The sequence below is a fragment of the Sorex araneus genome, chromosome 6, assembly GCF_027595985.1.
Source record: "Sorex araneus isolate mSorAra2 chromosome 6, mSorAra2.pri, whole genome shotgun sequence".
In the NCBI taxonomy this organism is placed as follows: domain Eukaryota; kingdom Metazoa; phylum Chordata; class Mammalia; order Eulipotyphla; family Soricidae; genus Sorex; species Sorex araneus.
The window spans coordinates 95,573,276-95,712,067 of NC_073307.1; the positions used below are offsets into that span (position 1 = coordinate 95,573,276).

At 61.7% G+C, this 138,792-nt stretch overlaps 1 protein-coding gene across 8 annotated transcripts; it reads left to right on the top strand.

The window, feature by feature from the left end:
- The first annotated feature begins 14,159 nt into the window (after positions 1 to 14,159).
- On the top strand, positions 14,160 to 100,631 carry CACNA1I (calcium voltage-gated channel subunit alpha1 I). Of its 8 annotated transcripts, none has more exons than XM_055141120.1 (37): positions 14,160 to 14,274; positions 23,779 to 24,034; positions 39,451 to 39,563; positions 41,058 to 41,191; positions 54,573 to 54,670; positions 63,903 to 64,062; positions 68,488 to 68,803; positions 70,631 to 70,723; positions 71,738 to 72,044; positions 73,914 to 74,338; positions 77,182 to 77,333; positions 77,457 to 77,642; positions 77,789 to 77,906; positions 78,158 to 78,313; positions 78,950 to 79,040; positions 79,462 to 79,664; positions 80,808 to 81,272; positions 81,978 to 82,078; positions 82,619 to 82,742; positions 82,894 to 82,962; positions 83,644 to 83,828; positions 84,232 to 84,358; positions 84,982 to 85,107; positions 85,750 to 85,839; positions 87,390 to 87,582; positions 87,698 to 87,849; positions 89,055 to 89,164; positions 89,687 to 89,820; positions 90,389 to 90,459; positions 92,694 to 92,772; positions 93,144 to 93,265; positions 93,923 to 94,261; positions 94,487 to 94,633; positions 94,757 to 94,912; positions 95,940 to 96,096; positions 97,287 to 97,486; positions 97,984 to 100,631. In XM_055141120.1, the coding sequence occupies exons 2-37, from the start codon at positions 23,800 to 23,802 to the stop codon at positions 98,527 to 98,529; spliced, it is 6,480 nt and encodes a 2,159-aa protein (XP_054997095.1). In that variant the 5' UTR covers positions 14,160 to 14,274; positions 23,779 to 23,799; the 3' UTR covers positions 98,530 to 100,631. The 8 variants fall into 8 exon arrangements, with proteins under 8 accessions (XP_054997095.1, XP_054997089.1, XP_054997092.1 ...); XM_055141114.1 differs by lacking the exon at positions 14,160 to 14,274 and adding an exon at positions 14,666 to 14,806 and having other exon boundaries at positions 97,290 to 97,486; XM_055141117.1 differs by lacking the exon at positions 14,160 to 14,274 and adding an exon at positions 14,666 to 14,806 and having other exon boundaries at positions 94,526 to 94,633.
- Positions 100,632 to 138,792: the final 38,161 nt, after the last annotated feature.

A 138,792-nucleotide genomic window follows, 5' to 3' on the forward strand; every position in this document is an offset into this window, starting at 1 on the left:
TTCGATCCCCGGCATCTCCTATGGTCCCCCAAGCACCGCCAGGGGTAATTCCTGAGTGCAGAGCCAGGAGGACCCCTGAGCATCACTGGGTGTGGTCCCTCCAAACCCCCATAAAACAACCAAGAAGAACAGAGCAGAGACATGGGGGAAGCTGCTGGAAGGTTCCATGCTGATGTGCATGTGTGTGTGGGTGTGTGTGTGGGGAGGGTCCCAGGAGTCCCTTTTGCTGACTTGGCTCTCAGTGCCCCTCTGTCCCCTCTAGGGTGTGTCGTCCCCCCCCCCCCTCACTGGGATGCTGAGAAGCCACAGGGAGAAGAAACGATCAGGGGAAAGGACTCCCCCCTCCCCCCTCAGCCAGCAGCAAGCCCGTGCTCCCCTCCCTGCTGCTAGGTGGGGGGGGTCCAAGTCCCACCTGTCAGGACCTGGTTCTTCTGAGGCTTTTGCCCTGCTCTGGGCCCCAAGGTGCCCTTCTGGGAGCCCCACCCCACCCCGTGGGGTCCTAGAGATGTCAGGATTGAGGGTGGATTGTGGGGGGGTAGGGGTGTCCAGTGGGCTAGGGATGGGTTCTGATTCCTAAGGAAAGGGGTGGGGGGGGCTCCGTCCCCCTCCAGGGCCAGCTTTTTAATTCTAATTACATCTCCATTAAAATGCAAATTTCCAGCAAACACCCGAAATGGAGGCCCCGTTGCCATGGTGACGGAGTCTGGAGGTGGGGACAGGGGAGCCTGCTGGTCCCAGCAGCCCGGCCCCCTCTCGTGGTGCTCACTCACAACCTGGGCCTCCCGGCCCTCCCGGGGACCGGGGACTCTGCTGGGCACTTCCTCTGCCCAGCCTCAGTTTCCCCATCTGCGAATTGGGGGTGATGCCCTCGGCCTCTCGCGGAGTCCTGGCCTGGGGCCCCTGCCCATGTGGGCCCGCGTGTCTGGGGGCCCTGGAGCTTGGTCGGGAGCACCAACCACCCCCTCTTTCAGAAAGAAACTCGGTGCTGTGTGCCCTCCCCTAAGCCAACAGCCCCTCCCCAGCCTGAGGCTGCCCCTCCCCCATCGCTCCAGTTCACCCACTTTTTCTTTTGCTTTTTGGGTCACACCCAGTGATGCTCAGGGGTTCCTCCTGGCTCTGTGCTCAGGCATCACGCTTGGCAGTTGCTGGGCGGGGCGGGGTGTGGCGAGGAGGAAGGGATCATGTGAGATACCGGGGATCGAACTTGGGCTGGCTGCGTGCAAGGCAAACACCTGCGCTGCTGTGCTCTTGCTCTGACCCCACATCACCCACTTTGGGAAGCGCCGCCTGCCTGGAGACAGGGCCCCTGGGTGTCCCTACTTAGTCTTTCCTTGCAAGGGGGATGGGGAGACGCTGGCCCCCGAGGGTCTGGCAACAGGGGGGGGTCAAGAGAAGAGACGTAAGAACGTAAGAAGGGGAGAGAGTGAATAAGGGCCCCACCCCGCCAATGAGGAGGCCGCTGGCTTCTCACACACCAACCCACCAACCCACATTCCATCCCCGGCTGCCCCGTGGGCTCCTAGCCCGGCCAGGGGATCCCTGAGGACAGAGCCCTGCGCACCCGGGGTAACCCCCAAGTCACACACACACACACACACACACACACACACACACACACACACACACACACACACACACACCCCAGGGGCCGGGAGCGGGAGGTGAGGGGGCACACGAGCTTTCCCCCTTCTCGTCCTGCTGCCCGGAGGCACCGAGGTCTGGCTTCGCGCCCCTCCTCCGTGTCATGTGCTCTCCGGCCGCCATCTATTATTTAATGCCAGTAAATGGTCCTTCCGACTTTCTAGTACATCGAACTCGTGCCAACTCCCTAAATGACCTCTTAATCTTTTATTTTCCTTTTAAAGAAATCCTCCTCGGAAGGAGCGGCGCCTGGGTGCCTCGGCGGACGGACGGACGGACGTCGGCGGCAGTTCTGGTCCCGGGAGCGCGGCTGCGAGGCGGTGAGGCCCTGGGGGCTGGAGGGACGGCCAGCGGGGGGTGTGGGGAGCCCCCAGCAGAGCCAGGCGGGGGAGACGGGTTCCAAGGGCTCCCCTGGCTGGAAGGGTGGGGCTCAAGGTCCAGCCCGCGGGCAGGGCCTGAGGGAGGGAAGTGCCCGCTCCCCGTGGGCACCCCTGCTTCGAGGTGGGCTGCGAGCTCTGGCCTGCGGGGGTCTGTGGGGGGCTCTGAGGGGAGGCCACCCCCGTGGTGCCGCAGACGCTGGAATCATCTCTCATCTGCAGACACTTGGCTTTATCTTACGCGGTGCCGGGGAGCAAACTCCGCGTGCAAGGTGAGCACGGGCTGGCCCGTTTGTTAGTGTCTGGTTTCTCCTTCCTCCCTCCCTTCCTCCTTCCCTCCTTCCCTCCTTCCTTCCCCCTTCCTCCTTCCTCCCTTTCTACTCTCCTTCCCTTCCACCTTCCATCCTCCCTTCCTTCTTTCCTTCCTGCCTTCCTTCCCCTCTCCTCCCTTCTTCCTATCCTTTCTTCCTTCCATCCCGTCCTCTTTCCTTCCTTCCTTCCTTCCTTCCTTCCTTCCTTCCTTCCTTCCTTCCTTCCTTCCTTCCTTCCTTCCTTCCTTCCTTCCTTCCTTCCTTCTTTTCTTCTTTCCTTCCCTCCTTCTTTTCTTCTTTCCTTCCCTCCTTCCTTTCTTCCTTCTCTTCCTCCTTCCTCCCTTCCTTCCAACCTTCCCTCCCTCCTTCTTCCTTTCCTTCCATATTTCCCTCCTTCCTTCTCTCCCTCCTTTTTCCCTTTCTTCTCTCCCTCCTTCCTTTTCTTCCATCTTTTCCTCCTTCCTTCCTCCCTTTCTACCATTATTCCCTTCCTCCTTCCCTCTTTTCCTCCCTCCCTCCATCCCTATCTCCTCCCTCCTTCCTTCCTACCTTCCTCCATCCCTTCCTTCCTTCCTTCCTTCCTTCCTTCCTTCCTTCCTTCCTTCCTTCCTTCCTTCCTTCCTTCCTTCCTTCCTTCCTTCCTTCCTTCCTTCCTTCCTTCCTTCCTTCCTCCCTTCCTGCCTCCCTCCCTCCTCTGGTTGCAGTTCTCCTGGGGACAGGCTCACCAGGCAATTGCAGTGCTCACCTTCCTGGCTGTGGTGTGCCCAGAAATCTCTTGTGTTTGGGGGGATCACAGGCCCCGGCGCTGCCAGGCTCCTCCCGGCACAGGTGGCAGCCCCGGAACTGGCTCGTGGCCTGTGCTTGTAAGGCAGGTGCCGGGGCCACGGTGCCGAGCTGTCTCCTGGCCGCCTCTGCCTCCTCCTCCTCCTCAGAGGTCCCCCTGGCTCCTTCCCTCCTCTCCTCTCCCTTGGGGACGGAGCAGAGCCTGGCCAGGTCACAGACAATGCATGACGATGGGTGTCGCAGAAAACACCTGGTGGGTGGAGCTGGCCCCAGGCCCTCAGCTCCTTAACTCAACCCACAGCCACTGGTGCACAGACGTCATGGCTCTGCCCAGGGTAGAATAAGGAAACTGAGGCACAGAGGCCAGGCCACTTGTTCAGAGTCACGCAGCAAAATCTCCAGACGGTGGAGCCGGGAAGTGAACCCCGGCAGCAGTGCACCGCCCCTGCATGCAGGGGAGGGTGGGTGAGGGGTTCTGAGATGTGTCTCCGAGCCCCGACGCCTCACCTGTTCCTGATGCTCTTTTGTGCCCCCTCCCTAGCCTGCGTGCCCTGAGAAGGGGGCAGCGGGCAGGGCGGACTCCCTGCGGGGCGGGGGGAGCTGGGGCCAGGCTTGGCAGGGGAAGGGGGTGGAGGGGGCAGGTCACAGGGGGTGATGGCAGCGAGCAACGGGCAGGCGCCTGCCGAGGGGGCCGGGCTGCCCCCAGAGGGAACATTTCCAAGTGCTCAGGGGCAGATCAGTTTTGTCCCGAGACGGCGCGAGTGTTTCGTCCCCTTTCCGCCACCGGGGCCATAAAACACGGGCAAACTCGGAGCACTTTACTCAAGTGGCCCGGACTCGTCCGTGTGTCTGTCCACTTCCGGGCCAGCGTGGCAGAGCGGGGCGGCCACTGAGGGCAGTGGGTGCTTCCTGCTGCCCGGTGTCTCGGCTGTCTTCACTCGCTGACTGTGCTTCTTTAACTCAGTGCTTGGCTCCAAACAATTAGATTAACTTTAAATTTAATTTTTTAATTAAAATGTAAAGTTTTAAATGTAATAAAATTAAATTTCACTTTAACTAAAAATAAAGCAGTGCTCAGAGTTTACTCCAACCTCAGGGGTCACTCCTGGTGGTACTTGGGGGACCCTGTGCAGTACCGGGGATGGCTGTGTGCAAGCAAGTGTTTTAATGCATGTACTATCCTTGGCGGTTATTTTTGTTTGTTTTTGGGGCCGCGCCTGGCAGTGCTCAGGGGTTACTCCTGCCTTTGTACCCGGGAATCACTCCTGGAGGGCTTGAGGGACCTCTGGGATGCCAGGAGTTGAACCCAGGTGGGCTGCATGCAAGGCAAGTGCCCTACCCACTGTGCCATCTCTCTGGCCCTCTGTGGTTATTTATTTATTTATTTCCCCTGTGGCTATTTTTTCTCTTTTTTTGCTTCTTGGGTCACACCATGCGATGCTCAGAGATTATTCCTGGCTCTGCACTCAGGAATTACCCCTAGTGGTGCTCAGGGGACTTTATGGGATGCTGGGAATCAAACCCGGGTTGGCCGCGTGCAAGGCAAACGCCCTACCCGCTGTACTATCGCTCCAGCCCTATCTCTGTGGTTATTTTTGAAAATGATTTCAAAGAATACTGGGGCCCGTCTCCCTGGTGGGGCAGCTACATCCCTGCCAGACCCGTCCAGGGTGGATACGTCCCCCGTTCCGCCTGGCCACCCCGTCTTTCCTGTCGCAGGGCCGGGGGTCAGCAAGGGAGACAGGACCTGGTGAGGAGGCGCCAGATTCAGGACCACGGACAGCGCCCTCGCCCGGACAGCGGCGTTCAGCACCGCGGCCAGCGGCCAGCGGCCACTGGGGAGCTTCAGGCCCACGCGGGGGTGTGGGTGAGGCCGGGGTGGGGGGTGATGGCGCCGGCGGGGCTTCCCTGTGGGCTCAGAGAGAATTTTATCTGCAGAACATTCTCTGTTTCTCTTCGGCCCCTGCTCCCACCTCCCCCAGCCCGGCCTTGGTGGTGGGGCAGTGGGGTGGTGGGTGCTCTCTGGTCGGCCCCCAGGGTCATTCAGGACCACTCTAGGCCGGGGGGGGGGAGCTTCCAGCCTGTGGTCACACAGTCACACGGCGCCCGTCCTTCCCTGCTGCACGACCTTGGGCAAGCGTCACCCCCTCCCACCTGACCTCCTGGATTGGAGCACGGTATTTGGAGTCAGCTCCCCCGGTGAGGGCAGGATTGTTACTGACGTCTGCAAGAAGGGGGAGGGGTGGCAGGATAGGGCCTCTGGGCCGGGGGAGAGGCCGGGCGGGGAGCGTGTCCGTGTCCCCACAGCGGGGGCCGGGGGGAGGCCGAGCCGAGGGGGGCTGCTGTGCCCGAGCAGAGGAGCCCCTGAGCCTGTATATTTAGCTCGCCAAGGTATATAAACAGAAATCTGGAGCCGGCTCAGTGCTCCCCCCCAGTGTGAGTCATCAGGCAGCGCTGCTAAAGTTAGGCCTGCTTGTGCCCCTCCCTCCGCGCCGGCCCCTACCTCCCGTCCTCCCCCCACACCTCCCCCCTGCTCCCCAAGTCTCTCTCCCCATCTCCCCTCCCCGTCCCGCCCCCCTCCCCCCGGATCCGTCTGCCTTCCTCCCTCCAGGCACATCTGGGAGAGGGTATTTCTGTGCCGTGTTTGTGTTTGTGCGAACTTGGTCATGACAACAGGCAAGTGTCTGTGTACTTGAGAAGGAGGTGACAGCATGTGCGACAGAGCCTCGGAGGGGGGCGCACGCGGGGAAGGCTCCGGCATCCGTGCCGCTGCTGCGTCTGTGCGTGCGCCCGTGGCCAGCCGTGCGGGGACAGCACGCCAGGGGCCTGCGTGTTTTGTCTTCCCGAGGGGCAGTTGTGTGCCCAGGAAGTGGATGCTCTGAACTAAGTTGTGCAGAAGCCCGTCCCCAGGTCCCCAGAGGTCAGACCGTCAGGGTTGGTTCTCTAGGGACTGGGTCTAGGCTTGGCCTTGGGGCCTGCCGCTGTCTGCTGTGTGACCTTGCATGAGTCTCTTGGCCTCTCTGGTCCTTGCTGTTGCCAGAGAAGACTTGGTGACCCTGCTGACCCCATCAGGTGGGAGCCCCGGGTAGTGGGGTTCCTGGGTGGGCGGGAAGGGGTGCTCTACCAGGTCTGTGCTTCTCAGCCTGGCAGCTCGGCCCCACGGCTTCCCTTGCTGGACACGCTGAGTTCCTGCCCACGTCAGTGGTCAGTGGCCAGAGGCCAGGTCCCCTTACACTGTGGACAGTCGCTTTCACCCCCAAGGCGTGCACAGGACAGCCCTCTGCAGGGAGCCCCCAGTTCGCTAGGCTGCACCCCAGAGGAAGGGACTTCTGCACAGTCCTGGTCAGAGGAAATGTGTGTATTTGTGAGTGTGTATATGAGTGTGTCTGCATGTGTGAATGTGTGAGTGTGCAAGCATATGTGAGTGTGTATGTGTGCATGTGTGTGGTGTGAATAAGTGTGTGTGGGTGTGTGAGTGTGTGCATCTGTGAGTGAATGTGTGTGTTTAATTTTGAGAGCGTGAATGTGTGAGTGTGTGAGTGAATGAGCGTGTGTGGGCTTGCATGTGTGTGAATGAGAATGGGAGTGAATGAGTGTGTCTGAGTATGTAAATATGTGAGTGGGTGTGAATGAGAGTGTATGAGTGAATGAGTGTGTGCATGGATGTATGAGTGTGAATATGTGAGTGAGTGTGAATGAGTGTGCATGAGTGCATGTGAGTGTGTAAATGAGAGTGAGTGAGCAAATGTGTCTGACTGTGTGAATGTGAGTGTGAGTGTGTGAGTGAATGAGTGTGTGCATGCGTGTGCATGTGGTGTGCGAGTGAGTGACCAAGTATGTCTGAGTATGAGGGTGTGAATGAGAACTTGTGAGTGTGAGTGTGTGAGTGTGTGCATGCGTGTGCATGTGTGTACATGTGGTGTGTGAGTGAGTGAACAAGTGTGTCTGAGTGTGAGGGTGAGTGTGACTGAGAACTTATGAGTGTGAGTGAGTGAATGAGTGTGTGCATGTGTGCATGAATGAGGGCATGAGTGAACGCATGTGTTTGAGTGTGAGTGTGAATGAGAACTTGTGAGTGTGTGAGTGAATGAGTGTGTGTGGATGTATGAGTGTGAATATGTGAGTGTGAATGAGTGTGCATGAGTGCATGTGAGCGAGTGTGTGAATGAGAGTGAGTGAGCAAATGTGTCTGACTGTGTGAATGTGAGTGTGAGTGTGAGTGAATGAATGTGTGCACGCATGTGTATGTGGTGTGTGAGTGAATGAACAGTGTGTCTGAGTGTGAGGGTGAGTGTGACTGAGAACTTGTGAGTGTGAGTGTGTGAGTGAATGAGTGTGTGCATGTGTGTGCACGTGGTGTGTGAGTGAACGTGTGTGTCTGAGTGTGAGGGTGAGTGTGAATGAGAACTTGTGTGAGTGTGTGAGTGAATGAGTGTGTGCACGCGTGTGTAAATGAGGGCGTGAGTGAACGCGTGTGTCAGCGTGTGAGCGTGTGTGAAGGAGTGGTTGTGTGCGCATGCCTGGGTGTCTGAGAGAGGAGGGCGGGGCGGGAGGGGCTGAGAGGGGCCAGGGGGCTGCAGTCCAGATTTTCCCACCCGGGAGAAGCCCAGGTCCAGGCGGGTGCTGGGCGTGGTCCCGCCAGCGGCTGGAGTGGGTCAGCCGTGTCCCCCCCACCCCGCTGGGTCCTTCTCGGCCGACACTGGGCCTCAGCCGCGATACCCTGAGACTCTCCTTCGTGTTTTCACAGTGCTCATGGTGATATTCAGGGCCGGTTTGCGTGTCGCTGGGCCTGTGCGGCCCGTGGACTCTGCCCGTGGAGGGCCCCGGGAGGGCGTCCAGACCCGCAGCTCAGGCTGGGGGATCCAGCACCCCAGTTTCCCCACATGGGGCTCCAGCTGGCTGGTCTCTGGGGTTGGGGTGCTCAGGGACCCCCTGGCATGGGGCCGGGCTCAGTGCATCCCCGCTGCTCTGCCCCACACCCATTCTCCCCTCCCCTTGCAGGCAGCACTGAAGCTCCTGGAGGTCCAGCCACAGGGTCGGGCGGGGGCTTTTGTCCAGGGAGGATAAAAGGAAGAGTCACAGCTCTATTATTGCTCTGAGCAGCAGGAGGAGAGGGAGGGGGAGGGAGGGAGGGAAGGAGAAGAAAAGGGAGAGAAAAAGAGAGGGAGGGAGAGAGAGAGGGGGAGGGAGGGAGGGAGTGATGGAGGGAGGGAGAGGGAAAGGGCAAGGGAGAGAGGGAGAAAGGGAGAAGAAAAGGGAGAGAGAGAGGGAGAGATGGAGGGAGGGAGAGGGAGGGAGAGAAGGAGGGATGGAGGAAGGGAGCGAAGGAGGGAGGGAGGGGAGAGGGAGAGAGGGAGGGAGGAAGAGGGAGAGTAAGGTGCAGACAGGTGCTGTGAGTCACAGGAGTGGGATGGGAGGGGGGAGGCTGGGGGAGCAGGCAGGGAGAAGGGAGGAGAGGGGGCTGGACACGCAGTGCTGGGGCTGGAGGAGGTCAGCTGTCCCCGTCCCCCGCTCCCTGCTGTGTCCTTCTCGGCCAGGGGGACCAGGAGACAGAGAGGGGGTGCCGGCTGGCAGAGGAGCCAGGGAAGAGCAGCTGGCCGGAGGAAAGGACAGGAGAGAAAGGAGACTGCAGAGACGGGGTCCCTCCCCTCCCCTCCCCTCCCCCTCCCTCCCTCCCTGCTGTCTGTCTGTCTGTCTGTCCATCCCAGCGGGGCCCAGACATTCCCGGTGGTGCCGGAGACCCCCCACGCTCAGCCAGGAGAAGCATGAGTCCAGCTCTTTGGCTGATTCTCTTTTTTTTTTGGGGGGGGGAGACCAAATGGTGCCGGTGGGCCTGGGGCACCCACCTGCGGCCCACCCTCAGCTCTGCCCTCTCCCCCTAGGACCAGCTGTGGGAACATCACCTCAGCCCTCTGGACCTCAGTTTCCATGCCTGGGAAATGGGTGTGGAGAGGACTGAGGGGGCGGGTGGCATCAGGGGTCTGGGCAGTGCCTCCCCGCCCCCGCCCCGAAAGGCCTGCTGGAGTAAACCCACCGTGCCCCCCTCTTTACCCCCTGCAGATGTGGGCTGCACAGCAGCCCTTGCCAGATGTGCTCGGCTGGACACACCCAGAAGCTTCCAGGATCCTGATGATGGCTCCGGGCTGAGGGGGACCAGGCGCTGTGGGAACCTGCTCCCCTCTGCCTCACACGCGCACACACAAGCACACACACTCAGTGACACACACAGTCACACAAAGTCACACACACTCAGTTACATACTTGGTCACATACACACTCACGCACACTCAGTGACACACACACTCAGCCACACATACTCAGTTACACACTTGGTCACATACACACTCAGCCGCATATACACAGTCACGCACTCAGTCACACTGACACAGTTACACATACACAGTCACATAGTCACACATTCACTTATACACTTGGTCACATACACACCACACTCAGTCACACAGACAGAGCCACACACTCAGTCACACACTTGGTCACATACACACTCACACACAGTCACACACACACTCAGTTACACATACACAGTCACATACAGTTACACACACTGAGTTACCCACACATTTGGTCACACACACTCACACACTCCGTAACACGTACACAACCACACTCAGTCACAGTCGCACAGAGACACGCAGAATCACATGCAGCCACACACTCACACTCAGTCACAGACACGGAGACACATTCAGTCAGAGTGACTCACAGTCACACGCCACACGCTCAGCTGCACACACACAACACAACTCCCCAACACACACTCACGCGCTGCTCTCACACACTGTGACTCCCATGCACACCTCCTCCGCATTCTCTGTTCCTCCACTTTCTCTCGCTCTCTCCCTCCCCTGCCCCTCGGGGTCACTGACACTCCCCTACCTGGGCGCGTTTCTCTGGCCTCTTTCCTGGTGCAGGTGAGCTGCGTGGTGCCCTCCCGGGGCTGACCAGGTGCAGTGGCCTGTCCACTAGGGCCCCCACCACCTAGTTAGGGGGGCTGCGCCCCCATCCTGCCAGGCCTGTGTGGGTCCCTGTTGCTGACCTTCGGCCTCCCCCAGTGGGGGCGGCCCCTGCTCCGACACCCCCATTGCTTCCCGGGGGCTCCCTGCTTTGGCGCCCCCAGGCTCTGAGCGCCTGGCTGACTTGGGGGGCTTGTGCGGGGAAGCGGCTGCGCAGGAGTCCTGGGGTCTCTCCTGCCTCCCGCCCCCTGTATTTTAGGGGGTCTCAGGGCTTCCCCCGGCTGGGGGCGGCCCCCCCTTGCCAGCTCCAACTGACCCGCCCGCACCAGCCTCCAGACCCCTCGGTGCCTGCCAGGGGCTTCACTCTCACCCCCCATGGCAGAGGGGAGGCCCGCGTCTCCCCCACCTTCCCTCGCTCCCCACTCCGCACGCCCCCAGCCCCCACCCGTCTCGCTGCACTCAGCCTTTCCAGACCTTTCCGTGGGCTGCCGTCCTCCCTCTGGCACGGCCGGGCCCCAGGAAGGCTTCACCTGCTTTCGGAGACTCGGCCTTGGCGCTTTGCTGCCCGGGGTCTTCCGCCGGACACCTGCGGCGTCTCCATGACGCGGGGAGGCCAGAGCAGAGTACGGCTCTGACGGGGCCAGGGAACTCCCTTGTGGCAGCGCTTCGAGTCTCAGTCATGGGAGCACTCTGGAGCCCCCTGGCGTGGGAGCACTCTGGAGTCCCCCCATGTTGGGAGCACTCTGGAGTCCCCCCAGGTTAGGAGCACTCTGGAGTCCCCTGGGTTGGGAGAACTCTGGAGCCTCCCGGATTGGGAGCACTCTGGAATCCCCCCCGGGTTGGGAGCACTTTGGAGCCCCCTGGATTGGGAGCACTCTGGAGGCCCCCGGGTTGGGAGCACTCTGGAGTCCACCCTGGGTTGGGAGCAGTCTGGAGCCCCCTGGATTGGGAGCACTCTGGAGGCCCCCGGGTTGGGAGCACTCTGGAGTCCACCCTGGGTTGGGAGCAGTCTGGAGCCCCCTGGATTGGGAGCAGTCTGGAGGCCCCCGGGTTGGGAGCACTCTGGGGCCCCCTGGTTGGGAGCAGTCTGGAGCCCCCTGGATTGGGAGCACTCTGGAGGCCCCCGGGTTGGGAGCACTCTGGGGCCCCCTGGGTTGGGAGCAGTCTGGAGCCCCCTGGATTGGGAGCACTCTGGAGGCCCCCGGGTTGGGAACACTCTGGAGCCCCCTGGATTGGGAGCACCCCAGGGCTCCGCGCGGGGCCTGCTGCTTGCAGACTGACTGCTCCGTCAGCGGGGAGGAAGGGAACAAGGTTTTGACTTCACATCGACATTTCCGGAGCCACTGGGCTCTTGGTCTCTGTGCTCTTAGCGTCTTTCGGCCTGGACTGGACCTCAGTTTCTTGTTGGGGGGGAAGAAATCCTGTTCCAGCCTCTCCTTTAAGCCCCTTTAACAGATCCACCCTCCCCTCGCTGCCAGTGCGAGGACGTTCTCTCGGGGACAGAGGTGAACAGGGAGGCTCTGCCCGGCAGCTCTGGGGGAGCCGAGCCTGGGTGGGCATTGCCCTGGGAGGGGGACAGCCCAGCTGTGGCCCGGAGATCCAGGCGGGGCTCTGTGCCCCTGCCCCCGCCCCCGCCCGCCGCTGGGCCCGGCCTCCCCTCTGCAAATACCAGGCACAGTCTAAATAGCAGTGAGGAATAAATGAAGCTTCGGCAGGCAGGGAGAGCCCCAGGGGTTCTCTCATTGCCGCTTTTGGGGCGCCCCAGCCCCCCCTTCAGCGACCTCTAGTCTGACCCTGCCGCATCCCGGGGCTGGGCGCTGGAGGGGGGCTGGTACGAAGAGACGGGTGTGGGGGGGCAGCTGGCCTGGCAGCGTGGGCCTGAGGGAGGCCGGGAGGGGCGTGCCCGCGGGCACTGCCATCCTGGGCATGTCGCTCCTTTAGCGTGAAACAGCCTTGAGGCCGCGGGATGGTGCCGCCAGCGAAGGCGCTGGTCTTGCCCGACGCCGCCCAGGTGCAGTTCCTGGCACCACAAATACCTGGGCCCTCAAGCACCGCCCAAGTGACCCCACGCGGGGAGCGAACCTCGAGGGGTCCGAGAGACAGGAGGCCAGTGTGCAGCCGTGCATGCAGCCAACCACGTTGGATGCCCAGTTCCCCCCCCATACAGTCTCCCGAGCCCTGCCGGGAGAGACCCCTGAGCACTAAGCCAGGAGTCAGCCTTGAGCATGGTTGGGTGTGGCTCGCCTGCCCTGAAGAATACGAAAACTCGGAATAACTGGAAACGTGGGAGACCGAAGGGGTCCCCCCCTGGAGGGCCGGGCTGTGACCCCGGTAAGCCAGGAGGACCCCGGGCTGCTGTTCTCGAGAGCTACGGGCCTCCAGAACTTACTAGGGCACTTTTCGAGGTCCCTTTTCAGGGGCTGGAGCCGGGGGTCTCACATCTCCCTGGGACCCTGATGGACACCAGGGAACGCTGTGGAAGGAGGACAGAGCGGAGTGAGCGGCCCTTTCCCGGTCCTCCTCCCTCCCGAGTGACACGTCCCCACTGTCCCTGCTGCCCCTCTCAGACCCTGAGCCCGCGTGGGTGCCGGCCAGCCTCCTCCCTGCAGCCCCCCAGGCCAAGCCCCTGCTGCTGTGACAGACACGGGGCCGTGGACGCTGGTGGGGCCGCTCGCTCCTGGCCTCCTCCTGGCCTGACCCGCGGGTCCCTGCGTGACTGGTCACCGCCGAGCCTGGCTTGTGTGTCTGTGTGTGTGACCTTGTGTGTCCGCGTGACCTTGTGCTGTGGTCTGGGAGGGACAGAGGGAGCGGTGGGCGGGGAGGCAGGTTGGGGGGGCCCCGTGAGGGCAGACTGTTTGCTCTGGGGGGGTTACTGGGGAGTCAGAGAGAGAGGCCCCCCCCTCTTGGTGCTGCTTGAGGGTGGGGGGGTCTCAGCTTCCTGGGGCCCAGCCCAATGAGACCCCCACCCCTGAACCCTGTGCAGGGAGAGGGGGTTGGGTGCAGAGGCAGGGGTGAGGGGGGGCGAGGCTGAGAACCCAGGACAGTGTCTCATTTTTTTCATCCATCCGGGGGTGAAAGGGTGGTTTTTGGGAGCGCCTGACACCAGCAGAGCTTCCTGAATTCGGGGGCTGCATCTGGGAGGGTCCCGGGCCTTTGATGGGTTTGGATGCCAGGAATAAGCCTGCAACCTCAGGGCAAGTTCCCCGTCCAGTGTGGGGGTGCTGGGAGCCTCGCTCTGCAGGGGTGCTGGGAGAAGCTCCAAAAATCTAGGAGCAGGCTGGCCTCTTTGGCTGATGGGGAAGGGGGGAGTGCAGAGCCGGGGTCTTCTGCCGCTGGACCAGGAGGTCTCTCCACCTGGGAGTCCTCTTGGAAGCCTTCCTGGAGGAGGAGGCTTCTCTGGCTCCTCTAGTCTTGAGCGAGGGCTGGGAGGAAGAAGAGGCGCGCGCGGGAGGGAGGTGGGAAGGCTCGCTGGGCCGGGAAGTGACCTCTGGCGTCCTGCTCAAGTGCTGGGAACCCTCCGCGACCACCCCTCCCTCGAGCCCGCCTACCCCGGCGTCTCCGTGCGAATCCGGAGGGAAAGGGGGTCAGCCCCGGGGACTAGGGGGTGGGGTGGCCAGTCCTGGGGTCCCTCCCTTTTTTACGCATGACGCAGCCCCCCTGCTGGGGGGAGGGGGTCGGCCCTCCCCGCAGGCGCCACCCCGGATTTCCAAGGAGGTGGCCGCGAGACTGGGGGGCCCCCGCTGGCCTCCGGGGAGCGGGCGGGCCGGCCGCCGCCGCTGTCTGTCTGTCTGTCTGTCGCCCGCACGCCTCCCCCCGCCGGCCGCCCGCGCCTGCAGCTTCCCCCGAAGACATTTGGTGTCAGTATAAGACGGTTTTGCCTCGCACGCGGCGCGGCTCCGTCTCGCCGCCGCCGCCGCCGCCGCCGCCTGTGCCCGCAGCGCCGGGCGCCCGGGCCCCTCCGCAGCCCCCGCGCGCCCCCCGCGCGCCCCGCGCGCCCCCCGCGCCATGGCCCGCGCCCCCGCGCCCGCCGCCCGCCGCGCCGCGCCCCGCGCGCCCCAGGGGCGCAGCTGATCCCCGGCGGCGGCGCGGGGGGCCCCGCGGGGTCCGGCCTCGCGGAGCGCACGCGTCGCCCCCGCGCCTCGCCCCCGGACGACCCCCGCGCGGCGGCCCGGCCCGGCCCAGGCCCAGGTAGGTGCGGCGGGGGGCGGCTCGGCGGCGGCGCGCGCTCCCACCGACCGCGGGCGCCGGGGCCCGCGCGGCCGCTGCCCCTCCCCGGGCCCCGCGTCCCCCGGCCCCGGGGGGCAGGTGCGGGCAGGAGGGCGCGGGGAAACTTTGCTCGGCCCCTGCTCCGAGGCCGCCAAAGTTCTCCCGGTGCCAAGCCCCGGCCGGCGCAGCGGGCGCTGCGGAGATTCATTCAACAAGTCAGGGCTGCCGCGGGCGGCCGGGGGAGCGTGTCCGTCCGTCCGTCCGTCCGTCCGTCCGTTCGTCCGTCCGCCTCCGTCCGTCCGTCCGTCCGTGCGTCCGTCCTGCCGCGGCCAGGTGCGCGGCGCCCGGGGCCAGCGCGGCGCGGCGCGGCGCGGCGCAGCGGCGGCGGCGGCTCGGGATGGGGAATCCCGGGCAGCCGGTGCTCAACTTTGCGCGAGCCCCGAGCCGGCGCCCCCCCTCCCCGGCCAGCACCCCGGAGGGTCCCCCCCGGGCCTCCCCGCTGGGAGCCGGGCCGGTGAGAGCCGGGTCTCGCGGGGGTAAGGGGAGCCCTGAGCGGGTTGGGGCTGTTATATAATGAGTGTTTATGATGATTGGGTTTTAATTGTCTTCCGCGTGCGTGTGCGTGTGTGTGTGTGTGTGTGTGCGCGCGCGTGTGCATGTAATGTGTGTGTGGGATGTGGGGGGCCAGGGGCCTGGGCAGAGAGGGTGGGGGGCGGGCGCGCTTCCCCGGGCGGGGGCTGCAGGAGCCGGCCTGGCTGGGGCCTCCGCGCCCGCCGTGTTTGTCTTTTCCCCCCCTCCGGGGAGCAGGGGGGAGGTGGGCCGAGCTGGGGTCAGGGGTGTGCGTGCGTGTGACTGCGTGCTTGTGCGTGCGCCTGTGGGAGAGGCAGGCAGGGTGGGGGGCTGGGCCTTGGCGGCTGACCCCCAGGGAGGTCATCTGAACAGGGGGTCACTCTGTCCTTCCCGCTCCCACGCCTGCCCGGTGCCCCCCAAAACCCGGTGCGTCCTGGAGGCTTGGGAGCAGTGGACAGGATGTGGGCCGTGGCCCAGGGTGCTGGGAAAGGGTCTGGTTCTGCAGTGGGGGGGGTCTGTGTCCCTCCCCCCCCCCCCCCCCCCCCCCCCCGGGTCCATCCTCAGGCCCTGCTGCCCTGGAGGGAGGGTCACCGTTTGGACCAGGGTCTCCCCCGGGTTCCAAGGGTTTGCTTTGAAACTCATTTCCACCCTCTGGACAAACTTTCTGCTCAGCCTCGTCACCGGGGCCGACTCCTGTCCCCTGGCCGCCCCGCCGTCCACACCGAGCCGAGGAAGGGGACATCGGAGGGGGGAGAGTCTGAGGGCTGCAGAGGGGCAGGAGGGGAAGGAGGGGAGGGTCTCGTGTGCCAGCTCAGCGTGGGGGTCCCCACTCGGGAGCCCCGCACCCCAGGCCATCCCCCCACCCCGGTCTCACATCCTCACCCAGGCCGCCCCTGGCATCTCGGTGGGCAGCTGCGGGGGGCACTGCAGGCCTTGGTTCTTGGGCCACAGGGTTCTGCCCCCTCCCCCAGCCCCCCACGTCCAGGCCCACCAGGGGGCACTGAGCAGCCCTGCACCCCGGTGCCAACTCCCCGTGACCTTGGTGGTGGTGAAGGCTCCAGGCCCCCCAGGCCTGCCCTCCTGAACCCAGGGCTGAGGGGCTTTTAGGGACCCCCATGCCTGCGGCGTCTTCACTCTCGGTCCCAGAGCCAAGCCCCCGCCACCAAAGCACCCTCCGTGCCGCCTGGCCCCAGCCCCTCGGCCTTCCAGGGGGGAGTTTCAGGGCCCCTCGCTGCCCTCCATCACCCCTGCAGCTATGTACGGACCTTCTCTGGGGCGGCGGAAGGTTCTCGGGGCTTCCACACTCAGCTGTCCTGTTGCTGGGAGCCTGGCCCTGTTGGGGGGGGCTTCTTCCCTCTCCAGGCCCCCCCACCCGACTTCCTTTCTTGCCCGGCCTCAGATCCCTTCCCCTCTCCTGCTCTGTGGGGTCTCTGCCTCCCCCCTCCACCCCCTCCGTCCCCGGGTCTGTCTTGCCCTGAGCCAGAAGGGGGGCGGGCTGGGGGGACAGCAGCGGGCCTGGCCTGAGGGCCCGGACTCGGTGTTACCGGGGCTCCCTGGGATGGCGAGGGTGGGGGTCAGTGGTGCCGGCAGCCGTGGCGCGGTGCGTGGACGTCTGTGACTCAGTGACGTGTGCCATCTGCAGTTGGGCCCGCAGGTTCGTGGCTCGGTGGTGGCTCGTGGGCTGTTGGGCCCTGAGCCAGGCAGGTGGGGGCACCGTGTCCTCCGGGGGCCTCTCTGCCCCCTGGTATTTTACTCAGCACCTACTCTGCGCCCAGCCGTGCCGGCGTCTGGGGTCCCAGTAGGGAGCAGGAGCGAGTGACCCATGCTGGTGGGCTCGGAACGGAAGGGCTCGGGCGCTGTGCCCTGTCTGGCCAGGGGGGCTGTGGGAGCGATTGAGGGAGTCCTCGGTGTATGACCCTGCCTCCTGCCTGCTCCATCACCCCCGAGGCCGCCTTGGCTGGTGCAGTTTTATTGTGTGTGTGTGTGTGTGTTTGTGTGTGTGTGTGTGTGTGTGTGTGTGCAAACCTAGCTGTGCTCAGGGCTGACTCCTGGCTCTGTGCTTGGGGATCACTCCTGGAGGGCTCGGGGGACTCTATGGGGTGGCGGGGATCGAACCCAGGTCGGCTGAGTGTGAGGCAAGTGCCCTCCCCGCTGTGCTTTGGCTCCGGCCCTCGGCCCTCGTGGCTGGCGCGTTTAAGAAGCACGGTTGGGTTTTCTCTCTGCTCACCTCTGACCTCTCAGGGCCGTCCTGGCGCTCAGGCCTGGATCACTGAGCTCTGGCCCAGGATGACAGAGACCCGAGCAAGTCCCCGTCGCAGGCCTGACCTGGGGGGTGCAGCGGTTAGCTCCAGGGGGGCCTCTGTGTCCTGTGCACTCGGGGTCCGTCTTTCCACCTTGGAGAGTTGTTGGGGTTTGGGAGGTGGGGGTTTGGGGCCACACCTGGTGGTGCCCAGGTCCTACTCCTGGCTCTGTACTCGGGGGTCACTCCTGGGGGCGGGATGGGGGGACCCTGGGTTGGCCAAGTGCAGCTCAAGCGCCTTCCCCTCCACCCCCCACCCCTGTCCTGTCACCTGGACCCCAGCCCTGGAGGGTTTGCAAACCTGAGCTGTGCCGGGCGTGGCTTTTGCCCAGTGGCACTGTTTTTCCGAGCACTGACTGACGAGAGACTTTGCAAATCTCTCTCCCCGTCCGCCGCCGTCCCCTGCCCCAGGTGGAGAAGGAATCATGTCTGCCAGTTTGCACAAGAGAGCGCGGCGGGGAGAGGCAGGGAGGGGCCAGCCGGGACTCAGACCCCGGCCCTGGGCTCCTGGCCGGCCCGCCCCGTGCTCTTTCTCCTCGAGTCGGGGGCCACCTTCGCGCCCCCCCGTCTGCTGGCCCCAGTAAGGCCCGAAGCCCTAGTTACTCTGCAGAGCGAGCAAGAAATGCAAGAAATGATCAGCAGAGTCGCCTGCTGGGAGATGCTCAGACGCTCGCTCGGAAGGGGCTGGAGTTGGAGCCTCACTGACTGGCACAGGCCACCAGGCTGGGTGCCAGGAAGCAGTGGCAGCGGCAGACACGGGCAGGTAGTGGGGGCTGGTGGGGGGCTGGGCCGCAGCCGCCTGTCCGCAGAGGGCCCGGCATGGCCCCGGGATCCACGTTTGCTCCCGGGCCCCAAAGCCCAGGTAGGTCTTGGGCCGAGCAGCCCTTGATCCCAGGCCGGGCCTGGACCCCGCTGGGCTCCCCGGGCAGGGGAAGGGACCCGGGAACCTGGTGCAGTGGCCCGGACCAGGCGCCTGGGACATGCTGGCCGCCCGGGCTCCGGGGGGGCTGTGAGGGAGGGGGAGGGGGGCTGGTCGGAGCCAGAGACGCCAACACGGCCCGGGGGCAGTGCTGTTGGGGCCAGGGGACCTGGACGGCGGCAGCTGGACAGACCTCACAGCACGTCCCGTCCTGGGGGCCGGGCTGAGCGCGGCAGGAGGTCCCCGTGGCCGCAGCGACTCGGAAGAAGATCCGAGGAGGCCGGGGGTCCCCCCAGCGCCCCCTCCCCCTCTCCAGCGCTGGCGTCCAACTGGGCCACCAGCCTCGCTCTGGTGCTGCCAGACCGTCCCTGAGGACCCCCCCTCCTGGGTCAGCCCGGGGGCTCCGGGGAGGAAGGGGAGGGCTGGCGGCTCCTGGGGGGCCCCAGGCGGCCGCCGAGCTGGAAATTTCCCCCCAGGAGAGGCGGAGGGAGCCCATGACGAAGGGCGCGGGGCAGATGAAGTTCGGGGGTGGGCGGGCTGTCATGCGGAAGAGAGCAGACAGAGGGTTCCGGGGGCTCGGGGACGCCTGCTGGAAGGTTCTAGAGACAGGCTTCCTGCCGCCGCACCGAGACTTGTCTTCGGGCTCCCAGATGCAGGCTCTGTGTGTGTGTGTGTGTGTGTGTGTGTGTGTGTGTGTGTGTGTGTGTGCATGCAACGCGCATGTGTATGTGCGCACGTGTGTGTGTGTGTGGAAACGCATGTGGGTCCATGTGGGTAACGGAGTGAGTGTGAGAAAGAAGGGGACACGAGCGTGAGGTGTGCATGCTGCTCTGTGGGTCTGCGTGAGTGAATGTTGTGACAGTGTGTGTGTGTGTGCAGGGAGGGGGTGTCTGTCAGAGCCAATGTGTGTCTGTGAGCAGGTTGATTGTGTGTGACTGTGGGTGTGGGGATGAACTCCATCCCTTTGGGGTTGTCCCATTCTTTTTGAAAATTGTTTTTTTTTTGGGGGGGGAGCCACACTCGGGGGGTGCTCAGGGCTGACTCCTGACTCGGTGCTCAGGGATCACTCCTGGTGGGGCCCGGGGGCCCTATGGGGAGCCCGGGATCAAGCCGGGGTTGGCCACGTGCAAGGTGAGTGCCCTCCTCACTGTGCTCTCACCCCGGCCCCTCTCTCCGGAGCTGCCCTGCGCGGAGAAGACCCTCTGAGGCCAGTGCTGCTTCCGGCCTGACTCCCCCGCTGGTGGGCCACCCCAGTGCGGGCTGAGCCTGAGTCCTGGCGGGTACCTAGTGGGACCCCCGTGCCTGGCACCTTCACACCCCACTTGGGCGCTGCAGTTGGATCTTGGGGCTCGTCTCTCGGGCCCCTGGGCTTCCGGGTGATTGTGCGATGTTCTAGTTTGGAGATTCCTGGATCCTAAAATTCCTGGGCTGAATTTGTTGCTTGTTCTTCTAGCAGTGACATTTGCTGGTGTGTTGTTGTTGAAAAAGAGATGAAAAAAAATTGCCTGCTCCTGTGAGCGCACACATATGCTCTCTCACACATGCATCTCACACACCGCACACGTTTTCACAATATGTGTGACACTCACACATCACACACAGCCACAGACACACGCGCGCACACAGCACACAGCCCTCACAATCCCCCACACACCTACACACCTCACACACCTCAGACAGAATCTGTGCTGTACACATCTCACACATGCAGCACACATATACTCACATAGCACACACACACACACCGCATAGCACACACTATGCACACACTCCATACCATACATACCTCAGACAGAGTCCGTACTGTGTACACCTCACATAGATTGCACGTACCCTAGGTCCCACACATATCACACATTCACACAGCACATCCATGCCACATCCCATACACACATGCAGACTCCATACTGTGCACACTCACATATAGCACACATACCTCACACACCACACTGCACACACACCATTTACACGTCACAGCACCATGCATGCCTCACACACGCCATGCACACACACCATACCTGCTACACATACAGCACATACCATACATGTCTCAAATATATACACCATACACATTCACACACACACACACACACACACCTCACACACCTCACGCGTCTCAAATACATGTGCCGCACACCTCACATCCACACACCTTACACACACCCCTCAATACACAGACCATATACCTTATGCACACACCACACACATCTCACACACCTACCACACACACCTCGACATACACCATATACCCCCCACACACACTTCACACAATACCTCACATGTATACCACACATCTCATACATACCACATACATACACCATACACACTCACCCACATCTCATCTCACACACACACTCCTCGCACACACCTCACATACACCACACACCTTATGCCCATACACCACACACTACCTCACATATGTCACACACACCCCACACCATACACTTCACACACTCACACCATACCTCACACACACAGACCTCACCCCCACACACCTCACATACACACCACACACACCTCACACACCACACACACCTCTCACACATACACACCACACACACCTCTCACACACACACACACACACCACACACCTCTCACACACATTTGCACCCCCAGCTCGCCCGGCAGTTCCCTCAGCTCTGCAGACACGGTGAGGGTGATGGAGGTGAGGGGGTGATGGAGAGGGGGTGATGGAGGACACCTGCCCTGTCCAGGCCGAGGTGGGGCAGCAGGAAGACTCGGGAGCGACTCTGCCGAGCCTGGGAGAGTGGCAGGCCCCGCGGGGCCCGTCCGGGCGGCTGCTGTGCTAACTTCCTGGCGGGCCTGTGGGGAGCCCAGAGCCCAGGCACGTCTTGGGTGAGTCGCTCAGCCCAGGAGTGGGCGCTGGCTGGGCCCCGGTGCTGCTGTGGCACTGGTGACTCAGGCTCTCTGAGCTCAGGGTCAGCCTCATGGGGCGATCCAGGTCGTGGGGACTGGCACAGACTAAGCACACGGAGGCCGGTCTCTGCCCAGCCTGCAGTCAGCCTCAGAGACGGCGAGAGCCGGTGGGGGGATGGCGGTGGTGGAGGTGAGGAGGGTGACGGAGGTGATGGGGTGATGGAGGTGGAGGTAATGGAGGTGGGGTGATGGAGGTGGAGGTGATGGAGGTGATAGTGACGGAGGTAATGGGGCGATGGAGGTGATGGAAGTGGAGGTGATGGAGGTGATAGTGATGGAGGTGATGGGGTGATGGAGATGGAGATGGAGGTGATGGAGACGGAGGTGATGGTGATGGAGGTGATGGGGTGATGGAGATGGAGATGGAGGTGATGGAGGTGATGGAGACGGAGGTGATGGAGATGGAGGTGATGGAGGTGATGGGGTGATGGAGATGGAGATGGAGGTTATGGAGGTGATGGAGATGGAGATGGAGGTGATGGAGACGGAGGTGATAGAGGTGATGGTGATGGTGATGGAGGTGATGGAGGTGATGGAGGTAATGGTGATGGAGGTAATGGTGATGGAGGTGATGGTGATGGAGGTGATGGGGTGATGGGGATGGAGTCACGAGGTGATGGAGGTGCTGGACATGCTGGTTTTGGCGGCGAGGGCCATGGAACACTGATGGTTTTGCTGGTGAGGTGAGGCGCGTGATGGTGGCGACGGAGGTGATGGGGTTGATGGTGACAGTGGTGGTGGAGATGATGATGAGGACGGTGGCAGTGGAGAGGATGGTTCTGGTGGAGGCGGTGGTGATGCGGTGATGCGGGCGATGGAGGTGCTGGGGACGACGGTGTGATGGGGGCGGGTGGAGGTCACGGGCTCAGCAGACAGTCCCTGCCGCCTTGCACTGCCCGGCACGGCCTGGCGCTGGCACACACAGCCGCCAAGGAGGCGGACCTGAGTCCGTGTCTGTGACTGCGGAGGAGATGCTGGGAGAGATGCAGATACTTCAGGGTGGGCTGGACTCGGTCAGGGCGGTGGGGACCTGAGAGAGATGGGGGGAGGGAGGGAGAGGGAGAAAGGGAGAGAGAGAAAGGGAGAGGGGGGAGAGAGGAGGAAGGGAAGAGGGGAGGGGGAGGGGGAGAGAGGAAGAAAGGGAGGGAGAGAGAGGGAGGGGGAGGGGAAGGGGGAGAGAGGGAAGGGGAGGGGAAGAGAGGGAGAGAGGGAGGGAGAGAGATGGAGAGAGAGGAGGGAGAGAGAGAAGGAGGGAGAGAGGGGGGAGGGGAAGGGGGAGAGAGAGAAAAGGAGGGGGAGGGGGGCAGGGGGGAAGGAGAGGGCAGGGCGGGCTCACAGTAGCTGCTCAGGATGTTCATGGGGGTGAATGACTGGCCTGGGCTGGCAGAGGGGCATGGATGGAACAGGGGTGCAGTGAGGGTGCGGCAGGGGTGGGGGAGGGGCGGATCTGGCCCAGGAGAGCCCGGGGACCCCTCAGAGCTGTGGCGTCCGGCCGGGCAGGGCGGAGGGGGCAGTGGCCGGTGCCCAGGCTGGACACGTGTCCGGCTGAGGTGCCCGGGGCTTACGTAAGGCCATGGCTGTGCCGGCAGGAGTGAAGCCTGGAGCCGCTGAGGGCCGAGGGCCGGGCCGGGCCGGGCAGCCTCGGCCTGTCCATGGCCCCTGGAGCCAGAGCAACGTCCAGGTGTGTCCAGGCCGGGTCCTGTCCTGGCAGGCGGCTGGGCGGGCCCCAGGGGCCCGGGCTCCTTGCCCGCTCTCAGGGCTCGGGGCTCCGGGGCCCCAGCAGGCCCAGCAGGACGCAGGGGCGGTGACGGGCGGGTGGCGGGCGGGGAGGGGTGCAGCCAGGACCTGGAGAGGCCCCGGGGTGGTCCCGAGGCTGAGTCCAGGCGTCTCCTGCGGCCAGTGGCCTGGACGGCCTCTTCCCTCTCGGCGTGTGGGGGGGTCGGGTTCCCAGGGCCGCCCTGGGGGCAGGAGATGCCAGGTGACACGGGGGGGGGGGGGGAGAGGAGGGCCCAGATGGGACGTCAGTGCGACTTCCTGTCTGAGCCCGCGGCCAGCAAGCCGGACTGGGTGGGTGTCTGGCCATGTGTCCGTCCCCGTCCTTCTCCGGGCCTCAGTTTCCCCAGGGCACGTCTGTGTCTCAGCTCTGGGAGGTCTCAGGGCCAACTGCAGCCTGTTAGCGTGGGCGTCACCTCTGCCAAGAAGCCCACCTAGATTCCCTCCCTGCGTGCTCAGGGTCCTCCTACCTGGTCCGTGCCCCCTGCCGCCGGCCTTTTCCCAACTCGCCTCGCCTGGCCGAGGTCTGTCTTTGCAGTCACTTCCCCTTGCTTCTAGCAAATTCCCTTTACACTTTTTTTTCTTTTTGAGTCACACCCGGCAATGCTCAGGGGTCACTCCTGGCAGTGCTCGGGGGACCATATGAGATGCTGGGAATCGAACCCGGGTCGGCCGCGTGCAAGGCAAACGCCCTCCCCACTGTGCTCTCGCTCCAGCCCCTCCCTTTACATCCTGAATTAATGTTTAAGTTTTGGGGAGGGGCCTTTGGGGTCACACGCGGTGATGCTCAGGGACCAGTTTGGGGTTTGAGCCCTCGGGGGTCCTTCCGGCGCTGGGTGACACCTGGCCTCTGTGCTCCTGAGCCGAGCTCCGCCCCCCCGGCTCCCAGCCAGGCGCGCGCCCACCTGAGACCCCTGCCCCAAGCAAGTGGTTCCGGCCCGCCCTGCTGTCCCGGCTGCCCGCCCACCTGTGCTCTCTTCGTCCCCAGGGCCCCCTGCCCGGCGCTGACATGGCTGAGTGCCCCTCCCTGCCCGCCGGCACCGCGGCCCCCGCGACCGAGCCCGGGATCACTGAGCAGCCGGGGCCCCGGAGCCCCCCTCCATCCCCGCCGGGCCCCGAGGAGCCCCTGGATGGAGCCAACGCGGACCCCGACGTCCCGCACCCGGACCTGGCGCCCGTGGCTTTCTTCTGCCTGCGACAGACCACCAGCCCCCGCAACTGGTGCATCAAGATGGTGTGTAACCCATATCCTTGGCCGCGCGTCCTTGGCCCCGTGGGGGCATGGCGGTGTGTCACCCGCGTCCTTGGCTGCATGTGGGGATGACGGTCTCTCCTGTGTCCTTGGCCCCGTGTGGGCATGGCGGTGTGTCACCCACATCCTTGGCCCCGTGTGGGCATGGCGGTGTGTCACCTGCGTCCTTGGCTGCATGTGGGGATGACTGTCTCTACTGTGTCCTTGGCCCCGTGTGGGCATGGCGGTGTGTCATCCGCATCCTTGGCCCCGTGGGGGCATGGCGGTGTGTCACCCGTGTCCTTGGCCCCACGTGTGGGGATGACGGTGAGTCACCCATGTCCTTGGCTGCAAGTGAAGATGATGGTGTGTCACCCGTGTCCTTGGCTGCGTGTAGGAATGATGGTGTGTCACCCGTGTCCTTGGTCGCGTGTGAAGATAATGGTTTGTCACCCTTGTCCTTGGCCCAGTGGGGGGATGACGGTCTCTCCTGTGTCCTTGACCCCATGTGGGCATGGCAATGTGTCATCCGTGTCCTTGACCCCACGTGTGGGGATGACGGTGAGTCACCCGCGTCCTTGGCTGCGTGTGGGGATGACAGTGTGTCACCCACGTCCTTGACCCCATGGGAGGATGACGGTGTGTCACCCGTGTCCTTGGCCCCGTGGGGGCGCCCAGCTCTGGGAGGACTTGCATGGAGTCGTCGGGGCCTGGAGGTTGCCCTGGGACGGGGGAATGTCCCGGGCTGGCACGGGGTCTGCAGCAGGGCGTGGGCCCTGCCACAGGTGTGCTGACACCGACAGCGGCCATGATGGGGCCCCGTGTGCGGCCTCGGCTGCTCTGGCACCAGTGACCTTTCCCGGCTCCCTGGAGAAGAGAAGCTCAGGTGCCAGGCCTGCGTATCCTCACCCCAAATCACCCTCCTCAGCTCTCCCAGCCTCCCCCGTCCCCCAGCTCTTCCAGCCTCCCCCCTCCCCCAGCTCTCCCAGCCTCCCCCCTCCCCAGCTCTCCCAGCCTCCCCCCTCCCCCAGCTCTCCCAGCCTCCCCCCTCCCCAGCTCTCCCAGCCTCCCCCCTCCCCCAGCTCTCCCAGCCTTCCCCCTCCCCCAGCTCTCCCAGCCTCCTCCCTCCCCCAGCTCTCCCAGCCTCCCCCCTCCCCCAGCTCTCCCAGCCTTCCCCCTCCCCCAGCTCTCCCAGCCTCCCCTCCCCTTCTCCCCAGCTCACCCAGCCTCCCCCTCCCCCAGCTCTCCCAGCCTTACCCTTCCCCCAGCTCTCCCAGCCTCCCCCCTCCCCCAACTCTCCCAGCCTCCCCCCTCCCCCAGCTCTCCCAGCCTCCCCTCCCCCCAGCTCTCCCAGCTTCCCCCCTCCCCCAGGTCTCCCAGCCTCCCTCCTCCCCAGCTCTCCCAGCCTCCCCTCCCCCAGATCTCCCAGCCTCCCCCCTCCCCCAGCTCTCCCAGCCTCCCCCCTCCCCCAGCTCTCCCAGCCTCCCTCCTCCCCCAACTCTCCCAGCCTCCCCCCTCCCCCAGCTCTCCCAGCCTCATCCTCCCCCAGCTCTCCCAGCCTCACCCTTCCCCCAGCTCTCCCAGTCTCACCCCTCCCCCAGCTCTCCCAGCCTCCCCTCCCCTTCTCCCCAGCTCTTTCATTCTCAGATCTCACCCATGCTCTTCCCTTGGTCTGACCTGACCCTCTCGGGTCGAATCCTGGGGTGCCTCCCTCAAGTGGCAGCTTTTAGGACCCCCCTCAGGGCAGCCCCCTCAGAGTGCAGCCCCCTCAGAGTGGGTTTTTTTTTTTTTAGATTTTCCAATGTACCTTTACTTTTACTGGAACCATAAGTTGATCAGACAATACATAACCCACACATCCAAACAGTCATAACAAAGGGTTTATTATCATTTGCAGATGAAATAAATGCACTGCCCCATACTGAAAAGGCTATGATCAGCCTTCGGCATTTTTTTGATTGGACCAAAGCACTGCCATTGCCCCGTCAGGTCACGTGCCCATTTCTAGCAAAGAACTAACACCACCCTCAACTCGCCTGTGGTTGCGGGTTGCGTGGTTCAGAGCCCAATGTCTGCCACCTCCAGGGTCCTGCCAGGCCCCGGGCAGCGTCTGCTCGGGCCCAGGGAGGGGCCTGCAGGGGAGGGCACCCGCGGGGCGTCTGGGTGCAGAGATGAGGGCGGGGATGGGCCGTGGGCAGGGCCTGGGGCCCGACCCCTGCTTTGTTCACGCCCCTGAGCTGTGCTGTGTGCAGGACGGGGCGGCTCAGAGTGCCGGGCTGCAGAGGTGGCGGCTTCGGGACCTTGTAGTTTGCATGTAGTTTACGTGTAGTTTGCGTGTAGTTTGCATGTAGTTGGCCGTGGACTTCAACTCGTCACCTCAGAGGTGTTTTGCGGTTGTTGTTATTGTTGGGGGTGGGTCACCCCTGGTGAAGCTCAGGTCTTACTGCTGGCCCTGAGTGTGGGGTCATTTCGGTGGTACTTGGGGGACTGTGCTGGGTGCTGGGGATTGAGTCCCAGCCTGCTGCTCACGGGGCCAGTGCCTTGCTCTAGCTCTCTGGCCGGATCTCACAGTTTCGGGGCCCACAAGCAGAACCAAGTCTTTCCGGGTCAGAGGTCTCACAGGGGCACCTGAGTCCCGCCTGGACCCCTGGGGTGCCTGGGAGGTGGGCTGGGCAGGGTGCTGACCCCCAGCTTAAAGGGGGTGGAGGAAGGGATGGCCTGGGGTTCCGCTTGCCCTTGGCACCCCCAGGACCTGTCCTTGGGGGCTGGCTTCAGAACCAGAAGTTTCCTTCCGTGGAGTGAGGGTGGGGGCCCTTCGGGGTAGGAGTGTCTCAGCTTAGCAAGAGGGTCATTCAGTGACTCAGTTTACCCCACACTCACAGGGGGCCGGGAAGCAGAGCAGCTCTGCCCTGGGCGGGTTCCGGGCACGACTTGGTCTCGTCCTGGCCTGTGTTGGGGGGAGCCTGAGGCAGGGCCAGTGGGAGCCACACGGGGGCCCCCACTTCTCCCTTGGAGACCCCAACCCTCCTGCAGCACACGGCTCCCAGCAGCCCCCCTCCCTCCCCGGCCCTTCTCCCTGGTAGGGTTTGGGGCTGCCTGGTGGACGGAGGGGTGCCGAGTGGTCAGTGAGTGGTCAGTGAGTGGTCAGCGCCGGGCCGGGCCCGGGGCTGGCACACCCGGCTCCCAGCGGGTTGGGGCCCGAGCGGGGCAGTTTGGGGGCGCTGCAGGGCTGTGGTTTGGGGGTGCCATGGAGGTGTGGTTTGGGGGCTCCGTGGGGGCGCAGTTGGGGCGCCAGCCCCCGAGAGCCCGCACCCAGGGAGCGGGCAGTGCTCTTCCGTGTTCTGAGCCTGGCGGTGGGCAGGAAAGAGGCCATAGGTCAAAGGTCACAGGCCGACACTGGACCGTGGGTGCCGGCCACTCTGGGAGCCAAGATAGTGCCGGGCAGTCCCTGACCAGAGTCTCCCTCTGGCCACTCCTTGCGGGGGTTTGGGCCCGACCCCCTTCCCCAGCGTTGGGGGGGACACGGTGTTCCGGGGTCTGGGCGGTCCTGCAGGGGGCGGGTGTGTGTCGCAGCTTCCTGGATGCTAGAGGCCTGTTGCTGACACGCGTGACAGCTGAACTGACCCACTCGGGGTCCTGCTCCCCACCACGAGCCCACGAGGGCCCACGGAGAGGGTGCAGGGGCCGCCTGGCCCCTCTGGGTAGGGCCCCCCAAGAGAGAAACCTCAGGAAGACTAAAGGACCCACAAGTGACGGCGCACGGCGGGGCCCCGGGCCCGGGGGGAGGGCGGGGGCGGGGGGCGAGGGGGGCGGGACAGCGGGGGTCCGCCCTCCTAGGCTCTCCTGAGCTGGACACCACCGCCCGGTGGGGTCCGGGGGGTCTGGCCCTGCGCCAGCCGCCCTCAGAAGCGTCCCTGACTCAGGCCTCTCCCGCCCCGAGCGAGCCTGACTCACCGCCTGACTCACGGGGGCAGCAGAGTGAGGACCCTCGCTGGAGCCCAGTGGAACAAACCTGCCCCCCCCCGCACGACAGGTTCCCCCCCCCCGCCCGCCCTCCCAGGCCTGCAGTGGGTGGGGTCAGGCGGCGTCTGGGCCTCAGTGATGCTGTTTGACGCAAGGGAGGTGGCACGTGGCACACGGAAAGCGCCAGAGACCTGAGTCAGGACAGGGGGGGCTGGTGCTGCCTCCGGCTGTGTCACCACGGGCCGCTTTCTCAACCTCTCTGAGCCCAGCTTTGTCGCCGATCACACAGGACGGGGGAGATCCCCATTCCCAGGATAGCCCCGAAGACCAAAGCCATGCCTACAGCCCATGCAGAGCCCGGAGGAGCCACACGGTGACCTAGAGCACTTACTTATCTTTGGAGGCATGTGGTCGTGAGTTCAAATCCCTGGTGTGCCCACATGAGCCCGGCACAACTCAGGCGGCCCCGCTCTTTGAGCCCGGCAGCAGATCCCAGGTGCGGTGGGAGAGTTTGGGCCTCACCCCACCCAAGGGGGTTCAGCGGACCACGAACGCAGGGGCGTGACCGCCAGTGAGTGCTGCCACTGTAGAGAAGCGTGCCCGGAGGGTGACCCCCGTCAGCACCACAGGCTTCACTCCGCCGCGGAGAGCGTGGCCGGGGCTCGCAGAGAGGCACGGCCTGGTGTGCGCCCGAGGCGAGCACCAAAGCTCAGCAGGGCGCGAGTCCCCTCGGCCGGCGCGTGAGTGACCCCCAGTCATGGCAGCAACGCCAACGGGAAGAGTAGCAGTAAGACCTGAAGCCCACCCGTGGGGAGCTGGAGCAATGGGGGCTGGAAAAAAGGCTCCGTGAGCACTGATCTGCCGCCTCGCCAAGGCGAACAGGCCCTGGAGCCTGGCTGGAGACGTGAATGTTCCGTTCCTGGACCCTGGGCTCGTGCTTTCTTTTTGTTTTTGCATTTTGGGTCATACCCGGGCATGCACAGGGGTGACTCCTGGCTCTGCACTCAGGAATGACTCCTGGCGGTGCTCGGGGGACCCTATGTGATGCTGGGAATTGAACCCGGGTTGGCCGCGTGAAGGACAAACGCCCTCCCGGCTGTGCGATCTCCCTGGGCCCTGACCTCTGTGCCTTCCTGGGACAGAGTGTAACCGAGTCAGAGGCTGTTTCCGGGAGAGAATCGGGATCAGTTCCCGCTGCTTAGGTAAATCCCTGCTGTGGTGGCTACGGTCTTGCCCGGGCAGACATCACTAATCAATCACAGCGCCTCCGGCCGGACCCGGAGCAGCCTGGCTAATCAGTCGGAAACCTATTTTCCACCCTCGGTTAGACTTGGAGAGCTCGGGGTGTGGGGCCGCCAGGGGGTGATTCTCCTCCCAAGCTCCCTTCCCTGCAGTGGGGGCCATACAGGGGCCGAGAGGGGCTTCCCGGAATCCTCTGGAAACAGGTGCGCTTCTAGCCCCACTGGGCCCTGGAGGGAAGGAAGCCCAGAGAGTTCGGTCATTTTTCACTGGGCTGCACAGCACTTGGGTCAGAGCTGGGCGGGAGAGCTCGGCTCTCAGACTCCCGGCCTCTGTTCTCTCCCCGCCTGCCCTGTGCGTGTTTGGTGTTGTTTACTTCCTTAATTTTCTAGGTCAGGCCCGGGCACCGCGCAGGGCTGTCTCCTGGCTGTGTGCTCGGGGGTCGCTCGGGGTGGGGGGGGACATGCAGGACCGTGTAGACGCATCCAGGTTGGCTGCGTGCAAGGCCAGTGCCCTCCGGAGGCTGGTTGGGCAGTTCCTGGGGGCCCAGGCGAGGCTCTGGGGGTTCAGCGGCCACCGAGGGACCCGCGCTCAGCCTGTAGCCATCCTGGGTGGCCCTGGGGGGGCCGCAGCCCCCTCCCCCAGCCCGCTCTGGCTGCTCTGCGGCTGCCGCCCCCGCCAGGACCAGGACCAGCCGTGCATGGTGGGAGCCAGTGGGCTGTGAAGGCGCCTCGCGGGGGCAGCCGGGGGGGGGGGGGGGGCGGGGGGCGGGAGGGAGGAGCCACAGCTGCCCGTGACCTTGGGTGAGTCCCTCCCGCTGGGGCGGGGTCTGCGGGGTGGGAGGGGCGCTTGCTTGTCACCCGCCTGGCCCCTCTGGCCTCTGGCCTCTGTAGCCCCGCCCGCCCCGGGGTCTCCTCTGCCCTCCGACCCCCTGGCGGCTCCTCTGCTCCGGGGGCCAGTGGGGCCAGTGGCTCTGCGGAGGCTGTTTGATTCTGCCCATGCCCCCCGCGGGGCCCTCCCCTCCCCCGCCCAGGAGGCGCCGCCTCGGACCTGGCCTGGCCACAGTCTCCTAGTGGACACCGCCACCCCCCACCCCCCACCCCGCCATGTTCCTCTGGGCGGGGGTCCATGGGGATGCTGTTCTTCATCGCAGGGGTGGGGCGCGGCTGGAGCTCACCTGGGCGGCTGCCTGGGTGGGTGTCAGGGGGGCCCCAGAGTCGGGTGAGTGTGGGGCTGGGCTGGGACCGTTGGGGCGCCCAGGGCAGCCTGTAGGTGGCGGCTGGCGGGGCAGGGGGCGGCCTGAGCCCCCCTCACGCGTCTCCCGCCCGGCAGCGCCCTCCAGGGCTCGCGTCCTCCCTGGCCGGGGCCTGTCCTGCCTGTCCCTGGACTGTCTGCCCCCTCCCGGGCTGTGAGCAGGGGGGCGCTGACGACAGCCCCCGCCCGCCCCTGGCCCTGCGCCCCCGCCTCGGCCGTTCCCCACGGCCCTGCCCCACTGCGCCCCTTGCCCTGACTCGTAGATGCTGTGCCATCTGCAGTGTGCATGCGGGGCGGCCTCCCCCGCCCTGCTGCTGTGCCCCACCCTGCCTGGGCCCCAGATACTCACACTTCTGTGCTCTCACTCGGTACTCTCCCTCCAAAGCTCTCCCACCTCTGCTCCCCTTCCTGTGCTCTCCATACAGTGCTCTCCTCCTGTGCTCCCCTCCTCTGCTCTCCCTGTGCTTTCCATATTGTACTCCCCTCCAGTGCTCCCCTCCCATGCTCTCCAAACAGTGCTTTCTCCAGTGCTCCCCCATGTTCTTCCTTCAGTGCTCCCCTCCCATGCTCTCCATGCAGTGCTTCCCTCCAGTGCTCCTCCCCATGTTCTCCCTCCTGGGCTCCCCTCCTGGGCCCCCACCTCTGCTCTCTCTCCTCTGCTCTCCATATTGTGCTCCCCTCAGTGCTCCCCTCCCATGCTCCCCTTCCTGTGCTCCTGCTCCCATGCTTTCCCTTCCTTGCTTCCCCTCCCGTGCTCCCCCTCCCATGCTCCCTATCCCGTGCTCCCTCTCCTGTGCTCTCCCTCCTGTGTTCCATCCCAGAGCCCAAACAGGCTGCTGTGTCCTGGGTGCTCCCCCGTCGGTGCTCAGCTCTCCCCTCTCCAGACCCATACAGCCCGGGGACTTGGCTGTCACTTCCTCTCTCCTGCCGGGCTCCTGCCGGTCCCCAGAGCACGTCCCCATGCCCGGCCCGTCAGATTCTCGCACCCCCACTGCAGTGGCGGAGCGGGAGTTTGCTGACACCTCGTCCCGCAGCCGCAGCCGGGCTCTGTGAGGCTCCTCGGTGCGAGGAGTGAGGCCGGGCGGCCCGTCCCCGCCGGAGAGTTGCTGGTTAGTCAAGAGGCGGCCCTGCCTGGAGCCCTGAAGCCCCGAGTGTTTTTTTTTTTTTAGTCACACCCGGCGATGCACAGGGGTCACTCCTGGCTCACTCAGGAATTACTCCTTGGTGGTGCTCGGGGGACCCTATGGGATGCTGGGAATCGAACCCGGGTTGGCCGCGTGCATGGCAGATGCCCTCCCTGCTGTGCTATCGCTCCAGCCCCTCGAGTGGGTTTTTATTCAGGGCCGCACACTCTCCCCCAGCTCCGGCCACAGCGCCCGCCTCCCCCCTATCTTTTGGGGATGAGACGCTGCCCTCCACCTCCCTCGAGACTTCGACGCTTCTTTTTATTTATTTATTTTGTGTTTGGGGCCACACCCGGCGATGCTCAGGGCTGACTCCCGGCTCTGCACGCAGGGATCACGCCTGGGGGTGCGCGGGGGCCCTGTGGGGTGCCAGTAACGGAGCTCAGGTTGGCTGCGTGCGAGGCCAACGCCCTCCCGCCGCTGTCCTGTCGCTCTGGCCCCTGGACGCTTGTCCTCATCCGCTATAGTGTCTTGCTGTGAGTCCCTCCCGGCTACCCTGGGGGGCTGCCCCTGAACCCCCCACCCCCAGCTTCTGCTCCTCCCTCCCTCCCTCTGCCCCTGCAGGCTCCGTGCTGGACCTTGCCGCTGTGTGAGCATGTCAGCGTGTCAGTGTGTGAGCCGCCCCGGGGCTCTCTGGGCCCGTTTTCACGTAGCAGAAAGGCCGGAGATGCTGCGTGACTGGGAGGGGCTGGGTGCAGGGCTGGGGGCTGAGCGACTTCTCTGGACGTGGGCAGAGCTGGGGACAGGGTTCCCCCAACCCCGCCTCACCCCTGTTTCCCAAGGAGGTGCTGCTGGTGGACTGACTGTCCCCAGGGCCCCGTTGGGGCTCGGCGAAGGACAAACCTGGTGACCTGGTGACTGTTCCATCTCTGAATCCACGGGGCGTCGGGGATGAGGTTGGGCTGCAATAGTGAGGACCAGTGGGGGGTGACCTTGTTCCCAGGGGTGTGGGTGATACTGCGGACCCCTAGGTGCGGTTCGCTGTGGGTCCTAGAGGGCAGAGAACGAGCACCCGGTCCCAGGGTGGCTGCCCACGCGGGGCATGGCTGAAGCGTCAGCCTGGGGGGGACGGTCCCGGCCTCGGAGGCCGCTGGGATGACTCGAGGTTCTGACAGTGCAGCCGGGCATAGAGTGGAGGGCCCCGGGCCGGGGTCGCAGAGAGAGACACTGAGGAGAGGTGGGCCGAGATCCTGCCCAGAGGACTTCCTGTGGGGCACAGTCTAAGCTTGGACCCCAGGAGGGCCTTTCCTGGGGTCTCACATTCCCAGACGGCCCCCGAGCTCTCTGGCCAGCCCGCTGCCTCACTCCTGCCCACCCATCCATTCATCCATCCACTCACCCATCCATCCACCCATCCATCCACCCATCCATCCACCCACCCATCCACCCATCCATAAACTCATGCATCCATGCAGCCACTCATCCGTCGGTCCACTATCCATCCATCCATCCATCCATCCATCCATCCATCCATCCATCCATCCATCCATCCATCTATCCATCCACCCACCCATCCATCTATCCATGCAGCCACTCATCCGTCTGTCCACTTATCCATCCATTCATCCACCGATCCAACCACCCATCCATTCACCTACTCGTCCATTTACCCATCCATCCATCCACTCATCCATCCACCCACCCATCCATCCACCCATCTACCCATCCATCTATTCATCCATCCACCCACCCACTCACCCATCCACCCATCCATCCATTCATTCCTCCATCACCCACCCACCCACCCATCCATCCATCCATCCATCTGCCCATCCATCCATTCCTCCATCCCTCCATTCCCCATCCATCCACCCATTTGTCCATATGTGCATTCACTCCTCCCTGCATCCACCCGTCTGCCCCACCGTTGCACTCTTGCTCCCTTCCACCTGCCTTCCTGCTCGTCTCCCCACAGCCCTGCCCCCCTGCCCTGGCTCTACAGATTCTTGTTCGTCACACCCTTTTCCATCCCATGCACTGTCCCCGCCGAGCACACAGACAGACCCTGCAGTTCCCCTGCCCACTGCCAAGGCCCTTTGGTCCCGGCTGCCTCAGCTCCGTGGGAGCTTCTTGCCCGTCTCCCCCCTCGGCCTGGCTTCGGTGCTGCACGAGCAGGTGGGCGTGCCCTGGCCCATGAGGCGGACAGAGGGGACGCTGGCTGGCCGGGGAGCCGTGGGGGGCTGCAGCTGGGCTGCCCCGGGGGAGGAAGCAGCTGAGGCCCGGTGTGGGTGCTGCCCGGCGCGGAGGTGGAGGCTCTCTGAGAGGACACGGACGGGTTTTGGAAGGTTCCGATCTGGAAAACTCCCAGGGACTGGCTGGGGGCACATCCCTCAAGTGCAGGGGAGAGTCTGGGGGTCAGGGAGCCTCAGTGCTGAGAGCCTGGTCCTGGTCAGCCCAGGTGGGGTGGGCAGGGAAACCTGGATGCTGGGAGCGTTTCCGGGCGGAACCTTCTAGAGAACTGACCAGGCACCGCGGGGTCCTGGGCCCAAGGGGAGAGGTTCGGGATAAAGGCCAGACCGAGGCCTGTGGGGAGGCAGTTTGGAAGCAGGCCGCTGGGGTGACCGGCAGCCCCCGGGCCTGGCCTCTGCAGGCCCCCGGGGGGCAGTGAGCCCCGAGCCCCCCTGCCCCGGGGCTCCCTGTGTGGCGATGAAGCATGGAGGGTTCTCGGTCACAATTTATTTTTTTATTATTATTATTATTTTTTGCTTTTTTGGTCACACCCGGCAATGCACAGGGGTTACTCCTGGCTCTGCACTCAGGAATCACTCCTGCGGTGCTCAGGGGACCATATGGGATGCTGGGAATCGAACCCGGGTCGGCCGCGTACAAGGCAAACGCCCTACCCGCTGTGCTATTGCTCCAGCCCTGATCACAATTTATTTTTTGAAAAAATATTTTGACAACCCTTTTAGCATCACTGGCTTCCTTCCTGTCTCAGCCTGAGCGTTTTACACACACACACACACACACACACACACACGCACGCACACACGTGCACACACACGCTTTGTGTATTTTAAAGCATTACTCAGAGAAGGACCCGGGAGCTTCTCCAGGGGGCGGGGAAACGCCAGAGCAGCCCGTGGAGGAGGCAAGTGGGTTGGCCCTGCTGGACGCTGCGGCAGTGGACAGCAGCGCGGGAGCGTGGGAAGGGGGGGCTGGGCCCCCAGGGAGACGGAGGGGCAGTATCTCAGTGCCCTGCAGCGTCACCTGTGTGCGTGTGGTTTCTGGACGGCCGGAACTGTGTCATCCCGGTGGGCTTCCCGGCACTGCTGGGGCCAGGCAGAGGTGCCCTCGGCGAGGACGCTGAGGGGGTGAATTCAGAGGGACGGGTGAGAGGAAGGAGGGCTGAGGGGTGCGAAGTGGGAGGGGAGCCTGGCGAGGGCTGTGGAACAGAAACCCTGCCTTCCCTTCCTTGGTTCCTCCCAGGGCCGGGGAGCTCACTCCCTCTTAGGGCTGGCGGGGGTGCGGGGAGAGGGGTCTGTGTGTGCTCCTCTGGGGCGGGTGTCTGAGGTGTGAGGCTGGCCCACTTCAGCAGGTCTCTGGCCTTGGGGGAGGGGCGCGGGGGGCTGCTGTCCGGCTCCCCTCTCCCAGCGTGGCTGCAGCGCGCACGTCCGCAGAATCTGCCCGGCTGGAACCGCCCGCCCGCGGGTTCCCTTCCAAGCTGGCCGTCCTGTTCCCTCGCCGATGCCTCCCCCACTCCTGCTGTCTGCTCTGGGCACCGTGGCCCGCGGGCAGCTGGGACGCAGAGGCTTTGGCCACGTGTAAGGAGCGCCTCCAGCTCAGGGGCGGGGCGGCGGGAGGGGGCGGGGCTCTGCCCGGTGCCCCGCCCCCTCCTCCCGGAACTCCTGGGCCGCCTGCCGGGGGAGGTGGGGGGTCCTTGTGCTGCAGGGGGCAGCTTTCTGGGGTCACCCCCCCCCCCCCCCCCCGCAGCCAGGCCCTGCTTGGGGCGTCGGTTTCCTGCCGGGTTCTGGGCGTGGTTATGTCTGTCTTGCCTCCTGGGTGGGACCCAGAGACTCCGGCATGGTGGGGGGCTCTGGCCCAGCGCCACCCCTCACTGGCGGTGGCCTTGGCCAAGTCCTGGGAATTGAGGGGCTCCGGCTCCCTCCCAGGGCGTGGAGCGCCCCGCCTGGCCGTTTCTCCCTGCCCTGTTGCACCCTGAGTGTTCTTGGTGATGATTCACTTGTTTTGCTACACGTGTGTTTTTGGGGGAGGGCAGGGGAGACCCCAGAGGGCGGGGGGGTCGCTCGGGTGATACTCAGACAACCAGGCTGGGCAATTCCGTGTTGGGCCCCTGGTGACAGTGGTGCTGGGGTGACGCAGGGAGCAGGTGGAATGGGTTGTCGGGCTTCTCAGAGCCGGGACCCGCCAGGCCTGCCCTCCGGCCCTCTGCGCTGGGATCCCTGCCCTTGTGAGGGCGGGCGTGCCCGTACGTGGGCTGCCCTAGAGTGGGCTGCTGTTTGCTCCAGTACGTGATGCCAACTGGCTCTGCCAGAGTGGCTGTTCCCCATCAAGATAGTCGGATGGATGAACGAATGATTCAAATAATGACTAAAATCATAAATGAATGAAATAATGGATAAATGAATGAATGAGATGAATAAATGTTGAATGAATGAAATGAAAACAAATGAATGAAATGAATGAGTGAGTGAAATGTATGAAGTGAAGGAAATGAACAAATTCACGAAATGACAAATTAATGAAATAATGAACAAACAAATGAATGGATGAAATAATAATGAAAACCTGGATGAATGGAATGAATAAATGAAATGATGGAAGAACAGATGGATGAAATGAATGAATGCGTGAAATGAATAAATGATAGTGAATGGATGAAGGAAATGAATGAAATGAATGAATGCAAAATGAAGAAATGAATGAGATGATGAGTGAATGAAGTGAGTGCATGAATGTGATGATGCGTGGAGTGAAGGCTGATGGCCGCAGACGGCCCAGGGCCTGGCAGTGTGGCTGCTGTCACCGTGCAGGGCACTGCCCACCTTCCCAGGGCCCTGGACCAGTGACATCTGGAGGCAGGAGCGAGACGGGCAGGTATACAGCAGGCGCTCCACACATGCACCTCCAGGAGTGGGGGCAGGTGCTGGGACCTCAGGTCTGCGGCTCAGGAGACTCGAGCCCTGAGGCCTGTTGAGGGGGGCGGGCAGGGGAGGGACCACCGGACGTGAGGAGAGACTCCACGGGTGGGTGGTGTCGTCGCTCTGGCCTGGGCTCTCCGGGACGTCTGGGTTTTGCTCCAGGACTCATGATCTGTCACCAGCCGAGAGCACTGCTCTGAGAGCGTCCTGCCTGCACTCCGCGGCCCAGACCTGCCCCCGGCCCACGCTGGCCTGTTCTTTAGCCGAGAGACTCTGACTGGCACGTTTTCACCAGCCCCGACGCTCCGTGGCAGACGCTGCGGGTGCCCGGGTGGCACACTTGCCAGCGTGACTGTCCGCGGTCGCCCCCTCGGGGCTGGCATGCCGGGGACGCTCGGTGTGCGCAGGGACTCACTGCTGGTGCTCGGGCCGCCCCTGGGGTCCTGCGGAGGTGCCGGGTTCCACGTACCCCTCGGCCCAGGCGGAATTTGTGTGCTGTGCAGCTGGCCACACACACGGAGCCTGGACACGTTGCTTTTTGGGGTGGGTTTGAACTCCAGTTGTGCTCAGGGGCCCCCGTGTGTGTGTGGGGTCCCCTGTGCCTGCCCTGTCCCACGCCTGCCCCGTGGTGCCCTCTGTTCCCCATCTCTGCTCCGGACCAGCTGCCCGGAGGGTCTCAGTGGGGCTGCCCCGGGACAGGAATGGGGCTGGGTGACACGGAAGGCAGGGGGTCCGGGTCCCCCGGGTGGACTCAGATGTGGGGGTCTGCGCCCCAGAGGGTGGCACGGGGAGCCCGTGAAGGCAGCATGGAGACGCTTCTCTGTCCTAACCGCTGCCTGGCCTGGCTCTGCTGGCCGCTGGGAGGCCCGCGATGGGGACTCGCGGTGGACCTCAGGCAGCGGGGCCGGCCCACGGAGTCCCGCAGACCCGACCTGGAGGGCCCCTGAGGACCATCTGCCCTGAGACACAGCTGCCTGTGGTCCCCGACCTCACGGGCCTTTTCGCGCCGCAGGCTGTCACACGCCTCGTGCCTGGCTTCCGAGGCTCCCGGGATTGGAAAAGGGCCCAGACTTGGCCGTCTGCGAATCCCTACCCCGACACAGACACATGTGCACACACACAACACACATGCACACACACATGTATGCACATGTGCACATATGCATACACATGTACACACATGTACACATATACACACATGCACACAGTTGGTGCCAATGATGTGGAGGTGGTGCTGCTTGTCTGTCCCCTCGAGGGGCTCCAGAGAACCCGACCCTTGGAGTCCACTGTCCCCTGGGCCATAACCCAAACTCTGGCCGGTTCCTGCTCTACCACCCAGGGGGCCACGCCCTCAGGGACTGGACGGCGCCCCCTCCCCACCCCTTACTACCGTCACTCCTGCTAATTTTGGTTAGGTGACATGACCTAGACCTGGGGTGTAGGGGACACTTTTGGAAAAACTCCCTTGTGGCTGAATCAAGGGAAGCTTCCAGAAGAGGGGAGGATGGAAGGGTTGTGAGGAATTAGTAGGATTTGGGTGGGGCTGGGGGTCCCCCCCGAAAAGGCCGTTGCCCCAGGGCACGCTGGGAGTTCAGACCTGCTGTGGTCAAACAGCAGGTTTGGCTTGGGGGAGGCCACACCTGGCGATGCTCAGAGCTGACTCCTGGCTCTGCGCTCAGGGACCACTCCTGGCAAGCTTGGGGGACCATATGGGCTGTTGGGGATTGAACTGGGGTCAGCTACATGCAAGACAAGCATCCTCAAAAGAGCACAGTAGAAATTATCTGTACCTATATATTCATTGCAGCACTGTTCACAATAGCCAAAATATGGAAACAACCTGAGTGCCCTAAAACAGATGACGGGTTAAAGAAACTTTGGTGCATCTACATAATGGAATACTATGCAGCTGTTAGGAGAGATGAAGTCATGAAATTTGCTTACAAATGGATAGACATGGAGAGTATCATGCTAAGTGAAATGATTCAGAAAGAGAGGGACAGACACAGAGGGACTGCACTCATTTGTGGAGTATAGGGTAGCATCACATGAGGCTGACACCCAAGGACAGTAGATACAAGGGCCAGGGGGATTGCCCCATAGCTGGAAGACTGCTTCATGAGCGGAGGGGATAAGGCAGATGGAATAGAGAATAGATCACTAAGAAAATGATGGCTGAAGGAACCAGTTGGGATGGGAGATGCATGCTGAAAGTAGATAATGGACAAAACATGATGACTTCTCAGTGTCTGTGTTGCAAGCCATAATGCCCAAAAGTAGAGAGAATGTCTGCTGTGGAGGCAGGGGGAGGGTGGGAAAGGGGGGGTATACCCGGGATATTGGTGGTGGGGAATGTGCACTGGTGGAGGGATGGGTGTTTGATGATTGTGAGATTGTAACCCAAACATGAAAGCTTGTAGCTATCTCACAGTGATTCAATAAAATTAAAAAAAGAAAAAGACAAGCATCCTCCCTGCAGTACTATTGCCCTGGCCGGGGAGGGGTTTGACTCCTGTGGGCCTCCATCCACTGGGAGCGGGCCTGTGGGTGCGCAGCCACCTGGAGGGGAAGACTCAAGAAGGGGAGGTGCTGGGGAGTGTGGGGTGGGTGGGCAGACTGTTGCCTTTGCGGGGGGCTGGGGGGGGCGTGGGCTGCTCTGTCGGCTGTCGACCTTGACTCCGCGTGCACGTGGTTTGAATGCGTCAGCATGATGGTGATCCTGCTGAACTGCGTGACGCTCGGCATGTACCAGCCTTGTGACGACATGGACTGCCTGTCGGACCGCTGCAAGATCCTGCAGGTGAGGTCGTGGGGCTCCTTCCGTCCCCTGGTGTCCTGCCCACCGCCCTGCCCCGCCCCGCCCATCCCAACAGGCCCCGCTTCTACACCCCACCCACCCACATGCCCGCCCATTCCGTTATTCCCCACCCACTTCTCCACGCTCCTCCCATTCCAACATGTCCTGCCCAATCACAAATGCCTCACCATTTCCCACACCCCTTCCACTTCAGCACACCCCGCCCACTCCAACACGCCCCGCCCACTCCAACATGTCCTGCCCAATCATACACGTTCTGCCCATTCCCACACCCCTTCCACTTCAGCATGCCCCGCCCACTCAACGCGCCCCACCCATTCCAACATGTCCTGCCCAATCATACACATTCCGCCCATTCCCACGCCCCGCCCACTCGGACACACCCCGCCCATTTCAACAAGTCCTACCCAATCATACACGTTCTGCCCATTCCCACATCCCGCCCACTCCAACATGCCCCACCCACTTCTTTATTCCAACATGCCTCGCCCTCAGCACCTGTCCCTCTGCCCTGCTCATCCCTACCCCTCAGTTCCCCCCACTCTGCCCCGCCCTCCCCCTTCTGCCAGGTCCCACCTCTCCCTCCAAGTCACATCTCTGCTGCCCCGCTGGGCCTTTGCTCTGCGGCTGCCCTGTTCCTCACTCCCACCTGGACTCACCCATTTGTTCCCTTGGTGGTCTTCTCCCTTCATCCCCACCACTCTCCGACTCGAGGCCTCTGCCCTAGCCCGGGACCCCCTCCTGGTCTCTGCAAACCCACATTTGGCAGGGGTGCCAAGCCAGTAGGCGTCAGTGACCTTGACCGTCCTCTGCGGAAGCCCAGCCCTTCCCCAAGGCTGAGCTCTTCAGGGCCCGCCTGCTGTCCCTTCGCCCCCGTGGGCAGCGGCCGGCTTCCTTCAGGGGGTGGGTCTGCACACGCGCCTCACCCTGCGCGCATTGGCTGCAAGAACTGCAGCCCCTGCGGGTCTGGAAAGAGGGTCTTCTCCCCCCCCCCCCTAGACCTGTTGTCGCCTGAGCGCCCCGGGCAGATGGACACTCTTGTATCCTCCTTTTGAAACCAGGAAGGCAGCGTGGGGCCTGTTTGGACAAAGATCCTTTAGAGCCACGCGGCACCGAGTATCGGTTCCGGTTCTGCCCCTAACTGCAGTGTGATGTGGAGCAAGTCGCTTGGCCTCTCTGAGTCTTGGTTCGCCCCCCCTGTGAAACGCAGCTGTCGTGGGGGGGTCCATGAGGATGGGGCGAGCTGGCGGCTCGAGGGGAGGCAGTGGGCAGAGCGGGCAGGGTAGGCGTCGGATGGCAGTGGGCATGGATGCACTCAGGGAAGCTGGCAGCTCCCTCCCCGCCAGGGGTGCGTGTCCAGATCTCCCCACCCCCCGCCCCCCAGCCCCCTGCCCCCGGGCCCTGCGCTGCTCTACACCGCGCTGGGACTCGGCCCCGCAGGCTCAGCCCCCAGCCCCGGCCTTCCCCGCCCCGCAGGTCTTCGACGACTTCATCTTCATCTTCTTTGCCATGGAGATGGTGCTGAAGATGGTGGCCTTGGGCATCTTCGGCAAGAAGTGCTACCTGGGCGACACCTGGAACCGGCTGGACTTCTTCATCGTCATGGCGGGGTAGGTGGGCGCCCCCCGGGAGCGTGTGCGGTGCCCTGGGGCTTCACCCTCCCCCCTCCCCCCCCCCCCCCCCCCCGTCAGGCCCTGCGGCTCACAGCGGGCCTGTCGCGCCTCTCGCTGTCCACTTTCCTCATCTGCCCAGCGGGGACAGTAACAGCGGCTGCATCCCCACTGCGTGTGACCTGGTGGCATCCTCTTCTGCCTGTCACTCAGCAGGTCGGGGGCCGGGCAGAGGCTGGCACTGACCGTGTCCGCAGTGATCGCGTCCGCTTGAGCTGTGCCTCCGGAGGCCGGTGCCAGGCTCGCTGGCTTGGGCCTCTGAGACTCTGCCCCGGGCCTTTCGCCCGCCCTGCTGGGTCACAGGCTGGTGGCCCGCTGACATGCTCCCTGGGTGAGGGGACGGGCCGCTCGCCTCGCCCTCCCGACTGTCCCTCTCCCGGGGAGGCCTCGGGCAGCGTTTGTGCTCCGGAGAGCATTTCTGAGCTGGGCTGGGGCCTTTGCTGGGAGGGAAAGCACAGAAGTGACACGGCCCGCCGTCGGCACGTCCAGGGAAGGGCCAGCGCGGCCGACTCGAGACACTGGAGCCCATGTGTGTGTGTGTGTGTGTGTGTGTGTGTATGCGTGTATATGTGTCTGTGTGTCTGTATGTCTTTGTGTATGTGTGTGTATGTCTTTGTATATATGTGTCAGTGTGTATATATGTGCGTGTGTCTGTGTCTGTGTGTCTGTGTATGTGTGTGTCTGTATATGTGTGTGTATGCATATGTGTGTCTATGTGTCTATGTGTGTCAGTTTATGTGTGCATATATATGTCAGTGTGTATATATGTGAGTGCGTCAGTGTATGTGTGTCTGCGGTCTGCGTGTCTTTGTGTGTGTATATGTCTGGGTGTTTGTGTGTGTGTATGCGTGTATGTGTGTCCATGTGTCTGTGTGTCTGTGTGTGTGTGTGTGTGAACTTGGCTGTGTGTGGCGTGTGGCCTCGGCTGTGGGACATGCATACATCCCGTGTCAGGTCATTGGGAAGTACCGGGGTGGGCGGGCAGACCCAGGGCGGGGCTGGGGGGTTGGAGCAACCATGCCTGAGCTGCGTGCCACAGAGCTGCGTGGAGGTGACACGTCCCTGCCCGAGAACCCCGCCCTCTCCTGACGGTGCTCTGAGGGCTGTTCCACGTCCCAGCCTCACCCCGTGGACTCCAGCCCAGTTCAGAGGCTGGGGGCGCACGGCAGCCCCTGGTCAGCTCCAGAATCCTCGTGTCTGTTTGGGCTGGCATGTATCCTTTCGTGGGCTTTTGTTGTTGGAAACATGTCTGTGTGCGTGTTCCCTGGAGTCTTGTGATGCTGCTTCTGCTCTTTTTTTTTTTTTTTTTTGCTTTTTTGGGTCACACCCGGCAATGTACAGGGGTTACCTCCTGACTTTGCACTCAGGAATCACTCCTGGCAGGGCTCAGGGGACCATATGGGATGCTGGGAATTGAACCCGGGTCGGCTGCGTGGAAGGCAAACGCCCTACCCGCTCTGCTATTGCTCCAGCCTCTGCTTCTACTCTTTTTTTTTAATTTAATTTTTTTTTTTTATTGAATCACCATGTGGAAAGTTACAATGCTTTCAGGCTTAAGTCTCAGTTATACAATGCTCAAACACCCATCCCTTCACCAGTGCACATATTCCACCCCCAGGAACCCCAGTGTACCTCCCCCTGCTTCTACTCTTTTTTTTTTTAAATTTTATTTTGTTGAATCACCATGACAAGTTACAAAGCTTTCAGGTTTAAGTGTCAGTCATATAATGATCAAATGTCCATTCCTTCACCAGTGCACCTGTTCCCCCACCAAGAACCCCAACATACCCCCCCTCCCACCTCCCCCCCCCCGGCACCTGAGTGGCCAATAATCTTCACCTTATTCTCTCTACACTCCGGATACATTCAGTACTTCAACAGAGGACTGACTATTATTATTTGGAATTTTCCCCCAACAATCAAACCCGCAAAAAAGGAATCATTTGATAGTTTGTTTTCCATTGCTGAGAATGAAGATTGTAGGATCTCTGTCGCGGCCCCGCGGTTTTGGATTTCTGTTGTTTTAGCCCAGTTTACAGTCTAGATGCATCTCTATAAGTCTCTGGGTGCCAAAATGGGTTAGTAGCCCTCCCGGATCATAGTCTTTAAGGAGCAGAGGGGCCGTGTCATGCGCGGCTGCTCCGGATCTCATCTGGGCCGAGGGCGTACCGGTACACCCCCTTCCCATGATCTCTTGTGCACCACATCACAACAAGCCAGGACCTCTGGGTTGTGAGTCCTAGGAAATGGTGGACGCAACGTGGGCGCTGGTGCTGCTGCCGCTGCTCTCTTCCCTGTAGAAGGAAAGCGTTGGCAGAGAAAACCCTTCCCCCTCCCCATGAGTTGTGGCATGGGGCCGTAGCTCAGCTCACAGTCTAGATGCATTTCTTTTTTTCTTTTTTTTTTTTTTGCTTTTTGGGTCACACCCAGCGATGCTCAGGGGTTACTCCTGGCTCTGCACTCAGGAATTACTCCTGGCAGTGCTTGGGGGACCATATGGGATGCCGGGGATCGAACCCAGGTCGGCCGCGTGCAAGGCAAATGCCCTACCCGCTGTGCTATCGCTCCGGCCCTCTAGATGCATTTCTATAAGTCTCTGGGTGCCAAAATGTGTTAGTAGCCCTCCCGGATCATAGTCTTTAAGGAGCAGAGGGGCCGTGTCGCGCGCGGCTGCTCCGGATCTCATCTGGGCCGAGCCCCCTGCTTCTACTCTTTTTCTTTTCTTTTTGGGTCACACCCAGCAATGCACAGGGGTTACTCCTGGCTTTACACTCAGGAATCACCCTTGGCGGTGCTCAGGAGACCATATGGGATGCTGGGAATCGAACCAGGGTCAGCCGCATGCAAGGCAAATACCCTACCCGCTGTGCTATCACTCCAGCCCCTCCTCTGCTTCTACTCTTGAGGTCTAATTCCCCAACATTAGAGAGACTTATGGCATTCCACAGGGTTACTCACAACAGTGCTCCACAGGTTACTCATGAACAGTGCTCTGTAGGGCGACTCATGAATGGTGCTCTATAGAGTTTCTCAGCCCTCCCCCACCCCGAGGCCCCTAAGGTCATCCCCCGAAAATGGGAAGAGTGTGGGGAGGAGGGAGAGTGAGGACAGAATCCGGGTTGGACCACCTGCCCTTACACTTTGGGGTGCCCTCTGCTCCTGGAGGAAGGAACAGGCCACTCCAGGGCTGTGACAAAGGCGTGTGTCCCAGGGAACGGGACCCCACGGCCAGCCCCGTCCTCTCCCGGCCGCTCCCCGGGCCTCAGCCCCGAGGCACGTCGGCCGCTCTTCCCTGGCTCCTGCCTGATGCAGCGGCCCTTTGCCGTCTTGGTGGGCTGGGGCGGGGGCAGCAGGGGCTGGGCTCATGGGGGCAGGGTCCTCCTGGGCTCAGGGGCCTGAGGGGCCGCCGAGTCAGGGCAGGTGGGTGATGAGCTTGGGGCGCCAGGCTGCGCTGGGCATCAAACTCGGGTCCTTGTGTGTGGAGGCAGCACCCCTGGCCGAGCCAGCTGCCGGCCCCAAGCCTCGCTGGGAACAGGGGCCTGACTGGGGGGGCAGCGAGGGGGTCCCCTGGATGTGGCCTGCATGGGCCCCCTATGCTGGGCCCTTTTCCCCCCTACCCCCCTTTTGCACTAGCCCCCACAAATTGCCCGGCAGGTCCTGATGCCCGGGAGCGGGAGGCCTAGCAGAGGCCACGCGGGACTCAGGTCACCTTTGGCCCCCCGCCGTCCTCTGGGCCGGTGGCGGGAAGGCAGAGCCCGGCCCGCCGCCCCTCCCCCGAGCGGCCTGCCCCCTTCCCCTCGGTGCTATAAATGCTCTGTTGCCCCAGTAACCGGCCTGACATCCAGAGCATCTTTCCTCCCTCCTGCTCCTCCCCCTTCCCCAAGTTACCGGCTCCCTCTCCCGGCTCTGGAAGGTTCCTTAGAGGTCAGAGCATTCGTCACATCCCCACGGGCCCGGGCTTCCCCGCCGCCTCCGGTGAGGCCTGTCTCCAAGGCAGCCCGCCCCGAACGGGGGCAGTGTGACGTGCGCTAGAAAGTTCTGTGGCTGGCCCAAAATGTCTTCCGGCTGCTCTCACCTGACGGGGCCCCCCGTTTGCTTGTTTACAGAATTGGCTTTGAGGGGGCAGGTGCCTGCGACCTTTGAGGCCTCGGGCTGGCCACCGGGCAAAGGCCAGACGAAGGTTGAGAGACCTGAGGGGGGTGTAGGGGCCCGGAGACAGGGACCTTGGCCGGGGGCGGTGGGGGGCTGGGCCAGGGTGTTGCTGAGATGGAGCCGGGGGGTGTGGGGGAACAGGCTCGCTTGCCCCGGATCAGCAGGCTGGGGAGGGGGTCCCCAGCTCCATCAGCCTCAGGCTCAGCTGTCCCCGCTCTGAACGAAACAGTCGGCTCCAAAGCTCGCTGTCCACTGCGCCTTTATTGGCTTCCACTCTGCTGGACGCGCCTCCCATGTTTGAGCTAGCCCTTGGACGGGGCCACGGAGCCCCAGGAACACTGGGCCGAGAGTCCTCCCCCCGTTTGCTTCCGAGTGCTGAGTGCAGGTCAGACCCAGATTACTCCCATCACTGCCAGAGAAGGGGGGGCTGAGGGGTGGGGAGGTGTCAGGGCACCTCTTTGAGCTGCTTCCTTGAGAGTTTCATTGCAAGTGGGGCGGGGGCGCGGCGCGGCGTGGCTTCGGGACCACCGGAGTGAGCTGGTCCCTGGCCGGTGGGCCTGGGTCGCCGCAGGGCCTTTGCAGTCTGAAGCTTCCAGCTGCGGTGGCACCTTGGGGCGGGGCCCGGGTGTGTCCCCAGGGAGGCTGGGGAGCCGCTGAGGGACAAATATGAGCTCCGGGGGGAGCGGGCAGCACCCCCACTCTCCCCGCGGGGGCGCCTCCTGACCCCCCACTCAGTACCCCCCACCCTCCAAAATCCAGGGGTAACAGGGGCTGTGTGGGGGCACGTGTTAAAATGCACATCCCATGGCCTCGTCCCCGGGGCCTGGGCAGGGTCTTCTTCCAGAAGAATCCTGGGGCAGAGCTGCTCCCAGGAGAGGCCCTGATTTCCGGTTCCAAAGCGCAGGGCGGGCAGTGTGGGGAAGGGCTCTGGGTGGGCAGCCACGGCCAGGGGCCGGAGCGCCTGCTCAGGACGAGTCAGCGAGCTGGGCAGACGGCACAGGGTCGGGTGGCACCGTTGCCGGGCACGGGCAGGGGCAGGGGTGGGGCGGGCACCTCCCTGCCCACCTGGTACCATCTTTTCTCCTCTCGGACAGGGAACCAGCTTCTTGGCCCTTCCGGTCAGTACTTGCTCATGTCCGGCCCAGAGCTTCTGGGGCCAGGCGGCCGGGACCTCCTCTAGTGCAGGTGGTCCGGGTCGGTGGGGGGCGACTTGGGAGAGAGCAGAGTCAAACAAGACCTGCTGGGCAGAGTCCGGGGCGTCGTGCGAGCCCCCCTTTATCTGCTGCCGGGATTCTGAGGTCTGTCCGGCCTGATGCTGCAGGTGACCAGGACAGGGCCGCCTCCAGCCCCCGAGCTGAGTAACTTGCTGAGAGCATTTTTGCAGGGGGGAGGCAGCAAGCAACTCTACCTCCAGCCCCCGAGCTGAGTAACTTGCTGAGAGCATTTTTGCAGGGGGGGAGGCAGCAAGCAACTCTAAACAAAAAAGCACCTGTCCAACAACGGACCGGGGGGCGGGGGGAAGCTCAGGCGAGCTCTGGGCTGCTCTTTTCGGACCCAAGACAGGTGGCTTCTGGTGATGGCTCTGTGACGAGGTGGCCCGGGCCTCGTGTGTCCCTCAGAGCAGCGGCTGGAACTGTGAGAGTCGTCTGCATTGAAGGCCAGAAGGAAGGGGAGGGGAGGGTGATGCGGGGTGGCACCCACCCCCCCCCGGGCTGGGCCCTGCGGCCGTGGCAGCCCAGGGGGCAGCTGCAAAGAGAAAACATCACAGAATCGGACCCGAGTCAACTGACGACGCTTTCGGGGAGCCCAGCGGGGTTGGCGGGGGGCGGGGAGAGAACGTGCATCGTCCACGCCCCCACGCTGCCCCCTTCGCTTCTTGCTTTGCCCAGGGCAGGGGCCACGCTGTGAACCCAGCACACTTGATGGGAACCTTGGAATTCAATCTCAGCTGAGTGGGCGGCCCACCGGGGGGTCTGCTGGCTTTCGGGGGGGGGGGGCGGGTCGGGCGAGACTCCCCAAGTCCAATCGTGTAAGAAACTCTGAGAGCTCAGGTCAGTGGCAGGGCGGGCGAGGGGCAGTGGGCAGTCTCTCGTGCCTGGCTAGGGAAACTCTCTATGCGTCCGCAGACAGAGACACCTGTCTGGCCCGGTCACTTTTCATCTGGCGGCTTTACACCGACTTCTCTTGAGAGGTCTGTGTCTGTCTGTTCCAAGGAGTAGAAGTTCCAAGCCGCCCCTTGGACGCAGCACCTCAGGGGGCCTGGAGAACGGGGCTGGGTAGTTCTTGACCCTCTTTCTGCCCAACGGGCTCCGCGGTGGTGCGCTGGAGAGCTGGCCAGTGCTGTGATCCATTTTCAGGGCCTTGGGGAGCGGTCAGCTGCCCCCTTTGGCCCTCCTCTTTCCCCCCCGCCCCCCCCCCCCCGTTTCTCAATCTCATCATCAGGCAGGACTCTCTTTTGCCGAACCATCGAACCCGGCTTAAGGGAAGTTTTAGCGATTCTTTTACTGAAAGCCCAAGATCTGTGGCCTCGGGACCCATTGGGCGATCTTGGTCCGCTCCATCGCTGGCCACTGTGGCCTTGGCTGAGGGGGCCCCGCTCATTCAGGCAGGGCTAAGACGCCCAGGAAACCTCCCAGTCAGTCCCGGAGCGCACATGCTTCTCCCTCCAGCCCCCCGGGCAGAATGATGGTTCAGGGCAAGGACCCGCTGACCGTTTAACTGTCGCGGTTCGGAACCTCCCTGACTTGGATTGGCTGGCAGGGTTGATTTGCTTGTCTTTGAGCCAATCGCGAAGGTGACCAACTGCCGGGGGGCGGGGGCGGGGAAAGGAGGCGCTCCCATTGGCCAGGCTTAGATCAAGGCCCACCCCTCTCAGCTCCCCGCACGTGACCTGGGGTGGGGCGGGGCCGGAGGGCCTGGGGACCGCTTTGGGATCTTGGGGGAGAGGAGAGACGTTGGAGGGATGGATGTGCTCCTACGTGGGCCGTGTGGTGCAGGGATGAGGCTGCTGCGGTCTAGCCACCTGAGCAAGAAATGGGGGGTTGGGGAAGGTGCAGGTGATCTTGCTGTGGAGGTCCCTGGAGCAGCCCTGCCCCCATCTGTGCTCGGCAGTGGCCTGAGTTGGATTCACGTTGGGCCAATTGGCTTCATCATCCCTGTTCTTTCGGTGTCTAGGATAGATGTGAGGATGTGTGGGTGGCAGTGCCCCAGTGACCTCCAAGTACTGGCCAAAGGCAAGACACCCTCCCTGCCCCCGTCTAACTTCTCCCTTTGCGTGGCTGGAGCAATAGCACAGCGGGGAGGGCGTTTGCCTTGCACGCGGCTGACCCGGGTTCGATTCTGAGCATCCCTCTGAGCACCGCCAGGGGTGATTCCTGAGTGCAGAGCCAGGAGTAACCCCTGAGCATTGCCAGGTGTGACCCAAAAAGCAAAACAAAAGCAAACAATTTCTCCCTTTGCTCCCTCCACTCTCTCCTCACTGATACCTTCCCCCGGGGCTTGGGGGGTGCTGGTGGTCGGCTTCCCAAGCCAGAAAATCCTGACTCATGCCAGCAGCCTCTGGACAGATGACCTGCCTCTTCCAGCATCTTAACTTCCTTTCCATTAGCCACATCTTCAAGTGCTTCCACTGGAAGCGAGCCCCCGTGGGCCCCTGGAAAGGATTGAGGAGACATCCTCTTTTCAATCAGCCGCTCGCTGGAGCCTTTTCCTGGGAGAGGCCTTTCTTTCCTGGAAAGCCGGTTCATCCTCAGTCATTTTATCTTGCTCCTTGCCGGTCCCAAACTCGCCGGCACTCTCGTCTCTCCACCCGGCACCTGTTCTCTCTGATCTTTGTCCGTCAAGTTATTTGACAAGCGGTCAGGGAGCCCTTGCGTCCCAGCCACCCCCTGGGCTGGGGTGCTGGGGACCCAAAGGAGAATTTGAGCATCTTGAGCCCCAAGGTGGGTGGGAAAGGGGTCCTCAGGGAGTTTGTGGGGCCTGGTAGAAGGGAGTGGTCCCTGGGGAGAAGGGCATCTGCTGGGCAGGGCTATAGAACTCAGATGCATGGGGCTGGAGCAATAGCACAGCGGGAAGGGCGTTTGCCTTGCACGTGGCCAACCGGGTTCGATTCCCAGCATCCCATAGGGTCCCCTGAGCACCGCCAGGAGTAATTCCTGAGTGCAGAGCCAGGAATAAGCCCTGTGCATCGCCGGGTGTGACCCAAAAGGCAAAAAAACAAAAAACAAAAACAAACAAAAAAAAACTCAGTTGCAGCCCACTTTCACAGGACCAGAATCCCCCTCTGCGTAAGCCACGGGACACACTGGGTCCAGGGTGAGCACTTGCGGGGCCTTTTCTGCTGCCGCCAGTGACAGAAATGTGCCTGCCCCGCCCCCCTCCCCCACCACCAAAGGGCCGGATTCAGCCACAGACCTGCCGCCCGCTCCTCTTGCCTCAGCCCTCCCTGAGGCTGGCAGGACCTGCAGAACACCCGTTGCGGGCACCTTGGGCTCCGGGTGCGGCTGAGTCTTTTCTGTGCCGCTGGGGCCAGCTGGGATCAAGTGGCCATGGGGCGCGGGGCAGGGCCCTGGAGGGCAGCTGCCCACCCACCTCCCTCCCAGCCCGGCCTTCTCCTTGGCTCCGGAGCGAGCACTCTTCTCCTCCTGGGTGATGTCAGGACAGAAGTTCTCCTTTGAAGCAAAATTACTTACCTAATTAGGCGCCGGGAGCGGCAGGAGGGAGTGGGTGGGGGTTTTTGTTGATTTTTTTTAGACTTTTAGCACTGACGCTGTGCGATAAAGTAACTGTGTAATTAGGAATTAATTTCTCACTCCTGCAAGTGATGTCTGACTCGTGGCCAGGGGACGGACGTGGGCCCGGGAGGCAGGACCTCACCTTGTCTTTCTTTCCTTGGGGGACCCGCTCCCTCCACGGCCACCCAAGTAGGAGGAGGAAGGGGTCAGTTAGGCTAAAGAGACTGTGTGTGCTGTGGGGCTGGACGGGAGGGGAGGCATGGCCAGCCCCGTCACAGACCGGGCCTGGGGCGCATCTCACACAAGCTTTGGGGGGGGGGAAGGTGACCCCGAAACTGCTCAACAACAGCCTGCCGGCATTTCTTCCGTCTCCTTGCCGATGCTTTTGGGGGTCCCCTTCCAAGTCAGCTACTGCCCCCGGGTCTGCCCTGGCCTGCTCCAGGGGACCCTCAAGCAGAAAGATGGGAACAGAGCTTGGGAGCATTGAGTAGAGGGTCTTCAGGAAGGAAGGGTGAGCGGGGCGGGGGGCGCTAAGGTGGAGCAGGGGTTGCGGGGAGGGGACCCCATGAGGCTGGAGGGGAGGGAGTGATTCCAGGAGGAGACTGCGGGGCCCCCAGTGGGGGCTGCCGCCTGCATCGACCCGCCCTGGCCTTCGCCCCCCACTCTGTGCGCTGGCCCGTCCCTCTGGCCCGACCCCTCACCCTGTGAGCTTCCAAGCCACCCCCCAGCCCAGAGGCTGCAAGTTTGATTCATCCCCCCACCCCCTACGCCCCCCCAAAATGCATGAAATACAGTTGAGTCAGGAGGAGATGGGGTCAGAGCAGGATGTTTCCGCTTCCCCGCCAGGCTCCACGCACCCGCACGCACCCGCCGGGAAGGGCTTGGGGCCTGTCTGGGCCTTCTTCCCTCCCGGGGGCCCCTCTCCGGCCTCTCCCCTCTTGGGGGTTGCCGTCTCTGTCGTCTCCCCTCTCGGGACGTCTCTGGCCTCTGCCCTCCCGGCGGGGAGCTGGGAGCAGAGCCGGTGGGGGGGGCGTCTGGAAGGTGTGCCCCCACGGGGAGTTGGGGGGCACGGACAGGGCCACACTTGGCCTGCCGACCGAGCGGCTGCTTTGGGCGCTCTGAGACAGGGGGGGTCTGGGGCGCAGGGACCTAAAGCTGAGACGCGCCGCCATGGGCCTCGGGGTCACCCAGGTGGGTCTGCATGGCCCGCAGGACCCCGCTGCGCCAGCCAGGACCCGGGCCCTCACCGCCAGTCTGGCTCGGGGGAAAAGCCCACTGGGCTTCCGGGCGCGGCGGGAAGCAGGAGGATCCCGGGTGGAGCTGCCGCTCTCACGGCCCCGGGGCCCGCCGAGACCCCCGACCCCTCCTGCTCAGCTGCGCCCAGGCGCCCGGGACGGTCCCAGCAGGGTGGGCTGCCAGAGGAGCCCAGGGGCAGCACAGACCTGTCCCCATGGCGGGGCTGCAGCCCGCACCCCTACCCTGCACCCCTGCAAGGCATCAGCCGGGCCCACGGGCAGTGCCCACCAGCACGGCCTAGAAGGGGGAGCCAGGGCAGGGGCAGGCACTGGCCACCTCGGGGGGCTCCTGGGTCTGGTGAGCGTGTACCCATTTGGGTCCACATGTGCTCATGCCTGCGTTCCCATATGTGCCCACATACATGCATGTGTACCCATGCGTGTGCCCTCCGTGTATGTGTGCCCACACATGAAGCCATGTGTGCATGAGTGTTCATGTGTACCAGTGTGTGCCCAGGCATATTGTGCGTATATGATTGTGCCTGTGTGTGTGAGCTCATGTGTCTGTTGTTGGCCACTGCCTGTGTGTGCCTGTCCGTGTGTGTGTGCCTGTGTGTGCCTGTCCATGTGTGTGTCTGTGTCTGTGTGTGCCTGTGTGTGCTTGTTTGTCCGCATGTGCCTGTGTGTGCCTGTGTGTCCGCATGTGCCTGTGTGTGCTTGTGTGTCCGCGTGTGCCTGTGTGTCTGCGTGTGTCCTTGTGTGCCCGTGTCTGCGTGTGTCCGTGTGTGCCCATGTCTGTGTGTCTGTGTGTACCTGTGTCTGTATGTGTTCGTGTGTGCCCATGTCTGTGTGTCTGTGTGTGCCTGTGTCTGCATGTGTCTTTGTGTGCCTGTGTCTGCATGTGTCCGTGTGTCCGTGTGTGCCGCCCCCGCAGTGCCTTCGTCACGCTTCTCGGCTGCCTGGAGCTCTGGCAGTGAGGCAGGAAGATGACAGTTTGCTTCACCCACGCGCGGAATCCTCAGACAGCCCCGCTCCCCTGCCCGCCTCAGTGGCCTGTGCTGCCCGCGGCCCCCGCCTCTGCCGGGCCCTCTGCACCGCCCCGCCTCTGCTCCTCCGGGGCTGGGGCCTTGTCAGTTGAGCCGACTTCTTTGTGCGTGCGGAGGGCACCGGAAGCGCCTGTCTGTGCTGTGCGGGTGTGTGCTGTGTGGATGTGTGCTGTGCGGGTGTGTTGTGGTGTGCGGGTGTGTACTGTGGTGTGCAGGTGTGTGTGCTGTGATCTGCGCTTGTGTGTGTGCTGGGTGTGTGTGTGTGTGCTGGGTGTGTGTGTGTGTGTGCTGGGTGTGTGTGTGGTATGTGGTGTGTGTGTGCTGGGTGTGCATGTGTGTGTCTGTGCTGGGTGTGTGTGACTGGTGGCTGTGTGCCCATGTGTGTGCTGGGTGTGTGTGTGTGTGCTGGCTGGTGTGTGACTGGTGGCCATGTGCACGTGTGTATGCTGGGTGTGTGGGTGCATGCTGGTTGGTGTGTGACTGGTGGCTGTGTGCACGTGTGTATGCTGGGTGTGTGTGTGCGTGCTGGCTGGTGTGTGACTGGTGGCTGTGTGCACGTGTGTGTGCTGGGTGAGTGGGTGCGTGCTGGCTGGTGTGTGACTGGTGGTGTGTGAGGGGGGGCTTGCAGGCCTGGCGTGGAGGATGCCGCCTTCTCTCAGTGGCGGGGCGGCTTCCGGACAGGGGGCAGGTTTGAGGGTGTGTGGGAAAAGCCTTCATTTCCTGTTGAACCCTTGTAGGTGGGGCTTCCGCCTGTTTGGGGGCTCTGGGTCAGGGAGGGTCTGCAGACCCTGAGGCCGAACTTCAGAGTGGGAGCAGGTAGTGTGGGGGTCTGTTTTAAGGGAACCACAGAGAGGCCTCTAGGGACCTGCCTCCTATGGACATCTGGGAAGACTTCCTGGAGGAGGCAAGCTGCCTTCAAGGACCTGCAGGGTTGTTGAGGGGTCGGGGCTGTTTGGTGAGGCCCTGAGGAAGGGGCGTGGGTGGCTCTGGTGTGGCTTGTGGCTCCTGGCGGTGACCTGGGCCATACCCCACAGTGTGGGCCTCTGGGGTGGGGCTTGCGCCGAGAGCCTCCCCGTGCTCACCTCCCTGAGCCGTCTCCCCCACCCTAGGAAACAGAATTTTAGGTCATTTATTTTATTTATCCGCCTCCCCTCCGTGGCACTCACACGCGGTGGCAGTGCCTGGGGGATGGTGTCGGTTGTGGTACAGGGACGTGCCCCAGATCACACGTGACCCATGTGGAACTCGGGCTCTCCACCCTGGAGCCATGCTGGGACCCCGGGTGGGGGCTGGGGGAGAGTCCGAAAGGGCCCCCTGGGGATCTGCGCTTAAGGGTGAGCAGCGCCCCTGGGACTCAGCGTTTGTGGGCAGAGGGGAGCCGGAGCCAAGGCTGGCGGGGGACAGGGCACACGGGGACCTGCCACCTCTAGGTCCTCGCCGGGGCTGGTGGCGTGAGGTGGACAGGAAGTGCCAGGGCTGGCCTGGCTTGTGGCCGGGGCCTCTCTCCCGGACGGGTGTCCTGGGGACCCGCTCTCATCTTACAGCCCTGCTGGCCGCAAGTCCAGCTCCACCCTGCCCTGGACACTCGGCGGGGTGGGGTGCGGGTGTTCACAGATCCAGGGGCTACTTCGGTGTCCAGCATCCCCGGGCAGGCTCCCTGGGCTCCCTGTGCTGCCGCTGGGGCCTGGGGCCAACCCTTCCTCTTTCTGAGCTGCCTGGGAGCTGGAAACGCAGTGGGATCCCAGGTCTCTGTTCCCTGCTTGGCTCCTGGGACCCTCAGGACAGTCCAGGGGGTGGAGTTAGTGTGGCCTGGAGGTGCGGACTGAGCGGGGCGTGTGGGCGTGGTGGGAGGAGACCAAGCCCACTCAGGGCCCCGCCCACCTACCTTGCCCACTCCAGGCCCTGCCCACTACGGGCCCCGCCCACCACAGCCCCATCTGGCATAGGTTCTGCGCAGGCTAGGCCACGCCTACCAATGCCCCGCCCACCACAGACCCCACCCATCATAGGTCTGGCCACGCCCACCAATGCCACGCCCACCACAGGCCCACCCGTCGTCATAGGTTCTGCCCATGCTAGGCCACGCCCACCAACGCCCCACCCACCGCAGGGCCCGCCCATAGGCCACGCCCCTCACCCACCCCTCTCTCCGCAGGATGGTCGAGTACTCCCTGGACCTGCAGAACATCAACCTGTCCGCCATCCGCACCGTGCGAGTCCTGCGGCCACTCAAAGCCATCAACCGCGTGCCCAGTGAGTCCCTGGGCACGGAGCTGCCCCTGCCCGCGCCAGGCCTGTCCCGGCAGGGCCCACCAGTGCCCGACAGATGGGGGCCCAGATGTGGGCACGCCTGGCACTGCCGTTTCCCGGGAGTCTGCCTCTCAGGGCAAGGCTTGGGGGTGGAGGCGGTGGGTAGCCGCCGTGGGCACGCCATGGGCACGGCCGGGGGAGCAGTTGTGCCCGGTTTCACTATACCGAGTGACTGAATTCCAGCTTCCCAGCTCCTGCCTGGGAGCAGCCATGCTGCCCTGGGCACCTCTGGACGGGCCCTGGAATAGTTGAGAGAAGAGTTACGGTCCCTGGGGCCGGAGTGAGAGCACAGCGCGGAGGGCGTTTGCCTGGCGTGCCGCCGACCCGGGTTCGATCCCCAGCATCCCATAGGGTCCCCCGAGCATCACCAGGAGTAATTCCTGAGTGCAGAGCCAGGAGTAGCCCCTGAGCATAACCGGTGTGACCCCCCCAAAAAAAATTAAAAAAAGAGTTATGGTTCCGGCACTCCGACCGTCCAACAAGCCTCTCACTGCCTCTTCCGGCGCCCTATCCAGCCCCCGGGGGGCCTGGCTCTGCGGTGCCTGTTCCCCGCACCCGGGGTCACAGTGGGAGTGGGCCGTCTGCAGGGTGCCCTGCCCAGGGCAGTCCTCCCTCGCCCCCCGAGGCTGAAGAGGCTCTGGCCTGGGTGGTCCTGCAGCACGCCCTGGGCGGGGGTAGGGGCCCCCCAGCGATCTGAGCCCTGCTCTGTCCTGCCCCCAGTTCTCCTCCCGCCTCTACCTGAATCCGAATCCCTGCTTCCCTTCCCGGCCTGGGCCTCGGTTTCCCCATTGGCAGGGGCACCTCCTCCACACGCAGGCTGCCCCTGCTTCCCCTACTTGCCCCCATTCCCGGCCCCCTCCGGGCACTGGGGCTGGTGAACTCGGTGACTGACGCAGAGGCCAGGCTCCGGCTGGCTTATTTATTTATTTATTTATTTATTTGCTTATTTATCTTAGCCACAGCTGGTGGTGCTCAGGGCTCACTCCTGGCTCAGTGCTCAGTGCTTGGGATGCCGGGGATTGAACCCGGGTCTGCAGTGTGCAAAGCGGGTGCTCTGCCCGCTGTACCCGCTCTGGCTGTTTTTTTTATTGTTGGATTGGGGAGCACATTTGGCCGTATTTGGGGGCACTGTCATTGGTGCGTGGAGGACGATCCTGGACCCGGGTGCCACGCCCTGTGCCCAGAGTCCCCTGAGAATTCGTGACTGGGCTGGCCACGGTCCCTTAGAGGTGCCTCCTGGGAGGGTCCATACCGCCTCCTCTTCTCTCCGTGTCTGGACGCGTTCCAAGAACTCCCAGGTGGTGTTGGCGCATGCTCTGCCCAGGGTCACCTTCTTGTAGCCTGCCACGCCCACGTCCACCACCAGGTGGCAGGCAGGAGAGCCAGGACTGGGCAGCGTGGGAGGCAGGGGTCAGCCCTAACCGGGCTGTGGGGGCCACAGGGCCAGCTGGGGTGCCAGGGAGTGCAGATTCTGGCTCTGGGTCTGGAGCTGTCACGTGGCCTGGGAAGTATCTGGTGGTGGGGGGAGATGGTTGTCTCTAGGCCTCAGTTTCCCCTCTTCCCAAAGGCGTGGGGCTCTGTACTGACCTGGGACCTCAGGTGCCCTAAGCTGACCCGTGGAGGGGTCTTGGGAGGGTCTGGCGGGGTTGTGGGGAGGCCAGGCTGAGTCCAGAGGCTGGTTTGGGTCAATCTCTGTGGTGGGGCGTGTACCTGCCCTCTGGTCCCGGGAGGGTGGCTGATGGCGGTGCCCTCACAGGACCCCCAGCTCCAGCCCCAGCCACCGCGCTGCCTCCTGGAAGCAAAGTGTTTCTTTCTGCCAGGAAAGTCCCTGTGGGTCGGGGGCTGGAGCGATAGCACAGCGGGGAGGGCGTTTGCCTTGCACGTGGCCGACCCGGGTTCGATTCCTAGCATCCCATATGGTCCCCCAGCACTGCCAGGAATAATTCCTGAGTGCAGAGTCAGGAGGAACCCCTGTGCACTGTTGGGTGTGACCAAAAAGCAAAAAAAAAAAAAAAGTGGGGGGAGCTGGAGTGATAGCACAGCGGGGAGGGTGTTTGCCTTGCATGTGGCTGACCCGGGTTCAATCTCCGGCATCCCATATGGTCTCCCCAGCACCGCCAGGAGTAATTCCTGAGTGTAGAGCCAGGAGTAACCCCTGTGCATCGCCGGGTGTGACCCCCCCAAAAAAAGTCCCTGTGGGTCCGGAGCCTGAAGCCCTGCCCCAGGCCCCAGGCATGGACGGGACCAGGAGGGCCCAGAGCAGCTTAGACACAGGCGGTGGTCTGAGGCTGGCCTGCCCCCTGTAGCCCCCCATCCCTGCCCCGTGCCTCCTCCAGCCCGCCGTCCCTGGTTCAGAAGGCGGAGCTGTCAGAGTCCCAGCGGGGGGAGGAAGAGCCGCGTCTGGGGGCTCTCTCAGTGCCCACAGGCTGGCTCTTGTCTGGGGGGGCACACATCCTGGCTGTGGGGGCCGGCTGGGCAGCCTCCTCTCTGGGTCCCGGCAGAATTGGGTCGGCAAGCCCCACCTCTCTAGAGTTTTGGCGTTTGTGAGGAAGGTCGTGGTGTCTGATGACCTGGGGTGGCCGTCAGTGTCGCCGCTGTGGGGCCCCTGTGAGGGAGCAGAGGCTGGCCTGGGGGGCTGCGTGGGGAGGGCGTCCCTGAGCCCACCGGGAGAGCCAGGGACCAAGGAGGGTCCCCGAACTGCAGGTGGGAGGAAGGCCTGGCGATGCCGGTGAGGAAGGAGGGGAGGGGAGGAGGGAGGCGGGGACGGGAGGACTCAATTCCCCAGGGCTGCTGCCTTCCCAGAAGAGGCGGGGTGTTGGGGGGAACATCTGGCTGGGACAGCTGGTGGGGGCCCGACTTGGTACCCGCGAGGGCAGCCCGGACTGCGACAGGAGCAGTATGCAGGGGTGGGGCGGGGAAGCGTGCCCCCACCTTCAGATGCTGCCCGGCAAGTCAGCAGGAATGATTCGGGGACGCGACACCAGCCCAAGGAAGTGAGTCATCACATCTTCATCGTCTTATTCACTTGTTCACCCATTGACCCGTCAGTCCATCCATCCATCCATGCATCCATCAGTCCATCCACCCACCCACCCACCTTCCATCCACCCGCCCACCCACCTTTCCATACATTTACTAATCCATCCTTTATCATACACACATTTATCTGCTTATCTGCCCATCTATCCCTCCAGCCACCCACCCACTCCTCCATTAGGGCCTCCCTTATAGTATATTTATTTATCTATCCATTTACCTGCCCATTTATCCATTATCCACCAACTGTTCAGTGAGTGGATCCATGCACCAGCTCACTCACCTGTCCATCTATCCTTTATCATACATCCATTTAGCCATCCTATATCATACATCCACTTATCTACTTATCCACCCATTTATCCATTCATTGATCTATTGATTGATTGATCTATCCATCTACCCATCCACCCACCCATCCACTATCCACCCACCATCCATCCACCCATCCACCTATCATTCACCCATCCGTCCACCCATCCACCCACCATCCATCCATCCATCCATCCACCATCCACCCAACCATCCATCCATCCACCCATCTACCCACCATCCATCCACCCATCCACCCATCCACCCACCATCCATCCACCCATCCACCCACCATCCATCCATCCACCCATCCACCATCCACCCAACCATCTATCCATCCACCCATCCACCCACCATCCATCCACCCACCCACCCATCCATCCACCATCCATCCATTCATCTCTCCATCTATCCACCATCCATCCACCCATCCAAGGTAGCATCCACCCATCCATCGACCCATCGACCCATCCACCCATCCAAGATAGCATCCACCAGGGGTCGTCTGGCCACAACAGATGTGGGGTGATGAAGACCTGGGCCTGATGAAGCATCAGGGGTCCCTCAGCTTGAACTCTGAGGGGTGGGGGAAGGAATTTCTGGGATGAGCAGGGATCATTTGGGCTGGAGGTGGGGACTTTTAATGCCTCTAGGGCGTGACCCTGAAGGCCTTGAGGAGGGGCCCACAGCCTGGGCGGGGGAGGGGCACCTCCCAGTCCTCCCATCCGCTCACGGGCCCTTTCCCAGCTGGCCTGGGGCCAGCAGCCGTGTCCTCGGTGGCCCGGCCTTCTGCTGCCTGGCCCGGCCTCCCCGGTGCCCGCTGTGCCCTGATTAGTTGGCACTGGCAGTGCCAGGAGCAGCAGACGGCAGCTCCCAGTTGCTCGTGCCCTCCGCCGACCTGGCCAGACCCGAGAGTGAGGGCCCGGGGTCCGGCTGGCTCCCGAGAGGCTGGCGTGAGTCCGACAGTTTGCACACGAGCTGGCCGGGCCGAGGGCGGTGCTAATTGGGCTGACAGTGCCGTGTGCACGACGAACCCCAGAGCTCTGGGCAGATGCATGCCAGGAAGCGCACCCCCGCTGCCACCCTGCTCCCCTGCCCCCCTGCCAGGTCTCCTGCAGAGGGTTCGGGCCAGGGGACCCCGGTGCAGTGGGGTGGAGAGGCGAAGGCACTCTGTTGTTTGTCCAGCTGTCATCTGTCCCCTCCCAGCTCTTGACCTTAAATGTCCTCCAGAGACTTTAGCTCTTCCCCGCCCCCACCCTGTGGTACCCACTCTTACCCCACACCCCAGCACCTCACACGCCTATACACCAGGACCCCCAAACTCTGTGTCCAAACGGAGCCTCGGGCCTCAGCGATGGGGACCCTCACACACCCGCACGCTGGATACTGGCCCTGTGGGTGGCCTCGCCGAGGGGGTGACCAGCTGCCAGTGTGTGGACGTGCCTGTTCACCCCGTGGTGAATTTGGCAAAGTCTGGTTGTAGAGAGGGGACTGTTATTTCCTCCGAGCCCGGAGTTTAAAAAAAAGATGATGCTATGGAGAGACGATACACGTGCGCCCCTAAGAAGTCCTGGGAGGGGCCGGAGGGGAAGGGCAGCGGGGAGGGCGTTTGCCTTGCATGCAGCTGACCTGGGTTCGATCCCCGGCACCCCATATGGTCTGAGCACTGCCAGGAGTGACCTCGGAGCACAGGGCCAGGAGTAATAAACCCTGAGCACTGCCAGGTGTGGCCCCCAAAGAAAAACCAATTAAACAAACAAACGAGAAGGAAACCACCCTTGGGGACGGCCTGCATGACGCCACGCCCCCCGGCCTGGTTGCTCCCGGGCCTTCCTAGCGCTCTGGGTTCCGCCTCTTAGCGGCCCTGTTGGACCTCTAGGAATTTTCTTCATTTCATACAGAAATTAGAGTTTCCGACTGGAGAATGTCGGCGTCGACTTTGTGGGACCAGGGCTGGCTCGTGCACGGACCTTACTCCTTCCCCCACGCCGCGAGGTCGGCATGGCCGCTCCCCGCGTGCACAGCTACGCCGGCCCAGGCACTGTCCCCGCAGAGGACACGGCCCTCGAATCGCGCCCTGCCCGGCCTCCGTGCCTGCGTCCAGTGTTGGGGCGGGGACAGAGAAGCCATTGGCTCCCCTGAGCCGATTGCCTGACTCCGGGCCCCAAGGGACGGTCGGGTCGGGGCGGGGGTCTTGTGGGTGCTCCCTCTCGCCCCCATCCTGGACCCACCTCCGCCTGCTCGAAGAGTCCCCAGTTAGCTAATCACGCCTGGGCTCGGTGCCTGCACCCCTGGGGCAGCCGTGAGCAGGGCTGGAGGGTCCGTGGGGTGGCCAGGGGCCAGGCTGCCATGCTGGAAGCCTTGGCTGGTTTTCTAGAGCCTTCCGGAAGTCCAGCCTCTCGAGAAAAAGAGAATGTAATGATTGAGCACTGAAGGCTGAGCTTGGCGGGGCGGGGCCTCTCCTGGGTGCTGTCTAGCCTGGCGAGCTCAGGAACGCCAAGGCCACCCCCTTGGTCGGAGTCCCACCCATTTGTGGGTACCCCTCAGAGTGAGCTTTATTTCTTTATTTAAAAAAAATTTAAAAAAGTTTTTAAATGAGGGGCTGGAGCAATAGCACAGCGGGGAGGGCGTTGGCCTTGCACGCGGTCGACCCGGGTTCGATTCCCAGCATCCCATATGGTCCCCCGAGCACCGCCAGGAGTAATTCCTGAGTGCAAAGCCAGGTGTAACCCTTGAGCATTGCTGGGTGTGACCCATAAAGCAAAATAATAATAAAAAATAAATAAATAAATAAATAAAATGTAGGCACCATAATTTATTAAAAAATATTTTTTAAAATGAATCACCGTGAGATAGTTACAGATTTACAAACTTTTTTTTTTTTTTTTTTTGCTTTTTGGGTCACACCCAGCGATGCTCAGGGGTTACTCCTGGTTCTGCACTCAGGAATTACTCCTGGCGGTGCTCGGGGGACCATATGGGATGCCGGGGATCGAACCCGGGTCGGCCGCGTGCAAGGCAAACGCCCTACCCGCTGTGCTATCGCTCCGGCCCCCAGATTTACAAACTTTTGTGATTATGTTTCAGTCATACAATGATCGATCACCCATCCCTCCACCAGTGCTCATTCTCCACCACCAATGTCCCCAGTATCCCTCCTGCCACCCACCCCCCCGCCCCTGCCTCTGTGGCAGGCACCTTCCCTTTTACTCTCTCTCTCCTTCTGTTTGCAACACGGGTACTAAGTGGCCGTCATGTTCGGTCCACAGTCTACTGTCAGCACGCATCTCCCATCCGGAGCGAGCCCTCCGAGCATCCTTCACTCGGTGGTCCCTTCTCCATCCCAGCGGCCTTTGCCCCCAGCCCGTGAGGGGGCTTCCAAGCCGTGGAGCCACCCTCCTGGCCCTGGTCTCTACTCTCCTTGGGTGTTAGTCTCCCATTCTGTGACTTTCTATTCCACACACGAGTGCGGTCCTTCTGTGTCTGACCCTCTCTCTCTGACTCATCTCGATTAGCATGGAGAGCCTTCTCCATGTCCACCCACTTATATGCAAATTTCATGGCTTCATCTCTTCTAACCAGAGTGAGCTTTACGCGGTCACTGCATGTGCTCAGCGCTTGGGGGACCCGGGAATGCACCCCAAACTGGCACGTTCTTTTGCCCTCCACACCGAGCCCATGCCCCCCACTAGCGGCTGGCCCCGAGATGGGGGGGGCTGAAAGGAGGGACTCGCTGGGGGGTCTGTCCCTGGGGCATCCTGTGTGTCGGCCGGCAGGCGGCCACCTTGACGGACGCTTGAGGAGTGAGTGGATGAGGCTGACCCCGACGGCCTCGCCTCCACACGTGGGTGGTGACACGGGCTCCTCCCCTGTCTTCTCTCTGCATCCGGCCAGCGTGGGGAGATGGGGGCTCACCCTCCCTCACCCGGGCCTGCCACCCCCACCCCGCTGCCTCCCAGGCTGATCTGGTTTGTGGTCAGGAGAGGGGAGATGTTGACTACTTTTTTGTTGTTGTTGTTTTTGTTCTTTTTGGGTCACACCCGGCGATGCACCAAGGTTCCTCCTAGATCATGCACTCAGGAATTACTCCTGGCGGTGCCTGGGGGATCCTATGGGATTCTGGGACTCGAACCCGGGTCGGCCGCGTGCAAGGCAAACGCTCTCCCCGCTGTGCTATCGCTCCAACCCCGATGTTGATTACTGATTGGAAATCAGACACCCCCCCGGAATCCCGGTCATTAACAACTCCCTCAGCAGCACCCCCGGCGTGGGGAAAGGGGGGTCAGGACCCAGGCTGTCCACTCCAGTCTGTCACCCTCACCCCACGGCCGCTCGCCCTGCTCGAACGTTGGCCCCGCAGACTCGCTCTGGTGGCCTGAGCCAGCGGCTGTGTCCCAGGGGGGACGAGAAGGAGGTCAAAAGGGACTAGAAGCTGGGGTTTGGAGAAGACTCTGCAGTTTGGAAGGGGGTGCAGTGTGCAACCTGTGCAACTGTCCACGGTGGCCGAGGCAGGGTCCCCACCATGACAGGAGGTCACTGGTCTCCCGGCCCCTGTGATTGCGCTCTAGATCTATGCAGTATGGACATTCCAGCTCAGAAAGCAGAACCCCTCCATCCCCGCCCCTGGCCGGATTCCTGGGTGCAGGATGGGGTGGTTCGGGGAGGGGCCGGGACTCAGGGTCCTCACGGCTCTGGGGAATGGGTTTTGCATGTCCCAGTCCCTGCCCTGGACTCCCTGCTTTGCCCAGGCCCCCGCAGGGGTCTGCCCAGAAGCCCCTTCTAGAAGCCCCTCTCAGCCACCCCCTCTCCTCCCGGGGGGTCCCGTCCCTGCGGTGGGGGAGCAGCTCATGAGACTGGGAAGATGGTCTCCCCGCCAGGAGGGGGGCTGGCCCCGGGGGCCCCGGCCCCAGCGCTGGGCTGGGGGAAGTGTTAGACTCGGCGTCGGGTCACGCGGCTGACGTCCCACCAGGCGTTGGCTGTGTGCCCACGGCTGAGCCGTCTGCCTTTCCCGGGCCTCTGCCGCCTCTGCTCCAAGGCCTCATGGCTGTAACCCGGACAGAGACCAGGCTGCACATCTCCCCGCAGGGTCCGACCCTTTGCAGGGGCTCCCTCGAGGCCCACTCACTCATGTAACGGTGGCAGTGTTGTTTCCACGGCCCCCGGGAGGACGGGCGGGTGGGTGCCCAGCACGAGGTGGACACAGGGTGTGCAGTCCGGAGACCCTGGCCTTGCCTCTCACTGCTCTCCTCCTCCCACTCTCTCACCTGCTCTTCCTCTGCTCGATGTCTGACCATCACCGTCTGACTGCCACCATCTGACTGCCACTACCTGACTGCCACCACCTGACTGCCACCATCTGGCTGCTGCCATCTGTCACTGTCTGACCACCGCCATCTGACTGCCACCATCTGACTGCCACCACCTGAATGGCACCATCTGACTGCTGCCATCTGACTGTCACTGTCTGACCACCGCCATCTGACTGCCACCATCTGACTGCCACCACCTGACTGCCACCATCTGGCTGCTGCCATCTGACTGTCACTATCTGACCACTGCCATCTGACTGCCCCCATCTGATTGCCGCCATCTGACTGTCACCATTTGACTGCCACCATCCGACTGTTTCTATCTGACTGTCACCATCTGACCACCACCATCTGACTGCCACCATCTGACTGCCACCACCTGAATGGCACCATCTGACTGTCACTATCTGACCACCACCATCTGACTGACACCATCTGATTGCCGCCATCTGACTGTCACCATCTGACTGTCACCATCTGACTGCCACCACCTGACTGCTGCTCCGGCCTCCCCCCAGGCATGCGGGTCCTGGTGAACCTACTGCTGGACACTCTGCCCATGCTGGGCAACGTCCTCCTGCTCTGCTTCTTCGTCTTCTTCATCTTCGGCATCATCGGTGTGCAGCTGTGGGCTGGCCTGCTGCGGAACCGCTGCTTCCTGGAGGAGAACTTCACCATGTGAGTGCAGGCCCACCCCGGGGCCCTTCAGAGCCGGCCCCTGTGCAGGACCGTTTGAAGCCGGGGCAGGTGCTCCCCACTGAGTGCTCCCGACCCATAGATGCGAATTCTCGGCGGTGTGGGATCTCGGGATGTGTGTGTATGTGTGTGTGTGTGTATGTGTGTGTATGTGTGTGTGTGTGTGTGTGTGTGTGTGTGTGTAGGGTGGGTGCTTGGCCTGGACCCTCCAATCCAGCACAACTGGGGACTCTGGGGAAGCAGCGTCTCTGTCCGGATGGGTCCTTGTTGCTCATTCAGCTGCTGGCGACACTCAGTGCCCGGGGGAAACTGGGCATCTGGGCCAGCGCAGTGGACGCTGCAGACGGAGGGACGAAGGGCGAGGCCCAAGAGGACGGCAGGGGTGGGGTGAAAGGAGGCAGAGGCAGAATCCCTCCCACCACACCGAGCTCCCAGGGGAGGTGACCCCACGGACTTGCTGGGCTGGCAGAGGGCGCGTCCCCGCAGACAGCACCCGGCCACTGCTGCTTAAATGGGCGTCAGGCGCCAGCCCCGGCGGAGTTGTGACTGTGGGGAACTTGGACACTCCAGGGTCCCTGTGGGTGGCGCCTGAGCAGCCCTACTGGTGCCTCTGAGCCCGACCCAGCTGCCTTCCTTCCTTCCTGTGGATCAGGCCGCTGCTGTGCTCCAGGTCCGGGGAGGGGGGAGAGTCTGCCCCTCCATCCTCTCCCTCTGCGCACGGCTGGGCCAGCCCGGGTCACGACAGCAGGTGGGAGCACTGGGCTGGGAGTCCCCAGGTCACACACAGGTGTTGCCAGGAGGCCTGGCCTTCAGGTCAGCTTCTGTGGGGCCACTGGCGAGTCACGTCCTCTTTCTAGCTGCCCCCGTTGGCCACCACTCTGGTTCGTCTGCTCTTGAGGTTTCCTCGGACGCCTCCTGTGCTCAGTGTTTGGCCCCGCACAGAGGGTCACCGGGGGTGTGTGGCGTCCGAGTCTCGCCCTGGCCCTGTGGGGTCTACACGGCTTCATTTCCCCCCTTGTTTAGCTGATCTGGGCAGTTGCTGGGGGCTGGGGTCCCTAGCTCGGGGGGATGTCCCCTCTCAGATCGGGGCGGGTGGCCCTGCCCGCCCTCGCAGGGTGGCGAGAGGGCTGCCCTTAGCGTCCGGAGGTTTTGCCAATGGCTTTTCCGGGCATGGCGGCACCACGTGTTAGCTGGCAAAGTCGAGAGTTCCCGCGGCCCTGTGTCCCTGACGAGGCCGGCATCGTCTGTCCTTTTGGTCTGAAAAGGACATGCCAGAGATTCTTACTGCACGTGTGTTTCCCTGACCTAGGGTGGCGAGAGGCACCTTTGCACAGGCCTGTCGGCCTTGGTCGGCCTTCTGTGAAGTGTGTGTGATGGTCATTTAAAATTGTGTCTTAGGGGCTGGAGCAATAGCACAGTGGGTAGGGCGTTTGTCTTGCACGTGGCCGGCCCAGGTTCCTAGCATCCCATATGGTCCCCCGAGCACCACCAGGAGTGATTCCTGAGTGCATGAGCCAGGAGTAGCCCCTGTGCATCGCCGGGTGTGACCCAACACCCCCCCCAAAAAAATTAAAAAATTAAAATTGTGTCTCAGGGACCGGAGAGTGCAGTGGGTAGGGCACTTGCCTTGTATGCAGCCCACCTGGGTTTGATCCCCGGCATCCTATGTGGTCCCCTGAGCACCACCAGGAGTGATCCCTGAGTGCAGAGCCAGGAGTAAGCTCTGAGCACCACCAGGTGTGGCCTCAAAACCAAAACAAAATTGTGCTGTCTGTTTTGTTTTTCTTACCATTTTTACATGGGCTGGAGCGATAGCACAGTGGGTAGGGCATTTTCCTTGCACAAGGTCGACCCGGGTTCGATTCCTCTGCCCCTCTTGGAGAGCCCGGCAATCTACCAAGAGTATCTTGCCCGCACGGTAGAGCCTGGCAAGCTCCCTGTTGCGTATTCAATATGCCAAAAACAGTAACAAGTCTCACAATGGAGACGATACTGGTACCCGCTCGAGCAAATCGATGAGCCACGGGATGACAGTGACAGTGACAGTGACAGTGACCATTTATATATATATATATATATATATGTATGTATACATATGTTTATATTATATGTATGCACACACCGGGATTTTAGGTGGATGGGTGAGTGGTATAAATCGTATATGCTTGCAGATTGTGATGTCATTCCCCCTGGGCTGTGTTTTCCCTTTCTGCTCTCTTAATGAAAAAGCTCGCGTTTGTAATCGTAGTTGTAAAGCTTCAGGTTATAAACCAGTTTTCAGCATTGCTTCTGATGTTTAGACAAAGAATTCTTCCTTCTCTTGGGCCATGAAAATATTCCCTGATGTTTTCTTTCAGAAACCTATTCTATTTTTTTGGGGGGGGTCTCATATTTCTCATTAAAAAAAATGTTTTTTTGGTTTTTGGGTCACACCCAGTGAAACACAGGGGTTACTCCTGGCTCTTCACTCAGGAATCACCCCTGGCGGTGCTTGGGGGACCATATGGGATGCTGGGATTAGAACCCGGGTTGGCCGCGTGCAAGGCAAACGCCCTCCCCGCTGTGCTGTCGCTCCAGCCCCTCATATTTCTCATTTAGATCTATGTGTTCTGTCGCAGGTAAGGGTGGCGCCGGGGTGACTGGGGGGAAGGTCTGTTCTCCTAGGGACGTCGTTTGTCCCAGTGCCTCAGTGGGGACACCCACCCTTAGCCCTCTGGAAGGTCACAGGGGTCTAGAGCAGTGAGGGTCACTAGGGGACACTAGGGTGGATGTGTGGCGTCACTGTCGCCCCCCCCTCAGAAAGGCTGAACCAGCGGAAACTCCAGTGGCAGCTTCTCCCACCCGACATCCTTGCAAGACAGGAAATGAGCTCAGTGTTATTTTTATTGATGTTCTGCTGTTATCAGTTCAGTGATCAATCAATCCCTTCCTGCGTATCGATCATTTTATTTGATTTTTTGGTGGATTATCTGTTCTTCAGTTCCTCACCCCCTCTCCCAGGAGGTTCTTTAACATAATGAGTTATAAGAGAGGTTAATGGTTTAGATAATCTGTGTCTGGAGTGATAACACAGCAGTAGGGCGTTTGCCTTGCACGCAACTGACCCGGGTTTGATTCCTCCACCTCTCTCGGAGAGCCCGGCAAGCTACTGAGAGTATCTCGCCCCCACGGCAGAGCCTGGCAAGCGACCTGTGGCGTATTTGGTATGCCAAAAACAGTAATAACAAGTCTCAGAATGAGATGTTACTGGTGCCCACTCGAGCAAATTGGTGAGCAACGGGACGACAGTGCTACAGTGATATTTATGTTTGGGGTACGAATGCTTTATCCTAAAGGAGGCAAGTGGGGTGTGGGTTTCTCCCCCCATTTGATGTTGATTTGGTTTTGGGGTGGTTTTTGGATGAGGCTCAGCGGTGCTAAGGGGCTCCTCCTGGCTCTGAGCTTGAGAGTGACTTTTTAAAATTTTTTTTATTTTTATTTTTTAATGAATCACCATGAGGTGCAGTTACAGAATTACAAATTTTTGTGCTTAGGTTTCAGTCATACAATGATCGAGTACCCATCCCTCCACCAGTGCCTGTTCTTCACCACCAATGTTCCCAGTATCCCTCCTCCAGCCCAGCCCGCCTCTGTGGCGGGCACCTTCCCTTTGACTCCCGCTCTCCTTTAGGGTGTTGTGATTTGCAATGCAGGTATTAAGTGGCCATCATGTCCGGTCTGTAGTTGACTTTCAGCATGCATCTCCCCTCCTGAGTGGGCCCTCCACTTGAGAGTGACTTCTGCTGGTGGCCGGGGGACCCTAAAGCGATGATGACAGGGCTCTGGCCAGGGTCCCATGCATTGCAAGGCAAGCGCTTCTCTCCGTGTGCCATGTCCCCGGTCTGCTCCGGGGTGTTTTTGTCAATAAAATTTTATTGGAACACAGACATCCCCGCTTAGCTATTCCCTGGGCCTTGTTGGCCAGGTTTTACAAGCGGGCGGAGGCGTGTAGAGGCTAGTTCCACGCCGTCCCTCCACAAGAGGAGGTTTGTCTGCCTTTGGGCCAGGTGATGGTGGAGTCCCCACCTGCTTCCCTGGGGAGGAAGCCAAGGTCCAGGGGAGGGTGCTTGCCTTGCGTGAGGCTGGCCTGGGTTCGATCCCTGGCACCCCGTGTGGTCCCCCGAACCCCTTCGGAAGTGAACCCTGTGCACAGAGCCGGGAGTTGGCCCCGGGCATTGCCGGGTGTGGCCCCAAGTCAAGCAGCAGCTTCTCCGCTGGCCCGGAGTCCAGGGCCCAGCTGCCGAGGCCCCCGCTGGACCCTAGAGGGGCTGCACTGCAGGGATGATCGCGGGGGCACACGCTCCCCTCCCTGCTCCTCCCGAGCCTGACCTGTCCTCGCCCGTCTCGCCCACCACCCCCCGCGGACAGACATGGGGACGTGGCGCTGCCCCCGTACTACCAGCCGGAGGAGGACGACGAGACGCCCTTCATCTGCTCCCTGTCGGGGGACAACGGCATCATGGGCTGCCACGAGATCCCCCCGCTCCGGGAGCAGGGCCGCGAGTGCTGCCTGTCCAAGGACGACGTCTATGACCTCGGGCCGGGCCGGCAGGACCTCAACGCCAGCGGGCTCTGCGTCAACTGGAACCGCTACTACAACGTGTGCCGCACGGGCAGTGCCAACCCCCACAAGGGCGCCATCAACTTCGACAACATCGGCTACGCCTGGATCGTCATCTTCCAGGTGAGCCCAGCCTGGCCCCCGCTGGACGGACACGGGGGCTGAGGGACCCCAAAGTGGCCCTTTGAGGGGGTTCGAGGGTTTCCAGAGGCAATGGGTCCCAGTTGATGGTTCTTTGAGGGGAGGGAGAGAACTTAGGGTCCCTTTTGGGGTCCCATGGGGGCAGTTTGGGGAGCGGGGCCCACCCAGTGGAGGTGACTACCTGATAGGAGGCTGGCTTGTGTGTGTGTGTGTGTGTGTGCGAGTACAGGGGTATGCACGTGTGCGTGTACATGAGCGAGTGAGCACATGTGCATGAGTGTGTACACATGTGTGAGAGCATGTGAGTGCATGTCTCAGTGTAAGTGTGCACGCATGCATGGTGTGTATGTGTGTGGGTGAATGTGTGCTTAAGTGTGAGTATGCATGTGTGTGTGTTTGTAAATGTGCACATGTGCATGTGTGTACACATGTATATCTGTTTACGTGTGAGCATGTGCATATGTGGGTGTTTAAGTGTATGAGTGTGTGAGTGCATATGTGTTTGTTTGTGTGAATGCATATATGAGTGTTTTGGTGTGTGAGTGTGTGACTGTGTATGTGTTTTTTATTTTTAAAAGTTTCATTATTGTTGGGGCTGGAGCGATAGCACAGCGGGTAGGGCGTTTGCCTCACACGTGGCTGACCCGGGTTTGATTCCCAGCATCCCATATGGTCCCCTGAGCACTGCCAGGGGTAATTCCTGAGTGCAGAGCCAGGAGTAACCCCTGTGCATCGCCGGGTGTGACCCAAAAAGCAAAAAAAAAATATTGTTATTTTTATTGAATCACTGTGAGATAGACCCTAACAAAGCTGCTGATGCTTAGGTTTCAGTCATACCGTGTTCCAGCACCCATCCCTCCACCAGTGCACATGCCCCTCCATCAGTGTCCTCAGTTTCCCTCCCATCACCCCCCTCCTGCCTCTATGGCAGGTGCTTTTCTTCTCTCTCTCTCTTTCTCCCCCCTATTGGGCATGTCATGTGTGTTTACATGTGCATGTGTGTGAGTGCATGTGTGGGCGTGTAAGTGCGTGTGTGAGTGCACCTGTGCCCGTGTATGTGTGTAGGGAGCCCCGGGTGTAGACATACCTCACCCCCAGCCCTCTGCCCCGAGATCAGGGTCGCCTGAGCACTGTGCTTGGGAGCCAACGCCCCCGGGCACCCATGCCCCTGCCCTCCAGGGCGGTGGTGGAGGACGGGGCCACGGGCTGAGGCAGGGGGTCTCCCCGCTGGAAGGGGGACAGAGCCCGAGTGAGCCCCGGCACGTGCTGCTGCCCTCTGAGTGGCCTTGGCACCCCTGGGCGCAGCAGGGGTGGAGAAGCGTGAGCCCGGGGTGTGATGGGACCACGGGGGTCGCTCTGTGGTGGGCGCCAGGGGCTGCTGTGGGTGTGGGCACTGCCTGGCAGCCAGAGGGCAGAGCTGGGGGCCGTGCTCATCTGCCAGGCTGCCCCCTTCCGACCCCCCCCCGTGACAGCCAGGCCGGGCTTATTGCAGCCTCACCTCTGAGCTCAGAGGAGCTGCACCCCGGCCCAGCCTGGGGGAGCACTGGAGGAGGAGCTGAGGCTTCCAGGATCCCCGAGCTGGAGGGCACAAGCCCCCATCCCCGTCCCTCTCTCTGCCTTCCAGCCTAGGGGGGCTCGGGGCTGCGGCCTTCCCTGGGGTGCTCTCGAGTTCACTGTCCTCTCTGAGCCCGGGTGGCCTGGCCAGCGCCCTCGGCTGCAAAGGGGGGGAGGATGGCGGGTGCCCAGGGCCCAGGGGGGCAGCGGGCAGGGTTGTGGGCAGCGGGCGGGTGCTCAGGCTGTGCCCTGCAGGTGATCACGCTGGAGGGCTGGGTGGAGATCATGTACTACGTGATGGACGCGCACTCCTTCTACAACTTCATCTACTTCATCCTGCTCATCATCGTGAGTGGCGGGGCGTGGGGTGCGGGCTGGGGGCGTCCTGGGCGTGCGCCCACCCACCACCCCTCACGCTCACCGCCTGGCACCGCTTCCTTAGTGCACAGCGGGGTGGGGGTGGAAGCCCCCCCACCACCACGGAGCCCCGGACCCTTCTGAGCGCCTGTCGAAGCCTCATCTGCTGGTGGTGACCCCCGAGCTGGGCGCAGTGACTTGAGGGGGGTCCCTGGTCCTTGTGGCTTCTCTCGCTCTCACCCCAAGTCGGCGCAGATGAGACCTCATGGGGGCCCATTTCAGGGGAAGCTTCTCTTCCTGGCTGGACTGGGCCAAAGCCGGGTCCAGAGAGAGTGGGCAGGGCTGGGGCACTAGGTGGGGGAGGGGGGCTTGGGGCCGGTCTTCCTGTCCCCCATGTCCCTGTCCGGTCGCGGGAGGGGGGAGCTGTGGCATCCTGGGGTGCTTCCTGTTCCTCTTCTGAGTCTCTCCCGTCTCTCTGTTCCTCCTTGCTGTTGGTCACCGTCTTTCCACTCCTGGACGCCCCTGCTGTCCATGCCCGCCCGGGTCTCGGCCTCCCCCGCGCCCTGACCCCATCCCCGTGCGCCCCTTTTCCCCCCCGAGGCCCCGCATCCTGACCCGCCCCGCGCCCTGACCCGTCCCCTTGCGCCCCTTCTGCCCGCGGCCCTGCGTCCTGACCCCACCCCCGTGCGCCCCTTTTGCCCGGCCCCGCGCCCTGACCCCGTCCCCGTGCGCCCCTTCTGCCCGTGGCCCCGCGCCCTGACCCCGTCCCCTTGCGCACCTTCTGCCCGCGGCCCTGAGCCCTGACCCCGTCTCCGTGCGCCCCTTCTGCCCGTGGCCCCGCGCCCTGACCCTGCGCCCTGGCCCTGCGCCCTAACCCTGCGCCCTGGCCCCTTCCCCGTGCGCCCCTTCTGCCCGCGGCCCCGCGCCCTGGCCCCACGCCCTGGCCCCTTCCCCGTGCGCCCCTTCTGCCCGCGGCCCCGCGCCCATGCGCCCCTCCCGCCGCAGGTGGGCTCCTTCTTCATGATCAACCTGTGCCTGGTGGTCATCGCCACGCAGTTCTCGGAGACGAAGCAGCGGGAGCACCGGCTGATGCTGGAGCAGCGGCGCCGCTACCTGTCGTCCAGCACGGTGGCCAGCTACGCCGAGCCGGGCGACTGCTACGAGGAGCTCTTCCAGTACGCCTGCCACATCCTGCGCAAGGCCAAGCGCCGCGCCCTGGGCCTCTACCAGGCCGTGCAGCGCCGGCGCCAGGCCGCGGGCCCCGGCCCCGCCGCCAAGCCCGGCCCCGCCGCCAAGGAGCCCCGGCACTACAGTGAGTGACCCCAGGGCGCCCGCGCGCCCCACCCCCTGGCCCCCGACTCCCAGGTGACACTGGTGGTGCCAAACCGCCCGGGCGGGACATGCCCTTCTCCCGGGACCTTCGTTTACTCTTCTGTGCCAGTCCCAGCCGCTGGCCCTGGGCCCTGGGAGGGACCCCCTCGCCCACCCTCCTGTGGGTTCTGCTCCCGAGTCACCCCTGGAAGCCAGGCCAGTGCCAGCCCTCAGCGGGACCACACAGCCGCGGCCACCACTGTCCCTTCGACACGGGCTCGTTCTGTCCCCAGGGGCCAGTGGGCCAGAGTGTGACTCTGGGCCCTGGGGGCCCCGTGTGGGTGCATGGGGGTCTGCGGGTGGGGGCCCGGCACACCTGCGCCGTGGGGTCTTCTGGAGAGCTGCCCCGGGGCTGCAAAAGGGCCTCCTAGCGCTCCGCCTTCTGCCCTGGGTGGGCACAGGGTGCGTGTGGTCCAGTTCTGGTTCCGGATCTGGTTCTGGTGCAGGGCTGTGGGTTGGGTGTGTCCTGGTTCTGGTTCTTGTGCCAGTCTTATGGGCCATGCAGTCCTGGGAGTTGAGGGGCTGTGAAGTGAGACGTCCTTGTTCTGGATTCGGTTCCGGTCCAGTGGGCTGTACAGTCCTGGGAGATGAGGGGGTGCAGGGTGAATGTGTCCTAGTTCCGGTTCTGGTTCTTGTTCTGGTCCAGTGGGCCATACAGTCCCGGGAGGTGAGGGGGTTCAGGGTGAGTGTGTCCTGGTTCCGGTTCTGGTTCTGGTTCTGGCCCGATGGGCTGTGCAGCACTGGGAGATGATAGGGTTCAGGGTGAGTGTATCTTGGTTTCGGTTCTAATTCTTGTTCTGGTCTGGTGGGCTGTGCAGTCCTGGGGGGTGAGGAAGTTCAGAGCGAGTGTGTCCTGGTTCTGGTTCCGGTTCTGGTTGTGGCTCGGTAGGCTGTGCAGCACTGGGAGATCATGGGGTGCAGGGTGAGTGTGTGTCTTGGTTCCGGTTCTAGTTCCGGTCCAGTGGGCCGTGCAGTCCTGGCAGATGAGGCTGTCGGGCTGCAGCATGAGCAGAGCCGCTTCAGCCTCTGGGGTGCTGGAATCTGGGGCTCCAGCCCGGGGGGGTCGGAGACGGACACGGAGGGGAGCGAGAGCCCTGGCACAGCACAGCACGGGGTGTGATCCCCCCCCCCCCGTGCCTCAGTCTCCCCATGGGGACCGAGGCACCAGACTGCAGAGTGGGGGGTTCCCGGGAGGCCACGGGGGCCCCATCCAGGAGCCGCTACTCACTGTCCCTAGTGGCAGCTGCTGCCCAGCTCCAGGGGGCCTGTGGGTGGGTCTCCCTGCTGCCCCCCACACCCGCCCAAGCCTGGGAAGGGGGCACGGGGGTGCCCGCAAGATGGGGGCTGTTTGCGTGCTGGGCATCCCGCCCCAGGCTGTGGGTGCCTGCCGGAAGTGCCCAGCCCCCCGCCCCCGCCCCAGCTCTGCCTCACTTCCTGGAGGGTCGGGGGTGGGCGGACGTGGGCCTGGCCCCGCCCCCTCCAGAGCAGGCATGGGCGAGGCTGTTCCCGCCTCTGTGGTCCCCAGAAGGGAGGGTGGGGGGCATGGCGCCCGCCTGGGGTCGCCCCCGCAGCCTGGCCTGCTGGCGAAGGACAGAGCAGAGGCCGGGCCCAGGACGGGGACGGTGGCCGGCCTGGTTCCCGGGGGCAGCCTGCTCTGTCCTGGCGGTGCTGTCGCTCCCGGGGGGGGGGGGGGGGGAGGCGGGGGGAGGCCGTGTCCCCCTCTGTGCCCCAGGCGGGGTGGTGTCCTGGGGGGTGCTGGGGGCGCAGCTGGGAGCCCCGCCAGGCCCGACCCGGCCCGTTTGCCTTGCAGAGCTCTGCCCGCGCCACAGCCCCCTGGACCCCACGCCCCACACCGTGCTGCAGCCCCTCTCGGCCGTGCTGGCCGCCGACCCCGCCAGCTGCCCCCGCTGCCGGCCGGACCCGGGCCCCGGCAGCCCCGACTCGGGCCAGGAGGGGTCGGGGAGCTCCCGGGCCGGCGCGGAGGACGACGAGGACGAGGATGAGGAGGCGGACGGCGGTGCCCGGAGCAGCGTGGACGGCGACGGAGGCTCCTCGGGGCCGGGGAAGGAGGACGGGGAGGGGCGGGCGGACGGGCCGGCCCGGCTGTGCGGGCGCGTGTGGCGGGAGATGCGGGCCAAGCTGCGCGGCATCGTGGACAGCAAGTACTTCAGCCGGGGCATCATGACGGCCATCCTGGTCAACACGCTCAGCATGGGCATCGAGCACCACGAGCAGGCCAGTGGGCGACCCGCCGGGCGGGCGGGTGGGCGGGCACACGCCCCCTGCTGTCCCCTGCTGTCCGCTCGCTCCCGCCCTGCCCCGCGGCAGTGTCCTGCTCGCTCGAGGCTCCCTCCTCGGCAGCTGGCCGGACGCGGCCCCTGAGGCCGTGCGCCCCTTCCTGCGCAGACCGCCCCCCCTTCCCGGCCCCTACAGAGGAGCCTGGGGAGTGCGGATGGCTCAGGAGCTGGCGGGGAGCTGGCAGGGTCTAAGGCCCCCGCTGGTGACATGCAGGGACACCAGGACCGGGCGCGGGGGACCCTCCCCCGGGAACCGTCCCCTCCATCGGCACCCCCTGGGCTGAGGTCTCAGGCCCCCAGAGCACGGACTGTCTGCCTCTGCTCCCCACTCCACTCCCCGGGAGGTGACCCCACGGCGAGCCCTGCCTGGGGCTGCCTGGGTGGCACCTCGCCTTTGTCAGGTCCCTCCTCTCTGCGGGCAGCAGCGGTCACTGAGGGGGTCTCTTGCCCACCCAGCGTTGGCCCCCCCTGTGTGGACTCTGTCCTCTCCTGCTGGGAGCCATAAAGGGTGGACAAATGGGGCAGAAAGAGCATGGGGGGAGGCGCGCGTCTCACACGCGGCTAAACTGGGTTCAATCCCCAGCATTTCATGGGGTCTCCTGAGCACAGAGCCAGGAGTCCACCCTGAGCACAGAGCCAGGAGTCATCCCCGAGCACAGAGCCAGGAGTGAGCCCTGAGCACAGAGCCAGGAGTGAGCCCTGAGCACAGAGCCAGGAGTTAGCCCTGAGCACAGAGCCGGTAGTCAGCCCTGAGCACAGAGCCGGGAGTCAGCCCCAGGATCCCCGCCCCCCACCTGCCAAGACAGAGTAGGGGAGGGGCCGGGGATCAGGTTCTCATCCAGGATGCCCTGACTCTGCCCCTTGGGGCCCTCACCCCTGGCTCTTTTGGGGCTCTGTCCACCACAGGGTGGCCAGTGGCAGGGGGCCAGGGAGGGCCGCTCACTCTGAGAGTGGCCCGGCCGTCCCTCCCCTCTGCCCTCACCACCCTCACACTGGCCTCCAAGGCCCTGCCCCGCCCGCCGGGCCCTTCTCAGGGCGACTCACTCTGCTCTGACCCTCCTGACAACGGGCCACTCTTGGCTCTCTCCAGCTCTGTCTGTCTGTCTCTACCCCATCTGTCTGTCTGTCTGTCTTCTGCCCAACCTGCCTGACTGCTCCCTCCCTCCCTCCCTCACCCTTTCCTCCCTTCCTCTCCCTCTCTCCCTCCCTCTCTCCTTCTCTCACCCTCCCTCTCTCTCCCTCCCTTTCTCCCTCTCTCTTTCTCTCTCCCTCTCCCTCCCTCCTCCTCCCTCTTTCTCCCTCTCTCTCCCTCTCTTCCTCTCTCTCCCTCTCCTTCCCCCTCCCTCCCTCCCTCCCTCCCTCCCTCCCTCCCTCCCTCCCTCCCTCCCTCCCTCCCTCCCTCCCTGTCTCCTTCTCTCTCTCTCTCTGTCCCTCCCTCTCCTCTCCTTCTCCCTCCCTCTCCCTCTCTCCCTCCCTCTCTCTCCCTTTCTCCCTCTCTCTGTTGCTCCCTCTCTCCCTCTCTCTCCCTCTCTCCCTCTCTCTGTCCCTCTCTCTCCCTCTCTCTGTCCCTCTCTCTCCCTCTCTCCCTCTCCCTCTCTCCCTCTCTCTCTCCCCCCTCTCTCCCTCTCTCCTCCTCTCTTTCCCCCCCTCTCTCTCCAGCTGTCTCACCTCTGCCAAGGTTATGACTTTTCTGTCTGTCTGCTTCTGCGTGTCCCTCGGTTTCTCTGTGTCTATCTGTCCATCTCCCTCGACACCGCCCTGCCGCTCAGCGCCCCCGCTGGGTCTCTGTCTGTCTGTCCTTCTCCCCCAGGCAGTTGGGGGTCCCGGTCCCACGGAGGCAGCAGCAGGCCCACCCCCAGTCCTGGGGCCACAGGGCGTGGCTCCCCGCTCTGCCCCCCAGGATGAGGGGTGCAGGGTCCCCTGACAGTGAGGATCGCAGGGAGCAGCTCCGTGGCCAGGGCCTCGCTGGCCTCAGTGCTCCCCTGAGCCGGGGAGGACAGCCCTGCCAGGCGGGAGGGTGGGCAGCAGCGTCAGGGCCTGCAGCAGGGCTGAGTGGAGGCGAGAGCGAGGGAAGCAGATAGGGCTGTGTGTGTGTGTGTGTGTGTGTGTGTGTGTATGTGTATGTGTGTATGTGTGTGTGCGCGTATGTGTATGTGTGTGTGTGTATGTGTGTGTGCGCGCGTGTGTGTGTATGTGTGTGTTTGTGTGTGTGTGTGCGCGCATGTTTGTGTGTGGGGGGGCCCGGCCTTCCTCACCTGGCAGGGCCTGGCCCGCGCTCAGCCCGTCTCCTTGTCTGCAAACCGAGCTGCTGGCGAGGGCGTGAGGGCCGGCAGGTGGCACAGAGCAGGCCCTTTGGAACCACAGGTGGGCAGGGGCGCCCTGCAGGTGTGCCCCACCCATGTCTGCGGGTGGGGGCTGCACAGACCTCCAGGACAATGTGTGCATATGCGTATGTGTGTGTGTGAGCGCGCATGTGTGTAGTGTGCACACTCGTGTGTACATGAGTGTTTACAAGCATGCATGTGTGTGCACGGGTGTGCACACATGTGCATACATGTGTTCATATGTGTGCTTGTGCACATATGTGCATGTACACATATGCATGCGTGCACACACATGTGCATGTGTGTGTACGTGTAGGGACTGGAGCCCTCGTGAGAACACTGACCCGGTGGGTGGGAGAGCCAGGCCTGCCCACATCCTGACCGCCCCGGGTGGGGGGGGCGAGGGGCGTGTGGGGGTCCCTCGCCGCCCACTGACCGGTGCCGCCACGCCCTGCAGCCTGAGGAGCTGACCAACATCCTGGAGATCTGCAACGTGGTGTTCACCAGCATGTTCTCCCTGGAGATGCTGCTGAAGCTGGCGGCCTTCGGCCTCTTCGACTACCTGCGCAACCCCTACAACATCTTCGACAGCGTCATCGTGGTCATCAGGTGCCTCGGGGCGCCCAGGGCTTCCGGGGGCGGGGCCAGGGAGTGGGGGGGCGGCCGCGGCGCGGGAGGGGGAGGGGAGTCGCCCGGAGGAGGGAGGCCGGAGCGGACGCCTGGTCCCCGCAGCGTCTGGGAGATCGTGGGGCAGGCAGACGGCGGGCTGTCGGTGCTGCGGACCTTCCGGCTGCTGCGCGTGCTCAAGCTGGTGCGCTTCATGCCCGCGCTGCGGCGCCAGCTGGTGGTGCTCATGAAGACCATGGACAACGTGGCCACCTTCTGCATGCTGCTCATGCTCTTCATCTTCATCTTCAGGTGAGCGGCCGCGAGGCCCGCGGGGGCGGGTAGGGGCGGGGCGGGGCGGGGGCGAGAGCAGGGGGGTGGCCCCGGGGGTGGCTCCGGGCTCTGCGGGGTGGGGGGGACACGGGCGAGTCCCGTGAGCCACCCCATCCCGCCCCCAGCATCCTCGGGATGCACATCTTTGGCTGCAAATTCAGCCTCCGCACGGACACGGGCGACACGGTCCCCGACCGGAAGAACTTTGACTCCCTGCTCTGGGCCATCGTCACCGTGTTCCAGGTGAGCTGCCGGGCTGGGGCGGGGCGGGAGGAGGTGGGTGGGGGGGGGGGCGGCACGGGGCCGGGTCCCAAGGCGTCTGCTGGGACCGCACGTCCGTCCCCACGGGCTCAGTCCCCGCGTCCCGAAGAAGCGTGTCATGGTCTGGGGGGGCGCTGCGGAGGGCATGGAGGCCAGGAGCACCCTGACCGGGGGGCCTGGGTGGGCCCCGACACACCCAAATGCCCCCCGCTGAGCTGTGCGCGTCCCCCCAGATCCTCACCCAGGAGGACTGGAATGTCGTCCTCTACAATGGCATGGCCTCCACCTCCCCGTGGGCCTCCCTCTACTTTGTGGCTCTCATGACCTTCGGCAACTACGTGCTCTTCAACCTGCTGGTGGCCATCCTGGTGGAGGGCTTCCAGGCGGAGGTGACTGCACCCCGGGGGGTGGGAGCACCGGAAGGGACCTGAGGGGGAGGGCGTTGTGGTGAGGTGGTGAGCGCCCGTCGCAGGAAGTGTGCGCGTAGAGGCCGCCCCGGGATCAGGGCCTCGCCCTCTCTGACACTCTGCAGTCCCCAAGACCTGGATTCGAGTCCCGCTTGCCCCGTTCTCTGAGGCCCAGGGCTTTGTGTCACTGGGCTGTGGTGGTTTGTAGCCGAGCATCTCACCTCCCTTTACTTTTCCTTTTTCTTCATTGAAAAAAAAAATTGTGGGGCTGGAGTGATAGCACGGCCGGGAGGGCGTTTGCCTTGCACGCGGCTGACCCCGGTTCGATTCCCAGCATCCCATATGGTCCCCCCCGAGCACCGCCAGGGGTAATTCCTGAGCATCACCACCAGGAGTAATTCCTGAGCATGACCCAAAAAGAAAAAAAAATTTACTCCTTGAGCCTTGTTCCAGCAAGGCCTGTGCTCATCTGAGCCACCCCCTGCTTCTTTGAGATGCGTTTTCTTCCCCCCCTCCCTCTGCTGTAAAACGGGGCTGAAAACACCCGCTGGGAAGTTCCGGCAGGGCGGGAACGGGCAGGTAGGACCCCCCGCGCCAATGCAAGGGACGGTCTCGCAGGGTGACGCCAACCGGTCCTACTCGGATGAGGACCAGAGCTCGTCCAACATGGAGGACCTGGAGAAGCTGCAGGAGGGCCTGGAGGGCGGAGGTGAGCTGCCCCCCACGCTGCCCCAGCTCCGGCGGGCTGGCCAGAGGCCAGAGTGCAAAGGGTGGGTGACGGGGCCCCTGGATTGCAGCCCCGAGGCTGGCTGTCCCCAACCCTCCTGTGACCGGCCTCAGGAGTGCTCAGGCGCCAGGTCACCTGGACTTGGTTCGAGCTCCCGCCCCCCCCCCTCAGATGTGGCCAGGCCCCCCCCACAGCCCCCCGAGACTGCAGAGGACCCTGCAGGGGTGGGGGGAGGGGAGGCATAGCAGGGGGGCCCGTCATGGGGGCTTTCTGGTGTAGGACGACTCCCAGACTGTCTGCTGTGTCCCTGTCTGTCTGTCTGTCTGTCCGTCTCGTGGCTCTTCCTGCTCTTCTGCCCTGCCCGCCTGTCCGTCCCGCCCCCGTCTCTATCTCATCCCTCCAGATCCCAAGCTCTGTCCCATCCCCATGACCCCCAACGGGCACCTGGACCCCAGTCTCCCTCTGGGCGGACAACTAGGCCCTCCCGGGGCAGCCGCCCCCACCCCCCGCCTCTCGCTGCAGCCAGACCCGGTGCTGATGGCCTTGGGCTCCCGCAAGAGCAGTGTCATGTCGCTGGGCAGGCTCAGCTCCGACCAGCGCTCCCTGGTGAGTCCTAGTGGGGTGCTCCCAGTAAGTGCTCCCTGATGAGTCCTAGTGGGATGCTCCTAGTGAGTGCTCCCTGGTGAGTCAGTGGGATGCTCCGGTGTTTCCTGGGAGTCTTAGTGGAATGCTCCGGTGAGTGCTCCCTGGTGAGTCCTAGTGGGGTACTCCCAGTGAGTGCTCCCTGATGAGTCCTTTTGGGGTGCTCCGGGTGAGTGCTCCCTGGTGAGTCCTAGTGGGGTGCTCCCAGTAAGTGCTCCTTGGTGAGTCCTAGTGGGATGCTCCGGTTGAGTGCTCCCTGGTGAGTCCTTTGGGGTGCTCCAGGTGAGTGCTCCTTGGTGAATCCTTGTGGATGCTTCAAGTGAGTGCTCCTTGGTGAGTCCTAGTGGGATGCTCCCGGTGAGTGCTCCCTGAGAGTCCTTGCGGGGTACTCTGGGTGAGTGCTCCTGGGTGAGTCCTAGTGGAATGCTCCCAATGAGTAATCCCTGATGAGTCCTAGTGGGATGCTCCCAATGAGTGCTCCCTGATGAGTCCCAGTGGGGTGCTCTGGGTGAATTCCCCCTAGTGAGTCCTTGTGGAGTGCTTCAGTAAATGCTCCCTTGTGAATCCTTATGAGATGCTCCAGGTGAGTGCTCACTGGTGAGTCTTTGTGGAGTGCTCTGCGTGGGTGCTCTTTTCCGGGGTGTATGCTGAGCTCCCCCAGCAGGAGCACCCACCAGCCCTGCCCTTGACTAGGGTGCAGGTTTAGGGCACCAGTATCTGCTCAGCAGAACCTGGCACGGTCTGTGTCCAAGGCATTCCCAGATGCCCAGAACCGGGTGGGAATGAATGAATGAATGAATGAACAGCAGTGCCAGTGGCTCTGGTGTAGAGCACCGGGTAGATGAGGAGCCAGATCCTAGCTCCAATCTGCTCCGGTTACCCAGCTGTGTGGCCACAAGCAATTGGCACCTCTCTCTGAGCCTCAGTTTCCATACCTGCCAAATGGGCGAGTGCACTAAATGGCTGTCCTTCGGAAGGGGGACCCACGGCTGTGGACCCGGGCACCCCGGGTCCTTCCGAGCTTCTGCCCTCCCGTGCAGCCGCGCCATTGCAGCCCGGGGCGCGCGGGGGTGGGCGCGCTGACCCCAGCTCCCACCTTGCTCCCAGTCCAGCTCCCGGAGCTCCTACTACGGGCCGTGGGGCCGCAGCGGGGCCTGGGCCAGCCGCCGCTCCAGCTGGAACAGCCTCAAGCACAAGCCGCCGTCGGCGGAGCACGAGTCCCTGCTGTCGGCAGAGCGCGGCGCGGCGCGGGCAGGCGAGGGGCCCCGGGATGAGGGGCCGGCCCGGGCCGCGCCCCCGCACGCCCCGCACGCGCACCACGCGCACCACGGCGCGCACGCGGCGCACCGGCACCGCCACCACCGCCGGACGCTGTCGCTGGACACCAGGGACTCGGTGGACCTGGCCGAGCTGGGGCCGGCCGCGGGCGCGCATCACCGGGCGGCCTGGAGGGCGGTGGGGCCGGGGCCGGGCCACGAGGACTGTAACGGCAGGATGCCCAGTATCGCCAAGGACGTTTTCACCAAGATGGGTGACCGGCATGACCGTGGGGACGACGAGGAGATCGACTACGTGAGCACCTGAGGGGGCCCGGGGGGCCTCCAGAGTAGCGCCTGGGGGGGCAGGGGCGTGTCCAGGGCGTGTCCAGGGCGTGTCCAGAGCTGGAGGCGGGTCTGGGCCCTCGTCCAGGGCGTGTCCAGTGCAGGTGGTGGACTTGGGGGTGTGTTCAGGGCGTGTCCAGAGCAGGAGGTGGGTCTGGGGGGTGTGTCCAGGGCGTGTCCAGAACAGGAGGTGACCCTGGGGGCGTGTCCAGAGCTGGAGGCGGGTCTGGGGGCGTGTCCAGAGCAGGAGGTGGGCCTGGGGGTGTGTCCAGGGCTTGTCCAGAGCTGGAGGAGGGTCTGGGGGCATGTTCAGAGCAGGAGGTGGGTCTGGGGGTGTGTCCAGGGCGTGTTCGGAGCTGGAGGCGGGTCTGGGGGCGTGTCCAGAACAGGTGACCTTGGGGGCGTGTCCAGAGCTGGAGGCGGGTCTAGGGGGCGTGTCCAGACTAGGAGGTGACCCTGGGGGCGTGTTCAGGGCGTGTCCAGTGCAGGTGGTGGCCCGGGGCAAGTCCAGAACTCTGGGCCTGGACATTTGTCCCAGGTGTTGCGTGGAGAGGGCAGTGGGGGACGTGGGGGACGAGGCAGTGGGGGACGAGGACTTCTCAGGACTTCAGGTGGGCCCCAGTGGACCCCCAGCTGGTCAGCGCTGACCTCCTCGCTGCCACGCTCTGCTTCCCAGACCCTTTGCTTCCGAGTCCGCAAAATGATTGACGTCTACAAGCCTGACTGGTGTGAGATCCGCGAGGACTGGTCGGTCTATCTCTTCTCCCCAGAGAACAGGTGGGCGGGGCCGGGCCAGGGGCTGGGGGGGGGGCGGAGGGAGGCTGCCCGTCTGGGCAGGAGGAGGGATTGCAGTCGAGGGTCTGAGCTCACCTGCACCACATTCCTGGAAGGGTCATCTAGTCCCTGCTGTTCTGGGGCTGGCTTCCCGTGGGAAGAACCCTCAGGTCACCCCTCAGGTCGCCCGGGTGCTCTCCCGGGCAGAGGGGCACCCCAGGACATCCTGGATTGGTGGCCTCCTGCAGGCTCTGGAGGCAGGCGGCATCGGGGTGGCTGAAGTGGGCAGTAAAAGGGGGCAGGGGAGCCCGGGAGTAAGTAAGATGCAGAGGGTGGCAGGTGGTCTCCCCCTGGCTGGAGAAGCCTGGGGCCGGGGCCAGGGACTTCTGTGGGTGTGTGGCCAGGGGAGGCGTCCAGGTGGGCAGCCTGAGCCCAGGAAAGTTGCTTCCTGTTCTGTGGCCTTTCGGGCCCTCCTGGGCCCAGGGTGTCTGATCCTTGTGCCCTCCTGACAAGCGGACAGTGACCCCCATCTCCTCCCCCCAGGTTCCGTGTCCTGTGTCAGACCATCATTGCCCACAAACTCTTCGACTACGTGGTCCTGGCCTTCATCTTCCTCAACTGCATCACCATCGCCCTGGAGCGGCCCCAGATCGAGGCTGGCAGCACCGTGAGTGGCTGAGCCCTGAGGGCAGGGTGCCAGGGAGAATTCGGGGCACCGGGGTGCAGCAGCAGGAATTCGCTGGCTCTGTGGGGACGCCTCCTCCTGGACTCTGCCGTGCTCTGGGAACCCAGGCCCACGGCGGCTCCCACTGTTGCAGGAACGCATCTTCCTCACTGTGTCCAACTACATCTTCACGGCTATCTTCGTGGGCGAGATGACCCTGAAGGTAGCTTCCAGCTTCCCCTGAGGCCCCTACCAGCTCCTCCTGGTCCCAGCACTGGGGTCCCCGCCCCACTTGTTCATCATTTCATTGCCCATCAATCCCACGAGCAGGGTGGGGCGGGGGGCACCCATGCTGAGTGTGAGTCCGGGGGTGGGGCTCCTGGGAGGCAGAGTGGTTCAGCTGCGCAGGCCCCTGCTCACACTGACAGGGAGATGGAGGTATCTGCTGGAGGTGCGGGGCGCAGGGACCCTTCAGCAGCTGCTTCACTGGTCCTTACACGTGGCCACCTCCTCGGGCTCCCTGGTGCCAGCACTGAAGGCTGCAAAGCCCTGCCTGGTCCCGCCCCACCAATCAAGCCTGCTCATGATTGGCACCGCCCCTTCTCGACTCTCCTAACTAACCCCACCCACCGGACCCGCCCCAACTAACCACGCCCACCTCGCCCCGCCCACAACCTATCCCGCCCTTGCTGGTCCCGCCTCTTCCTCTCTCCACCCTCGCTAACCCCGCCCCTGCCCTGTCTGGCCCCGCCCTCCTGACTCCGCCCTAGCAAACCCCGCCCCTTCATGACCCCGCCCCTGACCAGCCCAGTCCCGCCCCTACTTGGCCCCGCCCTCATGACTCCGCCCCAACTGACCCTGCCCCTTCACGGCCCGCCCCTGACCAGCCCGGCCCCGCCCCCAGGTGGTCTCGCTGGGCCTGTACTTCGGGGAGCAGGCTTACCTGCGCAGCAGCTGGAATGTGCTGGACGGTTTCCTCGTCTTCGTATCCATCATTGACATCGTGGTGTCTGTGGCCTCTGCTGGGGGAGCCAAGATCCTGGGCGTCCTCCGGGTCCTGCGACTCCTGCGCACCCTCCGACCCCTGCGGTGAGCGCCCCTAACCCCAGAACGGGGGCACCTGTGCGCCCGCGTGGGGGGTGTCTAGGTGGGCCTCTCACTGTGGCTCTGTGCTGCCCCCAGTCTGCTCACACTGTGAACCCCATGAGCGCCGCTGCCAGCTGGGGGGCAGCCTGGGGCCGCTGGGGGTGGGACAATGCTGGAGGGAGGGGCTGGACGCCCCAGGACCCCCCCAAAGTCTAGACCAGGATGGGGTGTGGACCCCCGGGGCCCTAGGTGGGAGTCCTGGGAGATGCCCCCTCGTTATGCCGAAGCATGGGCTTGCTGGCCCCCACCTGCCCTCCCCGCCCTGCTCTCGTGCCCGGGGGCCTCTGGGCAGTGTGGGGAGGGAGACTGTGCCCCATCTTGACTGTGGCCCTGCCCCTGCCCGCAGTGTCATCAGCCGGGCGCCTGGGCTCAAGCTGGTGGTGGAGACGCTCATCTCCTCCCTCAAGCCCATCGGCAACATCGTGCTCATCTGCTGCGCCTTCTTCATCATCTTCGGCATCCTGGGGGTGCAGGTGAGGGCGCCCCGCTGGGTGAGCGCTCCCGGAGACCCCAGGGCCAGGCAGGGGGCAGGGGGCAGGGGGCAGGAGAGCCGGGCCCTGTTGTGAGCTGTGGCGAGGTTGGGGTGATCATGGCGCCTATGGCCCAGGCAGGACAGAACCGGGTCGGAGGGAGCCCAGCCCACGTGCCCAGCCCAGGAACCCAGCACAGAGGGATGGGGTCTGCAGAGGGGGGATCACACATGCGACAGGGGGTGGCCGGTGGGACCCAGTCAAGCTGTGGCTGAGGTCACAGACGCCCCACATTTCGGAGAGAGACCCACGGCACATCTGCCTGGGCAGGGGTCTTCTTTGGGCATCGTCTGCCCCTTCTGGGTACTTGACAGGGCCGGGCTTGGGTCCCCGGAGGGTGTCCCCCTGTCCCTCTCTCTCCCTCTCTTGGGCTCCAGGGGGACAGAGCAGGGCACAGACCTCAGCCCAGCCACTGCCCCGGCCTCAGCGGCCCTTGGGGACAGGGTCTCTCTCTCTCCTGGACCGGAGCGGGTGGGCGAGGGTGCAGCCAGGCCTGCTGGGGAGGTGCCCCCGGAAGGGCCCCAGCGGGCCAGCCTCTCCCTGCTCTCCGTGTCCCCCCCCCGCAGCTCTTCAAGGGCAAGTTCTACCACTGCCTGGGCGTGGACACCCGCAACATCACCAACCGCTCCGACTGCGTGGCTGCCAACTACCGCTGGGTCCATCACAAGTACAACTTCGACAACCTGGGCCAGGTGCGCCCCGGGCTGGAGTGCAGAGTCTGTCTGCATCCTGGGGGCCCTAGGAGGGGGCCCCTCGGTGCCCCACGGGAGTCTGGGGACCAGCCCGACCCGGTGTGCCTCTGTTACTATCCCTGTGACTCTGGGCCTCAGTTTCCCGTCTCTGAAAGGGGAGTGAGACAGGAAGGCACAGTGAGGCCTGCCCTGCACACAGAGGGGTCCCCTGCTTCTGTCTGCTCCCGATGCACCCCAGGGGACAGCCCCCAGCCGGATACTGAGAAGCCCAGACCACACCCCATAACGGCTGAAGGGTTTCAGGGTGCCCCAGAGGCTTGGTCTAGCCATCTCACACGGTGGCGGGGGTGGGGGGGAACAGGGGCGTGGGGTGGGCAGGGACCAGGGAAGGGGGTCCGGGCCTGGGGTGTGTCTTCAGAGGCAGTGACCTTTCCAGTCTACCTTCCCCCTTCCAAGGCCGGCCAGACACGGGGTGTAAGAGGGGGCCCCTTTGTGAATTTTTCTCTGATCCCTGACCCCAGCCACAGGCCCCGCCTCCCAGCCAGCTTGAGTGACACACTGGCCAGGCCCTCTGGGCAGCCGGCAGGCGTGTGCTGGGAGCCGCCGCGCCCTCACCCCGTGGTCCCCCCACTCATCTTGCAGGCCCTGATGTCCCTCTTTGTCCTGGCATCCAAGGACGGCTGGGTGAACATCATGTACAACGGGCTGGACGCTGTGGCTGTGGACCAGCAGGTGGGCGTGACGGGGCCAGGACAGGCCCCAGAATTTGGGTGGGGGGGGCGCACGTATGGGGCCTGGTGGTCTGACACGATCTCACTGTGCAGCCTCACCGTCCTCTGGCCTCATCCCTGGTGCTTGCTGTGTGGGGTGTAGAGTCAGTAGGGGGGCAGGGGCATGGGGAGAGGGGGTGGGTTGGGTGGAGGGAGAGTGGAGGGAGATGGGCACACCCCGGCTGGGCAGGGACAGAGGGCAGGAGTTTGGAGGTGGTGGCACTCAGGGAAGGTGCTGGAACCAGTTGCAGAGCCATTGGGGTATCTGGGGGTGGGGATGGATTTGGGGGTGAGTGAGAGGAGGCCTGAGTTCTCTCTCCCGAGACAGCCCAAGAGGAGGGGCGAGGCAGGCTGTAGACCTGGGACTGGGCAGAGTCCCTCCCCCACTTCCTTACCCCCCCCCGTTCCTCCAGCACACATGTGCTCACACATGTGCACACGCATGCACACATGTGTGCACACAGGCACTTCTGCAGGATTGCTCTCTCTCTGCTGGCTGCTGAGTTTCTGAGTGAAAGGGTGACCGAATGGATGAGTAGATGAGTGAGGCATGGGTGGATGGACAGACGGGCGAGTGGCAGGATGGGAGATGAAGAAGGGGGTGGAGGGGTGCGTGGCTGGATGCTTGACAGATGGATGGATGGGGAGTGGATGGGTGCGTAGATAGAGGGATGGGTGGGTGGCTTGGGTGGGGGAGTGAATGGGTGTGTAGATCGATGGGTAGGTGGGTGGGCAATATGGGTAAACAGATGTGTGTGTGTGTGTGTGTGTGTGTGTGTGTGTGAACACCAGTATAGGTGGATGGGTGGGTGAGTGGATGGATGGAGGTTGGATGGACGGGTGGATTGGTTAATTGATATGCAGATGGGAGGACAATGGTGGTCAATGGTTGACAGATGGGTCAAAGGACAGATGAATGGAATGCGGGGTGATTGGATGTTAGTGTAGGTGGATGGGTGGGTGGGAGCATGGGGTGGGTGGATGGATGGGTGAGTGGATGGTGTGGGTGGATGGATGGATGGGGTGGGTGAGTGCATGAATGGGTGGATGGATGGGTGAGGATGGTGTGGGTGGATGGATGGATGGATGGATGGGTGGGTGGATGGGTAGGTGGATGGATGGATGGGTAGGTGGATGGATGGGTGGGTAGGTGGATGGATGGGTAGGTGGGTGTGTTGGATGGATGGGTGGATGGGTGGGTGGATGGCTGGCTGGCTGGTGGAAGGGTGCCGGGATGAATGATGACCTGTGGAGGGGTGAATGCTGCTAGTTGAGAGGGTGAAGGCTGGGTGGGCGAGTGGACAGGCAGTGGGCAGTGGGGCGGGTGAGAGGAAGCAGGGTGACCCTGTATGGAAGAAGCCGGGAACTGAGGAGTCGGAGCACTTGCCCATTTCCCACCTGCCCCCCACACCCGGGGGAAGCAGGCTCTGCCCCGCACCCCCGCCGGGTCCCGCCGCGGGGGGCACCCTCCGCGCATGCGCGAGCATCCCGCGAGCGTCCTCTGCTCCGCAGCCGGTGCCCAACCACAACCCCTGGATGCTGCTCTACTTCATCTCCTTCCTGCTCATCGTCAGCTTCTTCGTGCTCAACATGTTCGTGGGCGTGGTGGTGGAGAACTTCCACAAGTGCCGGCAGCACCAGGAGGCCGAGGAGGCGCGGCGGCGCGAGGAGAAGCGGCTGCGGCGGCTGGAGAAGAAGCGCCGGAGTGAGTGGGGCGAGCGGGGACCCCCGCCCCCACCCCGCCCCAGCCACCCTCGGCACCCCCGCCGCCTGTCTGCCCCCGCCCGCTGGCCTGTCCCCCTGATTCCCTCTGCCCACAGAGGCCCAGCGGCTGCCCTACTACGCCACCTACTGCCCCACCCGGCTGCTCATCCACTCCATGTGCACCAGCCACTACTTGGACATCTTCATCACCTTCATCATCTGCCTCAACGTGGTCACCATGTCGCTGGAGCACTACAACCAGCCCACGGTGGGGGTCCGGGCGCACCCAGGGAGTTGGGGTGGGGGGGGCCCTGCAGGCGGCCCGAAGACAGTCTGGGAGCCAACACTGGTGCTCCGGGCTGGTCCTTGCCCACAGACGGGGCCTGGGGAGACCATTGCCGGGGGCAGGGCCGCGGGGGTGACCTGGCTGCACGAGGGGACATGGGGCAGGGGGTGTGCCAAAACCCGACAGAGTGGACAGGGGGCAGAGGGCACGGCAGGCTGACAGAGGGCACGGCAGGCTGACACAGGGGCACGGCAGGGTGGCAGAGGGCACGGTAGGCTGGCAGAGGGGCACAGCAGGCTGGCAGAGGGCACGGCAGGCTGACACAGGGGCACGGCAGGCTGGCAGAGGGCATGGCAGGCTGACACAGGGGCACGGCAGGGTGGCAGAGGGCACGGCAGGCTGGCACGGGCACGGCAGGCTGACACGGGCACGGCAGGGTGGCAGAGGGCACAGCAGGCTGGCAGAGGGGCACGGCATGCTGACACAGGGGCACGGCAGGCTGACACAGGGGCACAGCAGGCTGGCACAGGGGCACAGCAGGCTGACACGGGCACGGCAGGCTGGCAGAGGGCACGGCAGGCTGGCACAGGGGCACGGCAGGCTGGCAGAGGGACGCAGGCGCCTCTAGATCCACAGAGAAGGCAGGAGCACTGGGGCTCCTGTTTGCCGCCTCTTTACGGCACGCCCAGCCTGGGCTCGCCCCGGGGGGATTCCTGCAGCCACCTTCTAGGGCAGGGCACCCCGAGAAATCGGCTGTGAGCCCCACGCTCTTCGGAGTGGTACGGGCGGGGCCTGTACTCACACAGTCCAGAGCCGCGTGGGTGTGACATGGGTGTGACCACGAGGGTGGCCCCTCCACATCATGCACTGTCGGCCTTTAAGCTCCATCTCAGAGAGGTGGGCGGCTTGCCCCAGGCCACTTGAAGAAGAAGCAGGAGGGAGACGCTGAGGCAGGGGTCCGAGCCCTAACCACTGCCCCACACTGCCTCCATGGAGCAGGCACGTGGGCAGCGGCACAGGGACGGCAGGACGTAGAGTCGATGATGATCGGTGGGAGGCAGCAGAACCGAGGCCACGGCGTGGCGCCGAGCGTGGATGGACTAAATTCCTCCCTTCGGTGGCAGAGACTGATGAGGGGCGGGGGGGCCCGGGGGCCCGGGTCACGCTTGTTCTCTCGTCCACCCCAGTCCCTGGAGACGGCCCTCAAGTACTGCAATTACCTGTTCACCACGGTCTTCGTGCTGGAGGCGGTGCTGAAGTTGGTGGCCTTCGGCCTCAGGCGTTTCTTCAAGGACCGGTGAGCAGCCCGGCCCGGCCAGGGCAGCGCGGGGCAGGCGGCGGGTCAGGAAGAGCCTGGACGCCAGTGGGTGTCTGGGCAGTGCCCGCCAGGGGGTCCCAAGCGTCACCAACCCCGGCCAGGAAGTGGCTGCACCCTCCCTGCCCCCCCCCGGGTGTGGGCTGTGCCACACCCCAGTGGCCCCCAGGGAGGGCCCTGACCAACGAGGCTCAGAGAGGGTCACGGACCAGCCCGATGCCACACAGGAGGCAGCTGCTCATGACTCAGAGGCAGAGCTGCCTCCCTGCTCGCGAGCCTCTCGGGGTGCAAGGAAGGGGCCAGCCGCCCTGGGCCCTGCGAGGGTGGGCACAGCCGGGCACTGGAGAGCAGTGGGAAGGTCTGCCGACCCGGGTCCCATCCCTGGCACCCCGCGGGTCCGTCCCCTGACTGCCCTCCAGGGTCATCCCTGAGCACGGCCACTGTGTCCCCCCCCCAAACCAAACACACACAATGTTCTGAGAGCGGGGACGCCCCCTTCCCCAGGTGGAACCAGCTGGACCTGGCCATCGTGCTGCTGTCGGTCATGGGCATCACGCTGGAGGAGATCGAGATCAACGCGGCGCTGCCCATCAACCCCACCATCATCCGAATCATGCGTGTGCTGCGCATCGCGCGGGGTGAGGCGCCGCCCCTCCTCCTCGGGACCCTCCCCCCAGCGTCCACCCCTGACCCACGCACACTGTCCCCTGGCCCCCCGTACTGCTGCCCCTGGGCTTACAACAGAGCTCTTACGCGCAAGCACACACATATGCATGCACACATATGCACACACACGCACACGCCTGTGCACACACATACACATGCACACACATGTACATGCCTGTGCGCACACACACACATGCACACACGTGCACGCACATTCACACATGCACACGCCTGTGCACACATACATTTGCACACATGTGCATGAATGCACACACATGCATGCATACATACACACACATGCACATACATACAATGCATATTTGCACACATGTGTGCAAAGACATGCAAGCAGTGCACATGTGCACATGCGATGGACATATGCACACATGTGCAAACATGCGTGCACACATACACATACATGCATACACATGTGAACACACAATGGACATGCATGCACACACGGGCACATACGTACAACCACTCACACATGCATGCACATACTGTGCGTGTGCCCAGCATTGCCGTTGGTCTCCCCCACAGTGCTGAAGCTGCTGAAGATGGCCACGGGCATGCGGGCGCTGTTGGACACGGTGGTGCAGGCGCTGCCCCAGGTAAGGTCAGGGGTCAGCAGAGCTGGATCTGGGGAGCTCAGGGCCCCGCTTCCCTCTCCTGTGCCCAGAGCTGGGGCAGGGTCCGGAGACGCGGCCAGGCCCGTGGCGTCCCCTCTGCCGTCTTTCCCAGCTCTGTCAGGGAGTCCCCGTCCCCACTGTGTGCCCCGGGCTGGCTCTGAGGACCCACATTCTGCACTGAGCCCCCTGGGGGGGGGCGGAGGAGCCCTGGCACTGCCCGGGGAGGGCTTTGGGCTGGGCCTTGAGGGGTGGAGGCAGAGGGAGGCGGTGCTGCCGTGACCCACGCCTGGCCACCCGCTGCCAGCAGCCCTGCTCCCGGGGTCCTGCAGTGCTCCCGACCCCAGCCCCCCCTCAGTGCCTCTGACTCATCTGTGCATGTGACTTGCCTCGACCCCAGGAACTTGAGGCATCTTCAGAGAGACGCAGAACCACGTGCTCAGAGTGTGGGAGGGAGATGGGGGGAGGAGGGGACAGGGAGGACAGCAGCCCAGGGAGGAGGGGGGACAGCTTGGCTGTCTTGGGCGGGCCGGGCAGTTTGGGGTGAGCGTCCCGGACAGTCCTGCCTGCAAAGCCAGGGGTGCCCCTTTAGAGAAAGACCATCTCTGCGGCAGGATTGGTTCTCGGGGGGAGCAGGGGCTGGTGTGGGCAGGCAGGGAGTGGGTGACCCTCTGGCCTCCAGCTGCCCCTCCTGGGCTCTGAACCCCACCCCGGTGGGAGTCTGGACTCAGCTCTCTCCCCCACCCCTTTTTATTTTGACTTTTGAGTAGTGCTCAGGGCTCACTCCTGGCAGGTCTCAGAGGGCCTATGTGGGATGCCGGGAATCGAACCTGGGTCTGCCGCATGCGAGGCAGGCGCCCTCCCCGCTGCCCTCCCTGCCGGCCTGTGGCTCTAGCCTGGGAGCGGCTCTTTGTGCCTCAGTTTCCCTGCCTCTGAAGTGGGGGCTGGCCGCAATGCTTGCTTCGGAGGGTGAAGTCGAGAGCTGGCGAGCTCAGGAAGCCCCCCGAGGCTCGGGCTGGGAGGTGCTCGGGAAAAGTGGGTTGGGGCTGGGGCTGGGAGCCATGGGGTGCACCCCCGCCTCCTCCTGCCGCCCCCCACACCCCCTGTTGCCGTTTCCTTGAGGCACAGGGGGCGGGTATACCCCGGACGCCTCTCGCCTCTCGGAAGGAAGGCTGCTGCAGGGATCCGCAGGCGGGGGAGAGGCTGGAGGGGGAGGCAGGGAGGCTGCCGGAGGCCACAGGAAACTCCCCACTCGGCCGTCTCTCATCTCACCGAGCGTGTGTCACACGTGGCCTACGGCTGAATCCGCCTGGCTCTGCCCGTGTAGAGAAGGACCCGCCGGGCGCAGGCCAGGCCACGGCGTCGGTGACTCCCGGCGCTCACGTTGCCGCTAACGACGCCACCCTCTCCCGAGTCTCCCGGGCTCGAGGAAGAGGCTGTGTTTTCTAGGGCAAAACTGTGCTTGCGCCTTATCTTAGCGCAGGGAAAGGCCGGCTCCAGCGGACGGGAAGACTGGAAATAGGTCTGGAATCTGGGACGCTCTGCTCCCGCAGGAACCGCGCGATGGAGGCGGCGCAGTCCTAGATGCAGCCTGCCTCCCTCCCTTCTCTCAGGGGCCAGCCCCCGTGCTGGCCTACGGCAACAGACCCCAACTAAATCCCAGCCAGGCCTCTGCCCTTCGAGACTTCCCAGATCCCCCTCCCCCCACCCCGAGGATAGGGATAGGGCAGTGCGGTTGGCATCACTCTCAGCCCACATCCTCGTCTGCTTGGAGGAATCCAGGGAGACTTCCTGGAGAGGGCGGCATTGCGGCCCAGCCTTTCCTTTCTCCTGTTTCTCTAGCCATCCCTGAAGTGATCTTAGCCAGGCGGCGGTTATGGAATAACCGTCGTGTGAATAACCTGGGTCTTGCCTGCTGGGCCTGAATCCCTGTCCCCGCCGCCTGTTATCTGGGCGAGCCTGGTCTAGACACTCCGCCTCTTTGGTCCTCTGGAGAGTTGGGGGTGGCGGGAGGGGAGCGAGAGGGTCTCGGGGCTGTGGAGTCAGTGCGCCTCCGACGGGAGTGGCCGAAAGCCGGGTGCCTCAGGCCCCCATTAGCTCAGACAGGGGGCAGACTTGGACACGGGACCGTGTGAAATGTGCCAGTGGCCCCGACCTGCCTCTGCAGTGCTCCCACCCTGCCTCTGCAGTGCTCCCACCCTGCCTGCTCTCTCCCCCAGGTGGGTAACCTGGGCCTGCTCTTCATGCTGCTCTTCTTCATCTACGCCGCCCTGGGGGTGGAGCTCTTTGGGAAGCTGGGTGAGTGACGCCGGGGGGGGGGGGGGGTGACGGGCATGGGGCAGGGCCTCGGAGGGCCTCGGCGGGGTGGGATACAGACAAGACAGCACCCGGCCAGAAGCTGCCCTCATGGTGGGCCCTGACCCCCGTGTGCGACCCCAGCCCATGCTGTCCTGAGCCAGCAAGCCGAGGGGCTGGGTGTAGGGAGCCCCAGCTGTGTGCTGCTTCTCGGAGCCTCAGTCCCCCTGTCTTTGGAATGGGTGCACACGCACTTGGAGGGGTGTGGTAGGGAGTCCGAGAGGATGGAGGCAGCAGCTCCACAGGCCCTTCAGGCTTTGGGGGTCCCTGGCCGCGTCTCCACTGGCTGACCCCCCCCCCCCCACTTCTCACAGTCTGCAACGATGAGAACCCGTGTGAAGGCATGAGCCGGCATGCCACCTTCGAGAACTTCGGCATGGCCTTCCTCACGCTCTTCCAGGTGTCCACTGGCGACAACTGGAACGGGATCATGAAGGTACCAGAGGGAGGGGCCGGGTTGGGGGAGAGGTGGGCTGGCGCCCAGAGGGGTGCTCGGGGAGCTGATCCTGCCGGCAGAGGGAGCCAGCTCAGAGAAGCAAGGGTCCTAGGGGCAGGTCCATGGGGGGCGGGAGGTGGGGCCAGGGCCAAGCCCTGAGGATGCCTTAAGCAGGACTTGGAAGTCTTTGGGCGGGGGCTGTGACAATGGGGCGGGACCTTGAGCAGAACTGGGAGATCCATGGGCGAAGCCATAGGAGGACTGGGCAGTCTGTGGGCGGGGCCATAGGGAGGAGTAGGCGGTCTGTGGTGGGTGGCAATATACAGGACTGGACTGTCCATGGCCAGAGCCAGAGGCAGGACTGGGCGGTCTATGGGCTGGGCCGCAGGCAGGAATGGGCGGCCCGTGGGTGGGGCCAAGACGGGAGTGGGCGGAACTGACAGGAGCGGGCGGGGCCACAGGCAGGAGTGGGCGGGGCTAAGGCAGGAGTGGGCGGTCTGTGGGTGGGGCCAAGGTGGGAGTGGGCGGGACTTCAGAGGGAATGGGCGGGGCCACAGACAGGAGTGGGCGGGGCCGCAGGCGGGACTGGGGCTCCCGTGGCAGGTCTGTGGACGGGACCGGTGGCCACTCCCTGAGCCCGTCCTGCTGCCCGGGCAGGACACACTGCGGGACTGCACCCACGATGAGCGCAGCTGCCTGAGCAGCCTGCAGTTCGTGTCGCCGCTCTACTTCGTCAGCTTCGTGCTCACGGCCCAGTTCGTGCTCATCAACGTGGTGGTGGCCGTGCTCATGAAGCACCTGGACGACAGCAACAAGGAGGCCCAGGAGGACGCCGAGATGGACGCCGAGCTGGAGCTGGAGCTGGCCCACGGCCTGGGCCCCGGCCCGCGGCCCCCCACCGGCTCGCCAGGGGTCCCTGGCCGAGGGCCCGGAGGGGTGGGCGGCGGGGGTGACCCCGAGGGCCGCCTGTGCCGGCGCTGCTACTCTCCAGCCCAGGTGGGCGGCGCGAGAGGACACGGGGTCGCCGAGGGCGGGCGCTGTCGGGCTGGAGGGGCGCCAGGGCAGACACTGCTGTGCCACCGCCCACGCCCCCACTGCTCCGCTCCATTGAAGGGGTGACCCTGTGGCCAGGGGCCAGGCCTCGCAGCGCCCCACCCACCCCGCCCTCCCGGGACCCTGCCGATAATCCCGCCTGTCCCCACCCCGTCCCCGTCCGCCTAGGAGAACCTGTGGCTGGACAGCGTCTCTTTAATCATCAAGGACTCCTTGGAGGGAGAGCTGACCATCATTGACAACCTGTCGGGCTCCATCTTCCACCATTACTCCTCTCCAGCGGGCTGCGACAAGTGTCACCACGACAAGCAGGAGGTAAGCGCGTGGGCGGGGCGGGCGCCGGGCGAGGGGGCTCCTCGCGCGTCTGGGGGCAGGGTGGGCGGCCCTGCTGGCCTCGCCCCCTCTACCCAGCCCTGTCGGGTCTCCCCCTCTGCCCAGCCCGCCCCCAGTGACCAGCGTGGCCGCCCGCAGGTGCAGCTGGCCGAGACAGAGGCCTTCTCCCTGAACTCCGACCGCTCTTCCTCCATCCTGCTGGCCGACGACCTGAGTCTTGAGGACCCCCTGGCCTGCCCCGCCGGGCTTAAGGACCCCAAGGTGAGGGGGGCTGCGGAGGGCCTCTCCGGCCAGCGCTGTGTCCCCAGCAGCGGTGCCCGCCAGTGCCAGGCCTCAGGCCTGTGTGTGGAACGAGGGGGCTGGAGCCCGAAGCGCCACCCCCCAGTGGAGTGTCCCTCCAGGCCCCGCTGGCCCTCCCTGCGGCCGCGGAGTCGGCTTCGTCCAGGGCTGCCTGGTTGCTGGTGCTCACAGGCGTCCGTGTGGAGCCGGCGCTGGCCGCAGGGTGACTCTGCTCGCGCTGGTTTTTCTGTCCCCAGCTCTGTGCACGGAGGAAGATTTGGCTCATTTCACACAGGAAGAGATGAGCTCTCAGAAGGGCGTGCTGCCCCTCTGCCCCTCTGGGCGGGGTCTCAGGAGGTGGCCTCTGGGTCATCCTGTGGCTCAGGCCACGGGGTCTGGCAGCTGGAGGGCCCCGTGTGAGGGACCCTGGTCTGAGGAGGGAGCCCTGACTCCCTGGGGTGTCTCCACCAGCTCAGACAGGGCAGCCCCCCACCCCCGCAGCTGATCACTCACCCCCAGCCCTTTGGTTCACCTCTGTACCCCACAGCTGCTCCCCCAGGATATTGGGGTTCCTGGCAGGCCACGGGGGCACAGTCTGTACGATGGAGACCAAGACTGTGGGGCAGCCGCCCCTGAGGAACTGAGGGTGTCCTAGCGGAAGGAACGGCTGCAACTTTGGGGGCCGGGCCCAGCAGGAGGGTCTCCGTTCTGCGGGGACTGCTGTGGGATTGAGGCACAGGGCAGAGTCCTGCTTGCCTCTCTGGGCCGCTGGAGCCGGGGCCCTCCTGGATCCAGGTCTACACTGGCCGGGCCTGTGCCTGGTGCCTGGCTGCAGGGCCACGATGCTGTGGAGCCCTCCAGGCTTGGGGTCCCGCCAGGAGGGCAGGGCAGGGCAGCCTACCTGCCCAGGGCATCAGGGAGGGCTTCCTGGAGGAGGGCTGTGGGCGGGCAGTGAGACAGCCACGAGGACTGGGTCTCTATCCCCTTCCCTCGGGCCTCTTTGATGCAGGGTGAGCCAGAGCCCACGCGAACAGGAGACCCGGGTGAGTGCGTCTTCCCCCTGCCCAACACAGCCGCGTCCTCGGGCCGCGAGAGCTGCCTGTGTGAGATGGAGCCCGTCCCGCTCAACCCCGTCCATGCCTGGCTGAAGCAGGAGAGCAGCCACGGTGAGCGCGATGCTCCTGCCTGTCGGAGTGAGGGCCCCCACTGACCAGGAGAACGAGTGGAGTGGGGAAGGCGAGCCCCCTGGCTGGCTAGGACATGGTGCAAGCTCAGGAGTCAGGATGGGAGAGAGGAGTAACTGGATGGAGAGGGATGGGGCCAGGATGGAGAGGGGAGGGGCCAGGATAGAGAGGGGAGGAGCCAGGATAGAGAAGGAAGGGGCTAGGATAGAGGGGAGGAGCCAGGATGGAGAAGGGAGGGGCCAGGATAGAGGAGAGGAGCCAGGATGGAGAAGGGAGGAGCCAGGATAGAGGGGAGGAGCCAGGGTGGAGAGGGAGGGGCCAGGGTGGAGAGGGGCGGGGCCAGGATGGAAAGAGGGAGGAGCCAGGATGGAGAGGGGGAGGGGCCAGAATGGAAAGAGGGAGGAGCCAGGATGGAGAGGGGGAGGGGCCAGGATGGAAAGAGGGAGGAGCCAGGGTGGAGAGGGGCGGGGCCAGGATGGAAAGAAGGAGGAGCCAGGATGGAGAGGGGGAGGGGCCAGGGAGGAGAGGGGTGGAGCCAGGATGGGAAGGGGACTCAGGCGCCAGCCCTGGGAGGGAGCTTCCCGTTGAACTTCCCAGGATCCTGGTGCAGGGGCGAGAGGTGACAGCTTGGCCTGTCCTCCACCAAGAATGAGGAGCTTCTCGTTTTCTCTCGAGCTGGACTCGAGGTTGCCCCTGAGCTCCCTTGCAGGGTGAAACTGAGCAGCAGATGCGGGTTCTGCAGAGCCCCTGGGCTGGGTGTACCCACGCCCTGTCCTGAGCGTCCTCTGTGCCTTGAGCGTGTGGCTGGGCTCTGGGCTCAAGGACAGCGGGTGGAACCGCACCCCCCCTTCTCGGGTCCCCTTGGAGGACCCTCCTGAAAGCTCATGGCCTTTGGATGGACAGGCTGGCGGAGGGCCAAGTGCCAGCCTGGCGGGTACCTGGGGACAGAGGCCTCCATCACTGGCTGCCCCTGACGCCAGGTCTGGGAGGATGGAGAAGGGAGGGGCCAGCCCGGAAAGGGCAGGGACCAGTATGGGGGTGTGGGGGTGGCCCCCCGGGACAGCTGCTCTGCACCCCTCCAGGTGGCCTGGCCCCCGATTCAGAGGACGGACCCCGGGGTCTTCGTGTCAGGTGTCAGGGAGACCCCCCAGCCCTCTGTTCTCCCTCCCCAGCAGCGCCCCCGAGCCCCTTCTCCCCGGATGCCTCCAGCCCCCTCCTGTCCATGCCAGCCGAGTTCTTCCACCCAGCCGTGTCCGCCAGCCAGAAGGGGCAGGAGAAGGGGGCTGGCCCCGGGGCCCTTCCCAAAATCGCGCTGCAGGGCTCCTGGGCCTCGCTGCGGTCCCCCAGCGTCAACTGCACTCTCCTCCGGCAGGTAGGGACCCTGGGCTTCCCGTCCCCCCCCCCACCCCCAGCCTCTCTGCCCCTCAGGTGCCCTGCCCACCCCCACTTCTGCTCTCCCCAAAGGCCACAGTGCCGATGCCGGTGCCGCTGTGGTGGGCAGGGCTTGGCCTTGGGGTGTCGGGGAGCGGGAGGTGTGGGGGTGCAGAACGGGGACTTGGCTCTGGCTGTAGCGGGGAGGCGGAGGGGGCTGGGGGCTTTGCGGGCTAGAGGGGTGCTGAGTTGGGACGGTGTAGGGAACAGGCCTGGGCCGTGGGGGGGCATCACCTAGGCATCCCGAGAGATCACTCCTCAGGGAAGTGGGGGGTCCTGCATGGGGGTGTGGGGTGGAAGGGGAGGCTTCAGGTCGGGGTTGATCCGGCTGCACCCGCAGAGAGCCGGGGCCGCGGTGCCGGGTTCTGGGTGTGGTGGGGAGGTGGGCGCACCCCCCCCTCCCCTCTCCCGTCCCCCGACGCTTGCTCCTCCCCGCAGGCCACCGGCAGCGACACCTCGCTGGACGCCAGCGCCAGCAGCTCGGCTGGCAGCCTGCAGGCCACGCTGGAGGACAGCCTGACGCTGAGCGACAGCCCGCGGCGCGCGCTGGGGCCCCCGGCCGGGCCCTCGCCCTGGGCGCCGCGGCGGCCCAGCCTGCGCGGGCGCGGGGGCGCGTGCCGGCTGCGGGGGCTGCGCGGCCACCAGCGCAGCTACAGCAGCGGCGGCTCCACCAGCCCGGGCTGCGCGCGCCGCGACTCGCTGGACCCGTCGGACGAGGAGGGCGCGGGCCGCGCGCCGGGCGCCGAGCCCCCCGAGCCGCTCAGCAGCCTGTCGCTCACGTCGCTCTTCTGCCCCGCGCCGCCGCCGCCCCCGCGCAGGGTCCGCAGCAGCGGCCGCCTGGCCCCGGGCCCCCGCGCCGCGCCCCCCGCCCTGGCCCGCAGCCCCTCGTGGGCCGCCGCCGCCGCGCGCGCCAAGGACCCGGCCCGCGCCGACCCGCAGCCCGGGGGCCCCGGCGAGGGCTGCAGCGGCCGCAGCAAGAGATGAGGCCGGGGGGGCGCGCCCCCCACTTGCTTACCTCAGGAGCCGGGCAGACAGCAATACTCCCCAGCGGCCCGCAGGCCTGCGCGCTCGCGCGGACGGACGGACAGACAGACAGACAGATATATTTATTTTTCTTACCGAGAGCGTAGTTCTTCCGGAGGGGGGCAGCTGAGGGCCAGGCCTGGGCAGCTGCTGAGGGCCCGGCCCGGCCGCAAGGGTGGGGGGAGCTGTTCGCAGACTTGCAGACTTCCTCGGGGGGCAACCAGCCCGACGCAGAGGTGAAATTCAGGGTGCATTTTGGGTTCCACCCCCCAACCTTTAAAGAGGACACGCTGCTAAGGCCGGGCGCACCCCCTGCCCCGCGTGTCGGGGTGTCCCCACGTCTGTGTTCCCGACCGTCCCCCTGTCCCGAGCAGTGTCCGTAGACGCCCCGGAGCGCCCCCAGTGAGCCCAGAGCTAGTCCTTACTCTAGAAAACCCGCAGGTCATCGTAGTCCCTTCCAGGGTGCGGCGGAGACCCCCCGGAGGGCGCTTGGCTGGAGCCAGCCAGCTTGAGCCCCGCCTGGCAGTCGAGGGGTGAGCAGACCCCGGGAGGTTCTAAGCAGAGGTGATGGCGGGGTGGGGGCCACCCCCCAAAGTCCCTCCACACCCTTTTGTCCCCCACAGCCAGCCGGGTTTCCCCCCTTCCCCTCACCCCTGCACCACTTTTCCCAACTGTTGTGTGGGCACTCAGCCCGCCACCCTCTCACTGGTCTTAGATTTGTTTGGAAAATGCGCTGGGTGGGCCCTGGGTGCGAGTGCCCGGCCACAGCCACGGCGAGGGGTGTCCAGGGGAGCGTGGGTGGAGGGGCGCTGGTGGGGGGGGAGGCGCTCCGGGCCTCGGCCACCAGGGGCCCTGGCTCATTTCGGACCCGCACCTGAGCCGGGTTTGGGCAGAACGATCGTGGAGGCGTGGGTGGGTGGGGGGGCGTCTGCCCAGGGCTCAAGGCTGCTGGGCTCAGAGGCAGAGCCCGGCCGTGGCCCCCGAGCCTCTGCCTGACCCCCTTCCCCAGAAGGTCAGATATCGGGGGTCTCCCAGGAAGCTGCCTGAATGCAGTGGCCCAGGGGCCCGGTTGGTGGCTTCAGTGTAGAGAGCTTGGAGGTCCCCTCGTTTCTGTGGGGTTTTGTTCTGGGGCTCATCTGGGGGGCCCAAGGGCCCACACAGGCCTGGGGTATGTCAGCATGCTGCGGGGAGGGGGGCGTGGCCCGGCCGTGGGCGATGTGGACCATCCAGTGCTCAGACCAGGATCACTGACCACAGGGGCCTGCAGGGACCCCCCCACCCGCCAGCCAGGCCTGTCTGACACGAAGCCCCCTTCACCTGAACTGCGTGACCCCAGAACCAGCAGATGGGGTGGGGGGGCCAAGGCCCGGGGGGGGGGGGCGGCACAGGGGCTCATTCTCAGAGCACCTCCCCAACGCGGATCCCAGGAGCCAGTCTCGTCCTGCCACCACGAGGGGCTGGGCCCCCCCCCACCCCGAAGCCACGGGGGAGGAAGGGGCCCCGGGTGCTCGGCACCCCCCCTCCCCTGCCGCCTATCCGTCACAAAAGCACAATCTCAGCCCCGCGGCGCCTGGAGCCTATTCGCAGGGCCCTCGGGCTGGGTCAGCACAGAGCAGCCAGGCGCGGCCCCTCGGGGCCACACCCCTTCCTGTCCAGGCTGGAGGAGGACGAGGAAGCGTGCAGTCTCTACCTGTCGGCCCCGCCCTCCCCCTGGAACCTTCTGTGTTCAGGACCGCCTCTGGCCCCCTTTGCTGCGCTGTGTAAGGGCTCGGGTCTTAGAAGCCGCTGTTCCGCCCAGATACACATACTCTTTTCTTCCTGTCTTTTGTGCAATAATCAGTGTTCCTGGCAGAGCCCGGGCTGAGCCGGGGGGCCCGCCTCCTCCAGGCAGTCCTCCGCCCGGCCCTGCGCTGTGACTCTTGCACTTCCAGTCGCTGTACAGTTTCTATGGTGTGAATGAGCCCCTGCCCCATCCCTAGTTGCTGCCGTGCTGGTACCTGCCGGCCCAGACCGCCCCGGGGTAGAGAAACCCGTGTTGTTTTGAATAAAAACCCGGAAACCTATTTCTGAATTCCCCTGTGTGCCGGTGTTGCTGGTGTTCCCTCCGTGTGGGGGCGGGCGGAATGGGGGTCCTGGGGCCTGCACGGTCTGGGCCCTCGAGGGTCCCAAACTTCACTTGGCCTGCTGCCGCTCCCCCCCCCCCCACAAAGAAAAATATTGTGGGGCTGGAGCAATAGCACAGCAGGGTGGGCATTTGCCTTGCACGCAGCCGACCCAAGTTCGATTCCCGGCATCCCATGTGGTCCCCTGAGCACCACCAGGGGTGGTTTCTGAGTGCAGAGCCAGGAGTAACCCCTGTGCATCGCCAGGTGTGACCCAAAAAGCAAAAAAAAAAAAAGAAAAATATTGCACCCCCACCCGGGAAATCTCTCCTGCAGACAGAAAGCACCCCTCCAACCGTGCCCCCAAGGGTACCACTGCCCCCTGCTTTGGCCCAGATCCTGTCTCTCATTATTGTCCTTTTCTGGGGAAACTGCCCCAGGCAGTGTCTAGTCCGTGGCCTTCTCGCGGCTGGGCGGTGGAGACTGCGTGGGAAGGAGCCCCTAGTTCTAGCTAAGATGCTCGACTGGCCAGAACCCACTGCGGGAATGACCCCTCACGGCTGGACCGCGCCCCAGTTTTAGTCTGCGTTTTTGTTGTTGTTGTTGTTGTTTGTTTTGCTTTTAGGGTCACACCTGGTGATGCTCAGGGGTTCCTCCTGGCTCTGCACTCAGGAATTACTCCTGGCAGTGCTCGGGGGACTGTATGCAGGACAAACGCCCTCCCCGCTGGACTATTGCTTTGGGCCCTCGGCTTTAGTCTGTGGGCATTGCCAGGATTACAGGAGGCAAAGGGCAGACCCCACCCCGCCAAAGCTTAAGGATCGAAGAGCCAAGGGCAGGGGGTGAGAGATGGGGGGCAGGAGAGAGGAAGGGGGAGAGAGAATAAAGGGGAGGAAGGAGGAAATAACTTTGTGGTTTAAGGAGTCAGGGCTGAGGCTGCCTTCAGGCACGGCTGGATCCAGGCCCCCCAAGGTCACGTCACCAGGACCCAGACTCTGCTTCCTTCTTCCTTTGCTTCCCTCCCTGCCTGGAGCCGCACAGGCCTCCGCAGGCCTCCGCCCCCAGACGGACACGATCGAGCGTGTCTCCTGACAGTCTGACAGAGTTGCGGCCGTCTCTCAGGGCTGACTCAGGAACCTGCCAGGGATGCGGGCGCCCCCCCAGATCCGGAGGGGATGACTCACCTGCCCCGGGCCTGTGTGGGGGCAGCCAGACGCCCTCGGGCAGCGCCCTGCCCCGTGCCTGTGCCTATGGCTGGGTGCATGGGTGTGCACGTGTGCATGTGCGTCTGCGTGCATGTTTGCAAGTGTGTGTGTGTGTGTGTGTGTGTGTGTGTGTGCGCGTCTGCGTGCATGTGTGCAAGTGTGTGTGTGTGTGTGTGTGTGTGTCTCGGGTCTCATCACCGCCTCCAGGACGGCCGAGCTGGGGTCTCGGGGGTGTGTTGATGGGTGGCTTTATCCAGCTGTGTGGACGGGGGCCACTGGGACCCCCTCTGCAGCCAGTGCTCAGGGCTGGAATAGAAGCTAAACCGGGGGTCCGGGTGCCCGTGTGCAGGTCGGGCTCCTGGGCCACTGTCCCCTGTCCTAGGAGGTGACTGCCCCTGTTCCCAGCAGCTCCCGGCCCCCACACTCCCCCCTCTGCACACTGGCCCCCTGGGGCCTGCCTCTGTCACCTCCATGCGTGACCCTCACCCCTGCAGCAGGCACGCCCAGGACCTCCTGAGGTTGTTGGAAGGGGTGAGGTGAAGGGTGAGGGGCCCCACATGGTCACTGGGCTGGGCTTGAGGTGCCTCTCAGCCCTCAGGCCCTCAGGCTTTCTCTGGGCCCTCTCTCCCCCGCACCCCTGCCCCCGCCCCAATTTCTCAGGCTTTGCTTCCTGGGCCTCCTGGACCTCAGCGGCCCATGGACCTGGGCCCAAGACCTCACCCCTCTCTCTCTCTCTCTCTCTCTCTCTTTTTTTTTTTTTTTACTTTTTGGGTCACACCTGGTGATGCACAGGGGTTACTCCTGGTTCATGCACTCAGGAATTACTCCTGGCGGTGCTTGGGGGACCCTATGGGAAGCTGGGAATCGAACCCGGATCGGCCGCGTGCAAGGCAAACGCCCTCCCCGCTGTGCTATCACTCCAGCCCCTCGCCCCTCTCTTGTCTCTCTTCTCACGCCAACTCGTGCCCCTTTAGCCCCCGGCTCCAATGTCACCCTCTCCAGGAAGCCCTCCTGGCCAGCCCCAGGCTTTAGACGGGTTTTGGCTGGGTCCCCACCAGTCTGAGCGCCCCTCGAGCCCGGTGCCTGCTCCTTCTCCCCGCTCCTGGGTTTGGGAAGCAAAAGGGAACTTCGGAGACCTTACTCGGACTGCCTGGGGAAACTGAGGCACCCCGGGTGTGTTTCCACCCAGAGCTGGTGGGGGAGCCAGTCCCGGGCACGCCCCCCTCCTGGCCAGGGCACCTTGGGGCCGCCCCGGGAAGCCAAGGCAGCTTTATTTTCCTCTCCTTTGCCCGTGAATAATGGGATAAAAGCAAGTTGCTGCCAAGGAGAGAGACTGACAGGAAGCAGCCGTCACACGGGGGGGGCGGGGGGGGAACACCAGAAAAAAAACAGCCAGGGAACCTTTTAAGGGAAAGCGCATCTTCAGCCATCAGCACTTTTTATTTCGGCCCGAATTCATGAATTTTAACCAAACGAACACCGGCGTGAGGCATTGTGTGCGATCATTATACCTGTGAGCGATTATGCAAAACCCCGCTAATGGCTGTGATGGGAATTAATCCTGGCGGGCTGGTGGCGGGGCGGTGTGCCATGGTCGCAGAGCCTCCGCCCCCGGTGCTGTGGCCGCCCCTGCTGTTGCCATGACAACGAGGCTGCCTTGGGAACCTGCGTGCGGGCAGCTGCGTCCCCGTGTCCAGGCTGGGCTGTGTGGGGGCTGTCCCCAGGGCTCAGGGGAGAGGGGATGGTCACTCTGAGAGGGGCGGCGGCGGCTGCAGCGGTGGGCTCCAGCAATCCCCCACCCCCACCTCGGCGCCCATGCCTTCTCCTTCTCCCTTGCCCAGTGTGCTTTAGTTGAGCACCTACCATGCACCATCCCCATGCCAGGTGCTGGGGACCCAAGGGGTGACAGTCCCTGGGCTGGAACAGCCGGGCGAGGTGGGTTCTGAGCCTGCAAGGACCTGCCAGCCACAGGAGAGGCAGAGTGATGAGGACTGGGCAGGGCGGCCCATCTGGAGGGGTGGGGGGAGGGGGTGCCCCCATGGGTGAGTCCTGGTGGCACCTTGGCTGAGCTGGAGCTCAAATTCCCACCGACACCCCCTTCTCTGTGCCTCCAAAGCCTCCTGGTGTGTCCGAGCTCCCCCCAGCCCGTACTTCTGAGTCCCCCTGGTGTGTGCAAGCACCCCCCATCATACGTTTGAACCCTCCCGGTGCATCCGAGCCCCCTGCCATGGCCCCCGTGAGTCTGAGCTCTCCTGGGTTCGTCTAAGTCCCCCCCCCCCAGGGTCCGAGCTCCCCTGGGCTCATCCCAGTCCCCTCTACCCCCCTGAATCTGAACTCCCTGGGGTGCATCTGAGCCCCCGTACATTGGAGGCCCCCCCCCCCCCGGTGTGTGCAGCCCAGGGGAGAGGGGCTGCTTCCTGGGCAGGGCGGGCAGGGAGGACTGTGCCCAGGGCCCAGCGGCCCCCCAGAAAGCAGCTCGGGGAGCCTCGCCAGCCCCCCTGCAGCCTCTGGGTCCAGGCCAAGAGCCTCAGCCCGAGTGGCTTCCCCTGCTCTGTTCCTCAGGCTTGATGCCCCGACCCGGGGGTGGGTGAAGCTCCTCGTGCCACCCCCGCGGGTGCCCCTTTTCCTCCGTGGCCAAGAACCCCTTCCAGAGGGGTTTTGACCCTCCGCTATTACTCCAGGGCTCGGTGACGCCCCCACCCCAGGCGACCCTGACTCCCACCCCGCTCCAGAACTTTCTCATCTTCCCAAGCGGAAGAGCCGCAACCCAGCTTCAACGCTGTCCGCCAGCCCCGGCCCTGGGCGCCCGCTGCTTCACTCGCTAGGCACCGGGCACCCGGGGGCACCCTTGGCACCGTCCCCCGGGACGTTGCTCAGCAATGGCACATCTCTGAGACCCTACAGCGGAGCCAGAAACACACGTCTGGAGCGACAGCACAGCGGGGAGGGCGTTTGCCTTGCATGCGGCCGACCCGGGTTCGATTCCCAGCATCCCATAGGGTCCCCTGAGCACCGCCAGGAGTAATTCCTGAGTGCAGAGCCAGGAGTAACCCCTGTGCATTGCCGGGTGTGACCCAAAAAGTAAAAAAAAAAAAAAAATGGAAAGAAAGAAATGCACCTCGAGCTCCGGGCTGGGGGCAGCCTCCCCTGCACACGGGTGGGCACGGGTGGTGGTGGGAGGAGGAGTTTGCGGGTTTCTCTGGAGCGGGCACTGCCACTGGGCATGGAGATGCTGCTGGGGTTGGGGGGGTGCTATTCTGTTGCCATGGGGCCCGTACCATTTCCGCCCCCCACCAGCTTGGCCTTCCGCAGGGTGGTGGGGGTGGGGGGTCATGTGATCTCTGTGAGTCCTTGCAGGCGGGGGCCTCCCTCCCCACTGCCCAGCCCACACTCCCTGCCTTGGGGGGGATGCATGGAGGGTTCTGAGGGGCACTTCACACCCCTGACTCTGAGTTCCCCAAACCCAAGAAGTCGGGGTGCTTGCAGGAGGAAGGAGCAGCCGCACGCCAGGAGCAGAAGGGAAGGTGTCATTTCTTTTCCCTTGGACGGCCAAGCCTGGGACGGGGGGGAGAAGAAGGGTGGGTCACTCTCCCACGTCCAACGTCCTGAAAACACAGGGCTTGGCTGTTCGATGCCCAGCTAGGTCTGCGAGGAGACTTTTGGGGAGCTGAACCAGCAGGGGGGCACCGAGACACCCCCACGGCCCGCCGGAGAGCGTTACGGCGCCTCCCCGCTGCCCACCTTCTCGGTATCTGCCCAGACCAGGCGCCTAGAACCTCGGGCTCTGCCGGGCTGAGGCTGGGTCATGTGGCATCAGAAACCCAGGCTCGGGTTGTCAAGCCCCGAGAACAAACAGTTTTGATGAGTCAGACTCGGCCGAAACCACCTGGGCCAAGGCCCGGCCAGACGTCTTGGGGGCCGAATGGTCAGAATCAAAATAAGGAAGTTCAAACACCGTTTAGAGAAAGAAAAAATTCAGAGCAGGGCCAAAAGGGACCAAAGGGGAGGAAAATATAAACCTGACCAAGAGAGATAGGAAAATAGTCAAGTAAATAGACAGAAGCTTCTAGAAATGAAAACGCAGATGACCAAGACAGGAAACGCAGAGAGGATGGGCCTGGTGCAGGGGGGAGTCAGGGAACTGGAAGGAGATGGAGCTTTTTACAAGGTAGAATTAAAAACAACAACAAAAAAAATCCTAGGATGCAAATGTGTGTCAGAGGAAGACGGTGGAGAAAAGGTGGCCTGGGGTCAGCCACGGGAGGGCACGGCGGTTGCAGGCAGGGCTGAGCACCCACCAGGGTGACCAGGGATGAGGTTTCTGGCTCAGGGAGCACGACACAGACCAAACAAGCGGGGGGAAAGAGAGCCACGCCAGGACCTGCAAAGAGAAGCTTCTAGAAGTGCCAGTGAGCAGCCACAGAACCACCCCCACACTGGGGCCGTATCTTCCAAGAACAAGATGAATGGGGCTGGAGCGATAGCACAGCAGGTAGGGCGTTCGCCTTGCATGCGGCCGACCCCCGTTCGATCCCCAGCATCCCATATGGTCCCCTGAGCACTGCCAGGAGTGATTTCTGAGTGCAGAGATAGGGGTAACCCCTGTGCATCACCAGGTGTGGCCCAAAAAGCAAAAAAAAAAAAAAAACGAAAAAAAGAACAAGATGAAGATGTGGCTCAGTGGCTGGGAAACGGGTCCCAGCCGGGCTCCACAGTGCCACACGCAGGTTGGCTCTGTTGGGGGGCACGGTTGGTGGGGGGGGGCTTTGGTTATGCCCACACTCCCTGGGACACTGAGTGAGTGAGGGGGTTCTGTGTGTGCCTCCGGGTCACTGTGTCCACTAGCTGGATCACGAGCCCCTGGACCAGAGCCTGGAAAGTGCGGTCGGAAGAGAAAGCTGCGTCCCAGCGGGAGGGTCGGCCTCGAGGGCGGGGCTGCACCCTGTGCCTCACCCTGATGGGGAAGTTTCCCCCCCCCCCAGGTGGCCGGACACTTTGCGGTGCACCGGGTCTGGGCAGATGTGGGGTGAAGGTGACCGGCACGTGACGGGCACACAGAGAAACACCCTCCGGGAGCAGCCGATGGCTGCTCGCTTCAGGACCAGGTCGGGTCTTGGCTGCTGTGGTGCCTGTCGCCCCAGAGAGATGACACAGCCCGAGCGTCCTCATTCCCCAGGCGCCCCCGGGCTGCTGGCCCTGGTCGCCATGTGGGCATCATGACCTCTGCGTAAAGATTTCTCCAAACAGCTGCAGCGGGAGGTCAGCACTCCTCCTCCTCCAGGAAGCCTTCTGGCCTGCTCACCTCACAAAGGACTGCATCTTCAGTCATTGCCCGCTCATTCAGTGCTGATGGGTGTTGGCCAAACGACTTCCAGAACCTTCAACAGTGTCCGTGGGTCTTTGGGTGTTGCTGGAGGCCAAAGGTGCCTCTGGGCCCTCTCCCAATTGCTACTGTACACACACATGTGTGCGCACACACACACACATGGACACATGAGCACACACAAACACACATGGAGACATACACCTATGCACAAGTGCATGCATACACATATGCATACATACATACCCACATGAACATGCACAGGTACACACATAAACATGCCACAACACACATGCACATGCATATACATACATATGCCTACCCATGTGCATGCACATACGCACACACACACACACACACACACGTGCGTGCGCGCGCGCACACACACCCTTGGCTGCGGCAGGCTCTGTCCAGGCTCTGCTCTTTGCTCCTTGTCCCTCTCCCCACCCTCCTCCACACCCTTGCCCCATCCCCCTTGGTCAAGGAGGGGTGAGGCACCTGCAAGTCCCTCGCTCGTCCTCCTGGTCCTGCTGTCGCTTGGTGGGGCTCTGGGTGTCTCCACGTGAGCGGCGAGGCCCCTGATTCCAGGCGAGTACCCGAGGACAGGTCAGGCCACTGCCCGCCACTGGGGACATGGGAAGGAGCAGGTGCAGCCCCCCACCCCCCACCCAGCACGGAGGCGAGTTGAGTTGCTGGCTGGGGCCCCCCGGGCCCCCTGCCCGCCACCCCGCCAGTCTCTGGGCTAGTGGAAGTGGTCACCAGCTCGGGAAACGGAGTCCCGCTGAGGGCGGCGAGGCTGTGGCAGCAGGGGTGAGGCTGTGACAGAGGGTCCCCGAGGGTCCCCAGAGCTCCCTTGAGCTGTCGGGCCTTTGGGCCCCACTGGGAATCCTCAGGGCTCCGGGGTGCCTGTTGTCTGCAGCAGAGCCCGCGGCATCTCTGCACCCCATGACCTTGGGTCTCCCGCCCTCTCCCACGCCCCCCCTGTCCATCAGGCGCTGACCCGCCTCTGGAGACTCCGGGCTCCCGCTGGCTCTCAGTGGCCGCCTGCCCCCGAAGAGGCCCCCCGCCGGCAGACGGCCGAGTCCCCGCTGCCTGGAGCCGAGGCGAGAGCATCTCGCCCGCCTCGGCTGCCAAGTCCCGCTGCCTCCCCGCCCGGCACAGCTGCAGCTGGCTCTCCGGGCACGGAGGAGGCCCCTTCACCTCTGCGTCCTCCAGCCTGGCCCCGCGCCTGGCCCCGTGCAGAGGCCGGCAGGCACTACCCACCCCGGGGCCGGCGAGGATGTGAAGGATCAGTGCCAGACTTGGCGCACCAGAGCCCCGGGTCCAACCCTGGCACCACATGGTCCCTTGAGGACTGGGGGCCACCTCCAAATACGGGGCCGGAAGCTGCCCCCAAGCAGAACAAAGAGAAGACAGACCACGGTTTAGATTTTCAGAGAAGGGCACCGGGGGTGTGTCCTTGCCTTGTACGTATAAAGACCCTGGATTCCAGCCCCGGCACCACACACACACACACACACACACACACACACACACACACACATACACACACACACACACTCACACATGCACGCACATGCATGAATGTATGTATGCAAACATATGCATGCACACACATGCATGCACACACATATACACATGCCTGCATGCATCATGCATACATGCATCCACAGATGCACACATGTGTGCAAGGATGCACATATTCGCACACATGCACACACAGGCAAATACATGCATGCATGCATGCACACACATATGCGTGATAAATAAATCCTGTGAGGATGTTCTGGGCACCGTGGATGACAGTCACTCCCTTCCCACAAGAGAGGGGTCCAGAAGAGAGCGGGGGGTGGGGGACAGCTTTTAGTCCACGTCTCCAAGGAGGGTCTCGTACCTCAAAATCACAAACCAGAAACACAAAAAGTCGCCGTGAGAGGAGCAGCAGGGAGCCAGAAGCGTGAGCAAGACTCAGGGCCATCCCTCGGAGCCCCGTGGGGGGACCACAGAGCTTCCCCAGCACAGCACATACCGGGGGAGCATCAGCGAAGCCCCCAAGGAAGGGGGGCTCCATTCGCAGCAGCCGCTCCATGGCCTCCAGAGATGACTTCAGTGACACCATGGCCAGGGATTTTATTTATATTTTTATTTTCGGGTCACACCCGGCGATGCACAGGGGTTACTCCTGGCTCTGCACTCAGGAATTACTCTTGGCGGTGCTGGGGGGACCCTATGGGATGCTGGGAATCGAACCCGGGTCGGCCTCGTGCAAGGCAAACGCCCTCCCCGCTGTGCTATCGCTCCGGCCCCGGGGTTTTTAATGAGCTTAAAGAAATGGCCCAATTTCCCTCCCACCACCCTCCCCACCTGCCCCGCCCCCCCCGCCCCAGCCTGCCTCTATGGCAGGCACTTCTCTCTGTCTCTGTCTCTGTCTCTGTCTCTCTCTCTGGGCATTATCTGCAACATAGGGAGAGGTTATCATGTATACCCCCTTACCTCCCCTCAGCACTCAGTTCCTGTCCCGAGGGATCATTTCCAACTATCATTGTCACACTGGTGGCTTCTCCATCCCGAATGTCCTCCCCCTGCCCTCCCACTCTGGCAATCCGTGGACCAGTCCTCCGGGTCCTTGTTTCTACTATCTGTGGACATGAGTTTCATATTATGTTCTTTTATATTTTATATTGGTGAGAAATGTACTCTGATGAAGCGATGGGTATTGGAACATTTTATGACTGAAACCTAGCCATGAGCAACCTCACAACTGTGTATTTGACAGTGGTTCAATGAAGAGGAAGGAGAAGGAGGAGAAGAGGAAGAGGAAGAAGGAGAAGAAGATGGAGAAGGAGAAGAAGAAGAAGGAGAAGGAAGAGAAGGAGGAGAAGGAGAAGAAGGAGAGGAAGAAGAAGAAAAGAAGAAGAAGAAGAAGAAGAAGAAGAAGAAGAAGAAGAAGAAGAAGAAGAAGAAGAAGAAGAAGAAGAAGAAGAAGAAGAAGAAAAGGAGAAGGAGAAGGAGAAGGAGAAGAAGGAGAAGGAGAAGAAGAAGGAGGAGGAGAAGAAATGGCAGAGCCAGCTAAGCACGAGTGTGAGAGTGTGGTCCTGAAATGGAAAACCTGGCAGAAGTCCTCGGCAGCTGAGGATACGCTCGGTGAGCTCCACGACGAGATTGCAGAAACCTCTAGAAAACCATGGAAGAAGGGAAAAAGTCTGAGTGGGAAATGAACAGCCCAGCAGAGAGCCATGGGACGAGTTCTCAAGCAAGAGCAGAAACACGGGGAGCGTCCCTCGGGACGGGAAGGCCGATGTGATGGAGAGCGAGTCCGAGGAGTCACGGCAGAGAACTGCCTCGAGTTGAGGAAAACCAACTCTAGGGAGCAGGGCGGCAGGGGCTGGAGCGCCCCGACCAGCACAGGGTCACCTTGAAAACCTCCGAGACACGTTGCAATCAGAATGACAGCAACAGAGCACGGAGAGCAGCAAGGTGAAAGAGGGAACTGAGGAAGAACTCAGAGCATCCGCCTCCCGGCAGGCCGCTCGAGGGAGACTTACAAGGCCGAGGAGAACGGGGGGCTAGAGGGAGAACGGGGGGGCTAGAGGGAGAACGGGGGGGCTAGAGGGAGAACGGGGGGCTAGAGGGAGAACGGGGGCTAGAGGGAGAACGGGGGGGCTAGAGGGAGAACGGGGGGGCTAGAGGGAGATCGGGGGGCTAGAGGGAGATGGGGGGCTAGAGGGAGATCGGGGGGCTAGAGGGAGACCGGGGGGCTAGAGGGAGAACGGGGGGGCTAGAGGAAGCGGGCCCGGGGGGACACACTCCTCGCCCGGACAGGCAGACATTCGGTGCTGGCTAACAAGGTTATCCCTGGGAGCTGAAGAGAACCAGGCAAAGCTTCGTGGACAAACGGCCATTGGGGGAGTTCATGGCCTGGGAACCAATTTTGCAGGAAGCTCTAAAGGAGCGTCTTTCACAGGCAAAACAAGCCCCACAAACTCGGGGAACTCCTACAAAATCCAGGCAATAAACAGGACGGGCGGAAGGGGTCCCTGTGTCCCGGCCACCTGGTGGCTCTTGCCCTGATGTGGCGTTTCGTGGCTTCAGCTCTGCTGGGAGAGACCCCTGGGGCCTGCCAGGCGTGCCCGCCCCCTGCAGTAAAATACAATGACACGGAACGAAAGAGCAAACAAACAAACAAACAAACAAACAAACAAACGGAGAAACAGGGGCTGGAGCGATAGCACAGCGGGTAGGGCGTTTGCCTTGCACGTGGCCGACCCAGGTTCGATTCCCAGCATCCCATATGGTCCCCTGAGCACTGCCAGGGGTAATTCCTGAGTGAAGAGCCAGGAGTAACCCCTGTGCATCACCGGGTGTGACCCAAAAAGCAAAAAAAAAAAAAAAAAAAAAAAAAAGGGAGAAACCAACCAAGGCAAACCCAGCAACCAGCAGCCCTGGAGACGCTTCCTGCCCAAGAATGCAGTGGTGTGGGCTCGGCTTCCAGTGCCCCGACCGACAACTCCTGGCGTGGCCAGAGTCAAAGGGATCATGGCCGGGGAGACAGCCAGCGTGGCCACGCCGGATTCTGGGCCGGGAGATAGCCCAGTGGTCAGGGGCCCCGGGCGTCTGAGTTGGAATCCTGCCTCCATGCCGGGGTGGAGCCTGGAGGTCCCCCCACCCCCTCACTGCACCATCCATCTGCAGCCCAGCCAGCACCCCATCCTTGGGCTGAACACGGAGTGGTCCAGCATAGCTGAGGACGGCCTGCAGCAGCCCCTGGGGCCCCTGAGCACTGCTGGGGGGAGTCTCTGGGGTAGGGTGGGGTGGAGGGGGACAACTTTTTTTTTTTTTAGTTTTTTTGGTCTCACCTGGTGATGTTCAGGGGTCACTCCTGGCTCTGCACTCCGGAATTTCTCCTGGCGGTGCTCAGGGGACCCTATGGGATGCTGGGAATCAAACCTGGGTAGTTTGATAACCCTCCCTGCTGTGTATGGCTCCAGCCCCAGGGGGCAACTCCTGTGAGATGAGAGGAGGGGTAAAACTCAGGGGCCGCAGGGCGGGGTAGGCCGGGCTGGGGAGGGGGGGGGCTGAGGAAGTGGTTTGGGGCTGACGGGGTGACAGGCTGGAGCGAGCTCAGCACCGTGGGCGGTTCACCGACAGCGGCTGTGGACAGTCAGATGTCGCCTCTAGGCCAGGGCTGATGGCCACTGTGGAGCCGGCAGGTGAGGGACAGTCATACGCCTCATTTCCATATCAAAAGGGGTGCTCGGTGCTTCCTGCAGCCAGGGTGACAAGTGAAATAAAGGGGGAGGCAGGAGCCTTCAGTCCCCCCCACCCCCCCCCCCCCCGTTTTTATAGCCTCAGGGTCTGTGGCCCCCCACGGGCCAGACGCCCACAGCACCTCGGCAGCTTGGAAAGGTCGGAGCCCAGCGGAGTGCAGGCCGCTGCCTAAATGCATGATAATAGCGGATTTAAAAATTAATTACAGGGTCTCTCCCGCTGGCAGCTGGTGCCCTCACTCGCTCACTGGGGGCGGGCGCCGAGCCCCGGGGGGGGGGGGCGCCGCTCAGAGGTGCCACAGGCTCCGGGAAGCTTTTCACGGCCGCTGCGCTATTCTCAGGAGCGGCTCATTGTCCCCGGACAACAATACCCGGAGAAATGAAAAACAGTCTAATTGGACACGAAGGAGGCACCTTTCCGACCCTGAGCCCCGGCGGGATCCAGACGCAGCCGAGCCGACAGCGGGCGCCAGGGCCCCCGGCTGCTCCTGGGGCCCCAGATTCGTCTTCCGGCTTCCCAGGCCAGGGGAGCACTGTGCAGGGACGTGGGGAGCGCCGGGGGTGTGTGCGAGCCGGGAGTGGGGGGTCTCTGTGCCCTGTGTTCGGCTTTCTCAAACCCCCTGTGCCCTATTATCCTCAGGTCTGTTTTCTGAGACGAGCAACAGGGCACGTGGGCCACTCTCGGCAGTGCTCAGGTGGACTCCTAGCTCTGTGCTCGGGGGAACCCTAAGGGGCACACGGCTTCCTCTCTTTCCGCAAGGAGCGCTTCTTTTTAAGGCTTTTATTTGTTGGCTGGGAGGATGGCACCAGGGGGAAGGCACTTGCCTTGCACGTGGCTGACCCAGTTGGATCCTGGACCACGTTAGGATCCTCTGAGCACTGCCAGGAGTGACCCCTGAGCACTGCCGGGTGTGACCTGGAGGGGAATGTGGGGGGGTTGGGGGTGGGACTTGGCATGTCGAGCACGTGACACATGCCCCATGCTGCAGCCAGCGGACCCCCCTCCCACTCTCTCCAGCAGTCAGGGTGGGAGGCCGGGGTGGGAGCACGGAGACTGGGGGTCTGGGTGGGCATCTGGGTGGGAGCACGGAGACTGGGGGGCTAGGTGGGCACAGAGACTGGGGGGCTGGGTGGGGGGCCTGGGGGGAGCACGGAGACTGGGGGCAGGGACGGAAGCAGAGGGGGCGTGAGGAATAAGAAGGGGAGGAGGTGGGCGGGACCCAGCTGCGCCAGCTCCGAGGAAGGGGCCCTTTCGGGCCATGAACCATGTTGTCTCATTGGCACTTCCAGCCTGGCTGCATCCAGGGGCCCCGCGCATGCGCGCTCGCATGTGTGTGTATGTGTGTATGTGTGTATGTGGGGTGTGTGTGTATATGGGGTGTGTGTGTATGTGGGTGTGTGTGTATGTGGGGGGTGTGTGTATGTGGGGTGTGTGTGTATGTGGGGTCTGTGTGTGTGTCGTGTGTGTATGTGTGTGTGTGTATGTGGGGTGTATGTGTATGTGGGGGTGTGTGTGTGTCGTGTGTGTATGTGGGTGTGTGTGTATGTGGGGTGTATGTGTATGTGGGGGGTGTGTGTATGTGGGGTGTGTGTGTATGTGTGTGTGTGGGGGGGGTCCTCAGGAAGCCCTGGTTCAACCCAGGGCCTGTGACTAATCCCAGCACAGCGTTGGGTCGTCTTCCCCGGCTTCTCCTCTCTCTCTCTCTCTCTCTCTCTCTCTCTCTCTCTCGACCCCCGCCCGGGCCCTCAGCTGCATCCTCCCAGCCGGGGAGTCTGGGCCCCCAACAGCCTCGGGGGCCCCTACGTCGTACTTCCCTGCTGCCCCCGGACACCCCGGCTGGGCAGGCCGACCCTGCGCTGGGCCGCTCCCCAGCCCTCGCTCACCTGCGGGTGCCTAGGACCCCTGAGCGAGTGGCCTTGGGACCCTCTCCAAGCGGCTGGGGAACGGGTCCCTCCGGCCTGGCCTGAATCCGCCCGGTCTGGCTTCAGAGGCCGAGAGCATCCCCTTCCCTGCCCCTTGGGGTTTCCCTGTCGCCTTTTCTTTTTAAATTTATTTTTATTTTCAAAAATATGTGCTTTTATTTATTTATTTATTTATTTATTTTTAATGACGTAGCAGTACTGCTATCTATTCATCCATTGATTAAGCTGATTGAACTGGGCATGAACTTTACGTTACTTTTTTCCCCCAGAATGTTAATTTAATTTGATTATTTTAAAATTATTATTATTATTTTAATCCATGTGAGATACAGTTACAAAGCTTTTCTGTTTAAGTTCCAGTCATACGATGATACAATGATCCATCAGCAAACCCTCTACCAGTTCCCATCTTCCACCACCAAGCTCCCCAGTACCCCCCCCCACCCCCCCAGCCTTCCCCTGCCTCTCTGGCAGACAGTCTCCCCCATACTCTCTCTCGTGTTGCTTACTAGGAGTAGCCATAATAAGCAATGTAAGATTTAAGGCTCTTCCTGTCCCTGGAGCGAGCAGATATCACTGGGCTACACTAGCACGCGACAGGGACAAATGGAAACGTTACTGGCGCCCGCTCGAGCAAATCGAGGATCAATGGGAAGACAAGTGACACAAGTGACACAAGTGATTACAAGCAGCATGAGATGTCACGGCCACGCGCTCCTGGAATCCTGAAACTTGAGGTGGTTAGGGTCTGCCCCGTCCCGCCGGGGGCACCCACGGTTCGGAGAGGCGCGAATGAGCCAGTGAAGAAACAGACGCTGACCGCTGACCGCTGACCGTGCAGGGCTGGTGGCCTCAAGCGTCTCTGCTCTGGGGCATTCGCACATTTGCCTCGAGGGCTGAGGCACGGGGAGAGTGGCAGAAAGTGGGTGAGTCTAAAAGGAGGGCGACCCTGCAGGGGGCCAGCTGCCCCCCCGCCCTCCCCCCGCCCCGATGGCCACAGCCTCCCCTGGAACCCTTTCTCTTCTGAAATCCGGGCAGCAGGGGGAGGGGGGGCGACGAGATGGCCCGGAGGGACACTGCAGGCACGGTTCTGCCCGTGTCCCTCCAGGGAGGCTGCCCCAGGCTCGGTACCCTCCGGTGGGTTCCGGGAGGCCGGGCTCTGGGAACGGCGCCTCCTTCACTAACGGAAGCGCAGGCTGGGCCCGAGGGGCTCGCGAGCCGGGCGGAACTGCCCACGGGAATGTCCCGGCCGGGCCCTTCCCGCAGAGCCTCCATTCGTGAACAGGATGCCCAAGGCCGTATCCTGCCGAGAGCCCCCCCACGCGGGGAGGGGGTGGTGCCAGAACCCTCCTCGGGGCATCACACTGCCCACCCCGGGCATGTGAGCTGTGCCCCCCCTGCCGGGCCTGGACTGGCCACGGAGATCCCCAGGCTGGTGCCCACTGGGGGTCCCGCTCCTTGGCCGCCCGGGAGATGAACGCGGCTCCGTTATTTCTGTGTTTCTCTGCTTCCGTCTTGCCGTTCCCTCGTCTCCCAGGCTGGCTTGTCCACGCGGACAGAGAGATGTGCCTGGCCTCGGCCTTGCCCTCACTGAGATGGTCACTGAAGTGTCAAGTGAGCGCGCTCAGCGACGCCTCTGCCCGGGGCTCACCTGCGGGTGGGGTGGGGGCGGGGCGAGGCGGGGGGGGGGGGGAGCTCTGGTCTGTGTGTGGTATTCCCGACGACTCTGGCTTTCGAGGGGAAGGTGCGGAGATTAATGAGCCACACGAAAACACTCATTTCCATAGACTGGAGATGATGAAATATGTTAATGACTTCTGCGAAGCTCAGGCTCAGAAGGTGACAGCGGGTTAGAGTGCTCAGGAGGGGGCCGGGGGCGGGGGTGCAGCAGGGGGAGATGCTGAGGGTCATGACCTGGAGCTAATCCCCCAGCTCCGGGAGACCCCAGCCCTGCCTCTGACGAGCTCTCCGAAGCCAGGAGGTGTGTGCCAATGTTGGCCCCTCGCCAGGCCAGGGGCCCGTGATGCAGAGAGCAGAAGTAGGGGGGAGGTGGGACGGGGTGTGTGTGTGTGTGTGTGCGTGAAGAACTCAGCCATGGGGACCTTGTGCAGCTCCCAAAAACACCTCGAAACAGGCGTCAAAAGATGAGGGGGGCCATCAGCCCACACCAACCCCCACCCTGAAGAGCCTCCGAAGTTCAGACCCCAAACAGCACCCCCTTTCCTGCTCCTAAGGTGGAGGGGTTCTCGCTCCTTCAGGAGGGCAGTGAGGCCCGAGTGCGCCCTGCTAACGGGGGCCGGCCCGCAGGGAAGGGCCTGGGGTGCCCGGCTGGGGACACTGTTCTCGGGGGCTGTGTGGGGTGGGGATGGCCGTTCCCCGATGGCTGCAGGGTGGCCGGGGCCGACCGTGTTTCTGGGGCGCAGGCGTGAATGGCGAGGGGGGGGCGCAGGGTGGAAGGCCCCACTCGTGCATCCGGGGGGTCTCCCACAGCCTCCCCAGGGGACACAGGCCCGCGGGCTGCTCCCCTCCCAGTCCTGCCCCCCCCCACCGCAGCCTCGGCACTCGCGTCCCCTCCGCTGTGCCCCCGTTGGGCGTCTGCAGGGGACGTGACCGTCTCTCTCTGCTCCGTGACCCGGAGGGGACGCGGGGCCATCCCGGGGCTGCAGAGCTGGGCCCGGCCCTTCCCTGGCAGCCGTGCCCGCGCCCCCTGAGCTGGTCTCTCCATCTGGGGTGTCCAGCTGTGCCTTTGTCCCCACACTGGGCCACACCTCGTGCCTGCGTTTGACTCAGTCCCGTGGGGGGGCGGTGGCGGACACACCTGTGGGCAGGCGGGTTGGGGCCATGAAAGCCAGCGCCCCGGCTGGTGGCCGCTCCCCGGGACTCAGATACAAAGAAGGATCCCACCCCCGGAGCCCGGGAGAAGGAAATTCTCCACTGAGTGTCCTCCGCCCGCCCCAACAAAGGGCACCTGACCAGCCTCGGCCGCCGCTGTGCTGAGCCCTCGACGCCCCCCCCCCTGCCTCCCCACTGCCCCCCACTTCATGCCCCGCCCTGGGTGCGTCACATACTCCAGTGGCAGAGAGCCCGGCCACACGGGAAGCAGCCCTGGCAGCAGGGCTTGTGTGTGTGCTTGTGATTGTGTGTGTGTGTATGTGTGTGTGTGTGTGCCCACCTATGTGCATGTGCATGTGTGTGCATGTGTGCGTGCACATGTTTGTGTCTGTGTGAGGGTATGTGTGTGTGCGTGTGTGTGTGCGTGTGTTCGAGTGCATGTGGGTGCATGTGTGTGTGCACGTGCAGGTGTGTGTGTGTGTGTGTGAGCGTTTGTGTCTGCGTGCGTGCCTGCTTGTGTACATGTGCCACGTGCATGTTTATGTTTGTGTGGCGCACCCGCATGCAAGCGTGTGTGCGTTTGTGTATTTGCGCGTGCGTGCTTGTGTGTCTGCGTGCATGTGTGTGTGTGCATGTTTTGTGTGTTTGTGGGTGAGTCTGTGCGCCCATTTCTCAGTTAGCGGGGAGGGGGAGGAGTGAGATGGGGGGGGGGCGTCAGTTCCATGGTCCTGCCCTACCTCTGCCAATGGGTCTAGACTGGGACGGGGTGGGGGGAGATGCGGGAGGGGGCATCCAGCAGCGTTTCTTTGGCCCCCATTCCCTGCTGGTACGGTGGGAAAGAAAGAACATGTGCAGAGACCCCCTGGGACCTCCTTGTCTAAGCCGACAAGCCGCAAGCGCCCGTACGCACCCAGGATCGGCCCCGGGTCCCAGGAGCGACTCAGCCACCAGCCAGAGGGGTGGGGGAAGCTTCAGCCCGGTGGTGGGGGGGGTGGGCCATGGGGAGCCGGCGGTAACTGGTGGGGTGCAAGTGTGGGCAGCGCCCAGCTGCTCCCTACGCAGTGGACACTCAGGCCGGACCCCTGTGGACTCCCCCATCTCCCACCTTCGCCAAGGGACCCACCGCCCGACCAGCCGTCGTCCTCACCGTCACCGGTGGGGCAGTGTGGCCTGGTGGTTAGACCCACACGCTGGAGACAGCCCAGGGCTCTGGGGCTGACCCCACCCCGCCCACCCTCCCGCCCACCCACCCACCCGCTCACGGGACCCAGGACAAGCCCCTCAGCTCTTCTTAGACGGCTTCCCCCAGAAGCGACACGTGCCGTCCTGCTGGGGATGGATGGAAAGAGCTAGAAAGTGCTGAGTTCACGGTTGCTGCTCAAGCAACCCCCAAGCACCAGCGAGAGGAACACAGGCAGCCGAGTGGCGACTGGAGTTTCCGAGCTCATCGGGGTGGGGCTCCCCCCGCCCCACCCCCCTCCGGGTCCCAGTGACTCCCCGAGCTCCCGGGGTCCAGCTCTCACCACCCCCGTGGCGTTTGTGCCAAGGACACACACTCCACGTCTCCGTCGGTCGCACCCGGAGCTGGGGATGCTCCAGAATGGAATTTTACTGCTTGAATAGCGGCACATGCCTCCGGCCATAATTCCGCAATAATTACCATATCTCTGAGAACTTTCTGCACCATCAGTGAGAAAACAGAATTTGAAATTACCAAACAAAATCATCTTGAAAACCCTGTTTCCTCCCAGCCAACTGACTCTCTCCGAAGGCTGCCTGCTGACGGGAGGTGGCAGATACCCGGGCACAACGGCGGCGTGCCGGCCTCCTCGGACGACTTGGTGTTTGGCAAGAAACGAAAACCTCTCAATTGCACAGCTCAAAACCTTATTTTTTCTTTCTTTTTCTTTTTTATCACATCTCAGGATCTACTCTATTTAAAAACCAAGTGAAAAACAGTCCCACTCTCCTTAGGGTAACTAACAGATAACGGATTCACGGAGGAGCTGCTGGGGGTGGGGATGGGACTTTGGGAGGGGGGAGAGAGAGAGAGAGAAGAGGGAGAGAGAGAAGAGAGGAAGAGAGAGAGGGAGAGAGAGACTGGGAGAGAGGGAGAAAGGGAGGAGAGAGGAGAGGAGAAAGAGGAGAAAGGGAGAGAGGGAGAGAGAGCGAGGAAGGGGAAGGGAGGGATGAAGAGAGAGGGAGAGGGAGAGAGGGAGAGAGATAAGAGGGAGAGAGAAGAGAGGAAGAGAGAGAGAGGGAGAGAGAGACTGGAAGAGAGGGAGAAAGGGAGGAGAGAGGAGAGGAGAAAGAGGAGAAAGGGAGAGAGGGAGAGAGAGAGCAAGGAAGGGGAAGGGAGGGATGAAGAGAGAGGGAGAGAGAGACTGGGAGAGAGGGAGAAAGGGAGGAAAGAGAGGAGAGGAGAGAGGAGAGAAAGAGAGAGGGAGGGAGGGAGAGTAGGAGAGAGAGGAGAGAGAGAAAGGGAGGAAAGAGATAGGAGAGGAGAGAGGAGAGAGGAGAGAGGAGAGAGAGGAGAGGAGAGAGAGGGAGGAAAGAGATAGGAGAGGAGAGAGGAGAGAGGAGAGAGGAGAGGAGAGAGAGGGAGAGAGGGAGGGAGAGTAGGAGAGAGAGGAGAAAGAGAAAGGGAGGAAAGAGATAGGAGAGGAGAGAGGAGAGAGGGAGGAAAGAGGTAGGAGAGAGGAGAGGAGAGAGGAGAGAGAGAAAGGGAGGAGAGAGGAGAGGAGAGAGGAGAGAGATGTGAGAGAGCACGCTAGCCTCAACTCCCTTTCAAAGCCCATTTGTATCAGTAAATGGATTTCGGAAACGCTTATTCTCCCAGCAGTCTCTGATTTCACTTTCACCCCAAACCATTCAGCTCCTGTCACTCTCAATAGGAGCGAACAGATGAATCCGATCCGATCCCTCGTCACTCTTGTGTTACTCAGCGCCCCCCCCCCCCGTCCCCACAGCAAAGGGTCTAGGTTCCCCTCGGTGGGTCCCCCTGTCTCTGACCTCACCTAGTCCCTCTCGTGTCCGATGTGGCACACGCTGTTCCCTGCCCGGAAGCCGTCTCCCCACTGCACCTGTGTCTTGACTAACTCCTGTTTCTCCTTCAGGATCTGGCCGGCACTTCTCTTCCTTCAGGACACATCCCCGGGGGCCCAGGCAGAGCTGGTTGTCCCCCTGTTCCGGTCCCAAACCCCCACCGCCACCCGCCACCCGCCACCCGTCAATCCAAGTTCACAGAGTGCCACAACACCCTCCCACCCACCCCCTGTTCTCCAGCAAGTCTGAAGTCAAAACCACAGCCACCGTGTCCCTAACGTCTAGCAAATTGCCTACGTGTCACGAGTGCTTAATAAATATCTAAAGAATGAACACACTAGTAGTTTGACAGAAAGTAAACTGTAAAATATTTTTTATAATAGCCTTATAATAAGATCCTCAAGTTCCAAGGAAAATACTTAAGAGAATAACATCTAATGAAGTATTTGGAGTCTGAGATAATTGCAAAGTCAATCAGAATATACCCACTCTTAATTTAAGCCAAGTTTGTTCTATTCATTTAGTGGAGTTGGCGAAATAGAAACTCAAATAAGTGCTTGTTAATTACACTAATTAACAAATGGTTGAATTAAAATATATGAGCTATGTAAAACCGAGTTAAAATCTGAAGTTACTTATGCGCGTGGAAGGTAGTTTCCCAGAGGGATCGTTTCCCTCTCCGTGGTTCTGTCGGGAGATGGAGATGCTGGAAACTTCTGGTGACTGGGGAGGGAGGGAGATGAGAGGGGGAAACAAGAGGTCGGACCTACTCAAGCTTGCAATAAGGAGATCGGCAGCAGGAAGTATCTGACTGTTTCCTGAGAATCCACTAGTGACTGTCCCGGATGTTGGATGGTGAAATGTTCATAACTTGTTTTTTCTTTTTTCTTTTGCTTTTTGGGTCACACCCGGCGATGCTCAGGGGTTCCTCCTGGCTCTGAACTCAGGAATTATTCCTGGCGGTGCTCGGGGTGACCCTATGGGATGCTGGGAATCAACCCGGGTTGGTTGTGTGCAAGGCAAACTCCCTCCCTGCTGTGCTATCGCTTCGGCCCCAAATGTTCATAACTTGTACACGCTATTAACTATAAAACTGGAAGAATCCCTGATATCAGAGAAATAACCTTCCCTCGATGGAACGTAGGATAATCCTGGCTGTCCTGTACCCGGACATCACTTCTGTACTTGATGCCGATGACCGTACTGTGTCATGCTAGATAAGAAGTCACACATCCCACAGCTACTCTATAGAAGTGCTCTTGGAAGCCCTAGCCCCCGGCCAGGGGCTTCAGGTACTCCGCCTAGCCGTGTTCCCGGCCTGGCCAGCTGGTGCCAAGAAAGACCTCCTCGTTTTCCTGCCAAATCTGTCTCGGTGTGCTCGGTGAAAGCGAATTTCTGTTATGACAAGGGAAGTCAAAATATGTCTCAACGCCTCCGTTGTATCCCACGCTCTCGTGTACTCCATCCGTCCAGTTAGAGCATTACGTGGCGTTTCTTTCCATGATCTTGGAACCCGGGTTTTAGTTCCTAAGCTACCTTAGAGAAAGGTGTCCCGAACCGCTTAAGAGGTTGGAGCCTAACTATTCTGTCCCCGAATCATCAGGCTTTTACGTTCACCCGTGAGCCTCTGATTTCTGCAGACCCGGAGATGGCGGCTTCGTGAGGCTGGGGACTCACGCTGGCTCTGCTCGCCACGGGACCCCCGGAGCTAGACAAAGCTGCTCCCCCAGGACCGAGGCTGAGCCATCTTCCCCCAAGAACAGTGGTGGGGCTCAAGGCTTCCAACCTTCACTTCACTGGCGGCCTGGGAAGGAGAGTTTGATAGGAGTCACCGGAAGTGAAGAGGACCAAGCCAAGATGCAACCAATGGTGTCATCTTTTTTTCTCCTTGAAAATTAAGCCACCACAGGGGGCTGGAGCGATAGCACAGCGGGTAGGGCATTTGCCTTGCACGCGGCCGACCTGGGTTCAATTCCCGGCATCCCATATGGTCCCCTGAGCACCGCCAGGAGTAATTCCTGAGTGCAGAGCCAGGAATAACCCCTGTGCATCGCCAGGTGTGACCCAAAAAGAAAAAAAAAAGAAAATTAAACCACCACGGGGCTGGAGCCATAGCACATCGGGTAGGGCATTTGCCTTGCAAGTGACCGACCCGGGTTCAATTCCCAGCATCCCATAGGGTCCCTGAGCACCGCCAGGGGTGATTCCTGAGTGCAGAGCCAGGAGTGACCCCTGTGCATCACTGGGTGTGATCCAAAAAGAAAAAAAAAGTTAAACCACCAAAATGAAATGCTTGGCAGTTTGATTAAATTATCGATACGTGTTAGTAAGCTTGACAAGGAAAAAAAACCTCTGCTTTTTTTTTTTTTGCCAAAATAATGAGAAACAACGAAGGGTTAATTGTTAATTTCCCCAAGCTGAAACAATGGAAGTTGCATCAAAAGTGGTTATAGATTAGCGCTGGAGCTATAGCACAGTTGGTAGGGTGTTTGCTGTGCACGCAGCCGACCCGGGTTCGATTCCCAGCATCTCATTGGTCCCCTGAGCACTGCCAGGAGTAATTCCTGAGTGCAGAGCCAGGAGTCACCCCTGAGCATTGCAGGGTGTGACCCAAAAAAAGCAGGAAAAAAGAAGTGGCTATGGATTCGTTTTGCTCTGCCTTCTCCAGGGGGTGGGGGTGGGGTGTTGGGATTTTCTTATTTGGACTCTCTCCACTCAGCCTGACCAGATTTAAGTTCTGGAGTGACCATTCTCAGATCTCCGTATAATTTGGCAATGGCATTTTTCACCTTCCCTAGGAGAATGCTCATAGGATGATTTGTTTCAGGCTTCGAAGGGATGCCTTTGGTGTGTTCTGAATTCTAGAACAGGCACAGAGGTGAAACGGTCTGTATTTGGGGTGGGAAACCCTTCCTGATTACTGCTGAAAATAGCATTTGCTTTCTTTTGAGCAGAACCAGAGTGATCACTAGGAAGAATCTCCAGGAGACTGAGAGGGTCACATCTTCATCAGAAGACGACCCTGAGGTGCTAGAAGCAACGAGATGTCCCCCAGCCCAATTGTCCTCAGCATTTCACATCACAGACCCCTGACTACCTACCTCCTCCAGAAAATAAATCTCTGGGAATGAGTGGATGTGTAGGTCCATCGTCCATCTGCTCCGAAAGGAAGGGAGTTTAACTACTTCAAATTGCTATTCCCACTTTTTTTTTTTTTTTTTGCTTTTTGGGTCACACCCGGCGATGCTCAGGGGTTACTCCTGGCTCTGCACTCAGGAATTACTCCTGGCAGTGCTCAGGGGACCCTATGGGATGCTGGGAATCGAACCCGGGTGGGCCGCATGCAAGGCAAACGCCCTCCCCACCATGCTATCGCTCCAGCCCCCAACTTTTCTTTTTTTGCTTTTTGGGTCATACCCGGCGATGCACAGGGGTTACTTCTGGCTCTACACTCAGGAATGACTCCTGGCAGTGCTCAGGGGACCATATGGTATGCTGGGAATCGAACCCGGGATGGCCGCATGCAAGGCAAACACCCTACCTGCTGTGCTATCGCTCTAGCCCTCCAGCCCCTAACTTAATAGTCTTTTGTTTGTTTTGGGGCCACATCTAGGGGTGCTCAGGGTTTGCTCCTGGCTCTGGGCTCAGGGGACTGTATGCGGTCCAGGGATGGAACCCGGTTGGCCTCAGTACAGCCTTACCTGCTGTACTGTCGCTCTCTCCAGCCCTTAATAGGTCTGAGCTCGTGTTGTTTTCCTTCTGTTGGTGATACCAGAGACCGACTCTGGGACCTCACCTTTCAGCACAATGTTTATTTATCTTTTTATTTTTTTGCTTTTTGGGTCATACCCAATGATGCTCAGGGGTTGCTCCTGACTCTGCGCTTAGGAATTCCTCCTAGCGGTGTTTCAGGGACCCTATGGGATGCCGGGGATTGAACCCAGGTCAGCTGTACTATAGCTCTGAACGCCCCCTCCTCTGGCCCTCCCTCATGGCAATTTTGGACCAGCTGGGGGCCTGAGGATCTGTGCTGTGTGGCCCTTCGGGGCCTCCAGGGCCGGTTGATGCCTGGGGACCACGTGGTGTTGGGGACGGACCCGGGGTGGCCACAGCAAGGCATGCGCCTTACCCCTGTTCCGTCTCTCTAGTCCATTTTCCGGGTTTTGTCTTGTTTGGGGGTCACATCCACGATGCTCAGGGGTTCCTCCTGGCTCTCCCTCAGGAATCTCTCCTGGGGGTGCTTGGGGGATCCCATGGGATCCCAGGGATGGAACCTGGGTTGGCCGTGTGCAAGGCAAACGCCCTCCCCGCTGTGCTATTTCTCTGGCCCCGCCGGTTTGTTTCTGGACGGTGTGAAAGTGTTGCCTGCTAGAGAAATTTTCATCAGATATCATACACCAACGCGACAAGGGGAGAAAAGGCGAGAGACTTTGCTTCGTGCCGGGAGAGTCACAACGCTCGACTGACGGTTCCCTCCCGTCTCTCCTCGTACGCAACTCAGAACTGGGGTTCAGAGGCGAGAGTCACAGGCAAACAGGTGCTGGCCCGAGTTTGAGAAGAACACGCTGGTGCCGCCTTGGTTCCTCTCGTGGGAACACGGGGGGAACCAGGGCAGTGACGGGCGACAGGGCACGTCCTTGACACGATTCAAGATCCCGGGCCCCCAAACGGAGCCGGTAGAGAGCTAAGGAAGGATTCCAGAAGTTACTGTGCGTGTGTGCATGTGTGTATGTGTGTGCGGTGTGTGTGTTCGTGTGTATATGTGGTGTGTGTGTGTGTATGTGTGTGCGTGTGTGTATGTGTGCGGTGTGTGTGCATGTGTGTATATGTGGTGTGTGTGCATGTGTGTGCGTGTGTGTATGTGTGTGGTGTGTGCGTGCGTGTGTGTATGTGGTGTGTGTGCGCCTGTGTAAGTGTATATGTGTGTGGTGTGCGTGTGTGCATGTGTGTATGAGGAAGAGCTGGAGCAAAACACCACTGAGTTGAAAACTAATCTCGTGTACCTGACCTCAGCTGTCGGGAGCACTCGGTTAGGGACTCAGACATACGTGATGGGACTAAAAGACCAGCCACTTAACTCTGTGCCAGGGTCACACAGGATGCTCCCTGGGCCACGGCAACAGCATATTCTGAGCACACATGACGCAGACTGTGCATGTGTGTGCGTGTGTGTGTATATGTGTGTGTGTGCGCGCGCGCCCCCACGCCTCCCGGCGCTGTGCTGTGTGCCAAGCCTGAGAACTCTGACTCTGAAGCCACAACCCCAGACCCAACAATTCCCCCATCGTTGCTCACCCCGTGGTCCTCCCGTGCGCCCAGGGTGCTGTGCTCACCAACGCCGCCCTGCCCGCTGCTGACTGCGGCCCACTGAAGGCCCTCGGCCCCCCAGACACTGCGCATGTGTGTGTGCATGTGTGTGTGCTTGTGTGTGTGGTGTGTGCTTATGTGTGCATGTATATAGTGTGTGTGTGTGGTGTATGTGTGTGTGTGGTGTGTGCATCTATGTGTGCATCTGTGTATGTGTGTGCATGTGTACATGTGTGTATGTGTGTGTGGTGTGTATGCATGTGTGGTGTTTGTGGTGTGTGGTGTGTATATGGTGTGTGTATGTGGTATGTATCTGTGTGTATACGTGGTGTGTGTGTATGTGTGGTGTGTGTGGTATGTGTGGTGTGTGGGGTATGTGTGTGATGTATGTATGGCATGTCTGGCGTGTGTGGTGTGTGTATATATGTGTGGCATGTGTGTATGTGTGTGGTCTGTGTGTATGTGTATGGTGTGTGTGTGTTCTCTGTGTGTATGTGTATGGTGTGTGTGTGTGTGTGTGTGTGTGTGTCTGTGTGTGCATCTCCCTGCCCCTTTCATTACTATCTCTCACGCCCCGCAGAAGGTTCTGGGCGCCTGGTTCGTGCTGAGCCTCTTCCCACCGTGTGCCGGCAGAGCTGAGGGCGGCGGGCACTCACTCAGCGTGACAGACCCGGCTGCTATGACGCTCGCTGCGATATTTGCCACCAGCGAAGGGTCTGGTGCATGCAGACAAGCGGCGAGGAGACGATTCCGGCGCAATGTGCTATCTCAAAACGTTTCTATTTGGAGCTACATTGGGCCAGTGAATGATGACATCATGAGTTAATTTTATTTATTTTTCTTTGGATTTATTTTTATTAGGGGCCAAACCTGGGGTACTCAAGGGCTATTTCTGGCTCTGTGCTCAGGAGAGGCCCTGGAGGCTTGGGGGGGGCATTGGGGGTGCCGGGGATTTCACCAGATCGGCTGCAGCAAGGCGAATAACTTCTATTTACTCCATTTCCGTTTTGCTACACTTTATTTATTTACTTATTTATTTTTTGCTTTTTGGGTCACACCTGGCGATGCACAGGGGTTATTCCTGGCTCTGCACTCAGGAATCACTCCTGGCGGTGCTCAGGGGACCATATGGGATGCTGGGAATCAACCCGGGTCGGCCGCGTGCAAGGCAAACGCCCTACCCGCTGTGCTATCGCTCCAGCCCCCACGTTTTGCTACACTTTAAATTCTAAGAGTTTCGAAGAAATATGTTTGCAAAATTAAAAGACCAAATATATTTCTAGAAATGTTTTTAAAAGTCTCCTAAGCTGCAAATATGCATTAAAAAAATTTGCGGAAGCAGTGGATCCATGGTCAACTAAATTCTTTAAAAATATTTCATTGGAGGCTGGAGCGATAGCATAGCAGCATAGCGGGAGGACGTTTGTCTTGCACATGGCTGACCGGGGTTCGATCCCCGACATCCCCCAGGGTCCCCCAAGCACCGCCAGGAGAAATTCCTGAGTGTAGAGCCAGGAGTAACCCCTGAGCATTGCTGGGTGTGACCCCAAAACAAAACAAATTAAAAAAATATTTCATTGTAGACAGGGGCTGCAGAAATAGTACAGTGGGGAGGGTGCTTGCCTTGCACACAGCTGACCTGGGTTTAACCCCCAGACATCCCCTATGGTTCCCCGACCCTGCCAGGGGTGATCCCCGGGTGCAGAGCTAGGGGTAAGCCCTGGGTATAACTGGGTGTAACCCCCAAATCAAACCAAACCAAATTCATTGTAAAACTGGGATTTGTTTCTCATCCTCATTTGTTTCTCATTCTCCCATCCATTCATCCATCCATCCATCCATCCATCCATCCATCCATCCATCCATCCATCCATCCATCCAACCATTTAAGTCTTCCTAGAGCCCAGCAAGCTACTGAGAGTATCCCGCCCGTACGGCAGAGCCTGGCAAGCTCCCCGTGGCGTATTCGATATGCCAAAAACTGGAACAACAAGTCTCACAATGGAGACGTTATTGGTGCCCGCTTGAGCAAATCGATGAGCAACAGCATACAATGTCTGGCAGGTTAATTAAAATTAGCCAGCCAGATGTTTTATATACCAATGATTTTGTTCTGATTTATACCAATTTCCTTATTTACCATTTTGCAGCAGAGTTCTTCATAGCAGCCCCGAGTGAAGGCAATGCAGACGTTGATGGAGTTTATCTCTACCAGGAAACAGGAAGAGGTGTGAAGGGCCTCGCGGTGGACACCAGGCAAGACCAGGCTGGCCGCGAAGCCGGAGCCGGTGGTTCCATGACAGGGACAGTCCAGAGCGGACTCGGCCACAGAGGCAGGAGACACTGTGTGGCTGCCGCGGCCTGGGAGGAACAGGGAGTGACCGCTCATGAGGATTCGACTCTTCTGGGTGACAAAAGTGAGGAGGAGTCAAGTGTGGTGGACACACAAGTAGCACTGGAGCACTGTCGCCCCATTATTCATTGATTTGCTCGAGTGGGCAGCAGTAACGTCTCCATGGTGAGATTTGTAGTTACTGTTTTTGGCATATCGAATACGCCACGGGGAGCTTGCCGGGCTCTCCGAGAGGGACAGAGGAATCGAACCTGGGTCGGCCGTGTGCAAGGCAAACACCCTACCCGCTGTGCTATTGCTCCAGTCCTGACCAGTGCAATCGGTTAGCCCGTGGTACTTATATGGACACACAAGTCACTGCCATCCCGTTGCTCATCGATTTGTTCGAGCGGGCACCAGTAACGTCTCTCATTGAGAGACTTATTGTTACTGTTTTTGGCATATCCAATATGCACAGGTAGCTTGCCAGGCTCTGCCGCGCGGGTTCCATACTCTTGGTAGCTTGCTGGGCTCTCCGAGAGGGGCGAAGGAATCGAACTCGGGCCGGCCGCGTGAAAGGCGAACGCCCAACCGCTGTGCTATCGCTCCAGCCCGGACACACAAGTAAAGCCACAAAATGGCAACCCTTTAAGGGGTATGCTTTAGGGTACTTGGATTTTAATTTTTAATTTTTTTGCTTTTTGGGTCACACCCTGAGATGCTCAGGGGTTACTCCTGGCTCATGCACTCAGGAATTACTCCTGGCGGTGCTCAGGGGACCATATGGGATGCTGGAAGTCGAACCCAGCCCTCCCCACTGTGCAATCACTCCAGCCCCAGATCTTAATGTTTTTAACATGATATTTGACACTTTGGCATTTGACGCTTTTGATAATTTGACGCTTTGCTCATTATAAGTAAGCTACATAAAAGAAATGGATTGAGGCATCACATCGGATAAAAGAAAAATACTAACCTGGTTTCTCAGGTTTGCTGAGAAAATGGAGCTTCTGAATGAAAGGTGATGCCTCCCCGGCTTACCTCTGAAACACAAATTGGGCTCACGAAATTGAAAAGAAAAAGATCAGATCAGTGAGCCGTGCAGCTCAAGGGGGGCCAGCCGAGCACGGGGCGGGGAGTGTCCCCCCCACCACCACCTCGGGGTGCTGAGGCTCCCCCCAGCTCTGCCTGGCCCCTCCTGAACCAGACTGACCGGGAGGCCGGGACTCACAAAGGATGCAGTCTGCAGAGCTGCTTGCTCTCTTTCACTCTCTTCTTCCGGGGAAATTGTCTATTGTTCCGTCTCTGCAGCCTTTTGTGGCGCGAAGGGAAGGGACAGGTTCCCGAGTCTCGAGTCTCCGTGGGGGTGGATGCAGGAGTCCCTGGCCAGGCAAGGGAACTGAATAGTGCCACAGATGTAGGGGTGCTGAAGTCAGGAGCACCAAGGGGGGGCGGCACTCGGGGACAAAGGAGAGAGCCGTGGGCCCAGCATGAGGGAAACGGTGATTTCCACCCTCCCCCCGCCACTTCAGGAAAATTTGAAGGATGCCTGAAGACGGGGCTGGGTGGTCCAGGGCGGGCTTTGCAAGTACGGGGTCCTGGGTGCCACTCCCAATGTGTGCATATGTGCTCACGTGCGCGCACTCACACACACACACACACACACACAAATCCACCATCCAAAGTAAACTGCAGGGGCTGGAGTTGATTAGTACAGCGGGGAGGGCGTTTGCCTTGCATGTGGCCGACCCGGGTTCGATTCCCAGCATCCCATATGGTCTCCCAAGCACCACCAGGAGTAATTGATTATGTTTCAATCATACAATGATCGAGTACCCATCCCTCCACCAGTGCCCATTCTCCACCACCAGTGTTCCCAGTATCCCTCCTGCCACCCCCACCCCTTCCCACCCCCCTGCCTCTGTGGCAGGCGCATTCCTTCTTTCTCTCTCCTTCTGGGTGTTGTGGTTTGCAACACAGGTACTAAGCGGCCATCGTGTTCGGTCCATAGCCTACTTCCAGCACGCATCTCCCATCCCAAGCGAGCCCTCTGAGCATCCTTCACTCGGTGGCCCCTTCTCCATCCCAGCTGCCTTTGCCCCCAGCCTGTGAGGGGACTTCCAAGCCGTGGAGCCACCCTCCTGGCCCTGATCTCTGCTCTCCTTGGGTGTTAGTTTCCCATTCAGTCTTTGCTCCTCTGTTTATTTATTTCTTTTGGGGGGGCAAGGCACACCTAGCAGAGCTGGGGGGTGGGGAGGGCATCTGTGATGACTGAATTCAAAGCCGGGGCTCGGCCACCACAGCCGCATTCCAGGCGAGTGTCTTCTGGACGCCCTCCGGGGCCAACCCTCGCTCCCGCTGCTGGCCAGTGTCCAGAGAGGCGAGGAAGAGCCTGCGTGAGCCCGCAGGGGCGGCTCAAACCCCCTCCCCCCGCTCCACAACGAGCCCCTCGCAGGGGCCGACGCCGGGCTGGCAGCTTCCTGGCCTCACTGGGTCTTAGCCCAAGCACCTGCCGTCACCTTGGGGTGGCTCCGACTCGGCCTCTGCCCCTTGGCGGGGCGGTGCTCCCTAGCACTGGACACCATGCCCCGGAACTCCCTCCGCTCTCCGCAGAGCCCAGCACCCCCAGTCTCTCCAGGGCGTCCAGACTGGACAGGAGACAGACCGGAAACAACAGGGGGTTGCTGACCTACCCCAGGGCCCAGCCCCGGGCATGGCTCAGGACTCAAACGTGCTGTCCTCACATGGGCCCCGCGTCCTCTGTCCTTGCGGGAGGGGACACCGAATGTCCCAGATGCTGAGCCACTGGTCCAGGGCTCCTGCCTCGGTTTCCCACGTGCTACCACAGCACTGCGGCTCCTTCGGGCTGAGAAGGCTACTGGGTTCAGGGACCCCAGGACCACGGGGGGTGGGGGTGGACCAGCCACGTGGTCACTCCTGCTGCTGCCGGGGACCCAGCCCCAGTTGGGCGCCGCTTTCCCAGCCTGGAGTGCTTCTCAAAGGGCTGCAGTTCACGTCCACCTCAGAATAAACGAGACGCTCCTGGCGCTTCTGGAGACGTCCAGAGCGGGGTGAGAGGAAGGGCTGGCTGAGGCCCCACGGTGCTGAGAGTGGGTTAAAGGTGAGTGCTTTGGGGCTGGAGCGATAGCACAGTGGGGAGGGCGTTTGCCTTGCACGCGGCCAACCCGGGTTCGATCCCCGGCATCCCATAGGGTCCCCTGAGCACCACCCGGAGTAATTCCTGGGTGCAGAGCCGGGAGTGACTCCTGTACATCGCCGGGTGTGACCCAAAGAAGCAAAATAAATAAATAAATAAATAAATAAATAAATAAATAAATAAATAAATAAAAAATAACAACAAACAAACAGGGGCTTTGGCGTGACCTGCAGAGCCCGGGAAAGTGCTTCAGCGTTTCACTGCCCACCCCAGCAGCAGGCAGCCACTGCCCAGAGAAGCTGGGACTGGCACAGATCACAGCGAGGGACAGCTGAGCGGTCCGGCCCACTAACTGCCACGCGGCCTCCCTTCATGCCACCCCGTGGCCAAGGCCAGCGCTGAAACATCTGCTTTCGGCCCTCGTGTATTTTATCTTATTTTATTTTTTCTTTTTGGGTCACACCCGGCGATGCTCAGGGGTTCCTCCTGGCTCTGCACTCAGGAATTACTCCTGGTGGTGCTCAGGGGACCCTATAGGATGCTGGGGATTGAACTTGGGTCGGCCACGTGCAGGGCAAACGCCCTCCTGACTGTACTATTGCTCCGGGCCCCCCTGTATGTCGCATGTGTGTCGCATGTGTGTTTGCCGGCATGCACCACTGACTATTTACCAGAGAATTTCTAAGTCTCTAAATAACTTTCCTGATAACGAACCTAAATGTTGAACAGAATGTTTTTAAGAAATTTTTGTTTGGGGCTGGAGCAATAGCACAGCGGGTAGGGCATTTGCCTTGCATGCCGCAGACCCGGGTTCGATTCCCAGCATCCCATATGGTCCCCTGAACACCGCCAGGGGTAATTCCTGAGTGCAGAGCCAGGAGTAACCCCTGTGCATCCCCGGGTGTGACCCAAAAGGCAAAAAAAAAAAAAAAAGAAATTTTTGTTTATTTTTATTTGAGGGGGTGGGGTGCTGGCAATCCCTCGCAGGGACACCCAGCCAACCAGGTGGGTTATTCTGTGCCAGATTTTGAGGGTATAGTACTAGTTGGGCCCTGCAGTGCCAGGGGCCACTAGATTCAGCGTGGTGGTGTTCGGGGGCTTCCAGGGCTACCCCCATGATATTGTTGTTGTTGTTATTATTATTATTATTATTATTATTATTATGGGCTGGAGTGATAGCACAGCAGTAGGGCATTCGCCTTGCACACGGCTGAGCCGTGTTCGAGTCCTCCGTCCCTCTCGTGGGGGGGGGGGAGGGACGCTACCTAGAGTATCGCACCCACATGGCGGAGCCTGGCAAGCTACCCGTGGTGTATTCAATATGCCAAAAACAGTAACAATAAATCTCACAATGAAACGTTACTGGTGCCCGCTTGAGCAAACCGAGGAGCAACGGGATGACGGTGACTGTGACTGTGATTATTATTATTATTATTGTTATTGGGGACCCAAGCTGGGTCTGTGCATACCTAACCACTGTTCCACTCCCTACCCCCAGAAAGCTCCCATTTCATGCTAGTTCCTTCTTATTTGCTCTGCTCCCAAATCGCTCCCCGCCGTGCTCCTGCAGCCCAGCACGGTGAGCTGCAAGGACAGGGCACAGTTCCCAAGGGGAAACGCCTTCCACGGCCGGGACACTACCAGCAGATGGTAACAGACAGCGAGGAACAAAGCAATTACAGAGGGTACAGAGACGAAAAGAAAAGAAAAATGCCCCCTGAGAGACGGCTCGTGTTTGAGTGGGAGAGTACGTGTCCACAGACCCACTGTCCGTCGTTAAGGCTCTCACTCTGCTGGCTCCTGATGGACCTCAACGGCCAGCACCCGAGACACGGAGTCAGACGTTCTGAAGGAAGGAGGGAGAGGCAGGAAGGGTCTTCATGGAGAGCGGCTTATGAACGTTAGAAACAGGTTTTGATATCTTTGACCGAGGGCGGACAAACTCTTCTTTACTGGCCGACAGGAAAGTTGTCAAAGTCTCCAAGGTTTTTTTTTTTTTTTGCTTTTTAGGGTCACACCTGGAGATGCTCAGGGGTTACTCCTGGCTCTGCATCAGGAATTACTCCTGGCAGTGCTCAGGGGACCATATGGGATGCTGGGAATCGAACCTGGGTCGGCCACGTGCAAGGCAAACGCCCTCCCCGCTGTGCTATCGCTCCAGCCCCAAAGTCTCTAAGTTTTTTGAGCTGTTATGTTGTTTGTTTGGGGGCCACACCTGACAATGCTCGGGGCGTACTCCTGGCTCCTCGCTCAGGGATCACTTCTGGCAGTGCCCAGGGCCCCATATGGGATGCTGGGGATCGAACCCAGGTTGGCTGCGTGCAAGGCAAGTGCCCTCCTACTGTCACCTGGGCTTAAAGGTTTTTGCAGTGGTTTGCTTTTCAGGCGGTGTCTTCACGCGGACGACTGGAACATTATCTGTCAGACCAGAGCCTGAAATGATTTTCTAGCATTTCAGTAGCCTTTGAGTTCCTTACTGGTTTTCTATTTGGACTGCATCTGATTTCTTGTACATTCTCACATTTGGATATGAAGATGGACTTTTCTGTGAGCGAGCATCTATAAGATAACAGCTTAGAAAATAAACTATTACCACCCCGTTTCAAATTCATGACAATTTTAAGGGTTTGGAGTTTTTATGCCATCCCAGAATTCTCTCCCATTTACTTGTTTCTCCCTTCCTACTACGTTTCTATTCTGCTTATTTAAAGTACACCCGAGCTATAACTGATGCATTAGTCATTTGGTGCCAGTTTTTTTCTCTCCTCCATGAAGTACAAGGCAAGGAAAGCTTCAAATAACTTGTCTTTAAATATTTCTCCCTTCACCCACTAATCTGTCTCTGAAGCCATTATATTTTTAGTTCCTTCAATTTTTCATCCCTTTACAAGATAAACTAGAGAAAATATGCCACATCATACTGGTCTATCCTTATAGAACCCCCAGCTAGAAAAAACAGTCTCCCCCCCCAAAAAAAAATATATATATATAAATGTCTCCCTGCTTCAGTGTTTATATGGGCCCATGAAAGAAAAAAAAATTCTACTTCAGATTGTAGCCTAATTTTAACCAAGGCCTTCTCTCCTTGGAAGGAGTACGTCGGCCTTGCAGAACCTTTGCGATGATTATAAAATAGAATTTTTTTTTTATCAAGTTGGGGGCTCTGTCCATTTTATTCATGAATGTAACCTAAAATGGGAGTGCCTGAAATAGGACAAACAATAGTATCACCGACAGAAGGCACCGGAGGCATCGTGAGGAATAGAAATTTCAGGTGGGTCTGACAGAGAAATAGCGGCTGAATTATGAATGCAAATTGTCATCAACATTCTCAGCACGCGGGGCTCTCCTCAGAGACTTTCATCTGAAGATGGTAATGAAGAGAAAGAGCATTATTGTCAAGAGACAGAGTTAAGGAATTAGAGACATAACTAAGTGAGTAGGGCAAGAGCAAAGGGCATAATTTTGAAGCTCCCCAAAGAACAGCCGAGAGGTGGATTTAGTAATTCACCATCAATGCTTCTCACACACCCCGTTCTAATACCCCCCTCAGCCCTCACAGTGAATACTTACATTCCAGCTACGTAGTGTTCAGTTCCAAGGCAAAGAAAAGCAACATTTCTTGGATTCTAAACACTTTCCTTACCAGGTTCTTCCAGTCAAAATAATCATCATCATTGTCATCATCATCATCATCATCACGATCACGAAATCATGAAATCCCGTTAATCATTGATTTCTCGAGCGGGCTCAGTAACCTCTCCATTCGTCCTTTCCCTGAGATCTTAGAAGTCTCTCTCGACTCAGCCCTCCCAATGATGTCGCACTGGAGGCTCTTTCAGGGTCAGGGGAATGGGATCCAGCTTGTTACTGGATTTAGCATATGAGTACACCATGGGAAGCTTGCAAGGCTGTCCCATGTGGGCAGGAAACTCTCAGAAGCTTGCCAGTTTCTCCCAGAGAGAGAAGTAGGCTACAAGATGTCTGGGAGCTTGGTTTTATAGTCTCTGGATGTTGGCCGTTGATGGGATTACACACACCTGGTTTCCTCTGCCGGTACCTTCATGCGTGAGGCCCATCTGAACGTGTGGAGAGGGGCCTCGAGCATGGCTGTAGCTAGGTTCCGGTGGTCTTCGGCCGCCGGGAGCTCTGCAGAAAATAATAATAATAATAATAATAATAATAATAATAATAATGGTGCTGGAGCAATAGCACAGCATGTAGGGTGTTTGCCTTGCACGCGGACGACTTGGGGTTTGATTCCCAGCATCCCATATGGTCCCCTGAGCACTGCCAGGAGTAATTCCTGAGTGCAGAGCCAGGAGTAACCCCTGTGCATCGCCAGGTATAATAATAATAATAGCACAGCACGAAGCGGGTGATTCATGACACTTAGCTCACTGCTTCTCCTGGGAATTCAGTCTTCCCCTCATTCCCAAACCTTTCCAACTCTTTTTGCTTTATTTCGGGGCTGCTCCTGGCGATGCTCAGGCAGTTATTCCTCTTGGCTTTGCACTCAGGAATCACACCCGGTGGTGCTCGGGGACCATATTCGGTGCCGGGACAGAACCTGGGTCAGCCTCGAGCAAGGCAACTGTTCTTAGTGCTGTACTATTATTGCTTCAGTCTCCAACATCCATCCTTTATACTTAGTTCAAGCACCCCCCCTGTTTTTTTTGCTCTTTGGGTCACACCTGGCGATGCACAGGGGTTACTCCTGGCTCTGCACTCAGGAATTACCCCTGGTGGTGCTCAGGGGACCATATGGGATGCTGGGAACCGAACCTGGGTCGGCCGTGTGCAAGGCAAATGCCCTACACGCTGTGTTATTGCTCCAGCCCCATCAAGCATCCCTTTCTTTACTGAGTCTGCAGGGTTCCCCTGTCCTACTCTCTCTCCCCACCCGTTAGCCTGTGATTTGAGCACTTCATCTCCTTCATTTCAACTCTGGCCCCCAAGAAATGCTTGGGGACTAAAAGGACAGACTGAAGCAGGGGGGTAAAGAAGATGGAGAGGGACCGCCTTTGTTTTCCTACACTGAATACAGATCAACTACTTAGTAAGATGAAAGGAAACAAAACTGGGAGTTGAGAGAAAAGCTTCCAAAATTTGCATACCATCAAGCTTTTTCTAGCTGGTAAACGGCCTCTTAAATGTGTTAATATATTCCCAGTCAAATACTAGAGGTACAGTATTGCAAAGGGCCTGTATGCATTGCTGTATTTACATTTAAACTATTTCTCAAAAGTGAATGTTAGTCAAATGCGGCTTGGTCAGTTTATTTAGTTAATAGTTGTGGGAACCCTATCTAGCAGTGCTCAGGGCCAAGAGGTGCCAGGGACTGGCCCCAGGGCCTTGCACGTGCTGGCTATGGACCCTACTTTACTGATATCGCTGTCTCCTTCTCGCAAGTATCTAACACTTTCAATTCACATGTGAGAAGAACGGTGGGGCAGTGTTTTTCTATAATAAAATCATCTTATGTTTTAGTAAGATATGGACTAAGATCATTCAGAATAACAATGAGATTCCTAGAGACACCGTTTGTAATAATACCCAATGCGAATTCCCCAATTGGGAGGTATAAAGCCATATGTATGGTTATCAGTTAGATATTTAAGTATGTTTGAAATGACAAAAGAAGAGCAACAAAAGCCCTTAAAATTCAATGAAACAAAGCAGAAGGCACTCATTGTGTCTCTATCAACTTCCTGGGAGGTGGGAGGTGGGACTGCAGACTTCTGTTGCCTCAACTTCAACCATGAACCTTTTTGAATGAGTGAAATACTAGGACCTACGAGAAGAAAGCGTGGCGAGAAATGAAACAGAGGAATCTGGGCGACGTCGTGGAGGGGTGGAGTGGGAGAGGCACTTGCCTCGAACACGGCAACCCGTTTACAGGAGTGATCCCTAGCACCCCGGAGGATCCCTGAGCAGAATCAGGAGTAAGCTCTGAGAACCCCCAAGTGTGGCCACCGTCCCCCCACACCACCACCTGTCACTGTCAGTGTCATCCTGTTGCTCATCAGTTTGCTCGAGCGGGCACCAGTAACGTCTCCATTGTGAGACTTATTGTTACTGTTTTTGGCATATCGACTACGCCATGGGTAGCTTGCCAGGCTCTGCTGTGCAGGCGGGATATTCTTGGTAGCTTGCTGGGCTCTCCGAGAGGGATGGAGGAATCGAACCAGGGTTGGTTGCGTGCAAGGAAAACACCCTACCCGCTGTGCTCTTGCTCCAGTCCCACCAGTACCACCACCGCCACCAAAAAAATAAAAAAATAAAAAACCAAACAAACCAAAAAAAACCCACCCAAATTTAAAAACCAGCAACAGTTATCCTAAATGCATAGGAAAGTATCTGAGAGAGAGAGAGAGAGAGAGAGAGAGAGATGTTTACTGAGACAGGATGCTAAAGAAGACAGAAGATTCTAGAAAAAAGAAGTGAGCCTGAGTTTTTTATTTATTTTTTTGGCCATCAGCCTTGCTTTGCTTCGGTTTTCTGCCCAACGTGCCCAACGAGTCCCTCTCCACCCCGTCACCCCTGTAATGATTTATGGCTCACATTAAACATCCTTCTAAGACTCCCAAAGTCTCTGACTCTGGCTGAATTCTTTGGGTTTTTCAGGACACCCGCTGCTCATTTTCTGTGACTTCTCTACAGGGCACCGGCCCTCCGGCAGACCTTTCTCTTCACTCGGGTCCATTAAAGGCCTCTAATCTTCCTTCTCCATGTGAGCTCACATTTCTTTACCGCTGTTGGTCTCTTACCCTGCGCGCCAGCCCTGGGGCACCCCCCCCCCCCACCGCCCCTTCTCTCCTTCTTAGCAGTTCCTCAAGGCCCGTCGTTCAAGTACAGCAGCTGGCGGCAGTTCCCAAGCTTGTCTTTCATTCCAAATAACCCTTCCTTTCTCTGCAACATTTATTTCTGCATTTCTGTCAGGTCACTCCTCCCCTCCCCCCTACCCTTAATCATATGCAGTATAAAATCTTCGGTGCATTATGTGAAGTCGCCATATTCCCTTTTTGTTTTGTTTTGATTATTCTGGCCATGCCTGGAGGTGCTCCGGGCTTACTCCTAACTCTGAACTCGGGGGTTGCTTCTAATTTGGGGGACCTTATGGGAAACTGGGGGGGTGGTCAAAGGACTCAGGCACATCAAGGTAAGTCCCTGACCTGCTGTACTATCTCTCTGGCTCAAGTTCTGACATTCTTTTTTTCTTTCGGTCACACCTGGCGATGCACAAGGGTTACTCCTGGCTCTGAACTCAGGAATCACCCCCGGTTGTGCTCAGGGGACCATATGGGATGCTGGGAATCGAACCCGGGTCAGCCGTATGCAAGGCAAATGCCCTACCGCTATCGCTATCGCTATCGCTCCAGCCCCCAAGTTCCGACATTCTTTAGAACTGCTATCATGCTTTTGCACACAGGGGACATGCAAATATTTGTTAAACTTCTTAATTTGTAAACTGTCTTATGTCAATTTTATATGTTGATTTAAAAATAATAATACATATAATCAGTTTAATGCCACAATGCCTAAGAATTACAGCTTCTTAAGAAATGGCTGAACAAAACTAAATATTTAAGCAAAGAGAACATTAAATATCATGGGAAAAATTATTTGGACTACATAGAAAATCGGGCTGGACACAGTGGGTAGGGCATTTGCCTTGCACACGGCCAAACCTGGTTTGATTCCTCCACCCCTCTCGGAGAGCCCGGCAAG

Coding starts and splice junctions, on each gene's coding strand:
- CACNA1I (XM_055141113.1), top strand. CDS start 14,690: ATGGGGAATCCCGGGCAGCCGGTGCTCAACTTTGCGCGAGCCCCGAGC. Junction 64,063..68,487: donor CTGGAGGAGAACTTCACCAT/GTGAGTGCAGGC, acceptor CCCCGCGGACAG/ACATGGGGACGTGGCGCTGC. Junction 79,665..80,807: donor GCTCCGACCAGCGCTCCCTG/GTGAGTCCTAGT, acceptor CCTTGCTCCCAG/TCCAGCTCCCGGAGCTCCTA.